The 144,179-nt window shown below is 38.9% G+C and overlaps 4 protein-coding genes and 1 pseudogene across 5 annotated transcripts; 3 read left to right on the plus strand and 2 right to left on the minus strand.

Moving 5' to 3' along the window:
* Positions 1-1,517: 1,517 nt before the first annotated feature.
* Positions 1,518-16,358, minus strand: LOC107824522 (carbon catabolite repressor protein 4 homolog 3-like; annotated as a pseudogene).
* Positions 16,359-34,068: 17,710 nt separating this feature from the next.
* Positions 34,069-38,074, plus strand: LOC107786689 (ATP-dependent Clp protease adapter protein CLPS1, chloroplastic-like). The gene is made up of 3 exons (XM_016608209.2): positions 34,069-34,262; positions 35,141-35,288; positions 37,631-38,074. Exons 1-3 carry the CDS (start codon positions 34,193-34,195, stop codon positions 37,890-37,892), a joined length of 480 nt encoding a protein of 159 aa, XP_016463695.1. The 5' UTR covers positions 34,069-34,192; the 3' UTR covers positions 37,893-38,074.
* Positions 38,075-41,687: 3,613 nt separating this feature from the next.
* LOC107786686 (uncharacterized) lies at positions 41,688-43,799 on the plus strand. 2 transcript variants are annotated; one of them, XM_016608205.2, is made up of 4 exons: positions 41,688-41,816; positions 41,892-42,738; positions 42,819-43,038; positions 43,102-43,799. In XM_016608205.2, exons 2-3 carry the CDS (start codon positions 42,013-42,015, stop codon positions 43,008-43,010), a joined length of 918 nt encoding a protein of 305 aa, XP_016463691.1. In that variant the 5' UTR covers positions 41,688-41,816; positions 41,892-42,012; the 3' UTR covers positions 43,011-43,038; positions 43,102-43,799. The 2 variants fall into 2 exon arrangements, with proteins under 2 accessions (XP_016463691.1, XP_075107485.1); XM_075251384.1 differs by having other exon boundaries at positions 42,819-43,799.
* A 7,812-nt stretch (positions 43,800-51,611) lies between these two features.
* On the plus strand, positions 51,612-53,584 carry LOC107786688 (protein ASPARTIC PROTEASE IN GUARD CELL 1-like). The gene has a single exon (XM_016608207.2). It carries the CDS (start codon positions 51,814-51,816, stop codon positions 53,269-53,271), a length of 1,458 nt encoding a protein of 485 aa, XP_016463693.1. The 5' UTR covers positions 51,612-51,813; the 3' UTR covers positions 53,272-53,584.
* A 6,821-nt stretch (positions 53,585-60,405) lies between these two features.
* On the minus strand, positions 60,406-86,089 carry LOC107786687 (protein CASP). Its single transcript, XM_075251386.1, has 19 exons — positions 85,770-86,089; positions 84,847-84,957; positions 84,557-84,735; positions 75,750-75,899; positions 74,176-74,264; positions 73,963-74,072; positions 73,672-73,766; positions 73,402-73,457; positions 72,734-72,899; positions 67,723-67,815; positions 67,247-67,375; positions 66,867-66,986; positions 63,635-63,715; positions 62,174-62,281; positions 61,898-62,041; positions 61,716-61,817; positions 61,204-61,283; positions 60,746-60,838; positions 60,406-60,620 (listed from the first exon to the last, which is right to left on the minus strand). Exons 1-19 carry the CDS (start codon positions 85,858-85,860, stop codon positions 60,560-60,562), a joined length of 2,058 nt encoding a protein of 685 aa, XP_075107487.1. The 5' UTR covers positions 85,861-86,089; the 3' UTR covers positions 60,406-60,559.
* Positions 86,090-144,179: the final 58,090 nt, after the last annotated feature.

A 144,179-nucleotide genomic window follows, 5' to 3' on the forward strand; every position in this document is an offset into this window, starting at 1 on the left:
AATCACATCAAATTGTGATGCTTCGAACCTCTTTTAAGATATTTGCTACTTTAGAAGCAAATCGAGGTATGCATATAATATAGAAAATTTTCTCTAACTTATCTTCATTGTAACCATAGCAAGCCTAAATTATCACTTCTAATGGTCATAGGCATATAACACTTCTGGTGGTTAACAAAATTTAGTTACAATGAGATATATGAAACATAGCCGTTTCTGGTGGCCGTACTCTACTGGAGTTCAAGTGAACCATGAAGTTAAGTCATAACGAGACTTAGGAAATATTACCACTGTTGGTAATTATATATTTCTCATAAACTCTGCTGGAGTTTAGATGGATCTAACATTGTTATTCACCTTTCAATACTTCACTAAACGATCAAGGAGGAAAATAAGTACAAAAATAGTAATTGTATAAGTATATATAGTCCCCAACTGTTTGCCACATAAACTACTGGTGTAGTCTCGCGACCATATAATAGCTTAAGTAAAATTAATTTTTCTTTCCAATTTTGCGAGACCGCATCCAAGTAAAATGACATTTGCATCATTAGTTGGCTAGAAAGACGTGATAAACATGCATGATAAACATATATTTAGAAAAAGAAACTTCGTACCTTGGAGTATTTGCTCGAGATGTCAGAGTCTCGTGCTGATAACGTGTTATAAAATAAAGACTATAAAGTAAATAGACTTAAGACAAGTATAGAGAGAGATTGATATATTATTCAACTTCAAACTGATGTACATAATGAACTGAAAACTTCTCTATTTATAGAAGAAAGGAAGCATCTGCGAGGTTTTTCTTGAGCTGCTTGTAAACTGTCTGCATGAGCTGCTTGCAACCTACATGTTTAATAAGAAGCTGCTGCAAATCATCTCATTGAGTTGCTTGCAACCTGCCTGCATCAGCTGCTTGTAGATAAACTTCATTAGAGTACCAAATGGATAATGTTCTTCAGGAAGATTATCTATTCAGGAAGATTATCTATAGCGGAGTAATAAATGGACATCCACGATATAATTATTTTCATAACAACTACCAACTTTTTTGAAGTTTTGAAGTTTGATTTTGCCCTTGGCTGGCTTTAAAGCATAAGTCTCATCTATATGAATGAAAGCTTTCTCTAGCGGCCAATTAAATTTTACAACAAAAAAAAAAGGCAATTAGGCTTTCGTCTTAACCACCTCTCTGTCAATTATTCTTCATTCACCCCTTTCTAACCAACTTCTAAAAGCTTTTCCTTTCGATTGAGTTTAGTGCTTGTAGTAGAAGAAATAAAAAATGCAACTTCAATTTATTGAATATGCAATATAATGTACTTACAAATAAAATTTTCATGTAACCATTGGTATTGTCGAGTGAGATTGCTATCCTTAAAGATAACTCTCCGAAAACGCCTTACCTAAATTTGCTTATTTTATATTATTCATAAAATTCTCTTGCATGATTTCACTCTTTTAGACTGTAATTCAACATTGCTACAACAAGTGCACCCACGGAAAAGAGACAGAGCTAAACTTAGAATGAGAGTAAATGGTTTTTAGCCACAAAATATCAAATTCATATGTCCAAACCATGAGTCCCCATTACGTATGGTCCAGCAAGTTTTTGTGGGTAGTATGGAAACAAATTGATTAAACTGATAATTTAGTCAACAGCTAATAGCACATGGAATCTGCTCAATGCAATCACAAATTTTGTCGTCATCTGACTCTCAACTTGATACAGGTAATTCTTTTCTTTTCTTCCTTTTTGATAACTCTGTTTGACAAGGCTAATGCAACATCACTACCAACAGATGTCACTTTTAACTGATAGCAACGTCTTCAGTTGCTTCTTTCTTTCCTTCCAAGAAAGCAAACTCAGAAACCAAAGCCAAATGATCACTACCCAATTTCTGCATGTCCCAGAAGTTCAAGTTAAAACTGGCTTGAAAAAGATGTTAAACGCAGACACATCATACACAAAGAATATATCAAATATAATAAGATCTAGGAAGTGCTTCTTACCAAACACAAAGAAAATGGCACAGAAATTGCAATTTACTTCCAGTACCTTTTCCAGCATACCAAACAAAATTTAATGCTTCAGTATAGAGCAAAGATGTTGTGACAAGATTTGGGAACCAAAGGACTTGCTATGATTTCTTGATGGATATCGATTCCAAACGTGCAATCGAGCAACATATTATTTTATAAGGTAAAGCAAACAAATCCAAATTCTAGCACAATACTTCATGTTTTGACAACCTTTTAATTTCATGTCTTTGGCCAAATCTAATGCATAAGGTTAACAGCATCCGGTTTCTAAGTGAGAAACATAATACCTTGAAGGGAAGACCGCCTGTTTTCTTCAAGACATTAATTGGTAAAGTATCTAAAACTTTTGTGGGTGCAAGACCATCAGAATACCTGCATGTGGTGGATTTTACTATTAGCGCTTACTCCCGTTAATCAAGTTAGCAGAAAAATATTAGTAGTTGTAATCAACAGCATTAGTACCACAAATAATCAACAGTTCCCAGAAACTTCGAGTGGTAAGATGTGGCTAATGGTTCACCACTGTTATCCCTTGTTGTTAGAGATCCCTAAGAAAAAGGAAGAGGTAGCGTTCTGTCGAAGAGGAATACACAAGGGAATAAATGTCAACTGTGGGTAGGAAGCTACACGCTGTACCTTCACCATTGCATATGAACTGTTTAGCTTCAAAGGGTGCAAAGCTATGTGGGATTTAGGGGCGCCAATTGCAACATTCATCTCCTCTTCGCTCCAGCTAGAATTCAAGAATCTGAAGTCAATTGCATGCACACAGCAAAATTCTCAATCAAAATCACATGATAATACAAAGAATTTAGTTTTATCTCACTAGTAAACGAATTGACATCCAGTAATCTCAAATATCAACGGATTAGGAATCCAACACACTCGAGAATTTATGAAGGGCAGTAATAATCGAACCCAAATAAATTCAGCGACAACAAAAATAAATAGTTAGAGGAGTTATTTGTAAGTCATTTTTTTTTTTTCAAAAACTATTTCTAAGCCTTATGTAAATGGCTAGTTTACTTGCATATCTCCATTTCTGTTCGACTCCGTAAATGTAACAAGGTCTTATGCCCAAATAAATTTGGTTTCTGAAGTTTGATATATACCAAGTATCAAGAGTTTGACCATATACCACACTATAGTGAAATTGAGAAATGAGAATGAGGATATGGAGAAGACGTCACTGTTATTAGAAAATAAGTACCACATTTCTTTCTCATAAAATACAATCTGAAGCAACTGACGGTCTCCCTTTAGGTTATATGAATCCTGCTGTGTACACTCTAGCTATTGGAATTTATAGGAGCGCATAGACTTTCGAAAGACATAATAAGTACTGATAGATCTTAGCTTCACCTGTCCATTAGAACAAACAAAATCCCCTTTTCTCTTCTAAGACCAAGATCTTGAGAGGGATGGCATTGTCTCTGACCAGATAACTCTCTTCGGTTATGTAGCATGAGATTGAGCTGCAATATCAAAAAGAAATCCTCTGAGAACAAACAACTCCGTCAAAAAGCATGCAGTTTATATGACTTAAGAAGTACTTAATATTGCATAAAAGGATGCTGAATTGGGGTCTGCATATTACCTCAGATGATGACAAGAATTTGTAGATTGGACTCTGTCACAAGGGATAAACAAATAAGAATAGTCCCAGCAAGTTATTTTTAAAGATAAATTTCAGTGATCCACACCTGGGGAGTGCTGTTATAATCACCTGCAAGCACAATAGGCGCACCGTCCCACTTTTCTGAAAGTATGTGAGCCCTTGATGAAAGAAAGCGAATCTGAAAGGAAAAATATTCAGCAAAAAGTAACAGCATGGAGACAACTGAAGGAAAATTGAAATCTTTGTACCACACTTCAATATATTGACAGTTGGGGAACTTAAAAAGTTTGTCTAAACTTAGCATGCTACCAGAAGAGGAAAAACATGCATTTTGTAGCAAGAACTAGAATCTGATTACCACAATGTTGCACACATATTTTATCATGGTGCATGAACAAAGGTTAAGAAAATGTCTTTCTTTACAAAGAGAGACTGTTCAGATGTCAAGTGGTATGCTGATGGAAACAGGATTGAAGTCCAAATGAATAAGAGACACTCTACCCATGTGCCTAAGCAGTAAGAGCTGTGGAAAACAACTATTTGACAAGTTGATTTTTCCATTTATATTTCACTTGAATTTTCTAATAACCAGATAGGATGCACTCTTCCAGTTTGAGACAATTTGAAAGCCATTTGATCCAGAAACCTCCAGCAACAAATTTCAATATGCAAACAGAAGACAAATTTAATTTCCGATCAAACAAAATTTACAAAAAATAAAAGGAATTACTATATGTGCATGGAAATATGCATTTTCAAATAATTCTAGTGTTTATAATTATAACAATCAGTGGCAAATGTAATTTGCATTACTAAACCATGCATCAGAACAAGCAGTTTAGGCTTAAAACGCCAAGGGAGATTTCCATCCCTTGTAAATGCTAATGTTCTTTGTCTAACAATTATACCTTGTCAAGGTAAATTGCCATGTAAGCTCAGTTGCCAATCAAATATTAAAATGCAAAAAATAGAGAGTTAACAAAGAATGCAGGATATTACTTGACCAAGCTTAACATCTCCACGGCTTGGATTATATAGCACATGAATATTCCCAACTACGAGCCTCCTTGACTGGGCTTCACGCATCTGTCTGTACCAGATGAAGTTAGACATACAAAATCGAAAGAGATATGATTAAATAATAATGAAACTAAGAAAAAACGGTGATCCAGACAAATCACCCTGGTACATGAAATCAGAAGAAACATCCAGTTCAGAATAGTAGAGACATGCATACAGAGATAAGTTAAATCAAATGCTCCAGATTTTAACTACCAGCATAGTTCTAATTGGTACAAAAGCTTGACCTACTAGAAGTGATCTGCACTACTAAGCAAGCAGGAAGTCTTGGATAAGAGGTCTTAAGCCACTAGCCATCACATATGCATATTTCACAGAACGTGAAATCTGATGAAGATTAACCACTGAGTACTAGTCAATTGCTTATATTTAGGTTGTCGTCCAGTTTATCTCATGTTTTTAGTTTGGTTATCTTTGTCGTATATCTCCTTTACATATTTGAATCCCATCTTACTGATTGTCCTAATTTTGAGCATTGTTTCATCACTCTCACAGTCTCACTTGTCACATTTACAGGCTATATGAAATTACAGTAGTTAAACGAAAATTGAAATTTACAACTGCTACCTTAAAAACAGAGAGCTGGGCGACATTATCCCGGAGACCATACTGCCTATATTCAATGCTTTCACCCTCTAACAACTGAAACCTGACATGAGCAAGTATCAGTCCAAACTCCAAACAAGCAAAATGATCTAGGTACTAACTGTGAGGTATAATCTTTACTTATAGCACTTACTTATCAGCTTTCCAAAACATAGCACAGCCCAACAGAACCGCCAGTGCGCCTCTACCATGGTCAAAGTAACACAATTTAATATTTTCCAACAGCAAGTTTTATAATGAATGATAATACAATTTTCCACTTATTTTAATTTGGAGGGAGGCGGGCGGGTTTAGAGTGAAGTAACCTTATAGGAGCCGAGATATCCAGCTTTCTCCAAAACGTTTAGTAGATCATAATACTTGTCCACCTCCTAATCAATCACATTAATAAAATTCTTCAATCACTTTCACATCCAAAACATGGACATATTTAAATATATTAATATGCAAGAGGCAATTGTAATTACTTGTAGGCAAATTATATCAGGATTTAATCCGAGGAGTTCTTCACAAATAACTCTTTTGCGATGGTCCCAATCTAAGTAATTCGAAGGAACATTTCTGTAGAGATCTCCGTGTTTGGAAACATTCCTATCTCCCAATATGTTATACGAAACAACGGTAAACCTTTCTGCTGCACCAAATTCCATACACTAAATTAAACTTAAGCATTAACAAAAAATACAAGCAACATGCAGTTAGTTGACCAAAGGGACTGACCTTGAGGTGGGACAGTGGAAGAAGCATCTCCTTCCACCCAATGGCGGACAATGTCCGATGCTAGACTAAGCTGTCTGCGACGTTCAGGGTTGTACCACCGCCGGCTGTAGGAAGCCGTCGGCGAAGAGGTGTAATTACGAGGGAACTTAATATAGCATAAGTTGAATATAGGCCGCAAGCTGCGAGTGGCGGCGTTGCTGATTAGCCTGGGCGTGGTTAGCCACGGGGAACCGGCTCTGCCGCAGCCCATGGGAAAGGAAAGAGCGTAACTTTGAATCGACCGGTAAAGCCGAGGACTGTGAGTGGTTAAGCGCCACAGTGACCAAAGGTCGTTATGAGACCACGCATCAAGTGGCGCCTTCTCTTTTTTCTTTTTCCCTTTTTCATGTTCTAACGTAAAGCAAGCTTTTTTATTGGAGAAAAATTATTAATATTATGCCCTTTAATAAATGTGTGATTATTTTATCACTTAGTTCTGATAATTGATCAATATAGTACTCCCTCCGTTCCGATTTATGTGAATTTATTTGAGTGAGCACGAAGTTTAAGAAAAAATAAAAGATTTTTGGAATTTATGGTCCTAAACAATTCAAAAAGGGATCCATAGTATTTGTGTGGTTATAAAAGCTTCTCCATAAAGGGTAGAATTGTAAGTTTAAGCAAAATTATTTCCAAATTTAGAAAGGAGAAAAATTATTTCTAAATTTAGAAAGGGGTCATTCTTTTTGGAGCAGACCAAAAAGTAAATAAGTTCACATAAAATGAAACGAATGTAGTGGTATTTATAACTTATAAGGCTAGCATTCTGGCCTTTCGCCAATCTAAGTGGGCGTTTGGACATAAGGATAGTAAAATTTTGAAAAAGTAAAAAAAAAATTAAATAAAAATTATATTTGAAAATTAGAGTTGTGTTTGGACATGAATACAACTTTGAGCTGATTTTGAATTTTTATGAGTGATCTAAAGTGAAAATTTTGAAAAGTAACTTTTTTGGAATTTTTCGGAAATTGAAAAATTCCAAAATTGATTTTTAAAAAAAGTGAATTTTTTTCGAAAAAAATTATAAAAAAATATATATGGCCAAACAGGCCCTAAGTTCTATGGTGATTTACTCCTTTGGTGTTATTTTATATAGTTTTATCATTGGATATGAGATTTGTATTGTTTTGAATTATTTATTACATTTATTTTAGTATAAAAATATTAAAATAATGATTAAAAAGTTAATCTGATGAAAGTATGAGTAGTAAGAACCACAAGGTCTCAAGTTTAAATTCCAGCGAAGAAAAAAATATTAGGTAATTCCTTTCCATCTGTCCAAGCCTTAGTGGACAGAGTTACTTGCTATCTGTTGCTAAAGGGAGGTAGCAAGTATCCTATGAAATTAGTCGACGTGCGGGCAAATTGGCCGAACACTATAATTATCAAAAAGATTACAAGTTAAATAAATGAAGTACTTGTATAATTATCTCAAACAATTTGGATGTTCTAAAGAACAAAAATGTGACATATGTGCTACAAAGGGTTAGAATTAGGGGTGCCAATGGTTCAGTTCTGCTGGTTATTTTATAAAATTTGTACCATGTCAATTTTTCGATTATTCTAATATGTATAATCAAAACTAGACTTTTCGAAACCGTCCCAATCATGTCAGTTTCTCTTCGGTATCAGTACGATTCGGTTAATTTTCGGTATTTATTTTTTCAAATGTCATGTAAAAGTCACTAGTACAAGTAAAATGTAATAATATACATACTTTTATAGGACTTAACAAAACTCTATAGATATTTTTAATGTTGAAAGGGTGATGCATTAAGAAAACATCAAAATATACTAGCGAAAGAAAGATGGCCAGAGTATAGATCCATCAACTATTATATACTAGCGAAAAAGAAACTAAGCAAAGATAAAGAAAATATAAATTAAACGAGTGGAAAGATATTAACCAAGTTGAGACTCAAGAATAAAGTGTATAGAAGATTAAATATTCAAAAAGATAAATCCAAATCATACGAGAGGAAACATATTCAATATATTGTACTTTTTTTTGGTAATAACTGTGAATATTACCATTTACAAACCACATTAACACATACACCTAAAGAGCACCCAAGCACCAGCTACGCACTACTGACAACAGTAGGTCTCGCAGTCTAATTACAAATTTGTTCAATGAAATCTTAGCACATCCTAGTTCGTTTTCCCTTCTATACATTTGAATCATCTCTATAACTATACTCTTTATTTATTGTATTACAAAATCCTTACTAACTTTCTGTTTTCTAAAGAAAAATAAGTTCATACTCTGCCATATATGCCATCACTTCCTTCCCGAATTTACTCCATCTTCTGCGCTTGATGTTCAACGATGTGGTCATGATATCATGCTGTGTAACATGTTCTCCAGTCCATTCCTTCACTCCTTCCCACACCTTTTTTGCCCATATACACTGTAAAAGCAAGTGTTGTACATCTTCAAGACTATTCAACTCACATAATCCACATGCTCCATCTCTACATGGAATTCCCATGCCAATGATTCTATCCTTTGTTAATAGCTTCTTCTGCATTGCCAGCCATAGTATAAACCTGTGCTTGGGTTGCATAATTCTGTTCCAAATCAAATCAGCAACATTCCACTTAGGCTTTCTCCTACTAGTTAGTTATACCCTGTTGAGACCGAGTACCTCCCACTACTTGTGAGGCAATAGCTGTCATTACTGTACCACCCCTTTATTAGTTGCTTGATACCGTGTAGCTTCCTCTAATACCAGCTACTATCATGTGTTGGTTGATGTGTCTAAAAAATCATCATTTGCTCTCATATAGATGCCATGTACCCATTTCACCCATAGTAGTTCATTCTTGTTAATTAGTAACTATATTAACTTTCTAATATAAGCTATATTCCACAGTTTGCAGTTCTTGATATTCAGCCCACCTTGGTGCTTAGGTCGACACACTTTCTCCCATGCTACTAAAGGTATCCTTTTCTTCTCTGTAGTGCTTCCCCATAAGAAGTACCTATATTTCTTATCTACTTCCTTCAGCACACTTTGTGAGAGGGTGAACACTGCCCCCTAAAAATTATGCAGTGAAAATTGGAAAGACACAACCACCTGTAGCCTCCCTGCATAAGACATGTGCCTATTTGATATTGTGGTCAGCTTCTCAGTGATCTTCACACATAGTTGGTGACAATCCATTTACTCCCCCTCTATGGTAATAAGGTAAGACCAAGATATCTCATAGGAAATGTGCCGCTCGAGTAGCCTGTGATGTCCAAAAGTTTTTGTTTTAATTCATCATCCACCCCTACAAACTTTTCTGTATTTGCCTCCAGACCTATGGTCTCTGAGAAGTGCTTAAGTGCTTCCATTATTCTCATTACCGCTGCTTCATTCCCTTTACAAAACAACATTAGATCATCTGCAAATGTCAGGTGAGTAAGTTGTTGTTCCTTGCATATTGAGTGGTATCTAAAATCTGTGAGTAAGTTGTTGTTCCTTGCATATTGAGTGGTATCTAAAATCTGGCAGCTGGCTCGTCCTCTTTAGAATCCTAGAAAGATATTCCATCACCATAACAAAGAGCAAGGGGGATATTGGATCCCCTTATCTTAGACCCCTCTTCCCTTCAAAATAACCATACCCCTCTCCATTAACCTTTACTCGGAACTTTGTCGTTGTTACACATGCCATGATCAACTGAGTAAACTTTGGAGGAAAGCCATATCCCTTTAATATTTCTTCAATGAACTCCCATTCTATCATATCATACGCCTTCCTTAAATCAATCTTCATTAGACATCTAGGGATAGTTTTCCTATTTTAGTGTCTTAGTAAATCACTGCACATAAGAACATTATGAACTAAAGACCTTCCCTTCACAAATGCTGCTTGATTTTCACTTACTATGGTAGGAAGCGCCTCAGTAAGAATGTTACACATAACCTTCGATATACATTTGTAGAGCACATTACAACAAGAAATAGGTCGAAATTGGCTAGCTTCTATTGGATTAGCCACCTTAGGTATCAAAGTCATCATGGTAGCATTGAGCTGATTCAGCATTTATCCATTGCTGGAGAATTCTATCACAACATCAGTGATATCTTTGCCAACCACTTTCCATGCATCTCTATAGAACCCTACACCATACCCATCTGGCACAGGACTCTTATTGACATTGATACTAAACATTGCTTTCTTGATCTCCTGTGCAGTTACACCCTTTATCAAACCTAATTACTGTTGTAAAGACAATACATGTCCTTATTTTAAGAACCCATGACATGCCTTTCCCCTAGTCCCTCCATTAGAACCTAATAGTTTCTTATAGTAGCTGACAAACACATCAGCAATCTTCTCAGGATCTGTTTGTAGTTAATTCAACTCATCATTAATTTGAGTCACTGATTGTACTAATCTTCTCTGTTTAATAATGGAGAAGAAGTACTTGGTATTATCATCCCGAAGTCTAATCCATGTGGCCTTACTTCTCTGCATCAAGAAATTTTCAGCCATAAGTGATGACTCCCTGAACTTATCCCTTGCATCTTTCTCTTGCTGCTGAAGATTTTGATCTAGTGGTGTTTGTTGTAGCATAGCTTGCAATTTATGCACTTCCTCCCTATCTTTATTAGCTTCATTTATGACATTGCTAAAGTTTCTCTTGTGTAATATTTTGAGTTTCTGTTTCAAAGCTTTTAACTTTTTTACTACCTGATATATCTTACACCCTTCCACTTGCATTGCCCACCCCTCTTCAACAATGTGTAGGAAATCTGGGTGTTTACTCCATATATTGCAGTATCTGAAAGCTTTTCCCTTCTTTTCCTGTGTCTGGATCATCTCTACCACAAATGGACAATGGTCACTGACCCCTTCTGGAAGTGCATGAGTCTTATATTGTTGCATTGTATCTATCCATTCCCCATTAACAAATACCCAATCTATTTTTTTAGCAGATTCTATTAGCCCCCTGCTTGTCATTCCATGAGTACTTGTATCTATTGCTAGGTAACTCCATAAGTATGCATTTATCTATACATTTTTGAAAGTCCACCACCTCACTAAGTGTTACTTCGTTCCCTCCAATTCTATTTTCCTGTTGAAGTACTGTATTGAAGTCTCCCATGAGTATCCATAGAAGCTGACATCCTAAACTTATCTGGTGTACATACTCCCACAATGCTCTCCTCTCATATCTGAGATTATGTGCATACACAAATGTGACCATGAATGTGATTTGCATAGGGATATACTTTACTTCGCAAGGTATTGACTGTGCAATCTCATTAATGATCCTCACCTCATACCATTCTGGTTTTCACACTACCACAATTCTACCATTGTAGTGTGAAATATGATTGCTATAATATTGCTACCCTACAAACATAGAATTTATAATATTCTCCATCTTATTACTTTTTATTCTAATTTCTAGTAACCCAACTAATCCAACATTCTAATAAGTGTAGAAGAGTTTGACCTCTTTCTACTTACTGAGGCCATTGAGGCCTCTTGTATTCCAACTCAATAGTTTAACCATCCCCTATAGGGAAGATGGTACCACTCCCTCATTTCCCTAATCCATTATTAGTACTTGTCTCTGCCTTGTCCTTCTTGAGGTTTTGGAATGTATTAGCCACATGCACCACTGAATGTGACTAATTGACTGATTTATGAGGTTGCACCCTTCCCTGATGTCCCCTCCAAGGATTCTGCTTTTGCCATCTACCATGCATTTCCTCCATCCCTATTTCTTTGCTCCCCTTATCCTCATGTGTTTTTACTGTATTCACCTCATTGTCAGCATTCTGTTGAATCACCTTTTTTGGTTGCTTGCTTCCTGTTTCTTGGCTTCTATTGTTGCCTTGTTTTTCCTGCAGATATCTTATGTATGCCCATATTTGTTACAGCTAGAGCATATAGAAGGCCTCCACTCATATGTTACTCTTTGTTCAATCACAGAACCTTTCTCATTTCTAAAGTAAATCAGCTCTGGTAATTTTTCCCCAACTCTCACTTCAACTAATAATTTTGCAAAGTTCAATTCAAATTTCTTTTCAGTATTATTGTCCACCATGAGAGGTTTCCCTATTAAGCTACCAATTTTGCTCAAACTCTTTGCACTCCAGTACTTAAAATCCAACCCCGACAATTTGACCCAAATAGGAACTGAAAATAGTTCCTCGCGAGTAAATTCCATGTCTGCATTCCAAGCCTTCACAATAAATGGTTTGTTATCAAAATGATATATTACTCCTTGAATGATTTCATTCTTTCCCTCTTCATTCTCAAATCTGACCAGGACTATACCATTCTTCATCATTACTATTTTGTTAATTCCCAACTTTCCCTAATTTCTTTGTATGTAACCATTTAGGACTGCAAATGGAGGGTGTGCTCCTAATAAATAGCACACTATAGCATTACTCCAGTACTCGATCTCTGTAACAATATCGTCATCTTCAATTTCCACTGTCTTTTGTCCCCCCATAGTAGTAGGGTTAACGAACTCAAGCTTAAAGCCATCATTCATTATTTTTAATATATCAAAATTATCCTAAACGGATGCCCTAGATTCAGATCCCTAACCTGCGCTCTTCTCAGCAAGTTCAACCTCGTCTGCCCATGATTGTTTCCCCCCTGTAACCACGGTTTTTGTTGCTTCAATCCAATTTTCCACTCGCTCCTTCATAGGTGTACTACTTTGAATTTGTGAGCTCATTTTGCTGCCCTCTCCATCGGAAATACCTCCTCTTGTCTCTCGTATCACCAATTCAGTTGAATTTCATTGAAATTCCGTCGGAATAACTTCTTTATCGCTGGTTATTCCAACCATTGTTTCATTGAGCTTAGGACTGGAAACTTCAAGAATCCTTTTCCCATGGTGTCACGACCCCAAATTCATCCTGATGGCACCTAGTTTTAGGTAAGCCTAACAATAACAACAACAATAACAACCATGTAAAATTCCACTAATGGGGTCTGGGGAGGGTAGTGTGTACGCAGACCTTACCCCTACCCCGAAGGAGTAGAGAGGCTATTTCCGAAAGACCCTCGGCTCAAAAAAATAAAAAGACCAAAAAGGGAGACAATATTAGTATCACAACAACAATCATAGGATAAATAGGAACACCATGAAATCCAGAAGAAAGATGCAAAGTAAAGGGAGATAATATTAGTAAATATTAGTATCACCACAACAGTCATAAGAAAAATAGGAACCTCATGAAATCTAGAAGAAAGATGTAAAGCAAAAGCGATAGCTAGTAAATAGGACCTGCACTGAAAAGAGAAATAGTAAGTCACAACATTCCCACTAGTTATCATAAACCTACATGGCTAGTCCCACCATGTTACGAAGTAAGGCACGACTCAACTACCTCCTAACCTACAACCCTAATACTCGACCTCCACATCTTCCTATCAAGTGTCATGTCCTCGGAAATATGGAGCCTCGCCATATCCTTCCTGATCACCTCTCCCCAATACTTCTTAGGGCGCCCTCTACCTCTTCTCGTGCCCTCCGTAACCAGCTGCTCACACCTCCGTACCGGAGCATCTGGGCTTCTCCTCTGAACATGTCCGAACCATCTAAGCCTCGCTTTCCGCATCTTGTCATCAATGGGAGCCACATGCACCTTCTCCCGAATATCATCATTCCTAATCTTATCTATCTTAGTGTGCCCGCACATCCACCGCAACATCCTCATCTCTTCTACTTTCATCTTCTGGATATATGAGTTCTTAACAGGCCAATACTCAGCCCCATACATCATGGCCGGTCTAACCACCGCTTTATAAAACTTACCTTTGAGTATCGGTGGCACTCTCTTGTCACACAGGACTCCAGATGCTAACCTCCACTTCATCCATCCTACCCCAATACGGTGTGTGACATCCTCGTCGATCTCCCTCCCCCTGGATAACCGAACCAAGGTACTTGATACTGCCTCTACTCGGGATGACCTGCGAATCAAGCCTCACATCCACGCCCACTTCCCCTGGCTCAGTGCTGAACTTGCACTCCAGGTATTCCGTCTTCGTCCTGCTCAGCTTGAAACCCTTAGACTCAAGAGCCTGTCTCCAAACCTCCAGCCTCTCGTTAACACCGGCTCGCGACTCATCAATCAGAACTATGTCATCGGCGAATAGCATGCACCATGGCACATCCCCTTGCATATGGTGTGTTAACGCGTCCATCACTAGGGCGAATAAGAACGGACTGAGCGCAGAACCTTGGTGTAGCCCCATTACAACAGGAAAATGCTCAGAGTCGCCTCATACTGTCCTAACCCGAGTCTTAGCCCCATCATACATGTCCTTAATCGCCATAATGTATGGAACCGATACACCTTTTGCCTCCAGGCATCTCCAGAGAATTTCTCTAGGAACCTTATCATATGCTTTCTCTAGGTCAATAAACATCATGTGCAGATCCTTCTTCCTCTCTCTGTATAGTTCCACCAACCTTCTAACAAGGTGTATAGCTTCTGTAGTCGAACGACCCGGCATGAATCCGAACTGGTTGTCGGATACAGACACCGTCATCCTCACCCTCGCTTCAACCACCCTCTCCCACACTTTCATGGTATGACTCAGTAATTTGATACCCTTATAATTGTTATAACTCTGGATATCACCTTTGTTATTATACAATGGAACCACCGTACTCTACCTCCACTCATCCGACATCCTTTTCCCCTTAAAAATAATATTAAACAACCTAATCAACCACTCCAAACCTGCTCTCCCCACACACTTCCAAAATTCCACCGGAATCTCATCTGGCCCGGTCGCTCTGCCCCTACTCATCTTACGCATAGCTCCCACGACCTCCTCAACCTCGATACGCCTGCAGTACCCAAAGTCACGGTGACTCTCGGAATGCTCCAATTCGCCTAGCACAATATCCCGATCCCCTTCTTCATCTAGAAGTTTACGAAAGTAAGTCTGCCATCTCCTCTTAATCTGGTCATCTTCCATCAATACTCAACCATCTTCATCCTTGATGCATCTCACTTGGTCCAAATCTTGAGCCTTCCTCTCTCTCAACTTGGCCAGCCGGAATAACTTCTTCTCCCCACCCTTTTCCCCCAATTCCTCGTACATACGACCATACGCCGCAGTCTTAGCCTCTGTGACCACCAGCTTAGCCTCCTTCCTAGCTGCCTTATACCTATCCATGCACACTCGCCTCTCCTCCTCACCTATGCTCCCCACTAACTTCAGGTACGCCGCCTTCTTTGCTTCCACTTTACCTTGGGCCACTTCATTCCACCACTAGTCTACTTTGTGCCCACCAGAGACGCCCGTCAAGACCCCTAACACCTCTCTCACAACCTCCCTAATACAGTCTACTGTCGTTGACCACATAGTGCTCGCGTCACCACTGCTCCTCCAAGCTCCCATAGCAGACAACCACCCCTCTAACGCTTGGGCTTTATCCTTAGTTAAGGCTCCCCACCTGATTCTCGATCTTCCTCGAGTATACCTTTTCTTCCTCTTTAACATAATACCAACGTCCATCACCAAGAGCCTATGCTGCGTCGCGAGTATCTCACCCGGAATCACCTTGCAATCCTTGCACAACCCTCTGTCACACCTCCTGAGGAGGAGATAGTCAATCTGGGTCTTCGCCACCGCATTTTGAAAAGTAACCAAATGCCCCTCCCTCTTCTGAAATCTAGAGTTCGCAATCATCAACCCAAAAGCCTTAGCGAAGTCCAATAAACATGTACCTCCTCCGTTCCTCTCCCCAAAACCAAAGCCTCCATGCACCTCGCCATAACCACCTGCGGTCGACCCAATATGCCCATTGAAATTCCCTCCTATGAATAGCTTCTCAGCAGTCCTGACGCACAATCTCATCTAACCCTTCCCAGAAGCGCCGTTTAACCTCCTCATCTAGGCCCACATGCGGCGCATAGGTGCTAACGATGTTTAGGGTGCACTCTCTAACCACCAACTTAATAGTCATCAATCTATCATTCACTCGTCTAACCTCAACCACCGACTCTCTAAGTTCCCTATCCACCAAGATGCCCACTCCATTCTAACCTTTCTGGACTCCTGAGTACCAAAGTTTATACTCGTCCACGTCTCTCGCCCTCGACCCTACCCACCTTGTCTCCTAGACACACGCTATATTGACCCTCCTCTTCTGGAGGATCTTCACCAACTCTATAGATTTACCCATCAATGTACCTACATTCAATGACCCAATTCTCAACCTACAGACACCCTTGTTCCTTTTACCTCCCTTACCTCCCGCCCCACCCCCTAAACCCTGACCTACCTCCCGCCCCACCCCCGTTCCCCCCCGAGGACATGACCTCACTCGACCATCGCAGACCACAGCCACTCTACCTACGACAGAGTAAGGGGAATCACTATCACACAAGGCAACAGACTAAACCAGAAGAATACAAGTTGCAACAACAGGCACACTAATATGGTAAATAAACTAGTACGAGGTAAGATGTCAGCAATTTAACTCACACAACAAAGGAAAACTGGAAAATGGGAGGTACCAACTCCCGCGGGCAGAAAAAATACAATAAAAATACCGATACCACGAGTACCAGATATAGAACGAAAGAACCTGGAGCAAGTTTTCCTGAAGCTTGTCGGATCTGCTCAAGAGCATTGGCAAGTCCTGCTGTGTCTCGCCTGAAAGTTGTTTGGAAGTCGCCGAAATTTACGAAACTTGCCGGCAATCTGAACACACCGGGAAATAGTCTGTCCTCGCCGGGAAGAAGATGATTGCGCAGGAATCACTCTATTTGGTGACTTCTTGAACATAGACTGATTCTCCAAAGAGATTCGTATCCCAATCTTCAGCTAAAATTCGTTCTTTAAAGGAAGAAATACTTTCTGATTTTGAGTGATTAGGGAAGAGATTTTGCTATGACACTTCGTAATAAAATGGTAAAACAATTAAGGAAAGATAAATAGAAATATTGCATAAGATAAAGAACTAAAGAGACTAAACCGGTGGAATTTAGGTATAAACCTCTTGGATTGATCGGAACAAAAATTTAACTAATGAGTATTCGCTAAAAATAGAGTTACCGGTGGTGGAGGTGTTGTGTAATCGCAAGGCTAAAGCCCGGGAACCTACCGTTGATTATGGAGTTACCGGCGACGGCGAAGACAGTTCTCTGTCGTAACCCTCGATGGGAATTTTTTTTTCGCCGTTGATTAGGTAAGCCTAACAATGCGGAATAATAATAAATATTTGAAATAAATAAACTACAATTCAAACAATTTCAACTCCCAAAACCCGGTAGAAATAAATCAAAACCTCCTAAGAATTTATTCTCAATGTCTCTATATATCAAGGTCTAAATAAAATATAAGGAAGCAACATAAAATGATAGAAGGGGACTCCGGAGTCGCGGACGCTGGCAGATATACCTCAAAGTCTCCGTACGTAGGTAACTCACTGACGTCTAGGCTGGTAGGATGTACCTGGATCTGCACAAAAAGATGTGCAGAAGCATAGTATGAGTACACTACAGCGGTACCCAGTAAGTGCCAAGCCTAACCTCGGTAAAGTAGTGACGAGGTCAGGTGAGGCCCTACTGGAATATAATAATGGAATGGTAAAATGTTTAACAATATAATAAAATAAAATGACACTGGAAATGAATCAAATAGTATGTCACATTTAATGACACCAAATAATTGCAAATAATATCTCGTGGAATCAAAACAGAATTTCCTTCAACTTTATGAAAATCACAACAATTAATCGAAGGCAACTATGGCCATAAATCAATATTAACAAGGGCACTACCGAGGTACCGCCTCGTAGTCCCAAATTATAAATAATTTCACAATATCTCATTTTCTTATATCACCGTGGGAGCCTTCACAATTTATTTAAAGAAGATATTTTTTTCCGAAATAGCATCCCGCATTTTAGCCACCCTTATCACACCGCATGACTTCTAGTAGTCACCCCTACTAGCCACGCGTATCAAGCCACCCTTATCTCACCGCATGCGTTTTAACACCCAGACCTTATACCACCGCATGCGTATCAATATCACAATATATCACAATTTTTACCTCAAGTGCCCAATATTTCAAGAATAAATAATTCAGAAAAATAATATTCCAAAATTTTAATACGTTGCTTCAATATCAAAATTAAAAATGTCAAATACTGTATATTAATAATATTTAATTTAAAGAAAATCAACCTTCAAATAATGCACAGTATGAAAGAAACCAAGTTTCAATTAAACAGGTAAAATAATTAGCAGGAAAAAGGCAAACAAATTTAAAATATATATCACAGATCAATGATGAAGAATATAACAAGATAAAATAATTTAATAAATGCGCAACAATGATCTACACAATTTAAAAATATAATCTTTCACATTTAGCCCGTGTACACACTCGTCACCTCGTGTACACGACTTTCAACACATTTCAATAATCACATTAATATCAATTCTAGGAGAAATTTCCCTCACACAAGGTTAGACAAGTCACTTACCTCGACTTGCTCCAATTTAACCAAGTATTATACTTTTTCCTCGATTTTCCGACTCCAATCGACTCGTATCTAGTCATAATTAATTCGATACAGTCAACAAAAATTATAGTAATCAATTTTATAAGAAAATATTATATTTTCATTAAAATCCGAAATTAGCTCAAAATTTGCCCGTGGGGCCCACATCTCGGAATCCGGCGAAACTTATAAAATCCGACAACCCATTAAATTACGAGTCCACCTATACCAATTTTACCAAAATCTGATAACAACTCGACCTCCAAATCTTAAATTTTTGTTTTTGGAAGATTTTGCAAAAATCTTGATTTTTCTTCCATAAATTCACGGATTCATGATGTAAATGAGTATGATATCATGAAATATAATCAATAAAGGATAAGGAACACTTACCCCAATGTTTTCCCGTGAAAATCGCCCAAGAACCGTGCTCCAAAAATCCAAATCGAAATGAATGAAATGACCATTTTTGGTCCTTAAGTTTCTCCCAATCCGTCACTAAAAGTCCATTTTTCGTCACTAAAAGTATATTTTTCGTCACTAAAAGTCTACCAAAAACTGCTCTATCAGCCTTCCTTCAATTGATCATAACTTTATGTACAAATGTCCAAATTATAAATGGTTTAACTTTCTGGAAATTAGAATCAACCGACTACAACTTTCCCGTTTTGCAACTTTTCCGATTCCTTATGAATTGAGAGATATAAGCTTCCAAAGTAGGCTCCATGCATCAGAATTTCCGGCGAAACTGCTCTACCAGCCTTCATTCAATCTATCATAACTTTCTGTACCAATGTCCAAATAATGAATGGTTTAACTTTCTGGAAACTAGAAACAAACGACTACAACTTTCATGTGTTGCCAATTTTCTGATTCTTTATGAATTAAGAGCTAAAAGCTTCCAAAATTAGCTCCACACACCAAAAATTTCTACAAATTTCTGGCGAAATTTCTGCAAATTTCCAGCAACCTTCTTTGTCCGAAATCCATTCCGTTTACCTTCCGAATTCCACACTAGACCTTCAGGACCTTAACCAATTATTCCAACATGTCCCAAAATATAATACAAACTTAGTCGAGGCTTCAAACCACATCAAACAATATCAAAACGACTAATCGCACCTCAAATCAAAATCTATGAACTTTGAACTTTCAATTTCTACAAACAACATCGGAACCTATCAAATCCAGTCCAATTGACCTCAAATTTTGCACGCAAGTTATAAATGACATAACGGAGCTATGAAAATTTTCAGAATCGGATTTTGACCCAGATATCAAAAAGTCAACTCCTCGGTTAAACTTCCCAAAAATTCAACTTTCGGCATTTCAAGCCTAATTCCACTACGGACTTCCAAATAAAATTCGATCACGCTCCTAAGTCCAAAATCACCATACGGAGCTGTTGGAATTATCAAAATTCTATTTCGGGGTCATTTGCACATAATTCGACATCCGGTCACTATTTGAACTTAAACTTTAAATTTTTTTATCAAAATTCCATATCTCGGGCTAGGGATCTCGAAATTTGATTTCGGGCATACGCCTAAGTCCCAATTCACAATACGGACCTACTGGAACTGTCAAAACACTGTTCCGAGTCCGTTTGCTCAAAATATTGACCAAAGTCAACTTAGTTATGTTTTAAACATCTAATTCACATTTTAATCAATTTTTCAACTGAAAACTTTCCGAAAATTTTTTTACGGACTGCACACGCAAGTCGAGTAATGGTAAATAGTGCTTAGATCACATAATTAATCATTAAATTTAAAGATGACATTTTGGGTCATCACATTCTCCACCTCTAAAACAAACGTTCGTCCTCGAACGGAGTTAGAAAAAGTACCTGAGCTGGTGAATAAGTGTGGATAACAGCTGCGTATATCATGCTCGACCTCCCAAGTCGCCTCCTCGAGCGGATGACCCCTCCACTAAACCTTCACGGAAGCAATGTTCTTTGACCTTAGCTTTCGAACCTGCCTATCTAAAATAGCCACTGGTTCCTCAACATAAGATAGATCCTTGTCCAACTGAACCGAACTGAAGTCTAACACATGAGATGGATCGCCGTGATATTTTCGAAGCATAGAAACATGGAATACCGGATGAACCGCAGAAAGACTAGGTGGTAGTGCAAGTCTGTAAGCCACCTCTCCAACTCTCTCAAGAATCTCAAAAGGCCCAATATACCTAAGGCTCAAATTGCCCTTCTTCTCGAACCTCATCGCACCCTTCATAGGAGAAACCCGTAGCAATACCCGCTCACCAACCATGAATGCAACATCACGAACCTTCAGATTCGCATAACTCTTCTGTCTAGATTGGGTTGTACGAAGTCAATCCTGAATCAACTTAACCTTTTCCAAGGCATCCTGAACCAAGTCTGTACCCAATAGCCTAGCCTCGCCCGGTTCGAACCAACCTACTGGGGACCGGCACCGCCTACCATACAAGGCCTCATACGGAGCCATCTGAATGCTTGACTGGCAACTGTTGTTGTAAGCAAACTACGCAAGTGGTAAGAACTGATCCCAAGCACCCCCAAAATCTATCACACACGCACGGAGCATATCCTCCAGTATCTGAATAGTGCGTTCGGACTGCCCATCCATCTGAGGGTGAAATATTGTACTCAACTCTACTCGAGTACCCAACTCACGTTGTACTGCCCTCCAGAACCTTGAGGTAAACTGTGTACCCCGGTCAGAGATGATAGATACTGGTACACCGTGAAGTCTGACAATCTCGCGAATATATATCTGAGCCAGCTGCTCTGAAGAGTAAGTAGTAATCACAGGAATGAAATGAGCTGATTTGGTCAGCCTATCCACAATCACCCAAACTGCAACAAACTTCCGGTGAGTCCGTGGGAGCCCAACAACGAAATCCATAGTGATCCGCTCCCATTTCCATTCTGGAATCTCTAACTTCTGAAGTAATCCACCCGGTCGCTGATGCTCATATTTCACCTGTTGACAATTTAGACACCGAGATACATACCCCACTATGTCTTTCTTCATCCGCCTCCACCAATAGTATTGTCTCAAGTCCTGATACATCTTTGCAGCACCCGGATGAATGGAGTACCGCAAATTGTGAGCCTCCTGGAGAATCAACTCACGCAAGCCATCCACATTAGGCACACATAGCCTGCCCTGCATTTGTAATACATCGTCATCTCCAATAGTGACTTCCTTGGCATCACCGTGCTGAACTGTATCCTTAAGGACAAGTAGATGGGGATCATCATACTGGCGTTCCCTGATACGATCATAAAGAGAAGACTGAGAAAGCACGCAAGCTAAAACTCGACTCGGCTCGGAAACATCCAATTTAACAAACTGGTTGGCCAAGGCCTGAACATCCAAGGCCAAAGGTCTCTCTGCTACCGGTAAATATGCTAAGCTGCCCAAACTCTCCGCCTTACGACTCAAGGCATCGGCCACCACATTGTCCTTCCCAAGATGATAGAGAATGGTGATATCATAATCCTTAAGCAACTCCAACCACCTCCGCTGCCGCAAGTTAAGATCCTTCTGTTTAAACAGATACTGTAAACTCTGGTGATCGGTGTAGATCTCACAATGGACACCGTACAAATAATGCCGCCAAATTTTTAAGGCATGAACAATAGCTGCTAACTCCAGGTCATGTACATGATAATTCTTCTCATGCACTTTTAACTGTCGGGACGCGTAGGCAATCACCCTACCGTCTTACATCAACACTGCGCCGAGACCAATACGCAACCCATCACAATACACAGTATAAGACCCTGAACCTGTAGGTAATACCAACATTGGGGCTGTAGTCAAAGCTGTCTTGAGCTTTTGGAAGCTCTCCTCACATTCCTCGGTCCATCTGAACGGAGCACCCTTCTGGGTCAATCTGGTCTTAATAGTTGTTCATAATCAATTACAGAATCGTCAATTAACTTCATGTTAACAAAAATCTCATTTCAAACTTTCACAATACTGATAACGAGACACGAGGCATGAAGACCTCAAAATTATTTATCCGAATTAATGAGTCACATTTAACGACACCTGGGCGGGAACCTATCTCGTATGTTAAAACTCAATAAATACAACATAAATTTGACAACTATGCATAGAGAATTTCATATAAGAATTTTCAACTAAGCCTAACATGAATGACTCTCTATTAGTACTATAGTATAAATTTAATTTCACAATGGAGAACTTAAACACAAGAATTTTTCTCACAAGTATCTCGTCCTTATATAACTTCCACCGCAGCTCGCAGCCCGGTTTAAACATATCAATTTATATAAAAATGTGAGGATCTTGTCCTCAGTTCTGAATCACAAGTAATATGCACATTGTGCCAATTGAAAATTTCCATTTTCTCCTTTTAAATAATTTCGGTTACACCAAATCACAACACATAATGAACCCCACACTGGTAGGGCATATAATTCATAATTTGTAATTAATTATTCAGAATTTACATCAAAATTTACCGAAATGAGTAACAGAAAGCCACATTTAGCCTCGCAGCTCTTATTAGTGACCAACACAAAATGATAGGCGTAGTTATCTCCATAAAATCTCCCAACAGGGGTAAGCACATAAGTAGATTATAGAATTATGAAGCTCACTCATAAGTGGAGCACAATAGGAGGACTCGTTTCGATATTGAGAACCGAATCAAGTTAAGAAAATTATTCCTTTATATTAAATCGAGGTCGTACCTGTAACGACACCATCTGATGTAGCGACCTCCGCAATACCGTAAAATAAATATATCAGCGACTGGGTCTCCACCTCTAGGACGCCTTCTACCCGTCTGTCCTCCACCCCTAACAGGTCGTGTGGGTGGTGTAGTAACTACAATGGGACACGTAGCCTGAGTGATTTGATGAAATAAGTCTCTCCCAAGTTTTTGACAATTTTTCTCATGATGTGCCTAGTATCACCGTATTCATAACAACCCCTTTGCGAGTTAGGCTGCCCATATTGAGTCTGTGCCAGATAACTGGAATAACCATTGTAGGAACTCATATCGGTGGTGCATTAAAAGAACTTACTGGAGCACCCCGAGTAATCCGATGTGCGGACTGGGCTGGCCGACTGCCCGAGCCCCCTACATAATGATTTATACTTACAGAGTAGAATCCACTGAATCCCCCTGAACCTCGAGACGTCTTGGTCTCCTTAGTTTCCTTTTTTTCCTCACCCCGAACACATTCTAATATCTTGGCAATTTGTACAACTAGCAGAAATGAAGTATCAGCTTGTAGCTCCCGAGTCGTATAAAATTTTACGATCATAATTGAGTCCTTTAATGAGTTTATGGACTCGCCCTCTAGCTGTAGGAATCAAAGTAGGAGTATGACGGGCTAACTTATTGAACTTGATGGCATATTCTGACATCGTCAATGGTGACATGACGCAACCGTTCAAACCCTATGCGCCACGCATTACGGAGAGTCCAGAAAACAAACTCTTTCAAAAGCATTTCTGAGAACTGAGCCAAGTGGGCGGTGTTGCATTGGCTGGTCTGCTCTCTTCATAGGCTTGCCACGAACACCAGTGGAGAATTATCTCTCCCAAGGCGAATTTCTTCTTTTGTTATACTAACTCTACACTGTTGAGCCGACCAATTTCTTAACATACTCTTCGAATCTTCTTTGGGGTAACCCTTACCCCTATTTATACACAACGATCACAAAAGTAGAGCTCCATACAGACAAATCTTGTCACGAACCGCATAGTCCAGACTCTCGTCAACAAGTGTACTTACTCCGAAGCACCCCAAAATCCGCAACAGTGACGCCCACGCTGAGTAGACCTTCTACAAATTTAGAGTTGTTTCTATAACTCTTTTGGTATTGGAGTATAGGATTATTAAGGAGGCGGACATACCGCAAGTCCCAACCTTATCCTCTACAAAATCTCAGGTCTTAAATATGTGTAAATTTTAGGGAACCTTTCAGTACCACATATATACATTTCAGGCCAAAACTAATATAATACATGACCCCACAATCCATCCATTGGTAGTGGACTCCCCCTACTCGGCGCGAAGTCATAAGTCACAACGTCCGATGATCCATAATAATAACCTTCACAGCTTGTATAAATCAACTAGACGCCAACGTCTGTTGCACCCCTGCATGATTAACTAGGTGATCTCTCAATACGCCCGCATCTTCAGTCGGAACCACACGTTGACGCAATGTTTGAGCATCTCTGGCTCCCTCATAGTCCATCTACGGCATCACGAACCGTCGACGCACAACAGATACCGAGTGCACAATGTCATATACGAGTGGATACAAAGGAATATAAGATATATGTTTCAAGCTAAATCAATGTCGCACGATAAGGAGTCAAATAAGTGAATATTTCCTAACAGTTCCATAGCCTCTCGAAGATAAGTACAGACGTCTCCGTACCGATCCGCAAGACTCTACTAAACCTGCTTGTGACTCATAACACCTATAAACCTAGTGCTCTGATACCAACTTGTCACAACCCCAAATTCCCTCCGTAGGATGTCGTGATGACACCTAGTCTCTAAAACTAGGTAAGCCTAACAATGCGGAATAATAATAAATATCTGAAATAAATAAACTACAATTCAAACAATTTCAACTCTCAAAACTCGGTAGAAATAAATCACAAGCTTCTAACAATTTATTCTCAATGTCTCTATATATCAAGGTCTAAATAAAATATAAGGAGGCAACATAAAATGATAGAAGGGGACTCCGGAGTCTGCGGACGCTGGCAGATATACCTCGAAGTCTCCGTACGCAGGTAACTCACTGACGTCTAGGCTGGTAAGATGTACCTGGATCTGCACAAAAAGATGTGCAGAAGCGTAGTATGAGTACACTACAGCGGTACCCAGTAAGTGCCAAGCCTAACCTCGGTAGAGTAGTGACGAGGTCAGGTGAGGCCCTACTGGAATATAATAATGGAATGGTAAAATGTTTAACAATATAGTAAAATAAAATGACACTGGAAATGAATCAAATAGTATGTCACATTTAATGACACCAAATAATTGCAAATAATATCTCGTGGAATCAAAACAGAATTTCCTTCAACTTTATGAAAATCACAACAATTAATCGAAGGCAACTATGGCCATAAATCAATATTAACAAGGGCACTACCGAGGTACCGCCTCGTAGTCCCAAATTATAAATAATTTCACAATATCTCATTTCCTTATATCACCGCGGGAGCCTTCACAATTTATTTAAAGAAAATATTTTTTTTCCGAAATAGCATCCCGCGTTTTAGCCACCCTTATCACACCGCATGACTTCTAGTAGTCACCCCTACTAGCCACGCGTATCAAGCCACCCTTATCTCATCGCATGCGTTTCAACACCCAGACCTTATACCACCGCATGCGTATCAATATCACAATATATCACAATTTGCACCCCAAGTGCCCAATATTTCAATTTTCCACGAAAAAAAATCTCACGAAAATATTCAAGAATAAATAATTCAGGAAAATAATATTCCAAATTTTTAATACGTTGCTTCAATATCAAAATTAAAAATGTCAAATACTTTATATTAATAATATTTAATTTAAAGAAAATCAACCTTCAAATAATGCACAGTATGAAAGAAATCAAGTTTCAATTAAACAGGTAAAACAATTAGCAGGAAAAAGGCAAACAAATTTAAAATATATATCACAGATCAATGATGAAGAATATAACAAGATAAAATAATTTAATAAATGCGCAACAATGATCTACACAATTTAAAAATATAATCTTTCACATTTAGCCCGTGTACATACTCGTCACCTCGTGTACACGACTTTCAACACATTTCAATAATCACATTAATATCAATTCTAGGAGAAATTTCCCCCAAACAAGGTTAGACAAGTCACTTACCTCGACTTGCTCCAATTTAACCAAGTATTATGCTTTTTCCTCGATTTTTCGACTCCGATCGACTCGTATCTAGTCATAATTAATTCGATACAGTCATCAAAAATTATAGTAATCAATTTCATAAGAAAATATTATATTTTCATTAAAATCCGAAATTAGCTCAAAATTTGCTCGTGGGGCCCACATCTCGGAATCCGGCGAAACTTACAAAATCCGATAACCCATTTAATTACGAGTCCACCCATACCAATTTTACCAAAATTCGATAACAACTCGACCTACAAATCTTAAATTTTTATTTTTGGAAGATTTTGCAAAAATCTTGATTTTTCTTCCATAAATTCACGGATTCATGATGTAAATGAGTATGATATCATGAAATATAATCAATAAAGGATAAGGAACATTTACCTCAATGTTTTCCTGTGAAAATCGCCCAAGAACCGTGCTCCAAAAATCCAAATCGAAATGAATGAAATGACCATTTTTGGTCCTTAAGTTTCTCCCAATCCGTCACTAAAAGTCCATTTTTCGTCACTAAAAGTATATTTTTCGTCACTAAAAGTCCACCAAAAACTGCTCTACCAGCCTTCCTTCAATTGATCATAACTTTATGTACAAATGTCCAAATTATAAATGGTTTAACTTTCTGAAAATTAGAATCAACCGACTACAACTTTTCTGTTTTGCAACTTTTCTGATTCCTTATGAATTGAGAGATATAAGCTTCCAAAGTAGGCTCCATGCATCAGAATTTCCGGCGAAACTGCTCTACCAGCCTTCATTCAATCTATCATAACTTTCTGTACCAATGTCCAAATAATGAATGGTTTAACTTTCTGGAAATTAGAAACAAACGACTACAACTTTCATGTGTTGCCAATTTTCTGATTCTTTATGAATTAAGAGCTAAAAGCTTCCAAAGTTGGCTCCACACACCAAAAATTTCTACAAATTTCTGGCGAAATTTCTGCAAATTTCCAGCAACCTTCTTTGTCCGAAATCCATTCCGTTTACCTTCCGAATTCCACCCTAGACCTTCAGGACCTTAACCAATTATTCCAACATGTCCCAAAATACAATACAAACTTAGTCGAGGCTTCAAACCACATCAAACAACATCAAAACGACTAATTGCACCTCAAATCAAAATCTATGAACTTTGAACTTTCAATTTCTACAAACAACACCGGAACCTATCAAATCCAGTCCAATTGACCTCAAATTTTGCACGCAAGTTATAAATGACATAACGGAGCTATGAAAATTTTAAGAATCGAATTTTGACCCCGATATCAAAAAGTCAACCCATCGGTTAAACTTTCCAAAAATTCAACTTTCGGCATTTCAAGCCTAATTCCACTACGGACTTCCAAATAAAATTCGATCACGCTCCTACGTCCAAAATCACCCTACGGAGCTGTTGGAATTATCAAAATTCTATTCCGGAGTCATTTGCACATAATTCGACATCCGGTCACTATTTAAACTTAAACTTTAATTTTTTAATCAAAATTCCATATCTCGGGCTAGGGATCTCGGAATTTGATTCCGGGCATACGCCTAAGTCCCAATTCACAATACGGACCTACCGAAACTGTCAAAATACTGATCCGAGTCCGTTTGCTCAAAATGTTGACCACAGTCAACTCAGTTATGTTTTAAACATCTAATTCACATTTTAATCAATTTTTCAACTAAAAACTTTCTGGAAAATTTTATATGGACTGCACACGCAAGTCGAGTAATGGTAAATAGTGCTTAGATCACATAATTAATCATTAAATTTAAAGATGGCATTTTGGGTCATCACATTCTCCACCTCTAAAACAAACGTTCGTCCTCGAACGGAGTTAGAAAAAGTACCCGAGATGGTGAATAAGTGTGGATAACAGCTGCGTATATCATGCTCGACCTCCCAAGTCGCCTCCTCGACCGGATGACCCCTCCACTGAACCTTCACGGAAGCAATGTTCTTTGACCTCAGCTTTCGAACCTGCCTATCTAAAATAGCCATTGGTTCCTCAACATAAGATAGATCCTTGTCCAACTGAACCGAACTGAAGTCTAACACATGAGACGGATCGCCGTGATATTTCCGAAGCATAGAAACATGGAATACCGGATGAACCGCAGAAAGACTAGGTGGTAGTGCAAGTCTGTAAGCCACCTCTCCAACTCTCTCAAGAATCTCAAAAGGCCCAATATACCTAGGGCTCAAATTGTCCTTCTTCTCGAACCTCATCATACCCTTCATAGGCGAAACCCGGAGCAATACCCGCTCACCAACCATGAATGCAACATCACGAACCTTCCGATTCGTATAACTCTTCTGTCTAGATTGGGCTGTACGAAGTCAATCTGGAAACTAGAAACAAACGACTATAACTTTCATGTTTTGATAATTTTCCGATTCTTTATGAATTAAGAGATATAAGCTTCCAAAGTTGGCTTCACACACCAGAAATTTCTGGCGAAATTTCTGCAAATTTCAGCAACCTTCTTTGTCCGAAATCCATTCCGTTTACCTTCCGAATTTCACCCGAAACCTTCAGGACCTTAACCAATTATTCCAATATGTCCCAAAATACAATACAAACTTAGACGAGATTTCAAACCACATCAAACAATATCAAAACGACTAATCACACCTCAAATCAAAATCTATGAATTTTGAACTTTCACTTTCTACAAACAACATCGGAACCTATCAAATCCAGTCCACTTGACCTCAAATTTTGTACACAAGTTATAAATGACATAACGGGGCTATGAAAATTTTCAGAATCGGATTTCGACCCCGATATCAAAAAGTCAACCCCTCGGTCAAACTTCCCAAAAATTCAACTTTCGGCATTTCAAGCCTAATTCCACTACGGACTTTCAAATAAAATTTCGATCACGCTCCTAAGTCCAAAATCACCATACAGAGATGTTGGAATCATCAAAATTCTATTCCGGGGTCATTTGCACATAATTCGACATCCGATCACTATTTGAACTTAAACTTTAAATTTTTCATCAAAATTCCATATCTCGGGTTAGGGACCTGTAATGACCCAAAATGTCATCTTTAAATTTAATGATTAATTATATAATTTAAGTACTATTTACCATTACTCGACTTGAGTGTGCAGTCCGTAAAAATATTTCGGAAAGTTTTCAGGTGAAAAATGAATTAAAATGTGAATTAGAGCTTTAAAACTCAACTGAGTTGACTTTGGAAAACAGTTTGAGCATGATTAATTATATAATTTAAGTACTATTTACCATTACTCGACTTGAGTGTGCAGTCCGTAAAAATATTTCGGAAAGTTTTCAGGTGAAAAATGAATTAAAATGTGAATTAGAGCTTTAAAACTCAACTGAGTTGACTTTGGTCAACAGTTTGAGCAAACAGACTCGGATCAGTATTTTAACAATTTTGGTAGGTCAGTATCGTGATTTGGGACTTAGGCGTATGTCCGGAATCAAATTCCGAGGTCCCTAGCCCGAGAAATGGAATTTTGATGAAAAATTAAAAGTTTTAGTTCAAATAGTGACCGGATGTCAAATTATGTGCAAACGACCCCGGAATAGAATTTTGATGATTCCAACAGCTCCGTATGGTGATTTTGGATTTAGGAGCGTGATCAGAATTTTATTTGGAAGTCCGTAGTGGAATTAGGCTTGAAATGCCGAACGTTGAATTTTTGGGAAGTTTGACCGAGGGGTTGACTTTTTGATATCGGGATTGAAATCCGATTCTGAAAATTTTCATAGCTCAGTTATGTCATTTATGACTTGTGTGCAAAATTTGAAGTCATTCCGAATTAATTTGATGTGTTTCGACACAAGATATAGAATTTGAAAGTTCAAAGTTCATTGATTTTTGATTTGAGGTGCGATTCGTCGTTTTGATGTTGTTTGATATAGTTTGAAGCCTCGACTAAGTTTGTATGGTATTTTGGGACATGTTGGAATAATTAGTTAAGGTCCCGAAGGTCTCGGGTGGATTTCGGAAGGTAAACAGAATGGATTTCGGGCAAAGAGTGCTGGAAATTTCTGTTGCAGAAATTTTGTGCGTGGAGCTAACTTTGGAAGCTTATATCTCTCAATTCATAAGGAATCAGAACATTTTCAAAACATTAAAGTTGTAGTCGTTTGATTATAGTTTCCAGAAAGTTAAACCATTTATTATTTGGGCATTTGTACAGAAAGTTATGACGGATTGAATGAAGGCTGGTAGAGCAGTTTCGCCAGAAATTTCTGATGCGTGGAGCCGACTTTGGAAGCTTATATCTCGCAATTCATAAGGAATAAGAACATTTTCAAAACATAAAAGTTGTAGTCATTGGATTATACTTTCCAGAAAGTTAAACCATATATCATTTGAACATTTGTACATCAAGTTATGATCAATTGAAGGAAGGCTGGTAGAGTAGTTTCTAGTGGACTTTTAGTGACGGAAAATGAACTTTTAGTGACGGATTGGCAGAAACTTAAGGACCAAAAATGGTCATTTCATTCATTTCATTTTGGATTTTTGGAGCACGGTTCTTGGGCGATTTTTGGGCAATTTTCACGGGAAAACATTGGGGTAAGTGTTCCTTATTCTATATTGATTATATTTCATGATTACATACTCATTTACATCATGAATCCGTGAATTTATGGAAGAAAAATCAAGATTTTTGCAAAATCTTCCAAAAACGAAAATTTAAGATTTGGAGGTCGAGTTGTTATCGGATTTTTGTAAAATTGGTATGGGTGGACTCGTAATTGAATGGGTTATCGGATTTTGTAAGTTTCGTCGGATTCCGAGATGTGGGCCCCACGGGCAAATTTTGAGCTAATTTCGAATTTTAATGAAAATATAATATTTTCTTATGAAATTGATTACTATAATTTTTGTTGACTGTATCGAATTAATTATGACTAGATACGAGTCGATCGGAGTCAGAAAATCGAGAAAAAAGCATAATACTTGATTAAATTGGAGCAAGTCGAGGTAAATGACTTGTCTAACCTTGTGTGGAGGAAATTTCCCCTAGGATTGGTATTGATGTGATTATTGAAATGTGTTAAAAGCCGTGTGCACGAGGTGACGAGTGCGTACATGGGCTAAATTGCGAAAGATTATATTTTTAAATTGTGTAGATCACTGTTGCGCATTTATTAAATTATTTTATCTTGTTATATTATTCATCATTGATCTGAGATATATACTTCAAATTTGTTTGATCTTTTCTTACTAATTGTTTTACCTGTTTAGTTGAAACTTGGTTTCTTTTATTCTGTGCATTATTTGAAGGTTGATTTTCTTCAAATTAAATATTATTAATATGAAGTATTTGACATTTTTAAACTTGATATTGAAGCAACGTAGTAAAGATTTTGAAATATTATTTTCCTAAATTATTTACTCCTGAATATTTTTATACTCATTGTGAGGGAGCCGTGAGCTCTTTATTGTGGAAAACTATTATTGATGATTTATTTTGGCATGAGACGTGAGCTCTTTATTGTGAAAAAATATTGTTGAATTATTTTGGCAAGTTAAATTATTTGAGCACTTGAGGTGCAAATTGTGATATATTGTGATATTGATACGCATGCGGTGGTATAAGGTCTGGGTGTTGAAACGCATGCGGTGAGATGAGGGTGGCTTGATACGCGTGGCTAGTAGGGGAACTACTAGAAGTCATGCGGTGTGATAAGGGTGGCTAAAACGCGGGATGCTATTTCGGGAAAAAAATATTTTCTTTAAATAAATTATGAAGGCTCCCGCGGTGATATAAGAAAATGAGATATTGTAAATTTATTTATGATTTGGGACTACGAGGCGGTACCTCGGGAGTGCCCTTGTTGATATTGATTTATAGCCATAGTTGCTTTCGATTAATTGTTGTGATTTTCATAAAGTTGAAGGAAATTCTGTTTTGATTCCACGAGATATTATTTGTAATTATTTGATGTCATTAAATGTAACATGCTATTTGATTCATTTCCAATGTCATTTTATTTTACTACATTGATAAACATTTTACCATGCCATTATTATATTCCAGTAGGGCCTCGCCTGACCTCGTCACTACTCTACCGAGGTTAGGCTTGGCGCTTACTGGGTACCGCTGTGGTGAGTATACTACGCTTCTGCACATCTTTTTGTGCAGATCCAGGTACATTTTACCAGCCTAGACTAAGTGAGTTACTTGCACACGGAGACTTCGAGGTATATCTGCCAGCATCCGCAGACTCCGGAGTCCCCTTCTATCATTTTATGTTGCTTCCTTATATTTTATTTAGACCTTGACATATAGAGACATTGAGAATAAATTCTTAGAAGCTTGTGACTTATTTCTACCGGATTTTGGGAGTTGAAATTGTTTGAATTGTAGTTTATTTATTTCAGATATTTATTATTATTTCGCATTGATAGGCTTACCTAGTCTTAGAGACTAGGTGCCATCACGACATCCTACGGAGGAAATTTGGGGTTGTGACAGGACCTCAGAATTTGATTCCGGGCATACGCCCAAGTCCCAATTCACGATACGGACCTACCGGAACTGTCAAAATACTGATCCGAGTCCGTTTGCTCAAAATGTTGACCAAAGTCAACTCAATTATGTTTTAAACATCTAATTCACATTTTAATCAATTTTTCACCTGAAAACTTTCCGGAAAATTTTTTACGGACTGCACACGCAAGTCAAGTAATGATAAATAGTGCTTAGATCACATAATTAATTATTAAATTTAAAGATGATATTTTGGGTCATCACACATGGTCACCGCCTTGGTTCCCACCCTTCCCTGCGTTGGTCGCACTCAAATTCACAGTCGGAATCGCAGTTTTTGCTCTCCTCCCTATGGCGGCGTACTTTTAGGCTAACGTGCGCTGAGAGAGTTTCAAACCGTCCATCCTGTTAACAACAATCTCATCTACATTGTACTTTGCTACTGATAATCACTGGAACACCTTGTGTCTTGCTAGTGAATATGCTGGAAATGATTTAGTTTCAATAGGAGTAACATAATAGATTTGAAAATTAGGATTTTGAGTTTAAATACCTATTAACTTGTAACTGTTTTCATAATTTCAAGACCCAAGAAATTTTTTAATGCTTTATTAATTTTAAACCTAATATATAAATATATTTTTCACATGTAAATTTATTCGGTATAGTTCAGTATATTTTCGGTTTATTTTCATAAAATTTAAAATATACCCTAATTATCGATATAGTTATAAATTTATATAAAATCTATGATTTTATTAAAAAAACTTAAAAATCGGTATGATATGGTTCGATTCGTTCGATTAAGTCAGTTTTTAAATATGAACACAATGATAAGTTGAAAGAGAGGAGATATTATGTGACACCAATATAAAAAAGAATTGAAGCGTGGGCATATTTTTAAAAGGGCATTGACTAAATAAGATAAAGAAGGGTGCTGATTTCACCTAGCCGATACGTGTCTACTTTCCATATGTGTGAAGGACTTGAATCTTGATCGGCTGTTATAGTACCGACCACTCATTTAATTTTCTTTCTTATTTAGCAGTTATTATACAAACTATCAGGTGAAAAAGAAAAAGAGAAGAAATTTGTGGTAGATTATAAAATCAGAAGTCAGTAGTATTAGTAGTGGTGCTGTGTGGTTGGTGGTGAGAAAAACAGAGAGATAGAGAGAGAGGAGTTATGGTAATGGAGACAGCCATTTGCGGCCGAGTTGCTCTTTCTCCCCATCAAATCTTTCAACCAAAACCTGGTAAACCACCCATCTTTCTCTCTCTAAAGTATGGTAATTGTTTGATTGTTGAATCATTATTGTTGTTTCACCAAGAATTGCTCGTTCTTTCCAATAATTGTGGCAATTCTAATTGACGTAGTTAGTTTTCTTGAATGTTCCTGGACTGTTTTTGTTTGAAAATTTGTGGATTATTCTTGTTTTCCTGAGGTGGAGTTCGTGGATTCTTAACTTTAGAGTGAAAAAGGAGAGAAAAAGTTACTGTCTGAATTGGATTTAAAAACCCCGATATATAGTGAATACCCTAAAGTACCAGTAGACACTCCAATACGGCAATACTGGAAAAGAGAGTGTCAATTGGGAGCTCGGGGTAGGGGCCTAGGGGGTGGGGGTGGACGGGGATAGGACTCTTGATGATATTCATCTTCCTGAGACATTCATAACAACTTCAATAAAGAGTAAAATTGAACTTTGAACTTTTACTAGGGAATAAATGGGACTCTTTTTTTACTAGAAAGGTCTGAAATATGTGAGAGAAGCATGAAAGTCCAAGTTGAAGGGCTGATTGTTTATCGGCATCTCTGGCTAGTCGATCATCGTTACCTAGTCAGTAATTCTTTTAGAAAATGTTGAACGTTCTTCCATTTGAAACTAGTAAAGTACGTAGTTGGTCTAACAGAAATGTATTGATTTCGAGATATCATGGATGTAACAAATATTTTTTAAGAGTATCAATTCACTCAGTAGGAAATTAATTTGTATCTAATGTATAGATGATTAGAGTAGGTGTATATAAGATGGAGAACTGATGAATCACCATTGTGCTCTTCATGAATTTTGACTCACATATGTTTGTAACTTGGCATAAGATTGAACTATCTGCGGGTTATGTGATACAGGAGATACGAAACCTCGTCAAAAACAATGGACAAATCGGAACACATTAATGGCAATGCCTATAGCAGGAGTAGGCAAAGGTGGTGGGTTGTTGGAGAAGCCTGTTATAGAGAAAACAACTCCTGGGCGTGAATCTGAATTCGACTTGAGGTATGGATTCCTCAAATGTGAAGTATGTGTTGTTACAATGAACTCAGGTTACAAAGGCTTTATTGTTCTTTCATGAGTCCAAAATTTTTTAGTCTTCTCTTTCACATTGATGTGGTTTCTGCCAGGAGACATCTCAACTACTTCACACAATGGATAACAGTTTGTTCTTCTCTTTTTATTCTTCCTGAAAAGCAAAGTTGAGTGGAACCGTGCCCATAATGTAGACAACGAAATAAATTATCGGTCATAAGAGCACTTTAGAGTTAGTCATTAATTGAAGTTAAGTAATACTAACTCCAATCTTGTAACTTCAGAAGAACATCCCCTCTCTCTTCCTAACCCTTCTCCAAAGAGAAAAGGAAAAGAACTTCTTCTCTCTTCTTTATGTACGGTTGATGAAAGCAAGCATGCATACATGCTGATCATGTTGGGGTCGCATCCATATATACATCCACATGTGTTTGTTCATTCATTAGTTGTTATATTCTTGTTTAGCAGACCTGTTACTATTTCCTTTCCTGCGACTACATTTCCCTTATTAAAAAGTAAAAGCAAAAACTCCCTGAAATGTTTTCTATAGATATGACTGGTCAGTTATTTTTTGTCATATATATTAGGGCATTGCGTCCTTTCTCACCAAATCTAGAAGAAGACTTTTCATGCTTTGCTCTCCATCCTCTTTATATTGTCTTTGCAAACTGGCATACCCCCAAGCAAAATGGACTGTAAAATCCCAGCCACCACAGCATCCAGCCTTCCCCTCTAGTAACCTATTTTAACCAACACCAGTCACATGTTTTGCCACCTTACACAGTGACAACCTAATCAATTCCAGAGTCCTAATTTCCCCCGTTTAAAAAACCACAGTTCATGTGATTATCTGTCAGGAGTCGCGACTCCAATCAAAAGAACCCTTAAATTTTTAAAATGGAAAAATGAATTTTCAACTCCCTGAACAATCATGTGATCTTTAAGCAATATAGACATGTGCGGGGCTCTTAGAGTTGTACGTTACTCAAATATTGCTTGCTTGTTGTTAAGGTGATGTGTAAGTAAGCTGTACAACAGGGATAAAGAGGAAGATGGGAAGGGAACAAAGAGGAGAAAGAAACAAAATTGGCAGCAATTCAAGTAGGGATGGCAATGTGGCGGTGCGGGTGCGGGGCGGGGCGGGTCAACATAACAACAAATTTAGTTTTTTGCGGGTGCGGGTGCGGGTGCGGGTGCGGGTTAAGATTTAAAATTTTCGAATAAGTACAACTTTTCAACTATCGATCACTAATATTCAACCAAGAGATATTTTTTTTCCAGTATTGGACTTATAATTCCGTTCTCCTATGAATTGGATCATTGTAGTCTCAAATAGATTTAGTTTTTTAAATTGATTCATAGTAGACGTCTATTCAGTTTATTGTAAATATGTATGCTTCTGCCAATTGCATCACTGGGAAGAAGAGCTGCTTGTTTTATATTTTATTTACTGCTCCAAAGTCTCACTTTTAACTATATAGTTAATTTGTTTTAAGCTAAGTTCAGGTATTTGATCTCATTACATTGTACAATCTGAATTGTATATTAGAACTCCCTAGTTATGCGTATTTAAAATATGACTTCCTTGGTTTGCCACTGGATTCTGATAGAAACTTTTACATTAGCAATGACATATATAAACATAACTGAAAAGACAAAAATAAAAATAAGACAAATTGGAAAAAAAAAAGAAGAGGAAAATTTTGCGGGGCGGGTAACGCGGGTGTGGATGCGGGGTGGGTGGATGTGGGTAAAAATGCAATGCGGGGCGGGGCGGGTTGAAATTTTGCGGGTTAAGGTAGAACCCGCCCCGCACCCGCACCGCCCCGCACCGTTTGCCATCTCTAAATTCAAGGGTGTTTAGGTGGAGAGAAGAAACAGAGCAACAGTTTCCAAATAATGGTTGTTTCTGTAAAGATGAACAATCTATCTACAAACACAAATCTGGAGTATTTTCTTTAGGGAGCACCGTAGAATTTTCCTTTAGGCAAGAAGACCAATATATCTCACACTAAGCACAGAGGCTGTATTTACTGTTTATTTCTCATGGATAAGTTATATAAGAGTTGAATATGGCTCAGATCCCAAAGCAGACCAGAAACTTTCCTGTTGATGATTACATTGCGTTATTTATTTAAAATAAAAAACTTTCCTGCTGATGAGAGCTGCATATCAAGAGAACTGCATGTAGGTATCTGGTTGTATTGCTTTACCTTCTGGGTGAAATGCAATGATTAATAAAACTTAATGTACAAAGAACATGCAATGATTGACAATCTATTAGTACTATAACCTGTGTCTTCCTTTTGCAGAAAATCAAGGAAGATTTCCCCGCCCTATCGTGTGATGCTGCACAATGACAACTTCAACAAGAGGGAGTATGTAGTTCAAGTACTCATGAAGGTTATACCAGGGATGACGGTCGACAATGCTGTTAATATCATGCAAGAGGCGCATTACAATGGTCTTGCGGTGGTGATAATCTGTGCTCAAGTTGATGCAGAAGAGCATTGCACGCAGCTAAGAGGCAATGGTCTGCTAAGCTCCATCGAGCCTGCCAGTGGAGGTTGTTGAAAAAAATGAACCTGATCGGTGGAGGCTACACTTTGCATAGATATTGTACATAAATGTTGAGAAATGGCATAGTAAGTACCTCATTACCTCTAGATCATATTATCCGTAAACAATGTCAGCACCGCAGATCAATGAGTTTGTATACTAGAAATATATCAATCAATTAATCAACTATGCCTCAATCCCGAATAGTTGGGTCAATCCCTAATATGCATCCTCTATCCCTATTCTCTTCTATCCAAGTTGATTTTTTTCATTTCATACTAAATCCCATTCCTACAGTTTAATCCGGAAATGAAAGAGAGTCTACCGAAAGCCCTTGGTACTTGTCTGATCAATCACACTGATAGCTTCAATAGTTCACTGAAATTTATGGATATCACCTATGTGAATTTTTTGCTCTCTTTGAAGTTTTTGTGTTTTGTATTACTAGAAATAGAAGAAAGAGTAGAAAGATTTACCTTCTGGCGTGAGTCTGAGGACCTAGCATTTTATGCTAGATACTGAAGAATGTGTTTAATGTTGAATTCTTAAAGAATTGGTTGAATAAGATACAACAACAACATACCCAGTATTATCCCACGTTTGGGGAGGGTAGTGTGCACGCAGACCTTACCCCTACCTTGTGAAGATAGAGATGTTGTTTCCAATAGACCCTCGGCTCAGGAAAGTTCTATTAAATATAACATAATAAAAAATAGACAAGAAGGGACATCACCAAAAAGCAATGTAAAAGCAGCATAAAAAACAACACGGTAATAAGATGACCAAACTGAAAGAAAATGACGGTTAGTCATAGAAACCTACTACCAACAGAATGCGAGAGTGCGTACTAATATTGCCGGTATGAACAATCTAGACCACCTACCCTACTACCCTAATCCTTGACCTCCACACCTTCCTATCAAGGTTCATGTCCTCGGTCAGCTGAAGCTGCGCCAAGTCCTTCTTCGGTCTACCTCTCCGTAGGCCCTCCAATATCAACCTCTCACACCTCCACACTAGGGTCCTCCTCGCATGTCAAAACCACCTAAGCATCGCTTCCCGTTTCTTGTCTTCAATAGGGGCTACATATATTTAATAAAATTAAATAAAAGAGTCTAATATTAAAAATGGCTAATTAGTCAAATTGTAAGATTTTATATTAATAATAAATAGGGTATAAGAATTGTTACGAAATTAAAATAAGGGAGATAGACGTTATATCATAAACCACGAGGGAGGTCAGTGTGATGGAGCGAAACCTAAAGGGAGGTATCTGAGATTATCCAAAATTAGTCTTGTTATATGGCCATATCCATTAAAACTATTTGCATTCTATATCATAACAATCTCGCTAAGGAGAAAGATCAAATATTACTTTCACAAAAACATAATGTAACGTATTTCAGACCTAAATCTTTTGTGCTCTTGATTCATATTTCTCAACAGATATTCCTTTTAAGTTTCGTCACAAAGCTACACAATTCATCTTTAAGTATCTCATGGGTGCCATTGAGGCTCGGTGGTCACCATATCTTTTGCCACAAATAAGATTAGAGTAGTGGTGGCAATTTTAACCCATAATTACTTGATCCGTCCAACCCGCCCGTGATAAACCCATATTCAACCCGCCCACTTTAAATATGGGTTAATATGGGCTAACCCGTTTTTGACCCACAATAAAATGGGTAAAAACGGGTTGGATGTGGGTTAAATGCGGTATTTGTTTACCCATGTATGATTGTTTCCTTGTTTGTAATTTCTCGTTGACCTCACAAAGCAAAAGTCTGGGTATCCATATTTCCATTCATTTCAACCTTATCTCCAATAAAGCAATTTTATAAAGAATACAAAATGTTCATCACAAGTGTTTTGCCAGTTTATATTTCTATGCTTTTATCTTGTTACGATAAATTCCATAATTATGCAGTTTACAATTTTTATAAGATTATTTTATGATGATGTTATAAATTATATTGTGAAAATACTTATCCTTTAAATCTATCAGTTATACATGTACGCTGCAAACTAAGTTTTGGATACAAATCGGTAAATCTTATGCTGGGAAGAGTATTTTTAATCTTGGAGTGTATATAATTTCGAAAGTAAATTTCAGCAATTGAAACGAGCTTTTGACGTAAGTTTGTGTTTCAAGTTCTTCTATTCACTACAAAAGTTCTTATATCTCTTATTGAGTGATCCATTCTTCACTGAAAATAGAATGAGTTCTCACTCATGTATAAAATGGGTCAATCTGTTTTTTACCCAACCCATTAGTCACCCAACCCGTTTTGACCCGCATAAATATGGGCTGAGTTGGGGTGTGACTCATATTTTATTTGACCCATTATCAACCCGCCCATTGCCACCACTAGATTAGAGCTTACATCTTGCAAGTTTATTTAACTATATCGACTCAACGACTTTCATGCGCTCCATTACAAAATAAACTTAATAATCTGAAAGATTAGAAAATTACCGGTGCCTGAAAAATATATATGAGTGACCAGTATGTAAAAGACTTACATGTTTACCCTTAAAACAGATAACAATTAAATTTGTATGCGGTTTTAAGGATATGTGGATTGATTCCAGAGAGTAGGTTTGCCGAAACGATGGGAAACGATATATGAACCTCGGTTCCTTCCTTCGTACGTTACAACCGAGGTGATAGATAAGCTGAAACGTCTCGTCAATCACGTTGTTCTGACTTCGGACATGTGTCAGTCATCGGCTGGCTGCGTTTGAATGTGAAATGTCACGCATTGACTGTTTTCCCCCTATAAAAGCTTCGACCTTTTGCATTTCTTACACTTTCCAATCCTAGCTTTTACCTTCGAATTTTCTAACAGCTTTTAACTTTTCCGAATCCTCATATCTTGCTTCTTGAACCTTTATATCTTCATCTTTGATCTTCAAACCTTCATATTTTTTCTTGGATTTCCAACCCAAATCTTCATATCTTCATCCAACCTTCAAACCTTCATACTTTTTTCTTCAAACCTTCATGTTTTTCCTTCGAATCTTCATACTTCCCTTCAAATCTTCATATTTTCCCATATCACTATGGCTAAATCTTCCAAGTCATTGCCTCAGCAGACTGCCCCTTCATCTTCCCACCCGACCGCAGATGCCGAGGTGGCTCCAGAGCCCTCTATGAAAAGCTTCATACCTGGGGACTGCTCTATCGGGGATGACTTCAAGGTCGAGAAGGCCTCTAGCCAACAAGACCGGGGTAAGGGAGCATCAAGATACATATGCTTTGTCACCGAAGAAACACTACCCGTAGTCCGAGCGGACTGTAAGTGGGAGGGCAAGGACGTGGTAGTCCCCGAGCCCAATGACGATATAACTACTCACGTGAAGGGGTATCTGAGTGTTTACACTTACCCCTTCATGCTCGCCCATGTGGATCCCATAGTTCTTGCTTTCTTCAAGTGATACGAGGTGTACCTTGGGCAAATTCACCCATTCTTCTGTAGGATTGTGATCCTCTTGCGCTACTTTGTAAACAACACCGAGTCTCCCCGGTGCACCCTCGACCACCTACTCCTCTTGTACAGTCCTCGAATCTTTCGAGGGGGACTGATCAAGCTCGTCCGCCTAGCAAGCAAGGCTCCTTTCTTGAGCATTGACGAGGACCGAGACCGAGGTTGGCAGGGGCGGTTCGTTCGGGTGAAAACCGAAGACCTGATTCCCCCCGAGTTTATGCCGTTCCCCGAGGAGTGGAACACATCCCGTAAGTATTGTCTTTCTTGGGTATTTCTTCCTTTTTATTTCTTTTTCTCATCGCTTGTGTTTGTGGTCGTGCAGCCGTTGTCCAATTTCCAGATGCAACCCCCCGATTCAAGGATTGGATCGAGGGGATTTGTAAGCAGATGCCTTACTCCGAGCGCGCATGGCGCAAGCTTTCGAAGGGAAAATGGGAGGCCCGTTCTCAGGGTGAGGTTCTTTCCTCAAATTTTTACAATCATGCTTTTAACTTATATAGTGCTAACTTTTCCTTTTTTCTTACAGGTCTACCTAAGACCACTAAACTTAGGCCGCTTGATGAGGACGAGGATCCGCCTTTTCCTGCTGAGCCCTCAGTCTCGGGACAGTCTGGTGTTGCCATGAAGGAGGAGAAGAAAAAAAGAGAATGTCGACGGGTGCCTCGGACCCCGAGGGGAAGAGGAAGAAGAGGGCGGCCACCCGGACCCGGAAGCCCAAGAAGAATACCAAGTCCAGGGCACCGGACCTTGGCTATCTCTACCAGCTCAGGTATGAGCCCGAAGAAGATGACATCTTCGTTGCCCATGGATCGCCCCCCACTGGGGATCAGATAACGACAGAGAAAGGGGGCCACGAGGCTGATCCCCTTCATGCTCGGGAACCTGAGGGGGAGATGGAGGTTGTGACCTCCCAGGAAGATGCTTCCGTCCCGAAGGAGGCGACCGGTGTCATTGACATCGTAGAGATGCCCTCCTATAATGAGTCCATGCTCGAAGAGGCCCAAGCGGGCAAACAAAAGTCAAGTGAGGGAGTGCAGGGTTCGGATGATCCCCTTAAATCCTTTTTTGACGGCATGGACATGTCCACACTGGAGGATTATTTCGGGCTGGGCCACCTGGAGATCCCGAAGCCTTCGGGAGCTGGCGGGCCGAGTTCGAGCCCAAAACTGGTGAAGCAATTTCCCGCACCGAGTGTGGACCATGGGCACAAGAGAATGATCGTTCTTGCAGTCCCGGAGGATGCTTGGGTCCTGTATGCTCCGGTGGGCGTAGCCAGCTACCTCCAATACCTGGTGACCGAGAAGGACCAGGCAAAGATGAACGAGGTGGGCACGTCAAGTCTTTTCAACGAGGCACAACAGGAGCTAAACCGGGTAAGACGCCAACACTTTTACACCTATTTATGAATTCTACTTAAGTTTTGATGTCTCTTACTACTTTTGTTGTTTTACAGGTCTCAGTGCTTCACCATGAAAGCTTCCTCCAGTACCGCTTGGAAATCAGCAAGCTCGAGTTTGAGCTTAAAGAGCAGGTCCTGAAGAAGGACATATACAGGCTTCTCAACGAGCAACATGACGAGGCCTTAAAGACCTCCCGATTCTCCAGGCCGAGCTGGAAAAAGCTCAGAAGAAGGCCTCGACCTTAAGCGGGAACATGCCGACCTGGTTGAAAAGGTAAAGGTCTTTGAAGCTAAAAATGAGGAGCTAGTCTTGGTGACTAACAACACAACTTTGCAGGTCCAACAGAAGATTGACCTGATCGACCAGCTCTGAGCCGAGATGAACGAGGTCAAGGCCATGGCGGAAGAGCGGAAGGGCAGGATGGACCTGCTGACTTCAGAGAAGGAAATTGCAAAGGCGGAGTTAGCATTGGTTAAGAACCAACTTTGGGTGGCGAAGAACAAAGCTGATAAGTGATCTCAGCTGAATGATGATCTCCGAGCACGATTGAGCTTGGCCGTCACAAAACGGGATGCCCTCGGAAGAGAATATGAGGCACCGAGGTCCAAATTAGATAGAACCTTTACTGATGCCAAGGAAATGGTGGCCCACTACAAGGCTGATGTGGAGGCAGCCGAGACTCACCTAAAGACAAATGTTGAATATGTGAAGCAGCTGTCCCGAAGAGAGACCCTCGAAGAGATCCATGCCCAAGGGTTCGACCTATAGGCCGAGATTGAGTAAGCTAAGAAGCTCGAGGTTGAGGCAAAAGAGCTCTATAAGCTTGAGGGTTCCGAGGGCTCTGAGGGATCTGAGGGCTCCGAAGGTTCTGGCGACGAGTTAGTCCCCGGTGAAGACTAGACGTAGATGCCTTAGTACTTTTTCAGTTTTTGGTTTTCCTTATGTATATTTATTTTTTGTTCATATTGATGCCGTTTTATTGGGCCTTTGTAAATACATTTTGGAATATATATATGAAAATTTTCCTTTCTGGCAATATCGTGTCTTTACTTTTCCAGCATCTTTCATTCGTGTATTATTTTTGGTGCCTTAACATAAAATTAGATGTAGTTCCGGGGTATTCATTTTTCGGAAGTTCAACGAAGCCCGACTTCGATGCAACTTTGTTTCCTCGTGGCTTTGGACCCTCGATGAGACTGGTAGGTTCTCAAGATGCTTAAGTGTTTTTAGACAATGTTTTTGCCGAGGGTAACCCTTTAGTAAGTTTCGAATTTTTTTTGTAAAGGTCATACTTTCTGGTTACGGGCTTCGGACGTCTCCGAGCCATTTTTAAGGTGGCCGTAGCCTTTTATATTTGAGCATCGCCTAATAGGTTTGGTGCCTCCAGGAATCGGTAGCTCAGGCTGTCAAAATTTTCTTCGGGCGACAGTCCCCGAGTAGGGGTAGCCCTAGGGCTCGATAGTCCCCGAGTAGGGATAGACCTTGAGCTCGATAGTCCCCGAGTAGGGGTATACCTTGGACTCGATAGTCTCCGAGTAGGAGTAGCCCATGGGCTCTAGGATCCGGAATCGAAGAAGCAAAAAATACGTAATAGCAAAGCGGAATTTTCTTTCATATCTCAATGTGCCAAGTACATGATCGAAATCACATAAAAATTTGTGTCATGGCTAAAGTGGACTATGTGAGCACGGTTCATACGACCGTTTGGCCCTTACAGTGAATCCTAACCACCAAGCCTTAGCTTTTAGTATACAAAGTTTTCTTTTTTCCTTGCTAAAAACCTTAATCCGAGGGTAATGGCCTCCAGTATTCGAGATCAAACTTGTGAGGGCTCAGATACTGTTGATATGAAGTGAACGATTATTGACTCCAGTTTGAAACCGGTCTTCGAATCTAAGTTAGCACGTTTTACTGTTGCCTCGTTAAAAACCTTGCCGCAAAACCCATTTTGGGACAAAATCGGTTCAAGGAAAAAAGAGTGCGACACGTGATTTCATACCTAATAGTCACATCCATCCTTGGTCGTTTACCTGCAGATGTTAGTCTAGTTTATAACATGGTTAAAGAGTAATTGAGTTCGTACCTTAGTAGTAGTACCGCTTTAAGTGTGCCACATTCCAGTTGTTCGATAGTTGTACGCTGTTTCCCGCTTCGTGTTTTTACGATTTACGAGCCTTTGCCGGTTATTCTGATAACTCGATATGGTCCTTCCAAGTTCGGTCCCAGCTTCCCCTCGTTCGGGTTCCTGGTGTGTAATGTTACTTTCCTCAACACCAAGTCCCCGACTTGAAAGTGTTGGAGGCTGGATCTTTGGTTGTTATACCTTTCTATTCGTTGTTTCTAGGCGGGAAACCGGACCAGGGCGACCTCCCGCCTTTCATCCAATAGTTCCAGGCTCGTCATCATGGCCTTGCCGTTTGGCTTTTCTGTCGCATATTGGAACCCAAGGCTTGGTTCTCCCTCCTCGGCTGGTATTAAGGCTTGGTTCTCCCTCCTCGGCTGGTATTAAGGCTTCGGCTCCGTAGACCAATGAAAATGGCGTGGCCCCGATGCTAGATTTTGAAGTCGTACGGTATACCCATAGGACTTTGGGCAGGATCTCCTTCCATTTCTCTTTCACACCGGTCAACCTCTTTTTGAGGTTTTGAAGTATGGTCTTGTTTGTTGATTTTGCCTGTCCGTTACCACTAGAGTGATAAGGAGTTGATAGTATCTTCTTGATCTTGTGATCTTCGAAAAGTTTACTTACCTTGCTGCCGATGAATTATTTTGCATTATCACAAACGACCTCGGCCGGTAATCCAAATCGATATATTATATGGTCCCAGATGAACTCAATAATTTCTTTCTCCCATAACTTTTCGAATGCTTGAGCCTCGACCCATTTGAAAAAATAATCAGTCATGAATAGTATGAATTGAGCTTTACCGGGTACCCACGGTAGGGGACCGACAATGTCCATTCCCAACTTCATAAATGGACGCAGGGACAAAACCGAGTGGAGCATTTCTCCCGGTTGATGGATCATCGGGGCATGTCTCTAGCATTCATCACATTTCCGTACGAAGTCCTTCACAACTTTCTCTATCTCGGTCCAGTAATAACCGTGCCTAATCAATTTTCGAACCAAAGATTATGTCCCCGAATGATTTCTGCAAGTACCCTCGTAAACTTCTCTCAGGGAATATTCAGTCTCTCCCGGTCCCAAGCACCTGGCTAGCGGGCCATCGAAAGTTCTCTTGAACAGTGCCCATTCGACCAAGCTAAATCTAGCAGCCTTGGTACGTAGGGCTTTCGATTCTTTGGGATCTGAAGGCAATTTTCGGTCTTTAAGTAATCAATATACTTGTTCCTCCAATCCTAAGTTAGACTTGTTGAGTTTACTTCGGCATGGCCTTCTTCTATCACCGATTTCATGAACTACACTACCATTCTCGAACTGAATTCATCATCATCGACGGACGACCAGAAGTTAGCCAGATCATATGTCTCGCTGTTCTGATCTCGGGTATGTGGTGTAGGGTCCATTCCCTGAATTAATGCAGCGTTACCTATAATTTGTCCAAGTACCTTCGCATCCGTTCTTCTTTTACTTCGAACGTTCCGTTAACTTGGTTCACCACGAGGAGGGAGTCACATTTGGCTTCAATCACCTCGCCCCCAAGGCTTTTAGCCAATTCTAGACCTGCAATCATAGCCTCATACTCGGCCTCATTGTTAGTCAATTTCACAGTTCTAATAGATTGCCTAATTACATTTCCCGTGGGTGGTTTTAATACGATGCCGAGTCCGGAACCCTTCGCGTTCGAGGCCCTGCCCATAGAAAGGGTCCAAATTCCCTAGGTGGTCCCCAAGGATAACAACAATTCCCTCTCGACTCGAGTATTAAGGCCGGCATAAAGTCGGTCACGAAGTCTGCCAAAATCTGAGATTTTATGGCGGTTCGGGGTCGATACTCGATATCGTACTCGCTAATTTCAACGGTCCATTTGGCCAACCGGACCGAGAGCTCGAGTTTGTGCATAATTTTCCTCAGCGGGTAAGAAATTATGACACATATGGGATGGCATTGAAAGTATGGCTTTAGCTTTCTGGAGTCGCTTAGCAAAGCGAATGCCAATTTTTCTAGGTAAGAATACCTTGTTTCGGCCTCGCCTAGAGTTCTACTGACATAGTAAATATGAAATTGCGTACCTTCTTCCTCCTGGACTAAAACTCCACTTACCGCCACCTCGGAAACCGCCAAGTAATGGTACAAATATTCGTCCGCCTTTGGAGTGTGGAGCAGGGGCGGACTCGATAGGTATCATTTGAGTTCTTCTAAAGCTTGCTCGCATTCTGGGGTCCAAGAAAAGTTATTCTTTTTCTTTAATAGTGAGAAGAATCGATGGCTTTTGTCCGAGGACCTCGATATGAACCGACTAAGGATGGCTATACGCCCGGTTAGCCTTTCAACGGCCTTGACGTTATCCACCACAGTGATGTCCTCTATGGCTTTGATTTTGTTGGGATTGATCTTGATCCCTCGATTGGATACCATGAACCCGAGGAACTTTCTCGATCCGACCCCGAATGCGTATTTCTCCGGGTTCAACTTCATATTGTATTTTTTCAATATGTCGAAGGTCTCCTACAAATATTTCAAATGGTCTTCTTCTCGCAGGGACTTGAATAACATGTCGTCAATATAAACTTCCATGGATTCCCCTATCTGTTCTTCAAACATCACGTTTACTAGGAGTTGATAGGTGGCACCGACGTTCTTTAATCCGAATGACATTACATTATAGCAATAGGTGCCGAACTTAGTGATAAAAGAAGTCTTTACTTGATCGCCCGGGTCCATCCGAATTTGGTTGTACCCGGAATAGGCATCGAGAAAATTGAGTATCTCATGCCCGGCCGTCGCATCGATCATTCGATCGATGTTAGGCAAAGGGAAAGAATCCTTGGGGCATGCCTTGTTTAGATATTTGTAATCTATACACATTCTTAGCTTATTCTCTTTTTTAGGCATTACTACTATATTAGCTAACCAGTCTGGGTACTTAACCTCCCGAATGGATCCTATTTTAAGGAGTTTAGATACCTCGTCCTTGATGAATGCATATTTGACCTCAGACTGCGATCCCCTTTTCTGATTAACCGGATGGAACTTTAGGTCCATACTCGGCTTATGAGTGGTTACCTCCGGCGGGATCCTTGTCATGTCAAGATGAGACTAAGCAAAATAATTTATGTTAGCTTTAAGCAAAATCAATGAGTTTTTTCTTGAGCTTGGGGTAAACTCCATGCCCATGTATACCTTTCGATCCGGTGGTGTTCGATTAATATGACTTGCTCCAACTCTTCGATAGTTGATTTGGTGGCGTCAATGTCATCAGGACTTATGAATGATCTCGGGACTCCGTAATCATCCTCCTCGTCTACTCCTCGTTCCTCCGGCTCGGTCGAGACCGGAATCAGTAATTGCTATTTAATTTCTTCCTTTTTGGTCGGCTCCGTGTTCCTTGATGTCGAAACCACGAGCACCGGGATTACCTCATCGACTGCGAACATTTCCTTTGCGGCTGGCTGCTCTCCGTAGACCGTCTTGACTCTTCCCGGCGTAGGTAACTTCAGCACCTAGTGTAAGGTTGAGGGCATCGCCCTCATGTTGTGAACCCACAGCCTTGTGAATAGGGCATTGTACCTCATGTCCCCTTCGATCACGTAGAACTTTGTATCTTGGATCATCCCGATGGTGCTTACTGGCAGGGTTATCTCACCTTTAGTGGTTTTGCATGCCATGTTAAATCCGTTCAACACCCGGACCGCCGGCACTATTTGGTCCTATAACACTAACTTCTCTACGGCCCTCGATCTGATAATGTTGGCCGAGCTACCTAGATCAATCAACACATGTTTAACTTGAGATTTATTTATAAGTACGGATATTACCAGCGCATCGTTGTGTGGTTGCACGATGCCCTCGACATCCTCGTCGCTGAACAAAATGGTTCCCTCCGGAACATAATCTCGGGTGAGTTTTTCCCTTGTGATAGATACTTTAGTGCGCTTTATCCGAGTTGATCGTCCTCGACTCTAATCTTCGACTGGTACATGTTGTGGACGTCGACCCAAGTTACCACCGGGTACTCTACCAAGTTTTCTTTTAGCTGCTGTGAAGCCAAGGAGATTCAGGGGTTAAGTCCTTGGGTAAACGCTTGAACGACCCAATCATCTGTGATTGGAGGTAGGTCTATCCGTTCCATCTAAAACCTCGATACGAATTCCCTGAGCATCTCGTTGTCTCTTTGTTTAACCTTGAAAAGATCCGACTTTCTGGTCTCAACCTTGATGGCCCCGACATGGGCCTTCACGAAAGCATCTGCAAGCATAACAAACGAGTCAATGGAATTTGGGAGTAAGTTGTGATACCATATCATTGCTCTTTTGGACAAAGTCTTCCCGAACTTCTTCAGTAACACTGACTCGATTTTATCATCTTCCAAGTCGTTCTCTTTGATTGCGCATGTATATAGGGCCATATGCTCATTCAGATCCGTGGTTCCGTTATATTTTGGGATGTCGGGCATACGAAACCTCTTAGGGATCGGCTTCGGTGCTGCGCTCGAAGGAAAAGGCTTCTGGATAAACTTCTTGGAATCCGGCCCCTTCAACCATAATCCGGCCCCTTCAAACATTTCAAAGATTAACAATAGGCTAACCCCATCACCTTCGCCTTCGGGCGCTTCTCGAGCCGTTGATCGGAGTCCCCCGTGAACGCTATTTTCGGGATGTGTTGGCAGGTTGACATCGATGGCCACCTGTGAGTTAGCATCAACCGGATCGACAACTGGGACTCTGTTGGGATCAGCAGGAGGTACCTCATTGCTAGGCACCAGATTGTTGTTTTCGCCATGATGTCCAGACTCAGCATCAACGTTCAAGTGGGCAGACTAAGAATTTGATATTTTTTAAACTAACCTGAAATTAAGACTTTAAAGAACAAGCGTAAAATAGAGTGTGTTATAGAGATTTGTATCAAATCGCCACTATTATCCTTATCCCCACGGCGGGCTAAACTGTTTACCCTTAAAATAGATAACAATTAAATTTGTATGTAGTTTTAAGGATATGTGGATTGATTCAACACAAATAATCAAGAATGTTAGATAAACGTATTAAAGACAAAATGAATAATCAAACCAATTGTAGTGTTACGGCCTGATTCGAAATTAGGTTAAACAGTGGTTTTGCCCTTGATTGGACCCTTGGTTCGAAACCAATTGTGAATGAAGAACAACAATAAAGCAAGAACTTTTTAATAGCTAGGAAGCAGAAAAATAGATTTGTATTGCCTTGGTTTGCGTATTACAAATGTGTCTTATCAAAGAAAAAACTTCCCTTATATATAGTAGGAGAGTTTCATACGTAGTACAAGTCTAAAAAAGGTAAAAAAAATTCTCTCTTATTAATTACCGATCTGTAACCGTCATCGAGCGAGATCCACACCATGATATCCGGTCGGTTGCGGATATCACGAACCTCTATCTGTCGCTTATAACCGTACATTGTGTTTTCTGAAGTCTCAGAACTCGTCCCGAGTCTGGGATACGTCATTTTATCAGGTTCGATGGCGATCACTCCGTTCACTTTTCACGGGCCTCGATATAAAGAGCTCCCATCTTCGATTTCGCTCTCATATATTCAGACTCTTACTTTGTTTGATTCACCGGGAGATCGGGTGTGCGTTATCTCCAATTTCACTCGTATACAAAGAAATGGAGGATCGAACTGCTTATAGGTGTAGTATAGAAATTTATACCGCACCATATCATTGGTTTCTTGATTCGGATTAACTAAAGAGTAGGGTTGCTCAAAGAATGTCTTTGCTGCAGTTCCCAAACAAAGCACTAATGTAATTAAATACTTATCTATACATCGCATCACATCAATTTGTCATCGTTACATTCTAAATTGAGGTAAGAAATACATAGTAATTCGCATGGTTAAGTAATAGTAGTAAAAGTTTTTCTAACATACTGATATCATATTTTATAATTTTAATGTAAACACCGGATCCAACGTGAGTGAATATTTTTGTGTAGCAACTATATATAGCCAACTTTAAGTATTGATTGCTCTAACTACCCGCCGTAACCATGGATAGAGTAGTAGCCGTGTAATTAATTTGCCAACTACACTTGCAAGATGCAGAGCAATGGATAAAATCCAGCTCCATACACTCACCTCAAAATTTAAAGGGGAAAAGGTAGGAAGATTTTTTCTTTAACTCAAGAAACAGCCTACGTTAATGAAAAGATTACGCCCGTCGATGTAAAATCCTATCTAAATATGAAATATGGGGGAGAAATGGGTTACAATCATCTTGCACAACTGGAGTTATTATTCTATTTGTCTGATTGGATCTTTTTTAATCTTTAACTACAAAATTGACCTACTTAAAAGATATTTGTTATACAAAAAAGAAAGGGTATGCCACTTTAACTATTTGTTTGTAAATATTTATTCTATGTTTACAAACTCTCTTATTGATATGATTTGAATTAGTACCATAACCCAAGTTGACTCAATGTTTTGGAAGGATGGATTTGGTTTACACCAACGAGTACATTAACCTTTGAACGGGTTTAGGTGAATTATACATTTGTTGGACAACGTTGACAGCTTTAATCTAAAACACAAATGGAGCTGAATAATAGCTAGTTATATGAAATGATTAATACCAATTTATAAAAATAAAAAAAAAAAGGGAAAGGAAAAGAATAAGGACAAAAATGATTAATAAAGAAGAGGAAAAGCAATAATTAATGGTGGCAATATCTTCTCTTCTTTTATAGTTGTAGAACAGAGAGCAGGTATCAAGCTTCTTTCTCTGTTTTAAATGCTTTTGTTTTGATTCAACAGGTCTGACGTGAGCCCCCTCCCTCCCTTTCTTTTCCCTTCCCTTTCGGCTTTCCCCCTCTTCTCCTTCTACTACTTATATCCACTTGTTCCTCTCTTTTCTTCTCCATTCCTTTCATTCTTCCATTTCCTCGAAAAATGGCCCAATTTTGCTTCTTTTTCCCACTTCTTGTCTCTGTTATTTTCGTCCCTTGTGCTCTCTCTCGCTCCTTATCATCTTCAAATCCAATGTCCCAAATCTTTGACGTAGCAGAATCCATTAAGAAAACTGTTCAAGTTCTCTCTCCTGCTTCCCAAGCTTTTCAACAAGAAGCTATTAGAAGTACCCCTTCTAGTTCTTCTTCAATCTCTGTTTCAATTTATCCTCGTTCAGCTCTAGTTAAGACACGTCATAAGGACTATGCATCCCTCACTCTCTCTCGACTCGAACGTGACTCGGCCCGAGTTTCCTCACTGACCATGAAACTCACCCTCTCACTCTCCAACTTTACTCATTCGGATCTCAAGCCGGTTCAAACCATGTTGCAACCCGAAGACCTTCAAACTCCTATTACTTCAGGAGCAAGTCAGGGGAGTGGCGAGTATTTCACTAGGCTCGGGTTGGGCCAGCCGGCTAAGGAATTCTATATGGTTTTAGACACTGGCAGTGACATCACGTGGCTTCAATGTGAGCCGTGTTCCGATTGTTATCAGCAATCGGATCCAATTTTCAACCCGTCGGGTTCTTCCACTTACAGTCGGGTCTCTTGCGATGATGCTCACTGCTCTGCTCTTGAGGTCTCCGCTTGTGGTCCTAACGCGTGTCTGTACCAGGTCTCGTACGGGGATGGCTCGTTCACTGTAGGAGAGTTTGCTACTGAGACGGTGTCGTTTGGGAACTCTGGTTCGTTCTCTAAAGTTGCTATAGGCTGTGGCCATGATAATGAAGGACTCTTCGTCGGCGCCGCTGGTTTGATTGCTCTAGGCGGCGGCACTTTATCTCTACCATCTCAAATCAAAGCGTCGTCGTTTTCGTACTGCTTCGTGGACCGTGACTCTGCTTCGTCGTCCACGCTGGATTTTAACTCGGCACGGCCCGGCGACTCCGTTATTGCTCCGTTACTCCGTAACTCGAGAAGGAGCACTTTCTTCTACGTCGGACTCACCGGAATCAGCGTCGGTGGCCAGATGCTGTCGATTCCGACGTCGGTGTTCCAGGTTGACGGAAGTGGAAACGGCGGGATTATCGTAGACTCCGGTACGGCGGTGACTCGGTTACAGACCACCGCTTACAATGCTTTGCGTGATTCCTTCGTGAAATTAACTCAGAATTTGCCTACCGCCGGGCGGTTCTCACTGTTCGACACTTGCTACGACCTGTCTTCAATGAAGAGAGTGAGTGTTCCGACGGTGGCGTTTCATTTCTCCGACGATAAAACGCTGTCGTTGCACCCGAAGAATTACCTGATACCGGTGGACTCGTCGGGGAAATTCTGCTTGGCTTTTGCTCCGACGGAAGGGTCGCTATCTATTATTGGAAACATACAGCAGCAAGGGACACGTGTCAGTTATGACCTGGCTAACAACCTCGTTGGATTCAGTCCCGACAAATGTTAGAAAATTAGTAGTAGTAATTCCGTATTAGTACGTAGAAACTTTGTGTGGAGATAAAAGAAAATTCGTAGCATCTCCAGTAATAGTAGCTGCATTTTTACAAATATTAATTAATGGTTGTAATTTGTAAAAAATTAAAAAGCACGGCTTTGTTTGAAAAAAAAAGGAGAAAAAAGAAAAGAAAAGAAAAAGGGAGGAAATAAGAAGTAGGTGGCTCCATAATGAAATTATTTATGAATGGTAGGGTTGCTTCTTTTTTTTTTTTTTCCTTTTTTTAAATAAAAAATTCGGAATGAAATTATGTAGTATTTCAATACTCACAGGAAACTGTAAGGTGAAAGATTGAATAGTAGTTGGAACTTAGAAATGACTGTAATTAATGTAAAGGTTGGCAGGATGATAAGAATGGTCCAATATTCATCAATATGAATTGTGAAGTAGGTCTAGAAAGGGCCATTGGCTGGTGATTCTCATAAATACAGGGTAGCCAACTTCTACCACCAAATTAATTCATGACCCATAATATCTATTGCTCCCCATTAATGATACCCTTGTGTTTAATAACTCATAAAAAGGTGAGATAAGTAAATTGAAACAAAAAGGAGTTATGTGTATATCTATTGCTCCCCATTGATTTTTATATTATATGTTATCTGTAACAGTATTTCACTATAGCAACTAGGCCGGGACAGGGAAAAGAGTCGAGTCAATCAAGCTCGACGATCGGGAGAAGCAAAACGAAATCACGATTTGGCCAAAAAAGAAGCAAGGCTATGGATACCATGACCGATCACCATAGATAAAGAAGAATCTTTCTAAATCACTTCGTGTCAGCGGAGTCTTCAAGCATCCGAAATACGTCGGGATTGAAAATGACATAGCGTTCCTGATAGAAAATGATGACTCCTTCAGAAAAACAAACTTATTCAAGTTCTTTTTCCCAAAGAAGTCCCGCTCCGACCACCCGACGAGTCATCTACTTAAAAGGACCCTCCCCGTAGTCCGCCCTTCCTTGAATTATTCGGTCATGCAATACTTATTGAATGCAAAGAGCAAAATTTATTTCGACCCCGTCGTAGTTCTCAATCATTTCGTGGCATCGGGCGTGACTGAACCATCTACGATGGGGAAGCTAATGCACAGAAAAGAAGCTTAGATAAAAGAATACGTTCTTGCATCGCTTTTTTTTGTAGAAAGCTCGACCAATGAGAAAAAGTGTTTGGCCAAAGCCAAAAAGAGGATGGCCACTTTATTCGCCAAGTGAATATCAAAATATTGAAGGAATCGATTCAGTTACAAAGAGGTTTAATCGTGATTAACTAATGTGTGTGAAGACTTGTGTCAAGTATTAATTGTGTAGGTGTAAAAACCGTATTCAAGAAAATTTTCACCAAAGTTATATTGTACTTATAAAAGTTTAAAATACATGGATAGCATAAAAGTTGTTTAGAATATTTGCGTAGATAAGTTAAATCCATGTACAACACCATACCACGTGGTGTGAAAGTTGGACGCAAATTGCAATAAAAAAGAATTCCTAGATTGTGCATGAAATTCTGGGGAAACTGCATCAGCATTACGTCAAAGTCAAACAAGCTAAATTTTGTGATCAATCGTCATGAGGTGGTCTGATCTTCCCAGTTCCCGCACTATGGTTTCTTGTTTTCTTTTAAATGGAAAAAAGAGTGACGAAATATGGACACAAGCAGGGCTGCTCAACACCGATCGAAATCGAAAATCGAACCGTAAAAGTAATGATTTATTGATATCGGGTTATAAGATTAACGGGTGGAGAACGAATTAAAATTTTATTATTAATGGCTTATCAATTTAATAACGGATTATTTAATTTTCTTATCGGATAAACCGTTAACCACGAAATATGAACACTAACTCATGAGCTCTTATCGTCACCCCAAAGCAAAAACTAATTTTTACCTTGCTATCGGCAGAGCTAGGGCTCCGAAAGGGTTCATTCGGATTTCTTTAATCGAAAAATTACACTACATATCGAAAAATTCTGCCACCGGTGAGTTAAGTGACTAGGAAATTTAATTTTTTAACGTGCGCTGTTCTAGATTTAGCTATCACTAACTAAGTTATTAAGAAAATGGCAAATTAGTTTTGTTGGAGTTGAAGCTTGGTAGAGGCTGCTCTAAGGAAGTTCACATGCTTGAGACTAGAATGATATTTAGATAATAAAAGTATTTCATCTGCTCATTTTTACTTGACATGTATATTAAAAATAAATTTTTATTTTTATTTGTTACTTTACATATATCAACAGAAATAATTTTTTTTCTGTTATATTCACAATATTTATTACTCATTTTAAATTATTTTTTTAAATTCAATAAAATATATATTAATTAATATGAGTATTATAATAAATTATATATTTTATTTATTATTTTTTAAGGGGTATAAAAAGTCAAAACGTATCAAATAAAAATGAAGAGAATATATAGGATAGATACAAGAAGAATCTGAGAAGAGTGTGGACAGGACAATTTGTGGATATTGTTGCTTAAGAGGTAGGCCAGAGCTATCCTTTTACTTACCTTTATCTAGTGGGATCAGATACTATAATGACTTCAACTCGTCGGTAGCAAATGTCTTTTGGATTCAGAATTTAAGGTTTATATGATAAATTTTTAAAGTTTTTAGTATTTTTATATTGAATATATTATATATTTATAGTTATAAGTTTATATATTTTAATACTCTTCATGTCTTAAATTATTTATCGTGTTTCTTTTTTATACGTTTTTTAAGAAAATATTAAATATTTTTATTTATATCTTAAGATATAATTTCCCTTCATTTAATACTTACTCATAATTAAGGTATTTATAGTCTTCAAAAATAATTAATATTAATAGTACAATAAGAAAAAAATAATTAATTTACTCTTGAACTTCTAAAACAATAAATAATTTGAGACAACTATTTTTCACACACACACACACACACACACACACACACACACACACACACACACACACACACACACACACACACACACACACACACATATATATATATATATATATATATATATATATATATATATATATATATATATATATATATATATATATATATAAGTGCCGAATTCAAATGAACCCGATATCATAACTCTACATCCGTCTTTAGTCGGTAGCCTTTTAGTTTTGATGTTTTTTTTAGTTATTCAGTATTCAAAATGCATCCACTTGAATTTTTGCCAGTTTGATTGCGGAAAAAAATCTACCAAAAAAAATTCCATTGTCAAAATTCGAATCCGAAGAGGTGTAGTTTCTCAACTATTGAACATCAGCTTTTGATGATATTGTTTTTGGTTGTCCTAATCTGCTTTTTCTTATATTCCCATGCTAAATCAGAACTCGACATATACCCCCGACATTGTTTGGCAAAGATTATGACATGACCCCTCCAATTATGTTTCATGGGAATCAATGCCACCTTTATTTTTATAGTTCCCAAAACATAGTTAGCTAACTAAATCCTATGTCCATTAACTTTTCCTTTTGCAGTTCCATTATCTGCGCGCTGTCAAATTTTTTTGTTACTCCTTCCGGACCACAATAAATGATTTACACCAATTAAAAAAATATAAAATTTTAGACAAAAATAGTTAGTATGATTAAATTATCCTTAATTAAATATTACAATATAGTTAATGTGAGGAGTAAAATACTTTTTAGGGATACGTATATAAGGATAATTTTAAAAAAATAAATTAAATTTTTTCTTAATTATATAAATAGACACTTATTTTGAATCAAAATAAAAAGATAAATTAATTACTTATTTTGGACGGGAGGAAGTAATGAGTTTCTCTTCGACCCGTGATTTAAAAACAGTCAAACCATGGCCTTATTTGAAGTTATGTCCAAAACGAGTGATGTATAAAATATAGTACAAAGAATCTACAGCCCTTCTTCTGCTCTCATGTTCTATGGCTCACGGAGCTAATAGTCACTTGCCATTTCTTTTGGCTCATAAGCTAGCGTTTGACAGTAGATTTTTAAATTTGTTTTGAAAATTTTGATTTAGGTGAAGTTTGATTTGAAACTGAAAATGTGTTTGGACATGATTTTTCAAAACATATTTCACTTTTTATTTGAAAAAACATGAAATATGACTTAGACCCACACGTTCCAAAAACTATCACAAATATCCAATAATACCAAACAAACAAACTTGCTATTTTGTATATACATAACCTTCATTACTTAGATTACACATAGGAAGTCATTACTTATATTACACGTAGGAAGTCATTACTCAGATTACAATCATGCCTATACCACAACGTACAACTAAAATAATTAGCATCAGCGTTTCATGCATTAGAGTACAACATAACAAAATAAAAATAACAGTTAGCTCAATTTTTCTTTAAGTCGTTAAACCATTCGACTTGATTTTTTTCGATCATATGAACGAATATCTTGCGAAAGTTGGGGTTAAGCAAGAAAGACACTGCTGGTGAAAATTTTTCGTCAGCTAAACCATGTTTTTGCAAGACAAATTACAAGTGGGTAGTCACAGCTTCCTCAGAGTAGATATCAATCTCAGTTTCTTTCGAGAGCAGATACAAAGAAAGAAGCAGGAACAAGAGCAGAAATTGAGGTGATTATTTAAATGTGGACTCTTTTACAAACTATAAAAGTTTGGGGTAATATTTAAAAAATATAATGGTCATGTTTTGGCCCAAAATTAGCAATTGATGTGATTTTGGGATTTGGGATTTGGGATCTTGCTAAAATGTGAGCAAAATCTATGACCAAATATGTATTTGCCAAATAAATTCTAAATTTATTTTAGCAAAACTCATGCCCAAACAGGTTATAATGGTTTCTTCGATTTTCTCACCACTCCAGTTTGCGGGTAAATAAACTGTTCTTCGATAAACGCACCAGGTTCCATTCTTGCACTATTGTGTGAGTGTAAATAATATAAGGAAATTCTGTGAAACAAATTAAGTGCATTTTCAGTGGGGTAAAAGAAAAACTTCTCTCATTAAAGGCGAGTTAATTCTTTACCTTTCCCTCCCCCCAAGTAGTTTAGCGGAAATTCAAGTATATTCAAATTTTAAAAAAGTCAATAATTTTTTTTGTCGATGAATAATTTATTAAATTTTTTAGATTAAACTATGCAACATTTAACTAAACAATAATTTTATTTTAATAGAACTATAATTTTATAAATCAAAATAAAGTAACAAAAAGACAACATTAGAAGTTTTACTAATAAAATTAGCTTAAGACCAAAGGAAAGAGAGAGTCGAGAGGATTTGTAGTTTATAGAAAGCTTTTGTTGAAGAAATTTTTGTAGAACTTGACTTTTAATTATAAAAGTTATTTAGGAAATAAGTTTTAGTTAAAAAATTACTTTTAAGAATAGTTATTTATTTCTACACAAATTTTAAATTTAAGTGTTATTTTATTAGGAAAGTTTTTAGATTGAAAATGAACCATATATGGTTCCGTTTAATTTTGACAAATAAAATGGGCAGAACGTTAAACTCGTGAAAAACCTGAACTTATTACTTGAACAAAATCATGTTAAGTTTACGAACATTAATTGATAAATTAAAATAGGAATAATATTAATTAACTGTGATTAAGTGATAAACCTTATGTATTTGTTATTGCTTTAATACGTCACTGAGTACTGAGTACGTATTTTTCGTCATTTGTACTGCTTATTTGGCACTAGACTGGCATCAATTGGAATGGATAGAACCCTCCACCTAAATTAAAAATCTCGAGTTTGTGCCATGAGAATAAAAAAAATACCTGATAGGGATCACTTCCCCTTTTATGGTTTTACGCAACACAAATTCGAATTTGTATAGCCAATGTGGATATTGAACGCGGTGTGAAACCCCAAAAAAAGTTGAGTATTTGGCACTATCAAAGCTCTGTGAAGTATGCGCTAAAACAGTTCTGATTCCTTGAATCTCCTCTATTATAGTAGGTCATACTCCGATCACGACATTGCGAGTTACTCCCCTGTCCTTTTGGCCTTGCTCGTTCATATTTTACATCAAATTTAATTGCAGGCACTAGCCTACAATTATGCAGTCTTGTCCTTGTCGGTGAAAACAATTGCGAGGGTGAATTAGCTGTTAAATCTTCAAATCAAATGGAAAGATCACTGCTAATTCCAACAACTAATGGATGAAATTATTTACCTATGTCAATAGTACTGAACCTCTGTTTCCCACTGTCTGGTAGACGAGACAAAACGGAAAAGAAAATACGTCCCCCGCCCCCACCTACACTACCGTCGTGACGAGTGTCAAGCGCTCTTCCCTATCGACAAATCTGGCACTTTTTGTCTAATTTCTTGAGCACTAATTCCTTACCGACAGCAAACCATTTTGTAACAAATCCTCACCGATTCCCTACATAGATATGCAAGTTTAATAGGAGTACTATAGAAATTGTACCAAAAAATATATACGAGTTCTAAGAGTTGATGCAATACCTATTTGTAAAGGAGGAAAATGGCAGGTCCTGTGAGTGGTGACAGGCATTAAAAATATGAAAACGCCGTTGCCGGGTATCAAACCCGGGTCACCCGGGTGACAGGCGGGAATACTTACCACTATACTACAACGACTTCGTTGAGGTAGTTGTTTAGTCATTGCTATTTGACTATGTCTCTTCACATGATTCCTTTGCCATTCGCGCAGAATAGTGGCAGTAAGGATTTTGTTTCTTATTTCTCTTTATTCTTGGGTTTTTATAATTAAGCAGGGGTATACACTAGTACAAGTATACAACTGCAACTTTGGCATTTCGTGTCCAAATGAAGTTTTTGGTAGGCTAGGCTTTCACTCTTCTTACCGCCTATTTAAGCGACTCGATGCTAAAATAGAGAAATGGTATAGCGCGCTCCTCTTTTTCCCAGTTCTTTTCCCAAAATTTGCTCGTCTCAGAATGTATGAGTTGAAATAACTTCTTTTTTTTTTTTGATAATTAAGTCGAAATAACTTCTACTACCACTCGATATCCACTTTATATTCATAATTGTGACCAAACTTATGAGCTTTTTTCTTTTAATGCACGAGAGTATCGCGTGGAAAGAAACAACACTAGAGAGCAAGAAGAAATCCACTGGACCAGGATTTGATAGTTTCTTAATGCACAATCAAACTTGAATTATACAATTCATGTGTCATTTTTAACCTATACATGTTATACAGAGCTCCTATGTTTCCCACGCGATTGCAAGGACTTAAAAGACTCGGAATTTTTGACATATTGAAGGGGACCTATAGGGCATGAGGAAGATTAATAGTCTTGTCTCCAACAAAAGATTCTTCAGATCCATGGCTGCAAAAAAATTAACTCAATCTAATAAAAAACCACCTTATTGATCCTGAATTACACCACAGAAAGAACAATGATACTTCTTTTTTATAATAAAGAGAGTGGGGGTGTCCATGATGAGGTTTTACCTGAGGTTACTCAAAGCTGACATCCTGTATAGGCAGGTGAACACTAAAATGTGCAACCCAATGGTGTAAAAGAATGCAAAGGTACGGGCATATCTGCAACATGAAATTTTGCTTCACTTCATTACATGGCATTCAAATGCTGATTTTAATACAATCACATTTCAACTGTGAATATGGTCTTAAAATATTTCCTCTTTCCCCACTGCTTTAAAACCCACGAAGAGGGGAAAATGGCGTATAATGAAAGTAGTAGTCATATAAAATTATTGTACATTTTATTCCTGCTGAATCTAAGAACAACACTATTTTATACATTTACCTTTTAAATGAAATAAAATATATGAGACTCAAATCTACTATTAATACCATCCGGGATAAAACCAGTGACAACAATCAACAATGACATCTAACTTTTTCCATAAGCTAACTAAAGGGGAAACAGGATAGTGGAAGCTTACTTGTTACCAAGAAGAAAACGTCCACTGCTGAGAGTAATCTTGTCTCTCAAACCCAGTTCCTTGTATCTTTGGTCTCTTTCCTATTATAGGCAAAAAGATTTGATAAGATGCGGACCAACAATCTCCAATAGCATGAGTAAAATGGGTATGAGCATGAACAGATAGAGAAATGGAAACAAGGGAAATACAGAAAATTAAAGGGAAGCTATTGCACTGACTAGACAATGCAAATGTTGGGAAAAGACAGACAGATGAGAACATATAGAAACAGTTTAGAAGTTGGAACTTTAAATGTTTGTGCAATTTTTGTGATGGGACATTAAAAATAACACGCAAAGGAAGCTGCTCTCATCAATTTAAATGATTCTGAAAGCTAATTCAGAGGCCTCAAATGAATGGACTTGGCAGATGGAGGCAAGTGGAGCAACTAAGTTTTACTAACACCAGCCTAACCGTGCCCTCTGGAAAAAAGACTTGGAATTCAATTAAGATGTGAAAGAAAAGTTGGGAACCTTCTTTGAGAATGCTGCAAATGGATTAATATCATCCTCATACATCTTCTTGTATTTGGATTCCACATCTGAGCTGAAACCACTTTCTAGGTCTTCTGCATACTGAGAATGAGAAGGCAGCATTTCAGAGAAAAAGAAATTGAAGCAGACTGTGAAATCAACAATAAATCCAGGTAGGTCACCTTCTTTGATCCTCTTGAGATCACTCTCTCAGAATTATAATCCTGAACATAACGGATCTTTCCGTAAAGTTTGACATTATCTGCTTTTGTTTTTTCGAGTTCTGAGGTCAACGCCCCTATCTTCTCGTTCAGCCGTCTAATTTCCTAGCAAGATCAAGAATTACAAACTAATGACTCTTGTAATCATAAAAGATAAAATAATCTGAGGTTTTTGGAAGGTGGGTGGAAAGATAGAAGTAGAAATCATTTCAATAAGAAAGGGAAAAAGAGTGAAACCTCCTCAGTTTCCTGCAAGCGAACCCGGAAGCGGTCTCTTTGGTTGCAAATCACCTTAAGCATAGAGTTTTGATCTTGGTCTGATGAAACATGCCTCTGTTCTGCATTCTATTCAATATATGTCAATATTTTATTTTTTTTGATAAGAAAATATATGTTGTTGATAAGTAAATATATGTCAACTTTTAGAGAGCTCATACTCATAAATATTATAGCGTTTTAGAACTTCAAATGCATGAATCAGAAGCATCGACCCTTTGGAAACCTAATCTTACACGTCAATAGATAACTCGAGGAAATTATCCTTTGTATGATGGTTATCTATGATACCCATCAAATATTCTTTTCTCCACTCTTTAACGGATTTCATTAGTTTTTGTTGATCATTAACAGATGTCATTCATTTTCATCAACTGGATTCTTATTTCATTTTGTTTTAGATTGGTTTATCATCGCTTGTTCCTCTGCCTAACAGAGGTGGATCTCCAAGGTTACTGCAAGACTACTACTGGAGGTTATGCAATCCTTTGGGGGTAACCACCATATGCATCAGTCCTAAAAAAGCAGGTTTCGTTGTTCGGTGACTAGTTCCCCAAAGGAGTCTCTTAGAGGAATAGGAGATGTGATGGTAGGAGTTCAGAATTTAAAACTTTTATCTGAATCCATATTGATCAATATCATATTCCATTTCTTCAGAAAGTTGGCATGGGGTGGCTTGTTTTGTGGGTCATGGTGGAATGAGAAATCAAACATGCAAAATGTTGGGAGATAGGTCAGCTGTTAAATTAGTAACAGATGTGATACGCAGAACTAGGCTGGAGTTATACTATCCTGCTTTCTCAGGTACCAGAAAGAATACGCATCCACCTATTTTTTGGATTGAAGGGATGTCTTGAACTACTGACATTAAGTTCAATCTTAACCAAGTTGTGTTTTTGTTTTTTAAGAGTTTGTCATCTTCTTAAACAGTAATAAATCTGTTCAAATGATACTGTTGATGTATTCTGTTGTGCACTTCTCAATCCCTTACCATCCACTTGAAAGATCACTTCAGGGGATCCATTTAAGGCAGATTTCTCAACCACTATTACATGAATCGCACTCCTTGAGTTCGACAGATAATGTGATTGCGGTCAGACAATAAGATTAAACTGAAAATATTAAAGGACAAACTGGTAATTTTAATTTTATAGCATTTTCTGAAAGATCCAAGTACTGGTCTGCTGGAGTATGCTATGACATGGCCTTTATTGAAACCTTTAGGCTGAAGGGTAAAAGGGAGAAGATCACCTGCTCAACTATATGAAAGAACTGAACCTTTAGAAAAAGGAAGGTAGAAGCCACTTGCAGAGAGTGTTGACAAGATGCAGGAGCAAGGCTTAGTTCAAATAGTCCATATATAACCTTTCTTTCTAGGGCGGAGACGAAAAAATAAGGAAGCAAGCAAAGACCAATATTCACCTCAGACGCCTCTTTTCCTCCAGACTCTGATAAATCCCAATCATCAATTAGAGTGCTTTTTCTGTCTTTAGAACTATATCCCTGCAATAGCAACAATAGAGTTCTCTGAAAAATATAATTTACTAAACTACACTCAATTGTTTACAAACTAATAGAAAAGCAAGCAACTATCACTTGGGCAAGTTTAAATCTAAATAAATCCTGTTTCTGGCACGTCGTGTTTAATCACCAGCATGCAAAAGTGTAATGACCCAACCGGTTATTTTTAACTTTTAGAACCCCGTTCCCTAAAAATAAAACTTCCCGTAGGTGCTTGTAATGATTTATGACTTGTGGGGATGGTTGGTTCGGGATTTGGAAGTGTTTGAGGTGAAACCGGAACACTTGGTTCCTTAAGTTGGCCTTAAAGTGCTAAGTTTGACTTCGGTCAACTTTTTGCGAAAACGACCCCGGAATAGAATTTTGATGATTCCAACAGCTCCGTATGGTGATTTTGGACTTAGGAGCATGTTCGGAATTTTATTTGGAAGTCCGTAGTTAAATTAGGGATGAAATGGCTAAAAACGAGAATTTAAGTTTGGAAGTTTGACCGATAAGTTGACTTTTTGATACTGGAGTCGGAATCCAATTCCGAAATATTTCATAGCTCCGTTATGTAATTTATGACTTGTGTGTAAAATTTGAGGTCAATCGGAGTTGATTTGATAGGTTCCGACATTGAATGTAGAAGTTGAAAACTCTTAGTTTCATTAAGCTTGAATTGGGGTATGATTCATGGTTTTAGCGTTATTTGATGTGATTTAGAGGTTCGACTAAGTTCGTATGATGTTTTAGGACTTGTTGGTATATTTGGTTGAGGTCCCGAGGGCCTCGGGTGAGTTTCGGATGGTTAACAGATCAAAAATTTGAGTTAAAAAGCTGCTGCAATTTTTCCTCTTCTGTTGGACATTCTGGGCTGTGATCGAGCCCAGGGTTGACGAGGTACAGGCTCGAGCTAGTGTATCGAAGCCAAGATCGAAGGTCCAACTCGAGGGCCATGATCGAAGGTCCAGCTCGAGGGCCATGATCGAGACCCAAGATCGAGGGTCACAATCGAAGGCTCAAACTCGATGCCATGATTGAGGCTATGATCGAAGGCCCAACCTCGATACCCTCATCGAGGCCATGACTGAGGTCCAGGCTCGAGCCTGTGATCGAAGCCACGATCGAAGGCAAGGCTCGAGGGCATGATCGAAGGTATGGCTCGAGGGCTAGGATCGAGACCCAAGCTCGATGCCCTGATCGAAGGCACATGTTCCATGCCGCGATCGAGGCCCAGTTCAAGGACCAGTTCCGAAGGCTGCTGGGTAGTTTTATAAAAAGAGGGCATTCGTCCCATTTGCCATTTTTGACGAACTTGAGCTTGAGCAGAGACGACTTTTGGCAGATTTTCAAGGGAAAAACATTGGGGTAAGTGATTCTAACTCGGATTTGGTCTACATATACAAGTATATCATTGTTTTCACAATTTAATTAGTGTTTTGAGATTTGAAATTTGGAAAAGTTTAGAAATCTCATAGAAACGAAATTTTGAGATTTCGGTATCGATTCGGAGTCGGATTTGAGTGAAACTGGTATGGTTGGACTCGTAATTGAATGAGTTGTCGGATTTCATAACTTTCGCCGGATTCCGAGATGTGGGCCCCGCGGGCGAATTTTTAATTAATTTCGGGATCTTTTCTTAAAAATGTAATATTTTCTTATAGAATTGATTCCTATAATATTTAGTGATTGTATCGAATTATTTTGGCCAGATTCGAGCCAGACGGAGTTGGATAATCGTGGAAAAGGCCCTATAGTGGATTAAATTGGAGTAAGACGAGGTAAGTCTCTTGTCTAATCTTGTGAGGGGGAAATTACCTCATAGGTGATTAAAATTAAATAATTGTTGCTAATTGTGGGGGGGCTACGTACGCACGAGGTGACGAGAGTCCGTGCGTAGCTACTATTAATGCTAAAGTCCGGGTAGTTTAGGACTCAAAGCATGCCTTACTTGCGTAAATTGTATTCTTTGATTTATTTATATTAATTGATATCTATATGAATATATTGTGAATTGTTAGATAAAGATATCAAAGGATGGAAATCTCATAGGCTTGATTGTCTGTTTAAATCAATTAATTGTTAAAAGAAATTATTCTCCTCCCAAATTCATCTTATAATGAATATACTCTCCTTCCGGAGGCACATAAGAAAATGTCCTCCTTTCTTGTGGAGCGGGCCGAACGCCTCGGCAGGATATATGCATCTATGGATCGCGCCGCACGTCCCTCGGCAGTGTACACGACACTCTGGATCGGGTCGTACGTCCTCGGCAGAAATCGTGCTTAATAATAATAATTACACGATACTTTAATAATTTATTTCAGCTTGTGAAGCTAAGTAATAAATTGAAAAATCCTTGGAATTTAATGAATTATTATTCTTGCTTGTTTAGGAATTAATTGTTACTCCTGTAAATGAAATTTAATTGATAAATTGGAATTTATTTGAATTGAAGGAATTTAATTAATATATTGAGAATTGTTACATTTGAAAAAATTTGATTATTTCCGCTGATTAAATAAATTATTTGTAAATTCTGTAAATCATGCTGATTTGAATATCCTAATTTTATTTCAATTATTATTGACCCATAGTGAGTGTCAAAGTCGGCCATCTCGTCTCTACCACTTCGAGATTAGGCTTGATACTTACTGGGTACACGTTGTTTACGTACTCATACTACACTTGCTGCACTTTTTGTACAGATCTGAGACAAGTACTGGTGGAGGACCTATCATTACATACCCACGTCATCCCGAGGCATAGTGGTGAGCTGCCTTTCTGAGCCGTTCTGCAGCTACTAGTGTCTCTTCTGATATTTATATTCTGTCTATTTCATTTCAGACAGTATTTGGAGTTTTGTATAATCTACTAGATGCTCATGCACTTGTGACACTGGGGGTCTTGGCACACACACATTGGTAGAAATTGGTATTTTATTATTTTCTTGGAATAAAAGTTTAACCAATGTACGTTTGACTTATTAGTTGGCTTGCCTAGCTGTAGTGTTGGGCGCCATCACGACTTATAGGTGAAATTGGGTCGTGACAAAAAGTAACACTATTATGTCTACCACAATATATAATGCAATATTTACATCCAACAAACCTGGGTTTGGGAGAATGGGAGGGGAGAAAACTGCACAAACCTTTAGAATATCATCCTCTAACTTCTGTACTAATCGTTGTTGTTCATTAAGCTTTGCAGTTAATTCTACAATCTTGGCTTCAGAAGATTCCAATGAAGACGTCCTTTCAGAAAGTTGGAACTGAAACCATAGAAAGAAGTTAAAACAACATGATTCATGATTGATCATCACGAAGTAGTTCAAGTGTATCAATACTGAACTCAGATATAAAGGTTCTTTTTTAAAAATAAATTGACTCCTCAGATATAAAGTTCTATATGATAATCAAATAAACATAATTTATCTCTGAGAGCATTACCATTTAAATACATTCAGATTTTTCCCATAATTATTCGTCACAATCAAACATATAATTGGGGCATAATCACTACTCAAGTTACCTTTAACTGTGTCAGCTCATGCTCCATTTTCCGATTCTTATCAAGAAGTAAGGACTCAAGTTTGCTCATTTCTTCTCCACTGGTAGCAACTTCCCAGTCTTCAGCCTCAATTGTATTGTAACCCACTGCCTACTCAAAGCAACAAAAGGATTACAGTGGAGAATGTAGCAATGACATTCTTGAGCTAGGTAGTGAATCATGGAGAGACCCAGTTCCAAACTCGAAGATGAATAGAAGCAAATGAAGCTGGATATAGTGGAGCAAATTGATGTAGGCATGTAGTCATGTAACACAGTGAAGAAAAAGGAAAATGAAGAAAAGAGAAAAGCAGTCAATATCTTAACATGTTGAGAAACGAGTTTAGAGATTTCTTAGGCTATCTTGAGAAGTCAGAAGTTCAACGAAAACCAAAAATTAAAAGGACTTGTAAAACCTACACAAAATCGAGTAACTGAAGCATATTGAGTAAGAATAACCTGTAAGATTTTAACTTTCTTCCTCAAATCATCAATCAACTTTGTTGTTGGCCTTGCTTGAAGTTCCTTCTTCAGTTCCTCAAGAGCAACTTCCTAGGGTACATTCAAAAGCATGAATTAATTGGGGGAAATGAGAAAAAAAGGCCTTAAAAGAGAGATTGACCAACAACACAACTTGATGCCTATTATAATATATATAATAGAATAGTTGCAGCAACTTATCAAAGTTGAACCCCTGAGCCTTCTGAGTGAAACTCAGCATAAGTGCTCTTAGAGGAGCTGATTCAATTTGAGAGGCATAAATACCTAGGACTGGTACTAGTACTTTATGCAAGAAATGTGAAGTATATCTCAGAGCACCTAAATTATTAACATAAAAATAGACCAGAGGGGATAAAACATAAAGGAAAAAAGTTTTACACAATATACAAATATTGACATTGTTAGTTTACAGATATGTATAGTGTAGTCTTGTCCTACATTGGAAGAGGAGTAATATCTCCTTGTAGTGTATAGCTATAAGTAGGAACCTCTTGTATTGTATTTATCATCCAATATCAATAACATATTTTCTCCCGTGCTTTCTCACATGGTATCAGAGCATTAGTGAGAAACCCGTCGCTGTGCATCATTCCAGCGACTTCCGGGAAGAAAGACCTCTTCGCCGTGCAATTTTCCGGCGACTTAGAAGGTTGTCCGTAAGCAAATCACTTTCTGTTGGTGTTGTGCAAAAACCAACATTACCACAAGACTCCTCAGGCTCCGGCGACCAAACCCCAAATAACCCCACTGGAAAACACACGTCCACGCGCCCTCACGCGCCTGGGAAAGAAAAAAAAATTCCGGCGAGATCTGACCCACGCGCCGGCGCATGAGCACTGTTCCGGACAGATTTTGAAAAAGTTCCAGTTGAACAGTAGATTACCTTATTACCTTATCCTTCCGTCAGCTACAGTAGATTCCGGCGAGCTACAATGTTTCCAGCGCAGAACAGTGTTCTGCTTTCCTGCTGTAAAACAGTGTTTTTCAAGCTATTTCTTCAGTTTTCTCACAGGAGTTACTTATTTCTACTATTTCAAGTTAACCCTACTACCACAAATTGTAGCGACATGGGAACCGATACTTTGAATAGTCGGATGGTTTCTTTAGTAGATTATATTGAGTTCATTCAGTACAAAACATGTAAGCAGACTTCTCGTAGCGACATGGGAACCGATACTTTGAATAGTCGGATGATTTCTTTAGCAGATTATATTGAGTTCCTTCAGTACAAAGCATGTAAGCAGACATCTTCTGAGATAGCTTTTGTTGTTCAAACAGGTAATAGCGTGACTTGTTTCTCTCAATCTTCATCCTCTGAGTCTTGGGTCATTGATTCAGGTGCATCAGATCATATTTCTGGTAACAAATCTTTTTTCACTACTATTCCGTATTTTCAATCTCTTCCAAAAGTCACAATGGCCAATGGGTCTCAAACCAAGGCAACTGCAATAGGTCAAGCAAGTCCACTTCCTTCCTTACCTTTAGATTCAGTCCTTTATGTTCCCAATAGTCCTTTTAATCTCATAGTTGTTAGTTGCTTAGCCAAATCACTTAAATGCGCTATTTTATTTCTTGATGACCATGTTTTTATACAAGAACGCAGTACGGGGCGGATCATTGGTACCGGGCGTGAATCAAACGGACTTTATTACCTTATCCTTGCTAAATCACATGGACTCACATCTTGTCTTCCTTCTACAACTTGTCCTGTTACTGATTTACCAGATTTATTACATAAACGGTTGGGACATCCCAGTTTGTCAAAACTTCAGAAAATGGTATCTGGTTTATCTCACTTGTCAGCTCTAGAGTGTGAGTCATGTCAGCTCGGTAAGCATACTCGCTCCCATTTCTCTCGGCATCTTGATAATCGAGCAGTCACCTTTTACTTTAGTCCATTAAGATGTTTGGGGTCCTAGTCGGGTCAGTTCCACCTTGGGATTCCGCTACTTTGTCAGTGTCATTGATGATTATTCCAGGTGCACTTGGATATTTTTGATAAAAAATCGATCTGAGCTGTTTTCTATTTTCCAGACCTTCCACGCTGAAATTCAAAATCAATTTGGGGTATCTATTCGCACATTTCGTAGTGATAATGCCTGAGAGTATTTGTCTTCCCCATTTAAGCAATTTATGAAATCTCATGGGATTATTCATCAAACATCTTGTCCGTACACATCTCAACAAAATGGGGTAGCTGAAAGAAAGAATAGACATCTTATTGAAACTGCTCGTACCCTACTCATACAATCTCATGCTCCGTTGCGTTTTTGGGGGGATGCAATTCTTACATTTTGCTATCTTATTAATCGCATGCCATCTTCAGCTATCCAGAACCAAGTTCCATTCTCTGTCATGTTTCCCCACTTAACTTTGTTCTCTCTTCCACCTCGTATCTCTGGAAGCACTTGTTTTGTCCATAACCTTACTCCAGGAACAGATAAGGTAGCTCCCCGTGCTCTTATGTGCGTATTTCTGGGTTTTTCAAGAACACAAAAGGGGTATCGATGCTACTCTCCTGACCTTCAGCGGTACCTTATGTCCGCTGATGTTACCTTCTTTGAAACCCAATCATACTTCACAGGTTCAGGTCATCACTTATATATTTCTGAGGTACTACCAGTTTCATCTTTTGGAGATTCAATCACTCTAACTCCACCACCTATAGCTCCAGTTCCACCACCTACAGCTCCAGTTGTAGCTCCACCACCTAGAGCTCCAGTTCCTCCACATAATCCAGTTCAACCTTCTGCAGCTCCACCACACTTGACTTATCATCGTCGTCCACATCCAGCATCAGGCCCAGGTGATTCACGCCCCGCATCAGATTCTGCACCTACTGCGGACTTGTATCCTCTTAGTCAACTAATTGCACTCCGTAAAGGTGTACGATCCATACTTAATCCTAATCCCCACTATGTCGGTTTAAGTTATCATCGCCTGTCGTCACCTCATTATGCTTTTATATCTTCTTTGTCCACTGTTTCTATCCCTAAGTCTACAGGTGAGGCATTATCTCATCCAGGATGGCGACATGCTATGCTTGACGAGATGTCTGCTTTACATGTGAGTGGCACTTGGGAGCTTGTTCCTCTTCCTACATGTAAGTCTATTGTTGGTTGCCGTTGGGTTTACGCAGTCAAAGTCGGCCCGGATGGCCAGGTTGATCGGCTTAACGCTCGTCTTGTTGCAAAAGGATATACTCAGATTTTTGGGCTTGATTATAGTGATACTTTCTCTCCCGTGGCTAAAGTAGCATCTATTCGTCTCTTTTTGTCCATGACTGTTGTATGTCATTGGCCTCTTTATCAGTTAGACATTAAGAATGTTTTTCTCCACGGTGATCTTGAGGAAGAAGTTTATATGGAGCAACCACCTGGTTTTCTTGCTCAGGGGGAGTTTAATGGTTGTGTGCAGATTGTGCAGGTCACTATATGGTTTGAAACAGTCCCCTCGAGCTTGGTTTGGTAAGTTCAGCATAATTATTCAGGAGTACGGCATGACTCATAGTGAGGCTGATCACTCTGTGTTTTATCGGCATTCTGCTCCTAATTTGTGTATTTATCTAGTGGTTTATGTTGATGATATTATTATTACTAGCAATGACCAGGATGGTATTACTAATCTGAAGCAACATCTCTTTCAACACTTCCATACTAAGGATCTGGGCAGATTGAAGTATTTTCTAGGTATTGAGGTCGCTCAGTCTAGCTGAGGTATTGTTATTTCACAGCGGAAGTATGCTTTAGACATTCTTGAGGAGACTGGAATGATGGGTTGCAGACCTATTGACTCTCCTATGGATCCGAATGCTAAGCTTCTGCCTGGACAGGGGGAGCCGCTTAGAGACCCTACGAGATATAGGAGGTTGGTTGGCAAATTGAATTACCTCACAGTGACTAAACCTGATATTTTTTTTCTGGTGAGTGTTGTAAGTCAGTTTATGGATTCTCCCTGTGATAGTCACTGGGATGCAGTTGTTCGCATTCTTCGGTATATAAAGTCAGCTCCAGGCAAAGGATTACTATTCGAGGATCAAGGCCACGAGCAGATTATTGGGTACACAGATGTTGATAGGGCAGGATCACCTTTTGATAGACGTTCTACGTCTGGTTATTGTGTTCTAGTAGGAGGTAACTTGGTCTCGTGGAAAAGCAAGAAACAGAATGTAGTTGCTCGATCTAGCGCCGAAGCCGAATATCAGGCCATGGCTATGGCGACGTGTAAGTTAGTTTGGGTCAAGCAGTTACTCAAGGAGTTAAAGTTCGGAGAAATCAGCAAGATGGAACTAGTGTGCGATAACCAAGTTGCTCTTCATATTGCGTCAAATCCGGTGTTCCATGAGAGGACTAAACATATTGAGATCGACTGTCACTTTGTCAGAGAAAAAATACTTTCAGGAGATATTGTTACAATGTTTGTAAAGTCGAATGATCAACTAGCAGATATTTTCACTTAAGTCTCTCGTATTAGCTACATGTGTAACAAGCTCGGTACATATGATGTGTATGCACCGGCTTGAGGGGGAGTGTTAGTTTACAGATATGTATAGTGTAGTCTTGTCCCACATTGGAAGAGGAGTAATATCTCCTTGTAGTGTATAGCTATAAATAGGGACCTCTTGTATTGTATTTATCATCCAATATCAATAACATATTTTCTCCCGTACTTTCTCACAAACATAATGAACGTCTATCCTATTCCCCAATGTGGAAAGTAGGAACATTATTCAAATTGGTCCCACAAAAATTGGTATAAACCTATGAACATGTTCCGATACATTAGGAAGTCAGTTGGAGCATTTTGTACTGATACATACAAGCAAACCAGTGAGGAAGGTAACACTATGGTCAAAGAAAAGCAAACCAGTGAGGAAGGTAACACTATGGTCAAAGAAGAGTTGGAATTTTTCTATATCCTCAGTACATTTTTAGTTGACAACTATTACACTAGCACCAAAGGAACATACCTTTTCATTAAGCAGCGCATTCAACTTCTTTATCTCATTCATGTGCTGTTCTCGCTCATTTGATAAGGTGTTCTCCAAATTATGAAGTTCTGTATTTAGCTCAGAAATGAACTTCTCCTTGGCAATCAGAGAAGTCTCAAGAGCACTATTTGCGTCCAAATTATCGCTGAAAGTGAAGCGGTGAAGACATTCGACCAGTTACTTTAACCTGTCTACCAATGATAGACATGTTTTGGAAGAAAAAAGAACTATAGAGAAACAAGATGTACTATATAAATGTTTGTCATAGATCATAGTTCACACGTTAATATATTAAAAGGTTTAAGTGTGACTTGATTGCTGTAATTACACTTTTATACACTATTCTTGACTAACCTAGTTTGCTCTAGAGTATGCCATACAAACTCTCACACTTCGTCTTCCTCTTGTTAAACTGCATTGCTCTAGTCAGATATGTAAAACAGAGCTTTTGACAATTTTAATTTTCAAGAGTAATAAACTTTCTCAGAACCAGTGTAACAAGCTAAGAACATCGTTCACCAGCCACAGATTGATCAACTGGATGTCAAAGCTTGTCGGGAGATGGTTTTCGCAAGATATATATTTGCAGTCACATACATATATGGCTGAAGGAGATAAAACAAATTTGTTAAGACAATGAACTTAACCTGTTCTTGTGATCATTATCTTCATTTGCCGTCTGTAACTGTGAGCGCAACAATCCCTGAATAAGCCAAGGCATAATATTATTAATCAATCCAAAAAGAAAGCATTCACTGCGATTCTGCCGTAAGATCTTATGGTTGAGCTGACTGAGTCTCCGTCGAAACAGAGTGGAAAAGTGTCCACAGCTAAAATGCTTGATATGGAATTTAAAGTGAAGCAATGTACCACAAAAAGAAGAAAAGCTGAAACCAAAGATAGTTAGATCCTATTACCTTTTCTCTTTCAAGACTAAGAAGGCGAGTCTGAGCCCGTTCAACTTCATCCATTAACAAGCTGACTTCTGATTGCTTTGCTGCCCTCTCTCCCTCTATTTGAGTACAAATGAGTTAGTCCAACTATTTATTAAGGCATATATTTAGCCAATAAAACGAAAAGAAAAAAAAAGAGCAGAAAATCCAAATCCTGAAAGCGAACTTTGACAAGAAAAAAGAGCTGCACACTTTCAGATTAGCATAATACAAATCAAAGAAATAAACAGATTTATGGCTAGATGAATATAACACCTGATTGTGCATGGACTTCAAACAACTGGCTCTGTGCAAGTTCATGCAACTTTTGCATAGTCGAAACACTTTCTTGTGCTTGCCGTAATTGATCCTGCAATAGTTGTTCCCTGCATCAAATAGAAGACTGCAAATCATGATATTCCTATTCCAGAAGGAAAGATATGACACCAAATACTTATTCAAAGATAGATGTGAAGCTAAATGTAACACCTTTCTTTTAAAACCTCAAGAGTTTTCTGGTTCTCTTCTGCCAAACTGCGTTGCTTAATTTCCACAACTTCCTTGACTTTCTCCTCCATCTGAACCACAAAAAGGACATATTAAGGATCAAGCCAAATGAAGCTGGCCGCTATGTACTCAGATTCACAACATCAGATGGTACTAAGATGTGCTTTTCTTTATAAGCCAGCACTATAGAGAAAGTCCAACATCGGAAAGTGCAAAATTCTAACTCAAACCACACTCCCCACCCTATGGGAAAAAGACCCAAAAATACAAGAAAGGAAAAGGAAGAGGAAAAGTAATGTGAATTATTACAATATTAAAAACAGGTAAGTAATGTGCATGAAAATTAAGCAGAAATCATATTCTTAGCTTTACCTTGAATACCACTCTCAAAGGGTGCTGAGAAGCCACACTAACTCTTACTCAGGCTTAGCCAGCTTATTTTTGTCCCCTTAGCTCAAGTTAAACTCGATGGTTAATGAGCTTATTGAGCTGCCTCTATGTTTCATTATTAGATATTTATATGGTGGAATGAACTGACTAGTTTCTCCAATCAATTCACGAAACCTAGCAGACTCCATTTATGTCTCAGCTGCATGTCTCTCGTTACCTCCAGTCTCTCACACATTAACTTTGCCAAAACCTGTCTCTCTGTTACACTCTAACTTGCTTGCAAAACCACTTCATCTCCCCCTTCAAGGCCACTTGCCACAAGCCCCAGTAAACCATCTTCAAGAAAGACTCCTGGGCTTCTCGTCTAACTGTATTCAATTTCCCAAGTGCTGCAGCACCATCATCACTACTCTTGTGACCATTATTAGAAAGCAACTGAATTTCTCCATTAGACACACCAAATTTGGGACTCTGACTAGTTTCAGATGCCAATGATGGATATTTGGTACTATCAGCAGGTCAAATTTTGAAACAGAATAAAAGGCCTTTCTCTAGGTTTTATTTATTTATTTATTTATTTTTGTGTGGGGATAAGCCTTTCTAGAGTTGAATCCTAGCGAAACGTGGAGCTACTTGAGAAGATTTGTGGGTTTGAAAAGTGAAAGCTAGCAAAGCCACAAAGCTTGGGCTTCCTCTTTTTTTTTTTTTTTCCTCTCTTTCTGAGTGAAGGGGAGCCTTGGTGTAACTGGTAAAGTTGCTGCCATGTGACCAGAAAGTCACGGGTTCGAGCCGTGGAAACAGTCTCTTGCAAAAATACAGGGTAAGGCTGCGTACGATAGACCCTTGTGGTCCGGCTCTTCCTCGAACCCCGCGCATAGCGGGAGCTAGTGCACCGGGCTGCCCTTTTTTTTTTCTCTCTGAGTGAATTTTAAGTAGAAGCTAACAGTGGTTCCACTGATCCACTCAGCATAGTTCAAATCGTGTGATCCCTACTTGTGTGGAACTTTTACAAAGTAGAGAATAAATATAAGCAACCATTCACATGGTAGGGATTGCACAGCGAAGTAGTGAACTGGGCGACTGCAGTAATAATCAACAAAATTACTGTCAATATGCAAGTAGCAAACATACGCATGTGTGGCACATATGTATATATAGATACTGGCCTGTTGTTCTAACTGACGGCAACGCTCTTCAAGTCTTCTTATTGTTGCTTGTTGATTTTTCAAGTGAGTTGCCTCCATGCGAAATTCTTCAAGCTCAACCTTCATTTTTCGATTCTCAGATTCTAATTCTGATATCCTTGAATCCTTTTCCTGCATAAAGTAAGAATGTTAGGAAACCAGAATTTCTCCTAACTGTAATCAGTGAATTTGCATACAGAACAACACTTCAACTATTCTTTATTGCCACCAACAAATAGAATAAGTTCTACAGAGAAACAAACAGCAATTAGAACATTAATACACCTAACAACCAAGGTATTTTGAGGAACCTTAACCTCCAAATCTGCCAGAGAAAATACTGCAGAATAAACTGCCTGTCTTCCCCTCTTCCTACTATAATATAACACAAAATAAATGCCTGAACTGCAAGTTAACTGCTAGGTAAGTACTACAAATACAATACATAATAATAAATAAATAAATAAATTACATTTAAGCCTTATTTTCACCCTTCTTTCTGCGGTTATAGACCCTAGTAACAGCAGGTCTAACAAAGAACAATCAGAGAAAACTTAAAAGTAAATAAACTGCAGTCTCATATGTACTTTAGAGTTAAAACAACAGTTCCAGAGCTCTAGCTGAAGCATCCCTACATGCTTTGTGCACAGCACCCTGAAGATTTATTTAATTGAATTGTGTAGCCATCATTCAAGCCATTAAATACTGTTTCTAAAACATTTTTCTAGATAGTGTCAATTCCAGCATTTAAAACTGTTAACCACCAGGGTTATGCACCTAATAATTATTTTATGGAATTCCTCCTCAGGTGGGAACCGTGCCCTCAACCTTTTTAGATAACTTCTCTTTGACATGGGTGATAAGTTAATCCTTATTACAGGTGTTAAATCTTTTGAAGTAGCGGCTATTAATGATGACCGAGTCAGATGGTTCTCCATCACAGAAGAAGCAGACGTTTTACAAGCACAATAAAGGTGGACGAGAGCAACCTCCGATGGATTTGCTCAGTACTGTATCAAGCATCAAAGGGGTCAGGGGATTTATACAGAAGATGGGGGAAGAAACAACAAATGTATCTTTACAGGGTGTATCAAAACTACAACATTCATGGACGATTCCTGGGAGTGGAAACTTGGCTGGGTGCTCGGAAGTCCGCCATTATTATCCCTGAACCAAAATATGGAGCTGGTTGGGAGGAGATTGCAGAAAGGATCTTCAGACATTTGGGGAATCGAGTGTGTACTGTGACTGCCCCAGTACCTCAAACAAAAACCTACTCAGAAGCTGCAGATATACAGAAATGGCCAGACTCTGCACCAACTTCATCTTGGACAGATGACAATCATCCACTTTCCAGAAGTCTAGTTGGAAGATTCAATGACGCTCTTAATCTTAGCCCAAAATCGGAGACTATTCACAAATGGTTCACCTCTAGATGGAAAGTAACGGCTGGACTCACAATTACACCCATGGACCATAATCTCTTTCTCTTTGAGTTCCCCTCAAGACAGGAGGCAATGAGAATCCTAGCGGGTGATTGGTTCTGGAACGGTCGCCATTTAACTTTGGAATGGTGGTCACCGGCGACTGGTTCAACCTTAACGAATGATCAGCCACACTGGGTTAAAGCCTTCAGTATTCCTCTTCATGCATGGTGCTTGAGTACTTTCCGCACCATAGGAGATCTCTACGGTGGGTTTGTCGATACAGACCTGGACATCAAATATAAAACACACCTTCTCTGGGCTAGAAATTGTGTGAAGAATCCTGTAGGCCAACAACCTGAGAAAGTAAATATTGAGGTTGGTGACTGGAAATATGAAATCACTATTCTGCCAAATAAATTAGTAAAGCTCAGTCCAATCGGAAAAAGTGATGCCGGCGAAAGCTCATTGGGCTTATCGGAAAAGAAGACCCCGTCGACTGATGGGGTTGGTACATCGAGCCAACAAAAAGTGAATCCTACTGCTTCAGAGAGTAGGCACGTGGGAGAGCAGGTGGCTTCTTCTAATCCATCGGTTAAAGCCAACTTAGGTTTTAATCAACTGGGCCACAATGTGGATCAAAGCTACTATATGGTCGGCCCAAAGCATAAAGCCCAAAAGAAAAATACCAAGTCTTATTGGAAAAGGGTGGGCCTATTTAACACTACTCATTGCTCCAATTAGTTCCGTGTATTATCAGAGGAGCACATATCCGAACCGGCAGATGGCGATATAAACTCTAATAGAAATATTAGAGTCCCTCCACCAGCTAACTCTCTTCTCTCTACTATCTCTGACGCAGATGACGAAGCCGACCCTGATGCAGTGTTGAGAAAACTACTAAGAAGCGTGGTTCCAGCACGACTTCTCTTCTCCTTCTGATTTTCTATCTCTCCCATGGCATGAGGAAGGGCCAACTCCTCAAATTATACAAAACCCTTCTGTGGTCGAGACTTCAAGATGGACCAAAATGGTGATGGTGAAGGCTAGCAAAGCTTTCGGGGTCAACATGGCTGGATTCGAACATGAGTTTTTGGACATAATTCTGCGTATGGAGGAAAGACGGCAACTGCAAATACAACAGAAAAAATTATCAGGGAAACCAACAAAGAAGAAAAAGTCAAAGAAAGAGGCAGAACTACAGAAGCTAAAACTTTTGGTTAATTATGAGGGTGGACAAAGTTTAGAAAGAGGGAGCACTAGTATTGAAAGAGGCAGGATTCACAAACTCCATTCAGAATGAAATTATGAATTCTGAGTTGGAATGTACGGGGGCTCAATGAAAGGGAAAAGAGGGGAACTTTGAAGCTAAGTTGCTCTGACACAGGTACGAGTGTCCGACACGGGTGCCAGATCTAGAGGTCGGATCCTTTAAGATGAAAATTTTAAGATTCGGGGATACGGATCCTAGAACCGACACGGGTGTGGGGATCCGGCTAAAAATAATTCAAAAATAAAAATAAATATATCTCTAAATTATGTGGAGTACTTACCTATAACTTGTTAAATGTGAATTTCTTCTTTATTCGTGTTTTTGCTACTGTTCTCTTATTTTACATAGTCAAAAGAATCAAAAGCTTAAAGATTTCAAAGCAAGCTCCACGTATAGTTTTTTGGGATAAAGAAAAACTTGTCCTTTTATGGTCAATTGAAATGTATAAATAAGAGTAAATCAAATATTAAAAGTTAGATAGTGGTGGGCCCGAGACAAATAAATAAGAGTAAATCAAATATAAAAAGTTAGATAGTGATGGGCCCGAGACAAAAAGGTTTGCACACGGTCATTAACAATACCCGAGCTAGACTGAGCGACCTCAATACATAGAAAATACTTCAATCTGCCCAGATCCTTGGTCTGGAAGTGCTGAAAGAGATGTTGCTTCAGATTAGTAATACCATCCTGATCATTACCAGTAATAACAATATCATCAACATAAACCACTAGATAAATACACAGATTAGGAGCAGAATGCCGATAAAACACAGAGTGATCAGCCTCACTACGAGTCATGCCGAACTCCTGAATAATTGTGCTGAACTTACCAAACCAAGCTCGAGGGGACTGTTTCAAACCATATAGTGACCTGTGCAATCTGCACACACAACCATTAAACTCCCCTTGAGCAACAAAACCAGGTGGTTGCTCCATATAAACTTCTTCCTCAAGATCACCGTGGAGAAAAGCATTTTTAATGTCTAACTGATAAAGAGGCCAATGACGTACAACAGCCATGGACAAAAAGAGACGAACAGATGCTACTTTAGCCACGGGAGAGAAAGTATTACTATAATCAAGCCCAAAAATCTGAGTATATCCTTTTGCAACAAGACGAGCCTTAAGCCGATCAACCTGGCCATCCGGGCCGACTTTGACTGCATAAACCCAACAACAACCAACAGTAGACTTACCTGCAGGAAGAGGAACAAGCTCCCAAGTGTCACTCGTATGTAAAGCAGACATCTTGACTCGGAATTCCTTTGCGAGCAAGCTGTCCTGAAGAAATATTTTCAAAAAATGGCCAGAAAGGTCACTGTTCACGCCGGAAAATATAAAAGTGGCCGGAATTTGATTTGAATTAGATGGGTAGGCTCGGAATTTTGAGAAGAGCACACTGTCCTGAAGAAGCTTCGCGAAAAAATGGCTGGAAAGTGGCCGGAACTCTCGCCAAAAAAGTTGTTGCCGGCGCGTGGAGGAGCGTGGCGGCTTTTCTGCCGGATAAAATTTCAGGGATTGATAGTCGGAGGGTGATCTACCTCGTGGTGGTATAGGTTTTAGCACAACACCGACAGAAAATGACTTTCACTTAGACAAGCCTTAGGTCACCGGAAAATTTACACGATAACTAAGTTCTTTCTTCCCGGTTAACGCTGGAATGACGCACAACGATCTTTTCTCACTATTGCTTTGATACCATGTGAGAAAGCACGGGAGAAAATATATTATTGATATTAGATGATAAATACAATACAAGAGGTCCCTATTTATAGTTATACACTACAAGGAGATATTACTCCTCTTCCAATGTGGGACAAGACTACACTATACATATCTATAAACTAACACCTTCTCTGTTTGGTCAACGCACCCGATATTGTCTGACCGAATCCGACACAGATCCCACACCCTTACCCGTGTCAGTGTCGTGTCGACACGGGTACGGCGCTCAAATTGGCGTGTCCGAGCAAATTAGCTTTGAAGTCTTTAATTCAAAGTTGAAGAGCTGATATTGTATGTATTCAGGAGACCAAAATCAATGAATGGTCAGATTGTCTTTCACAACATTTGATGGGATCTAGATGGGCAGAGCTACAAGCTATTGACAACAGGGGCGGGGTGGTAATTTTATGGGATAAAAGAAACTGGAATTGCATAGACATTCATCAGGGATCCTATACAATCTCCAGTATGTTAGAAAGTGCCCATGAAAACTTCAGGTGGTGTTTTACAGGGGTCTATGGCCCACACACAAATCCTGAAAGAAAGGTATTTTGGGATGAACTTGCAGCAATCCGAGGGCTATAGAATAATCATTGGGTGATTGGGGGTGATTTTAATGTATGCAGATACGAGCATGAAAGGCTCAATTGCAATAGAAGATCAAAGGCAATGAAAAACTTCTCTGATACAATTGAAGATCTTTGCCTTATTGATTTGCCACTTCATGGTGCTACTTATACTTGGACCAGGGGTGAGAACATACATCAGGCTTCCAGAATTGACAGGTTCCTCGTAGCAAATGACTGGAGTGACACCTTCAGGAAGCTAACTCAGATGGTGCTTCCTAATGTTATTTCAGATCATAAGCCTATAATGCTGGAAAGTGGAGACTGGGAGGTTAACCCCTCATACTTCAAATTTGAGAACATGTGGTTACAGACCGAGGGATTTCTTGACAGAGTAAGGGGGTGGTGGCAAAGCTATGCAGTCAGTGGCAATCCTGACTTCGTTCTGACTCAAAAATTAAAGTTGCTCAAGAAAGACATCTCTACCTGGAATAGAGAAGTTTTTGGTAAGGTGGAAGTACAAAGAACCAATGCTTTGAATGATCTTTTAGCATTAGAACAGGCTGCATAAATCAGGACACTCACAGCAGCAGAACTTTCCAGAATCGTAACACTAAAGTCTGACATCCAAAAATTAGCTCAGGCAGAAGAGATTTCATGGAGACAGAAATCCATGTGCCTCTGGCTTAAAGAAGGGGACAAGAACACCAAATACTTTCAGAAGATAGCTAACTCCAACAGAAGAAAAAACAACATTGACAAACTCAAGATTGGTAATGACTTGATCGAAGAGAAGGATCAGATCAGGGAGGAAATTGTGGGATTCTATCAAACACTCTATTTTGAGAATGAACCTTGGAGGCCTACAGCTAATTTTGAGGGTCTAACAAATATCACAGAAGATGAAAGAATTGAGCTGGAAAAAGATTTCACAGAAGAGGAAATTCTAGCGGCCATCAAAGCATGTGCTCCAGATAAGGCCCCTGGCCCAGATGGATTTACAATGGCTTTCTTCCAAAGTACATGGGAGATCATCAAATCAGACATCATTGGCACCGTGAATCACTTCAATCAAAATGGCCAGATGGTGAGATATTGCAATGCATCTTTCATAGCTCTAATTCCAAAAAAGAAAGGGGCTATGGAACTCAGAGATTTTAGACCAATAAGTCTAATAGGAAGTGTGTATAAAATCGTTGCAAAGTTGCTTGCTGAAAGACTGAAGAAAGTCATTTGGACATTTATTTCTGGGCAACAAAATGCTTTCATTAAAGGAAGGCAGATTACAGATGCATCTCTAGTTGCTAATGAGATTCTGGATTGGAAACTTAAATCAGGGGAAGCGGGTCTCTTATGCAAACTGGATATAGAGAAAGCTTTTGACCAGCTAAACTGGAATTTTCTCTTTATGATGCTGAGGAAAATGGGTTTTGGAAACAAATGGATTAAATGGATTAAGTTCTGCACTACCACCGTGAAGTACTCTGTCTTGGTTAATTCAAGCCCAGTCGGCTTCTTCTCTCCTCAAAAGGGTCTTAGACAGGGGGATCCTCTCTCACCTTTTCTCTTCATCATTGCCATGGAAGGTCTCTGTAACATGCTAAACAAAGCCAGGAATCTACAATGGTTCAAAGGGTTTGAAGTTGGTAGCAGGTCTGGGAATAGAGTGACTGTCTCACATCTGCTATATGCAGATGACACCCTAATTTTTTGTGGGGCTGAAGAATCTCAAGTGCTGCATTTAAATATGACCTTGCTTATTTTTGAAGCTCTTTCAGGTTTACACATTAATATGATAAAGAGTGTCATTTATCCTGTCAGTGATGTTTTTAATCTAGAGGGCCTGGCTGACATTCTATGCTGTAGTACTGGCACACTGCCAACTACGTATCTGGGGCTTCCGCTGGAAGCAAAGTTCAAATCATATGATATATGGAGTGGAGTCACTGAAAAAATTGAAAGAAGACTAGCTAACTGGCAAATGCAATACCTTTCCATGGGAGGGAGACTCACACTCATCAACAGTGTATTGGATAGCCTTCCCACCTATCTTATGTCTTTATTTCCCATCCCCGGAAAGGTGCTGAAGCAGATAGACAAATACAGGAGGAATTTTCTTCGGGAAGGAAGAAGCAAAACTCATAAATTACACTTGGTTAATTGGAAAAAAGTAACACTACCAAAGTCACAAGGTGGCCTGGGAATTAGAGATCTCCCGGTCCATAATAAGAGCATGCTTATGAAATGGTTGTGGAGATATTCACAAGAGGATCACGCACTTTGGAAGGAGGTGGTAACTGCAAAACATGGCAATAAAAATCACTGGAGTACCAAGGTTGCTAGATCACCATATGGAGTAGGACCTTGGAAGTATATCAGCAAGCTAGGGGAGGAGTTTTATCACCAATGCAAGTTTAAGGTAGGCAATGGAGCAAAAATAAGGTTCTGGGAAGATAAATGGCTGGGGGACTCAACATTGCAAGCTGATTTTCCGAACCTCTATTCAATATCCTCAAGTAAACAGTCAACCATTTCACAAAACAGAGTTGATTATTCCCGGAATCCTTTGTTCAGGAGGAACATACAAGCTTGGGAGCTGCAAGATCTTCTCAACCTACTGGAAAGACTAGGGACAGTCTTAATTGATGATCGGGCATCGGACAAACTCATTTGGGGGAATAAAGCCGATGGTAAGTACTTTGTGAATGCACACTACTACATGCAATGTACTCAAAATGAATTTTTAATCGATTGGCCAAGGAAATTAATTTGGAAAACTAAACTACCTCCAAAGGTGATTTGCTTTAGTTGGATAGCCCTCTGTGAAGCATCGCTCACTCAAGACAATCTTAGCAGAAGAAGCATCCACACAGTCAACAGATGCTACATGTGTCAACATGCCTTAGAGACCAATAGACATCTTTTTTTACATTGTACAGCTGTTGCAGATGTATGGAACATGTTCATCTCAGCTTTTGGTCTTAAATGGGTTATGCCTGAGAGTGTTAAAGATGCCCTTGTTAGCTGGAGCTCATGGAAGGTTGGGAAATCCATCAGGAAAGTTTGGAAGATGATCCCTGCTTGCATTTTCTGGTGTATCTGGACAGAAAGACACACTAGATGCTTTGAAGGCATTACTACCCCAAATTACGTTCTTAAGGCTAGATGTTTAACAAGTCTTTGTAGTTGGAGTAATCTCTCCCCTGTCAACTCCCCTGAATCTTTTTTGGACTTTGTTATCTCCTTGACTTGAGATTAGGCCTTTTGTAATAGAGCTAACACTGTCTTCTTCTTTTTTCTCTATTCCTTTGCTTTGTAAATTCTGAATTCTGCATCTTCTTGATGCTTTCTATGAAATACATTAACTTATCAAAAAAAAAAAAAATGTTAACCACCAGAAATACTTCAGCATCCCAAGCCCCACTCGACATGATTGTTATGCCACTGAAAAGGTTTGCGCAATAAGATAGTCGCAAATCCTCTTCCTACACATACTTAGCAGCTACAGTTTAGTTGCTAATCTAAAATGGAAACATATAACCAGCCTACAATTTAGTATCTTGAGAATCCAAAATCACGGACCACTAATCCACTCACTGCAAAATGCCATGTGACAATAACTTAAATAATTTTAGCTCAATCTAGCCATTTTTAGTGGCCAGCAGCGAGCACCAGTACAAGCTCTAACAATATATTGTTTCAAAGATTGATCAACAAACTCTAGGAGTTCTTTCATGAGCATGAAGTTTTTCATTTGCGCAAGCAAGGGATAAGTGATTATAAAGCCAGCATCGTACTTACAGCACTAGAAGCAATAATCGGGTAGGGATCTGGTGCCTCATAAAGTTTCTGATAAATGTTAAGAAAAGCATTTTCCCCATATTTTGCTCTCTTTGTAAGATTGTCAACCTCTTCTTGATAACCCTTGAGCAAAGAGTTAAATAAGCTCAACTTGTCTTCTTTTGAAGCCTTTTTAAAGTCTGCCAAGAGGTGCACGAACATGTTTTACACAAACAAAAGAAGTACAAAGTAATTATAACGATTTATAATGGTAGTGCAGTATCAACTCAATGGAAATGCATGTTTAGTACCTCGAGTGCTCTCCGCAAGTTTCCGGCGGTTCTTCTGACTGATATCTTGATTTTCAGCAATTCTAAGACCTTGTTCATCCAGTATACTCCTTTCTTTCTCTAAATCAAAGTCTGTAAAATTTGTTTTTTTTTTGTTGAAAACGAAAACCAATATGCTTAAAATGTATCTTCAACTTTATCTTCTCTTAGACCAAATTAAGAATAGTATGCAATGAATATCATTACACATAACAATACATCAAAAACTAAGCCTCAGCCCCAAAAAAAATTGGAGTCGGCTATATAAATCCTCACTAACCATGTTACTCAAATGATTACACACAAAGCAATCATTTGAAAAATAAAGTACTGCACTAGAGGCACAAATATGTAAAGAACTACATCATGGAAATCAGAATGAAACATACAAAAGCAAAGTGAACATTTTGCTTCAATGAATTCATTTCATCACCAGCAATCCAAAATCTAACTAAGCACCTGAGTTTTTTCCCTCTCTCTTTCTATCTCTCTGTTCCAACATTCTACTGCGAATTGCAAAGGAGCTTGAGTGAAAAGCAGCCAAAAATCCCGAGTATTATAAAAATTCACTTCATCATTAGCAATCCAAAGCTGCCTAGGAAACTTAGGTTTTTTCGCTTCTCTCACTCCATCTCTCTGTTCCGACATTTTACAGCAAATAGCAAGTGAACTTGAGTGGAACAGTAGCTAAAAATCCGAGTAGTATATCAAGTGAACTACTGATTTTAAGAGAAGAAACGCGAACTTTCTCTTGACTAGTGTTAAATTAATTTCATAAGACAAGTGCGAAGTGAACTAATCCAAAGTGAAATTAATTTGACGATAATCAACAGCAAAACCTAGAGCCGATGATATGCATCATAAATAAAAGGAGATTAGGGGATAATTGCATCGGAAAAATGTACCTCTCCAGTAGGTAGAGACAGCGGCGAGAGGAGTAGAAGAAGTCGTAGATTTTGCCTTATCTCTCTCCGATCCTCCTTCCTGGGGATCCATTGTTCATTCAAACGCTTATATGAATTGTCAAAAATATCCTATGTACCAATCCGATGCAATGCTATGGAGAAAAAGTTGAACTAATTTTTTGATAGATCAAAGATCCTAAGCTTTCAGTTTCAGAGTTAGTTCGATCATATTGTTGCCGCAGAAAGTAAAGAAAGTTTGATGGAGAAATGTCGTTTCCGTTATATATATAGATTGCAATTGAAAAATGCACGTATCATCAGTAAAGTCGAAGGTTCTAATCCGACTTATAAATCGGGAAATCTATACTAAATACCAACACAACCCAAAATAATTGGGTGAAGTTCAAAAAATAGGCAGATTTATAATTGAAAAATAGCCGTAATTTCAAAAGTAATTAAAATTAAGTTAATTTTTATGTAAAGATAAATTTGAACGAAAAACACTATTCAAAATATGAAAAATATTCCAGCATAATATATTAGAGTTCGAATGTTTTACATGTGAACTTCCAGCATAGTATAATGGAGTTCCAGCATAATATACTGGTCTGGCATAATATGTTAGGATGTTCATACACACGTGCTCCAATCTCCGGTATATTATGCTGTAACTTTCTGTGTCCTGGATTTCCAGCATAATATGCTGGAAGTTCATATACAGGTGTACCAATCTCCAGTATATTATGCTGGAACTTTCCGTGTTGCAGCAAAATAATGGCTATTTTTGAATGACTTTGCAAACGCTGGCTATTTTTCAATGACTTTGCAAACGCTGGCTACTTTTTAATTACCAGTCCGAAAACTGGCTAGCCCGTGCTATTTTTACAAAATAATTATCCGTAATTACCCATATGAAAGTTTGTTACAACAACTACCTATTCGGGCGAAACATTTTACATAGCCTACCTATTCTTTTTTGCCTTTTGATTTGTTTTCTCAGATCTAGTGGAATACATAGTGCAAAATCCCAGAGCTTTTTATTTTAATAGACTATGAAATTCAGTTGACGCCGATATTTTTCATGTAACCTCATCACTTTTCTGTCAAAATCTCATGCTTGCTCGAATTTTGCACTTTTGTGTTTTTTGCTGAAATTAAAATTTTACAGATTTTCTTAGTCTTTTTTCAAAATTCCAAATTTATGATTTCTCAACTTGAAGATTCTAATATTAGATTTGAAGTGGGTGTATATTGCTTATAGTACCTTCGAGTAAGCTTCCCAAATCTGAATTTCTATGTGTATTTGAATATCTACCATTGTTGGGCTTGAAGCTCTTGAATTTAAAATTTTTACTTTGAAGACTTATTGTTTGATTAAAAGTGGGTATTATTTAATATTGCTTATAGTACCTTCTGGGAGTTCATACTGAAATTTGATCGCATTTGGAGTTGATTTGAGGTGATTGAGATCTAATTTTTAGCTAAAAATCGAAGAAGAGCATAGTTACCCGACAGTATACCCCTATAGGTAAAATTGGGTCGTGACAGCTATACTGCAATAGTATACTGTTATAGTATACAATATATTGCAACGGTATATTGTAATAATCGAAGAAGAACACGGTTACCTAACAGTACACCGATACAGTATACAATATAATGTAGGAGTATATAGCTATACTGCAATAGTATATTGTTATAGTATACAATATACTGTAACGCCATATTGTAATAATATGCAATATATTGCAACAATATGTTGTAATAGTATACAATATACCATAATAGTATACTTCAATTGCTATTTTATTGAATCATCCAGATGTTATTGCGAAAAGCTAAAGTCATGGTTATAGAAATATTATATTGTTATAGTGTACGATTTAATATAAAAGTATACGGTAATAAATAAGTTATTTTGTAATTTTTTAAAAATTTTCCAACTAGGTCCTTGCAAATATTTTTTTAAATGAATTATTCGATGGAGTTCCACGAAAATAATAGAGAAAATCTCACATTATAGTTGTTTTTTATTAGATTTGTACTAAGTTATGTTCCAAATGTTGATTGAAGGTTATGGCTAAATTTTGAGTAAATTTGGTGGATATTTTTGGAGTAGATTTTTGGAATTTCGGCCAAAATTAAGTTGAACTAGCAAAGAAGACAAAGTTGTATTGTATACCAACATGTTATACTATATGTTATATTGGTATATAATAACTAATTCAAATGTATATAACTAATTATAACAATATATAATGACCCGACCGGTCGTTTTGAGCTCTAGCGCGTCATTCAGCGGTTTGAGACCCCGAGCAACTTTACTTCAGGTATTATGACTTGTACGTGTGGTCGGAATTGAATTTCGGGAAGTTCGGAGTTGATTTGGAAAGAAAACTCTCATTTCAGAAGTCTTAAGTTGGAAGAATTTACTAAGGTGTGATTTTTGAGTAAACGACCTCGGAATCAGGATTTGAAGGTTCCAACAGGTTCGTATGATGATTTTGGACTTGGGCATATGTCCAGATCGGGTTTCGGATGACCCGGGAGCATTTCAGCGCCTATTATGGAAGTTAGCATTTTTGGAAGAATTTCATAAATGGGTTGAAGTGCATTTCAATGTTATTGATGTCCGTTTGGGATTCCGAGTCTGGGAATAGCTCCGTATGGTGATTCTGGTATTAGGAGCACGTCCGGATGTAGATTTGGAGGCCCGTAGGTCATTTCAGGGTCATTTGGCAAAAGTTAAAAATTTGAAGGTTTTTGAGAAGCTTGGCAGGGAGTGGACTTTTTTTTATATTAGGGTCGGATTCCGATTCCGAAAGTTAGAGTAGGTCCATAATGTAAATTATGACTTGTGTGCAAAATTTGAGGCCAATCGGACGTGATCTGATAGGTTTCAGCATCGAATATAGAAGTTGGAAGTTTTTAAGTTCATTAAGTGAATTGGGTTGCGATTTGTTATTTCGATGTTGTATGATGTGATTTGAAGGCTCGACTGAGTTCGTAATGTGTTTTGGGACGTGTTGGTATAATCGGTTGAGGTCCCAATGGCCTCGGGTGGAATCTGGATGGTAAACAGATCGAGTTGGGACTTGGAAGAAGGGCTGAGGGATGCTGTCATTTGGTGTAACCGCACCTGCGAGGTATTGGCCGCAGGTGCGGAGGGCGCAGAAGCGACATAAGAGCTACAGAAGCGGAGCAGGTCGCCCAGGTGAAGGACCGCAGGTGCGGAGTTTTGGCCACATATGCGCAAGCACATAAGCGAAGGGTTGAGCGCAGAAGCGGAAGAAGGCACAGAAGCGGAAGAAGGCGCAGAAGTGGAAGGGTTCTTGCACCTGCGAAGCCGCATGTGTGGTTACTGTTCCGTATATACGGAAATGGTGCTGGGCAGAATGGTTTTAAGAGCGATATTTGGCTCGTCTTCTCTCATTTCTCTCTTGGTTGGGGCGATATTGGAGAGCTCCAAAGGGAGATTTTCATCAAGCAACACAAGGTAAGTGATTCCCACTTATTATAAGTTAAATACATAGATTCTATGAGGATTTAAGCATGAAATTAGTAGAAATTGTGGATTTTGGTAGAAAACCTAGAATTTAATATTTTTGGATTTTGACCACAAATTTGGGCATTGAATTGAAAATAAATTATATATTTGAGTTTGTGGGTTTATGAGTAAAGTTTATCTTCGAAATTTTCGAAATCCGGGCACGTGGGCCCGAGGGTGGTTTTTATTGACTTTTCGAACGGAGTTGAAAATTGTTGTAAATAGGATTATAATGAGTATTTAAGTATATATTTATGGAATTTCTCAATTTTTGACTAGTTTTAGAGCGTTGAGCGTCAGTTTGAGTTTTCGGAAGGCCTTGGGAGCCGGTTATGGAATTCCGGAGCGAGGTAAGTCTCCTTTCTAACCTTGTAAGAGGGAAATAACCCCATAGGTGAAATAATACGATATGTGCTTCTATTTGTGGAGGCTGCATATGCACGGGGTGGCGAGAGTCCGTGCGTAGCTACTATTATGCTAAGTCCGGATAATCTATGACCCAAATCATGCTATACTTGCGATATTTGCAACCTTATTGTTAATTTAAATTTCTTAAATCATATTGAACTTGGTAAATGAATTTTTAAAAGGTTAAACTTTATTTTTCTTGACCGTTAAATGAGAATTGACATTTCCTTAGATAATTGCTCCTTAAAGAATTCTTGATTGACTGTTGAATGTGTTTATCTTTTGTAGAGCGGGTCGAACGCCTCGGCAGATTAAATAGATGCATCTATGGTTCGCGTCGTTCGAATCTCGGCAATGCACAGTTTAAATATTTATATTGGAGCGAGTCATACGACCTCGGCATGATTTGCGCATGATTGAACTTGATTGCTTTGGAATTTACAATAAATGATATTGCCTCCTTGGCCTGAGATAAATTGTTAAATAATGAAAAATAAATTTGAAAATTTCTTATGAACAAAAGAATTGTTTACTTATTTCATGACATTGAGCTTACAGTCGTTCTAAGTAATCCATGCCTAATCATATCATTGATATTTTATTTATAGCCCATAGTAAGTGTCGAAGTCGACCCCTCGTCACTACTTCTTCGAGGTTAGGCGGGATACTTACTGGGTACGTTATAACGATCCGGTCGGTCGTTTCGAGAGTTATAACCCCGTTTTCCCCATTCCTACTTCTTTTTGGTGTTATTCAGCTATATTGTGTTATATCGGGTTAGTGGGTTCGAGTCCGAAAGGAACTCGGAGTGAAATGAGACACTTAATCTCATAATTAAAAAATTGAGTAAGAAAAGTGGACCGGATATAGACCTATATGTAAACGATCTCGGATTCGAATTCTAATAATTCCAATAATTTCGTATGGTGATTTTGGGATTAGGAGCGTGTGCGAAATATTATTTGGAGGTCCGTAGAGAAATTAGGCTTGAAATGCCAAAAGTTTAATTTTTGAGAAGTTTGACCGAGGGGGTGACTTTTTGATATCGGGGTCGGAATCCGATTCTGAAAATTGAAATACCTGTGTCATGTTATTTAGGACTTGTGTGCAAAATTTGAGGTCAATCGGACGTGATTTGGTATGTTCCGGAGTTGTTTGTAGAAATTAAAAATTTCAAAGTTCATTATGCTTGAATTGGGGTGTAATTCATGGTTTTAGCATTGTTTGAGGTGATTTGAGGATTCGACTAAGTTCGTATGATGTTTTAGGACTTGTTGGTATATTTTGGTTGAGGTCCCGAGGGCCTCGGGTGAGTTTCGGATGGTTAACGGATCAAAAATTGAACTAGAACAGCTGCTGCAATTTCCTTCTGTTGGAAATTGCTTCTGCCCAAAAATCGAGCCCAGATGTAAGCCCAGATCGAGCTCAGGGTCGAGGGCCACGATCGAAGCCCAGATCGAGCTCAGGGTCGAGGTCCACGATCGAAGCCCAGATCGAGCTCAGGGTCGAGGGCCACGATCGAAGGCATGATCGAGCTCAGAGTCGAGGGCCACGATCGAAGGCATGATCGAGCCCAGGGTCGAGGGTCATGATCGAAGGCCGTGTCGAAGATATAATCGAGAGCCAGGATCGAGAACCAAGATCGAGGGGTAGGACCGAGGACCAGGATCGAGGACCTCGATCGAAGGCCAAGATCGAGGTAGAACCGAGGATGTCTGGGCAGTATTATAAAAACAGGGACTTCGTCCCATTTGCCATTTTTGACAAATTGGAGCTTGATGAGAGGCGATTTTTGATATATTTTCAAGGAAAACTTGAGGTAAGTCCCTTGTGATCATTTATACTCCATAATATTGAATTATCATCGAATAATCCAACTAGATTACATGATTTTGAGGTGTAAATCGGAGATTAGAACTTAGAAATTTGAAAATAAGATTTATAGATTTGAGGGTCGAGTTGAGGTCTGATTTTGGTAAAATTAGTATGGATAGACTCATGGTTGAATGGGCTTTCAGATTTTTTAACTTTTGTCGGGTTCCGAGAAGTGGGCCCCACGAGAGATTTTTGAGCTAATTTTCGGATTTTTATGGAAAAATCATTATTATCTTGTGGAATTAATTCCAGTGAATTTTATTGACTGAAGTGGATTATTTGTGACTAGATTCGAGGCATCCGGAGGCCGATTTGCGAGGCAAAGGCATAGCAGAGTAAAAAGTTTCACGTTTTGAGGTAAGTAACGATTGTAAATCTAGTCCAGAGGGTATGAAACCCCAGATTTCGTATCATTCTACTATTTTGAAGTGACGCACATGCTAGGTGACGGGCGTGTGGGTGTGCACTGTTGAGGATTTGTGACTTGGTCCGTCCCGTAGCAATTGTAAAGTTGCATACTTTGTTGAAACCATATGATACTTATATGTTTTAGAAAGAATTTCTGTAAATTGGGCTGAATGCCATGTTTGGGCCTTGCGCCAAAGCTGTTTGGACCCTTAAGGGCTGTTTCTTACCATCCTCTCATTATTTTCGATTGAAAAATCTATACTCAGTCATGTTTATACTTGTTTACCGCATAACTCAGTTTTATTACTCTATTTTGATGCATATAAATGTTTGTGGCCAAATGCCCTATTTTACTAAAATGCCCGAGAGGCTTGAGATATTTATGACTGAGTAAGGCTGAGGGCCTGATTGGTGAGGATGAGTATGGATCGGGTTTGCCCGCCTGCAACATACTTTATTATTATCACACGTGAGTTGTCCGTGTAGATTATAGCGCTTGGGCTGAAGGAGCCCCTCCGGAGTCTGTACACACCCCCAGTGAGCGCAGGTACCTACTAAGTGCGAGTGCCGAGTGTCAAGTGCTGAGTGACTAGGAGGCAAGAGTGATTGTGAGGTATGCCCGAGTGGCAAGAGTGATTGTGAAGTATGCCCGAGTGGCAAGAGTGATTGTGAGATATACCCGAGTGGCAAAAGTGATTGTGAGGTATGCCTGAGTGGCACGAGTGACTGTGAGGTTTGCCCGAGGGGCTGTATATGAGTGATGTTTTGCCCGAGGGGCTGTTTATGATTTCATCATTTTTGCTCACCTTTGCATTGAGCCTTTGTTTGAAAAAAAAACTGTTGGAAAAATGTCTTTAAATGATTTTTACTGGAACTGGGTTTAAACGAGATGTTTGATTCAAATCCTGATTTTTTTAGAGCATGTGGTATTTTACTGAGATTTCGTGATATGAACGTTATATGCTTTATTGCTCGTCACTACTGCTCAGTCTTTATTTATTGTTGTTACTTACTAAGTTGGCGTACTCACGTTACTCCCTGCACCTTGTGCGCAGATCCAGGCATAGCTGGACACGGTAGCGGTTATTGAGTGTTCTGGTTGCAGATTTTCTTGGAGATAACAAGGTAGCTATTTGGCGATCGCAGCCCCTTCTCTTCTCCCTCTTATCTTCCTTTAGTTGTATTTAGCTATTTTTCGAGCTGAGTTAGCCTTGATATTGTTAGACAGATTATAGTATATGCTCATGACTAGTGACACCCCAATGTCGGGCTTTTCCTTCCGCACTTTTATTTTGATTGGAACTCCTTTACGAAGGTATTTATGTTAAATAACCGTGATATTATCTTTAAAATGAGAATATCGATTTATGTTGGAAATGAGTCGGCTTGCCTAGTTCCACGATAGGCGCCATCACGACAGGGGTTAGTTTTGGGTCGTGACAGATTGGTATCAGAGCCTAGGTTACATAGGTCTCACGAGTCATGAGCGGGTTTAGTAGAGTCTTACAGATCGGTACGGAGACGTCTGTACTTATCTTCAGGAGGCTGCAAAACCTTTAGAAAAATTTCACTTTCTTGTATTCTATCGTGCGAAATTGATTCAGCTTGAAACATAACTCTTTGAATTCCTTCCACGCATTCGTATGCGCACATAAGCGCTCGGTATCAGTTGTGCATCGCCGGCTTGTGATTCTATGAACGAGTTTCGAGATATGTATTATGTGTTTTGGTGATGGGCTAGTCTAGAGGACTTGAAGCCAGGTTTAAACCGGAGTTTTGGCTCGGTAGCTTCAGTTGTAACCTGTACATTTGGACTCATATGTCTGGTAATGCCCCTACGAGTGGAATTCGTGGCTCGATGAGCGGTGGAATGGCTTTGTGATAAGTATGATGTAACTGCGGGATGTGTTAAGATGATTTGAATATGACGAGAATTGTTTCCTTGAAATGTAAAGGAAGGCCATTGGGCGCTTGATTTCTGTTTTGATGTGGCGTCGGTCTCGAGTGTGAATGTTTTGAAGGATCTTTCACATTGTTAAATTTCGGGGCAAATTAAATTCTCATGTCTTGTCAATGAGTTTGGACTCAAGAAGAGTAAGTGACTGTGTAGTAATTGTGGTTGCGAATGGGTATTTTTGATTTTGATGGCTCGAGAAAGATGATTTTCGAAGAGACTTAGAGTCGGTAACATTTTGTTGGTTCAGGTACGACAGAGATACATTTCGATTTGATGCAGCGGTTGGGTAGCAAAGTATGAGGGAAGACATGATGGGAAGTGTTTCGCGGTGGTTGAAGTACTAGCAGGTCAAGTAGGAGAAGTAGAGGTTGAGAAGTTTCTTAAAGGAGATGATTTAATCGAAGTAAGAGTGGCAGATTAGCATATGAATTCACTAGTAGGGTAGTCGTGTGCCTTGAGAAAGTGTAGAATGGTTTGGAATCATGTTAGTATGTGAATCAGCCTGCAAACTCTATTTGGAGTGATGGTTAGTGTACAAAGAAAAAATTGAAAATGACAGAAAGGAGTGTGTTTGAAATGAATAGAGGCATGAAGATCTGATTATCGTGTCAGGTGCAATATGACTTGAGTTCGGAAGGTATTGTTGACGTACAATTGATGTCAATAGGGAAAGTGCAGGCCTATACAAATGGTGGGCGAGCATGAACTCAAGAGAATTTACGAATTTAGTGGTCGTTGCACTCAGTGCAGTGTCATTGGAAGATGTCAGTAAGGAATTCCACATGTGGGTTATCTCCTGTGTGCAGTTAGCGGTGGCGTGATGTTGATGAAGCTTTTGCGAGGAATATTACTTGCTACCCGGTAGGAGGTCGCGTGTGTGATTTTGGCTGGAGATTCAGAATGTTCATGAAAGGCTTAATAAAAGACTTCGAGAAGTCTAGCAGGTTAACAGTGCGAGACCTTGGTAATTGAGAAGGAGAAGTCCTTACGGGTTCTAATTTTATATAATTGCAGCTTAAGGCTAAGTGGGGGAGTCTGCTATCGACGAGTTGATTGCACGGTTATGGGTCATATTAGTTTTGGTTCGGGGTATACCGGTGAATTAGTTATGACTTGCAGAGTTCGAGATTGAGGATGACTCGGGTAAAGGAATTCTGGACACAAGTTGTATTACACCCTATGGTTATAGGAGGACCATAAAATAATTGAGTGGTTATTCACACAGAATGTAGTGTACATGGAGCGGGAATTTGCTTGGTTGCATAGGAGTGTAGGTTACTCTTTATTCCTTTGGGTGTTGGTATGCTAATGGGGCACAGGTCGTTTAGGTTCGTTTGGTCGGTTAATTCGAGAATGGTTACAATAGATTCAAGATTTATAAATATGGCTAAAAAATCGGGAGTTGCATTGAACGGTGTTGAGACTCGTGGCATCTTATATCATTGTGAATTATGCATTTCAGTATCAAGAAGGTGAAGGAAACCGTTTTAGGTTCACATAAAGTCTCTTTGGAGTAAACATTTTTTTGTTGTGGAACCTTTGGAATACATAAAAAGGGAATTTGGCGGCTTATAAGCCTTAGGGCGGCGTGATTCTATGCTAGAGTTCGTGGGGTAAGTTTTAGTTAAGGATAGTAGTGTTCTAACAAGGAAAAAGTAGCAATTTGAAGGCAATATAGAAAGAACTTGGAGAAATAGGACAGCTTGGTAGTAGGTTGGGTTAGCACAATAATGGGTATGATCGGTTCTTTGGGTACTTATGATGTGGCTAGTATCTACAGGTGTTTCGTGGCAATGCTCTCGAATTCGACAACCTGTGTGGCTTGGTGGAGTTATAGGAATTCAGTTCAGATAGATTGGTTATGTGCGAATGGATTTCAAAGTGTTCAGGATGGGTTCTACCATGGTTTGAATCGGATATTTTCTACCGATGTACGAAATGTGTTGTGAGTTATGATTTCCTCCTAGAAAAAAGCAAGAAAGAGTTTCTCACTAATAAGGTATGCAATTTGCTAGTGACTCAGAGTTGATAATGGAATTCTTATGCTTGTCACACGATGGCATAATAGATGTGGTGTGTTGTACGGGAATAGGATTTACATATACAAGGTCACAGTTCAGTTTTGAAGGGAAGGTCATAAATTCTTAGTCAGCATGAACAGTTTCCGGTGACTAGGTAAATGATATTACTATCTGGTATAACTTGATGAGAGTGTACATTTCAGAAGGGGCAGTGTGTTTTGATTTATGGGCACATCGCTGGTATTGCGGCACTCTCCTGGTTGATCGACTATTGATATTCAAATTTTTGCGAGGTGGCACTGAAGGATTTTAAGTATTCTCGTGGGATGATTGTGTATGAGAGAGGTGTTAGGCATTCAGGCGGTGGAGGTGGAATCAAATATGGTGATTCATGTGTTTCTGTGGAATTGGAGATTGGGAGTTCTCAGGAGCAGATTGTTTCATGGTTGTGGACTGTGAAGTTGTGGCCGGAGCTAGCCAGATGATAGAAGGTATTATGATTCCGTCATTGTGAACTTTCGGAGGTTGTTTATCTATTAGTGGCTGACCATAGTTGATTTGGGGGCCCATTAGTAGGCCCAATTTAGGATGTGTATTCTACACCGAGCCGGATTGATTGGCTCCATACTGCTATTGTTGAGGGATGTGCCCTTCGGTTGATGTGAATCTTATTCGTGTTCTGAAATGATCTGTGAGTTACTCTTCTATGCTACGAGGAGTTGTGATTCGTGGTTATATGCACATATGGTGCGGTTCTATTGTGGCCTTGTAGCGGAATTTGAGCGAGAATAGTATTGGATATTGCTTGGTTGATCGAGTATTGGTTATGTTCTTTCAGGTTTTATATGGCATGGTGTCGTTTGCTTCTCCATGGTTATGGTAATGCACTTTGGGTACTTGATGTCGAATTGCGCATGGTTATTGATTTTAGCAGGATGGCTTGAGGTGTTTCATCTGGACCAGTATTTGGATAGGGTCACGTATTGCAGCAGAGTTATGTGGAAATATGATCCCTCGTGTAAGATTCGTGTGTTATGGTTTTGCGGTGTGTGATGGGTTCTTAGCATTGCGTCGGGGTGGTATTTGTCGAGCTTGCGGAATGTTTCTCCTATTTGGGTCATTGTTACGATTGGGTACATTTGGAATGTTGCTATCTGGTGCACGGATTGCACGGGTTGGGGCTTTAGATTGTATTGATGTGTCATGTCATTAGAGTGGTCGTGTTGGATGAGACGGGGTCATTGGGCCTAGAATGGATGCTATCAGATTTGATTGTGGTATAATTGGGAGGATAATATCGGAAGTCGGCTTTGAAATTAGCCATAGTTCTTGTAGAAGGAACGGGAGCTCCATGACCTGTTGGTCTAATGAATGGTTATGAATTCGGTATGTTTCTTTCATCATCGGCAATGTACGAATGTTTTAGAACGAGGTTTTGTATGATATGATGTTTATTACCAGGACTGGGTTGATTTGAATCGATACTTTGATTTGAAATCATTGCTTCGAGCATTCGAGCTATGCAGTATTTGAATTTGAGTATTTGAGATATGGGTACGGCTTTTGGTATAGCTTGTTCAGACTTATACGGTATGTAGATGCGAACTTCTGATCTTATAAGAAATTTCGGATGTCGGAAATTTGATTCAAAGGCTTGTGGGCTAGGTTGAATTGAGGAATTTCAGTTATGCTGTGCTATCAGACCTATATGGGATAGGGTGACATGGGATCGACCCCGGGTATGTGCATGGGAAAGTTACACAACCATTTCTTGGCTTTTGGAACAACTCTCGGCACGTTCGAGGACGAACGTATGTTTAAGAGGGGGAGGATGTACGATCCGGCCGGTCGTTTCGAGAGTTATAGCCCCGTTTTCCCTATTCCTACTTCTTTTTGGTATTATTCAGCTATATTATGTTATATCGGGTTAGTGGGTTCGAGTCCGAAAGGAACTCTGAGTGAAATGAGACACTTAAGTCTCATAATTGAAAAATTGAGTTAGAAAAGTGGACCGGATATGGACCTATGTGTCAACGATCTCGAATTTGAATTCTAATAATTTTAATAGCTTCGTATGGTGATTTTGGGCTTAGGAGCGTGTCCGAAATATTATTTGGAGGTCCGTAGAGGAATTAGGCTTGAAATGCCGAAAGTTTAATTTTTGAGAAGTTTGACCGGGGGGTTGAGTTTTTGATATCGGGGTCGGAATCCGATTCTGAAAATTGAAATACCTCTGTCATGTTATTTATGACTTGTGTGCAAAATTTGAGGTCAATCGGACGTGATTTGATATGTTCCGGAGTTGTTTGTAGAAATTTCAAAATTTATTAGGCTTGAATTGGGGTGTAATTAATGGTTTTAGCATTGTTTGAGGTGATTTGAGGATTCGACTAAGTTCGTATGATGTTTTAGGACTTGTTGGTATATTTGGTTGAGGTCCCGAGGGCCTCGGGTGAGTTTCGGATGGTTAACGAATCAAAAATTGAACTAGAACAGCTACTGCAATTTCCTTTTGTTGGAAATTGCTTCTGCCCAGAAATCGAGCCCAGATGTAAGCCCAGATCGAGCTCAGGGTCGAGGGCCACGATCGAAGCCCAGATCGAGCTCAGGGTCGAGGTCCACGATCGAAGCCCAGATCGAGCTCAGGGTCGAGGGCCACGATCGAAGGCATGATCGAGCTCAGAGTCGAGGGCCACGATCGAAGGCATGATCGAGCCCAGGGTCGAGGTTCACGGTCAAAAACCGGGTCGAAGACATAATCGAGGGCCAGGATCGAGAACCAAGATCGAGGGGCAGGACCGAGGACCAGGATCGAGGACCTCGATCGAAGGCCAATATCGAGGTAGAACCGAGGATGTCTGGGCAGAATTATAAAAACAGGGACTTCGTCCCATTTGCCATTTTTGACAAATTGGAGCTTGAGGAGAGGCGATTTTTGATATATTTTCAAGAAAAACTTGAGGTAAGTCCCTTGTGATCATTTCTACTCCATAATATTGAATTATCATCGAATAATCCGACTAGATTACATGATTGGAGGTGTAAATCGGAGATTGGAACTTAGAAATTTGGAAATAAGATTTGTAGATTTGAGGGTTGAGTTGAGGTCTGATATTGGTAAAATTGGTATGGGTAGACTCGTGGTTGAATGGGCTTTCGAATTTTATAACTTTTGTCGGGTTCCGAGAAGTGGGCCCCACGGATGATTTTTGAGCTAATTTTCGGATTTTTATGGAAAAATCATTATTATCTTGTGGAATTAATTTCAATAAATTTTATTGACTGAAACGAATTATTTGTGACTAGACTCGAGGCATCCGGAGGCCGATTTGCGAGGCAAAGGCATAGCAGAGTAAAAAGTTTCACGTTTTGAGGTAAGTAACGATTGTAAATCTAGTCCTGAGGGTGTGAAACCCCAGATTTCGTATCATTCTACTATTTTGAAGTGACGCACATGCTAGGTGGCGGGCGTGTGGGCATGCGCTGTTGGGGATTTGTGACTTGGTCTGTCCCGTAGCAACTGTAAAGTTGCATACTTTGTTGAAACCATATGATACTTATATGTTTTAGAAAGAATTTCTGTAAATTGGGCTGAATGCCATGTTTGGGCCTTGCGCCAAAGCTGTTTGGACCCTTAGGGGCTGTTTTTTACCATCCTCTCATTATTTTCAATTGAAAATCTATACTCAGTCATATTTATACTTTTTTACCTCATAACTCAGTTTTAAGACTCTATTTTGATGCATATAAATGTTTTGGGCCGAATGCCCTATTTTACTGAAATGCCCGAGAGGCTTGAGATATTTATGACTTAGTAAGGTTGAGGGCCTGATTGGTGAGGATGAGTGTGGATCGAGCCTGCCCGCCTGCAACATACTTTATTATTTTCGCACGTGAGTTATCCGTGCAGATTATAGCGCTTGGGCTGAAGGAGCCCCTCCGGAGTTTATACACACCCCAGTGAGCGCAGGTACCTACTGAGTGCGAGTGCCGAGTGCCGAGTGTCGAGTGCTGAGTGACTGGGAGGCAAGAGTGATTGTGAGGTATGCCCGAGTGGCAAGAGTGATTGTGAGGTATGCCCGAGTGGCACGGGTGACTGTGAGGTTTGCCCTAGGGGCTGTATATGAGTGATGTTTTGCCCGAGGGGCTGTTTATGATTTCATCATTTTTGCTCACCTTTGCATTGAGCCTTTGTTTGAAAAAAAAAACTGTTGGAAAAATATCTTTAAATGATTTTTACTGGAACTGGGTTTAAACGAGATGTTTGATTCAAATCCTGATTTTTTTAGAGCATGTGGTATTTTACTGAGATTTCCTGAAATGAATGTTATATGCTTTATTGCTCGTCACTGCTACTCAGTCTTTATTTATTGTTGTTACTTACTGAGTTGACGTACTCACGTTACTCCCTACACCTTGTGTGCAGATCCAGGTGTAGCTGGACACGATAGCGGTTATTGAGTTTTCTGGTTGCAGATTTTCTTGGAGATAGCAAGGTAGCTATTTGGCGATCGCAGCCCCTGCTCTTCTCCCTCTTATCTTCCTCTAGTTGTATTTAGCTATTTTTCGGGCTGAATTAGCCTTGATATTGTTAGACAAATTGTAGTATATGCTCATGACTAGTGACACCCCGATGTCGGGCTTTTTCTTACGCACTTTTATTTTGATTGGAACTCCTTTACGAAGGTTTTTATGTTAAGTAACCGTGATATTATCTTTAAAATGAGAATATCGGTTTGTTTTGGAAATGAGTCGGCTTGCCTGGTTCTATGATAGGCGCCATCACGACAGGGGTTAGTTTTGGGTCGTGACATACGCGCTTATTTACGTACTCATACTATACTTGCTGCATATTTTGTGCATGTGCATATATGTCTAGTGGCCTTGTGGGCGTAGAGGCACGGTTATTGCAGGGACTTAGGTGAGTTGCATTCTACTTTACGATCCGCAGCCAGCAGAGTCTCCTTCAGAGTGTTTATATTTCCCCTATCCAAATTTGTATTTCGGACGAATGTTGTATTTTAATTTACATTCCTAGTTGAGGCTCATGCACTTGTGACACCGGGGTTTGGGGTGGTTATAGGTTATCTGGTATTGAAATTGTTAAAAATATTATTATTTATTCTCTAAATTCCATCTTTTACTTTTAATTGAAGGAAATATGATTTCAAAAATATTAAAATGAGAACCAAATTAAGTATTTATTTTTGGCTTGCCTGACAACGGTGTCCGACGCTATCACGGCCTTTAATAAATTTTGGGTCGTGACACAATATACTACTAAGTTTCTTTAGAGAATGAACTAGTACTATATGATACCCTGACATTATATAATATATACCATATGGGTATCATAGAGGACAAAAAATATTTTTTTGAAAGAATGAACTAGTCCTCTATGATACCATGTCAACATATGATATATACCAGGTTGGTATCATAGAGGACTGGGTGTCTTTCTGAAAGAAATCAACCAGACCTCTATGATACCCTATCAGTATATGATATATACCATGTGGGTATCATAGAGGACTGAATGAACCATGCCTCTATGACACTATGTTAGTATATAATATATACCGTGTGGGTATCATAGAGAACTGATAAGTATTTTGTTTGTTGAAGAAATGACTAGTCCTCTATGATACCCCGACAATATATGATATATACCATTTGGGTATCATAGTATATTGCAATAATATACTTCAACTACTACTAATATATTATTTTTGGTATAATATATGCTACAATAAGTTATTTTCTAATAATTAATACTCCCTCCGTTCTAATTTATGTGAACATGTTTGGTTGGGCACAGAGTTTAAGAAAAAAATGAAGACTTTTGGAATTTGTGGTCCTAAATAAGTCAAAAAGGAACCCAGAGTATTTGTGTGATTATAAAAGCTTCTCACTAAGGGTAGAATTGTAAGTTTAAGCTAAATTGTTACCAAATATAGATAGGGGTCATTATTTTTGAAACGGACCAAAAAATAATATGTTGACATAAACTGGAATAGAGGGAGTATATATAAAAAAGGTACTATATCAGTTATCTTTTGTTGATATAGTGAAAAAAATAAAGAAAAAAAGGAACAAAAATAAAGGAGCGAAAAAGATGTGCATAATTACATTATGGAAAAAATATTTAAAAATAATAATAAATGAAATTAGAAAAGAAAAAAAAGAAAAAAATAAATAAAAGGAAAAAAAGAGAAAAGAAAACAGGTATAATGTATAAGTTGTTCTTATAACTGATCTATATAATAAGATCTACAATAAAAGAAAATGAGAAAAAGTAATACAAAGATATATTATATCAGTAATATTAGTTATCTTTTTATTATTGCACAGAAAAAAAAAGAATAAAGAAAAGGAGCAAAAAAAAAGTGAATACAATTAGATTATGCAGAAAAAAGGAAATAAAAGGAAAAAAGATTTAAATGAAATTAGAAAAGGAATAAGAAATAAAGAAAATGAACAAAAAGAATCAAAATTGAGCATGAAATCAATTTATGGTGGAAAAAGAAAATAAAAAAATAATATGACTGAAAAATAAACATAAAAGGAGAAAAAAAAGCAAAGAATAAAGAAAAATGAGAAAAAAGGAGAAAAAGAGGCAATTACCCTCAAAAGCTACAATAGGTATGAAGGGTAATTAATTTGATTGGTAGGAAAATAAATGGGTAGGCAAGGATAATCATTTTGATTTTTATGAGTAAAGCTATAAAACTCCCTTATAAATCGCAACAGATAAATGCAACTAATAAATAGCATTTCTCAAATAAGATTTATAAATAGCAATAGAAAATGAAAATTATAAGTCGTGATTGTCAAAGCACCTTCTAAATTTTAATGCTCCACTTGTAAGTTAGGGTTGGAAATCACACGTAGTACAGTAATTAGGTGGTATAGTAATTATAAAGATCTATTTATTTATTATTACTGTGATGACCTAAAAGGTCATTTTTAAATTTAATAATTAATTCTGTGTTGTAAGACATCGAAAAGCACTATTTATCATTCCTCGACTTGCGTGCGTAGTTCGTATAATTTTTCAAAAAGTTTTTATGTGAAAAATTGATTAAAATGTGAAATAGAGCCTTAAAACTCAACTGAGTTGACTTTGGTCAACGTTTTGAACAAACATACCCGGATCAGTATTTTGACAGTTCCAGTAGGCCCGTATCGTGATTTGAGACTTGGGCGTATGCCCCGAATTTAATTTGGAGGTCCCTAACTCAAGTTATGGCCATTTAACAGAAGTTAGGAATTTAAAGGCTAAAGATTTCCAAAGTTTGACCACAGATTTGACTTTTTGATATCGTGGTCGAAATCTGATTCTGGAAATTGGAATAGCTCCGTTATATCATTTATGACTTGTGTGCCAAATTTTAAGTCATTCCGGATTCATTTAACATGTTTCAGCACAAGATTTATAAATTGAAAAGTTTGAAACTCAAAAGTTCGAATCGAGGTGTGAATTGTAATTTCAGCATTGTATGACGTGATATGAGACCCAGAGTAAGTCCGTATTATATGATTGGACTAGTTGGTATATTAGGACAGGGCCCCGAGTACCCCGAGTGTGATTCAAATTGAAATCGGAACAAAAATTGGACTTAAGCAAAATCTGAAATTTTGCTGCTTCTGGTGCCTTCGCTTCTGCGAAGCCTTGGCCGCAGAAGCGTGAAGCCCATCGCAGAAGCGGATGTAGAGGGGCTGGGCAAGAAGCCGCAGAAGCGGAAAACTGGACGCTTCTATGAGTCTGCAGAAGTGGACATTTCGTTCGTAGAAGCGGAAGGCAGCACAGAAGCAACATTTTGAGTCGTAAAAGCGATGCCGCAAATGCGGCCATTTCATCGTAGAAGCGAAAACTGAGAGAACATTAAGGGGTCGAAAATGGTCATTTTTCTTCATTTCGCTTAGACTTTTAAACCTCAATTTTTGGGAGATTTGAAGGAGTTTTTCAAAGGTTCGAATTGGGTAAGTGTTCCTTATCCCTTAATGATTATGTTTCATGAATCCATGTCTATATTCATCATTTAACTCGGATTTAGATGGAAGAAATTGGAATTTTTGTAAAACTTTCCAAAAATGAAAAATTTAGATTTGAAGGTCCATTTGACATCGGAATTTGATAATTTTTGTATGGTTGAACTCGTCTCAGAACGGGTGTTCGGATTTTGTATGTTTTTTCGAGATTCGAGACGTGGGCCTCACTGCCAATTTTTGGGATGAATTTCGCATTTTAATTCGAAAAATTAGTAAATTCATATGGAATTAATTCCTACGATTTGTATTGAGTATATTGAATTGTTTATGACTAGATTTGAGGATTTCAGACACGAATTTGCGAGGCAAAGGTTTATTGGATTCTTGAATTTGATTGCAAAGTGAGGTAAGTGTCGTGGTTAACGTTGACTTGAGGGAATAGAACCTTTGAATTATTTTCTATGTGAATTTCATGTGTAACGATGTATAAGCAAGGTGACTGTAACACCCCGAAAAATTTTGAAGTACTTAAGCGCTATAAAGAAAGTCGATGTGCACTAATTATATTATTTTGTGTGAAGACGAGGTCTATTAATGGAATGGATATCAATTAGATATGATAATAAGTGTACGAGTCATATTATAAGTGATGTGGGGTCTAGGGAGAGCCCTCGGTGCAAGTCAAGTTGAGAATTTCATGATAGACTAAAGTTGCAAATGAGTACGCACAAGACCGAAATTTGGATGAGCATATATACCCATATATAAGGAGTTATGTGGTGGATGACCTATCACATTAAAGGTATTTGAGTATAGTTTCTCACGCTTCAAACCGTTTGTCATTTGGACATTCCTACAAGAGGTTATGACCAAATTATCAAAGGCTGGCGGAGGAGCCTGCAGATGCGAAGCATCTGAGGCCGCGTCCGAAAGAGAGGCTAGCAGTGAAGTGCTGCCATAGCGTCCAGGTCTGCATCCGACCTTCAAAGAGGAGTGAAGTGGGGATGCGAAGCATCCAGGGCCGCATCCGAAACCCAGAAATCTGGGCCTATAAATACAAGGTCGGGTATAGAGGGCATTTTGTGTATTTGGGGGTTAGGGTTCTTGAACTAAAGGGGCGATTTTGAGCTCAAGTCAAGTCCAATCAACCAAGGTAAGTTGTTAATGATGTTTTGGGTTGATTATCACTCAATATACATGAGTTCTAACATCATTTGTACATCCAAATACAAGATTTCATCATCAAATCCTCAAGAACACGAAAATCACCAAAGTTGTGATTTTTCAAGATTGATCTACTAGAGGTAATTCCAATGCTTCAAACTCATTTATTATGAGTAGTTAGAAGTATTTTAAGCATTTGTTACAAGTTTTAATGGTTGAAAGACTGGATTATAAAACTCTAGTTCATGGCATGAATAGTACTTTTGAGAAAATAAGAGAGAAGGTGAATGGTAATCTTGGCGATGAAATTTATGAATACAATGAACCTATGGGATTTGTTACTAATATTGGTTCCAATGGATGTTGATATTGTTGATTGAAGTTGCTTAGTAAAGTAGATCGTTGTATTATCATTAAGGGGTGAATTTCAGTTTCGGATCGTTGGCATTGAATTGAGGAGACAAGAAAGCATTCAGAGGTGGATACGCACGAAGTGGAAATTTCCTGAGTATTGATTAGCTTGCTCGATGTTGGGTTCATCTTGTTGAGGTAAGTAACGATTGTAAATCTAGTCCTGAGGGTATGAAACCCCGGATTTTGTATCATTCTATTATTTTGAAGTGACGCACATGCTAGGTGACGCGCGTGTGGGCGTGCACTGTTGGGGATTTGTGACCGTGGCAACTGTAAAGTTGCATAGTTTGTTGAAACCATTTGATACTTATATGTTTTAGAAAGAATTTTATGTAAATTGGGTTGAATGCCATGTTTGGGCCTTGCGCCAATGCTGTATGGACCTTTAGGGGCTGTTTCTTACCATCCTCTCATTGTTTTCGATTGAAAATCTATACTCAGTCATGTTTATACTTGTTTACCGCATAACTCAGTTTTATGACTCTATTTTGATGCATATAAATGTTTTGGGCCGAATGCCCTATTTTACTGAAATGCCCGAGTGGCTTGAGATATTTATGACTGAGTGAGGCCGAGGGCCTGATTTGTGAGGATGAGTGTGGATCGGGGTTGCCCTCCTGCAACATGCTTGTGACTGAGTGAGGCCGAAGGCCTGATTTGTGAGGATGAGTGTGGATCGGGGCTGCCCGCCTGCAGCATACTTGTGACTGAGTGAGGCCGAGGGCCTGATTTGTGAGGATGAGTGTGGATCGGGGCTGCCCGCCTGCAGCATACTTTATTATTATTGCATGTGAGTTGTCCTTGCAGATTATAGCGCTTGGGATGAAGGATCCCCTCCGGAGTCTGTACACATCCCCAGTGAGCGCAGGTACCTACTGAGTGCGAGTGCCGAGTGCTGAGTGATTGTGAGGTATGCCCGAGTGGCAAGAGTGATTGTGAGGTATGCCCGAGTGGCAAGAGTGACTGTGAGGTTTGCCCGAGGGGCTGTTTATGATTTCATCATTTTTACTCACATTTGCATTGAGCCTTTGTTTGAAAAACTGTTGGAAAAATGTCTTTAAAATGATTTTTACTGGAACTGGGTTTAAACGAGATGTTTGATTCAAATCCTGATTTTTAAGAGCATGTGGTATTTTGCTGAGATTTCCTGATATGAACGTTACATGCTTTATTGCTCGTCACTACTGCTCAGTCTTTATTTATTGTTGTTACTTACTGAGTTGGCGTACTCACATTACTCCCTGCACCTTGTGTGCAGATTCAGGTGTAGCTGGACACGGTAGCTGTTATTGAATGTTCTGGTTACAGGTTTTCTTGGAGATAGTAAGGAAGCTGTTTGGCGATCGCAGCCCCTGCTCTTCTCCCTCTTATCTTCCTCTAGTTGTATTTAGCTATTTTCTAGGCTAAGTTAGCCTTGATATTGTTAGATAGATTATAGTAGATGCTCATGACTAGTGATACCTCGATGTCGGGCTTTTCTTTTCCGCACTTCTGTTTTTATTTGATTTGAACTCTTTAAATAGAGGTTTTTACCTTGAAATTATCTTTGAAATGAAAATATCGTTTTGTTTTGGAAATGAGTTGGCTTGCCTATTTCCACGATAGACGCCATCACGACAGAGTTAGTTTTGGGTCGTGACAGTGACGAGTGGCTATACCTTGTGAAATTAATTATTTGCATAATTATTTGAAATCATAAATTGTTTTAAGACATGAATTAATTATTATATTAATTGTTTCTCTCATATTACATGCTCAATATTATGCTGTGAATTCCTCCAATAATTGTTACATGCTTATTTGATTTATGTGTCTTAATTGCTACTTGAAATTTAGCATATTAAATATTAAACTGCCTATTTTCTCCCTGATTTTCATAATTAATTGCTACTTGTCATTGTTTGTTTCATAAATAAATTATAATTATTGTATGCCTTGATGCTTAATAAGTTCTCATTGAATGTGGTATTTATTGGAGTATTTTTATTACATTTAAGAGTTGTTAAATATATTGGGAGATCGGGTTGCACGCCACAACAGTTTTATTCTAAATTTATTTTGGGGGATCGGGTTACACGCTGCAATGGAAACAAGTTGAGGGATTGTGACTGCTGAATTGACTTCAGTTATTGATAATATTTACTGATCTTATTTCATAATATTAAAATTATAATTTACGCTATTATTATTATTATTATTATTATTATTATTATTATTATTATTATTATTATTATTATTATTATTATTATTATTATTATTATTATTATTATTATTATTATTATTATTATTATTATTATTATTATTATCATCATCATCATCATCATCATCATTATTATTATTATTATTATTATTATTATTATTATTATTATTATTATTATTATTATTATTATTATTATTATTATTATTATTATTATTATTATTATTATTATAAAAGACCTTTAAATAAGTTTTTAAAATGGATAAGATATCCAATTCCCAATAAAAAGGATTTATTGTCAAGATTATATGATGCCAATATATTTTCTAAGTTTGATTTAAAATCTGGTTATTGGCAAATTCAAATATTTAAAGAGCATACTTATAGAACTGCTTTTAATGTTCCATTTGGGCAATATGAATGGAATGTTATGCCTTTTGGTTTAAAGAATGCCCCTTCTGAATTTCAAAAAATCGTAAATGATATATTTAATCCATATCTGGATTTTATCATTGTTTATATTGATGACATTTTGATATTCTCCAAAACATTTGAAATGCATATTAAGCATTTAAATATTTTTAAAAGAATTGTTATATAAAATGGTTTGATTATTTCAAAACAAAAAATGAGTTTATTCCAAACTAATATTCGATTTTTAGGACATTATATCTGTTAAGGAAAAATAATTCTGATTCAAAGATCTATTGATTTTGCTTCAAAATTTCACGATATTATTACTGATAGAACTCAGTTATAAAGATTTTTGGGAAGTTTAAATTATATATCACCTTTTTATAAAGATTTGTCTCGTGATTTAGCTCCCTTATATGATAGGCTAAAAACGGATTATAAAAACCCTTGGACTGATAGTCATACTATTTTAGTTAAAAATATTAAGCAACGAATTAAATCTTTATCTTGTTTAACCCTTGCTAATCCTACATGGCAAAAGAGTGTCGAGACAGATGCGTCTAACATTGGTTACGGAGGGATTTTGAAACAGATAAATCCAAATAATAATCATGAATAGTTGATTAGATTTTACTCTGGAAAATGGTCTGAAGCCCAGAAAAAATACGCTAATGTGGCTCATGAAATATTAACCATAGTTAAATATGTTTTAAAATTCCAAGATGATTTATACAATCAAAAGTTTTTGATAAAAACTGACGCACAATCTGTTAAATATATATTTAACAAAGATTTTAAACATGATGCCTCAAAAATGATATTTGCAAGATGGCAAGCTTAATTAGCCCCCTTTGATTTCGAAATTCAATACAAAAAGGGAATCGATAATTCTCTGCCAGATTTCTTATCTCGTGAATATTTGCAGGATGGAACCCCTATGGGGCAGAGGTAGAGGTAGAGGAAGGGGAAGATCATCCCCACATTCTTAAGGAAGGACATCACCTTCAGGATCGTCATACGGATCCACATCAAACTCCCCAATTATACAAATGGGAAGAAGGAGCTTGACTAATGAGAAGATATCTCTCAGAGGCGAATCCTCAATGATAGGACCATCCATTCACCTGGAAGATATTCTAAAAGACAGTCCGTTATACGCACATTTGCAGGCATATTTGACTGCTCAAAAGCAAATTGATACTTTTGCTTCAATTACAAAAGAGGACAATGATGATATCAAGTCCTATGAAAAATTGCCTAAAAAGGAAATGATATCTCTTTTGGAGAATTCTGAGATACAAAGAAAAGATGAACCCTGGAAGATATTCCAGAGATACTTGTTAAATGGTATCAGAGCCTAGGAACTTTCATGGTATATATGAGATAGATCTGAAGTATTCGACATAGATATGTTATTCTCATTATGAATTTAGGAGAAACTAGTATGAAAAATATTAGACTTGAAGAGGTAGATATACCTCAAAACCTTGGTTTGTTAAACAAATGGACAATTCCTAAAGTCCCTATTAGAACAATTTATGATTATGGATGGTTTGATAAACTTTCTTCAAAACAACTAGTTAAAACTACTGAGCAATCTTTAGCTTTAAACTCGTCTGAACAGACTATTCGTTTGTTAAACAAACAAGATGTAGATTTATATAAATATCAGTATAATTATCTGCATGTTGGTATGGTTCAAATTGCTTTTAAGACATTAACCCTTAAAGGGTTACCAGAGACGTTTTTAGCTGCTCTTAGAGATGCTAGAAATCTGAATTTTAGACAATCTCTAATGGGTTCTATTGAATCTACTGTGGCCTATGGTCCAGTATATTTTAATACTCAACCCAATCTTCAATTATCTCTATCTGATGTTAATATACTTGATGCATTAACATTAAATGTGAAAACGCATGGTTATAATTATGCACCTGGTTCTGAACTTATATGTTTATCTTATATACTTTATTTCAAATTACTATCTACGTTAAACCCTAGATGTAAACTATATGGTACATTAGATCAGACTATATTAGTGGAAACCAATTTTACAAAGTCTAAAGTCACCACGGGGAGACCTATTAAGTGGGAAGAAATTAATTTTCCGACTACTTGGACTTTGGATTTAGTTATATCCCCTAGTCAGATTAATGCTGTCAGTAATACGGAATATTCTCATATTACTTAAAATCCGGATGGTAGGATTTGCATTCAGTTTGATGATAATAGTTCCACTTATAATAGGCAGTCATTTTCTAATAATAGACTTTTGCCTGCTATTAGTCCTAGTTATAATAGGCATTCATTTACCAATCGTAGACTATTGCCTGGTATTCATCATATTTCACCTGTTGAACCAGTCTATGGACTAGCTAGAAATCGTGCTACATCTTTACATACAATTTCTACTAAAATAGGTGATAAGCCTGTTGAAAGGGTTAAGATTAACCCCCAAACAAATATTGTTCAGGATAGTGATAATATTTCTGATAAGGATATTCCTTCTGCATCCGAAATGGATTTCAACCCCAATGATGTTTAATGATCCCACACCAAATAGATTTTAGTCCATGGTTACAAGCTAGAAATTATGTTCAAAAGGAATTTTTTTGTAATAAATGGAACCAGTTTAAAACTTGGTTTTTTTATACTTATAGTAAACAGGATTTAAATAATATTTCTCAAGAGTCTTATGAAACTTGTGCTTTACATAATCAAATTATGTATTTTGTTCCTTGGTTTATAACCACTTATTTACCGCATTATATAAAGGTTTTAGAAAGATCTTATAAAGATGGGAGTGTCAATATTACTAAAGCCATATACCCTCCTCAAGCACCTTTTGTTTTACCAAATAATACAGGTATTACATTTACTGCATTTCAAAAATTTATTGATGAAGATGTTGCTGCAGTCAGCATCGCATAAATTAATAATTTGATTTCTCAAAATAATTATTTGAGTTTATATGTTAAAGTTTTGGGTGAACAAATCAGTTTTCTTGATAGAAAACTTGATGAATTAACTGTTTTGGTAAAAGATATGAGTACTACCAAGAAGACAACTGATATTGCCTCTACGTCTGGAAGTAAATCAGAACCTCAAATTGTTCTTACTCATGTTCAAAGCCCCCCTGAGATTCAGGATTTTAAATTCAAATCTTTAAATGATTTAGAAGAACTTCTTGATAAAAAGTTATCTGGTTTAAATATCAAACCAATTGATTTATCAAAAGATTTTGCTGATAAATTAGATATCACTTTTGATTATAAAAATGAAGTTTGGTCAGAGTTTAATAGACTCAGAGGTTATCCCAAAAAGAATAGTAAGTATGCTGATAAATCCAGAATGCAAACTTATTATTATAATTGTCCTACTCCTCAAGATGTTCTAATAGAGGAACGTGATTGGAATCAGACTAATACGTCTTATAGTGGTTCCGAAATTTATGAATGGAATCTTAATGGTTTGACTGATAGACAATTGACTATTCTTGTGCATAGAATGCTTATGTATGCAACTATCTGTAAAAGTGTGAAAAATACAGATAGAACTATTTGCAAAATGATTGTTGCAGGTTTTACTAGCCAGCTTCGTGGCTGGTGGGATAATTATTTAACTGCTGATGAAAGGGCAATGGTTATTTGTAACGACCCAAAACTAACCCCTGTCGTGATGGCGCCTATCGTGGAACTAGGCAAGCCGACTCATTTCCAAAATAAATCGATATTTTCATTTCAATGATAATTTCAAGGTTATATAACATAAAACCTCCATTTAAAGAGTTCAAATCAAAGAAAAACAGAAGTGCAGAAAAAAAAAGCCCGACATCGGGGTGTCACTACTCATGAGCATATACTACAATCTGTCTAACAATATCAAGGCTAAATCAGCCCGGAAAATAGCTAAATACAACTAGAGGAAGATAAGAGGGAGAAGAGCAGGGGCTGCGATCGCTAAACAACTACCTTGCTATCTCCAAGAAAATCTGCAACCAGAACACTCAATAACCGCTGCCGTGTCCAGCTACACCTGAATCTGCACACAAGGTGCAGGGAGTAACGTGAGTATGCCAACTCAGTAAGTAACAACAATAAATAAAGACTGAGCAGTAGTGACGAGCAATAAAGCATATAACGATCATATCAAGAAATCTTAGTAAAATACCACATGCTTTTAAAAATCAGGATTTGAATCAAATTATCTAGTTTAAACCCAGTTCCAGTAAAAATCATTTAAATACATTTTTCCAATAATTTTTCAAACAAAGGCTCAATGCAAAGGTGAGCGAAAATGATGAAATCATAAACAACCCCTCGGGCAAAACATCACTAATATACAGCCCCTCGGGCAAACCTCACAGTCACTCGTGCCACTCGGGCATACCTCACAATCACTCTTGCCACTCGGGCATACCTCACAATCACTCTTGCCACTCAGGCATACCTCACAATCACTCTTGCCTCCCAGTCACTCAGCACTCGGCACTCGCACTCAGTAGGTACCTGCGCTCACTGGGGGTGTGTACAGACTCTCGGAGGGGCTCCTTCAGCCCAAGCACTATTATCTGCACGGATAACTCACGTGCGATAATAATAAAGTATGCTGCAGCGGGCAGCCCCGATCCACACTCATCCTCACAAATCAGGCCCTCGGGCATTTCAGTAAAACAGGGCATTCGGCCCAAAACATTTATAAGCATCAAAATAAAGTCATAAAACTGAGTTATGCGGTAAACAAATATAAACATGAATGAGTATAGATTTTTTCAATCGAAAACAGTGAGAGGATGGTAAGAAACAGCCCCTAAGGGTCCAAACAGCATTGGCGCAAGGCCCAAACATGGCATTCAACCCAATTTACAGAAAATCTTTCTAAAACATATAAGTATCAATGGTTTCAACAAAGTATGCAACTTTACAGTTTCTATGGGGCGGACCAAGTCACAAATCCCCAACAGTGCATGCCCACACTCCCGTCACCTAGCATGTGCGTCACTTCAAAATAGTAGAATGATACGAAATCCGGGGTTTCATACCTTCAGGACTAGATTTACAATCCTTACTTGCGTCAAACCGTGAAATTCTTATGCTGCATTGCCCTTCCCTCGTGAATTGGTCTCCAAACACCTCGAATCTAGTCATAAATAATTCGTTTCAGTCAATTAAATTCATCGGAATTAATTCCACAAGATAATAATGATTTTTCCATAAATATCCGAAAATTAGCTCAAAAATCGCCCGTGGGGCCCACGTCTCGGAACCCGACAAAATTTACAAAATCCAAAAGTCCATTCAACCACGAGTCTACCCATACCAATTTTACCAAAATCGACCTCCTAGACCCTCAAATCTACAAATCTAATTTTCAAATTTTTAAGTTCCAATCTCCGATTTACACCTCAAAATCATGTAATCTAGTCAGATTATTCGATGATAATTCAATATTATGGAGTAGAAATGATCACAAGGGACTTACCTCAAGTTTTTCTTGAAAATATATCAAAAATCGCCTCTCCTCAAGCTCCAATTTGTTAAAAATGGCAAATGGTACGAAGTCCCTATTTTTATAATTCTGCCCACACATCTTCGGTTCTGCCTCGATCTTGGCTTCGATCGAGGTCCTCGATCCTGGCCCTCGATTATGTCTTCGACCCGGCCTTTGACCGTGACCCTCGACTCTGGGCTCGATCATGCCTTCGATCGTGGCCCTCGACCCTGAGCTCGATCTGGGGTTCGGTCGAGGCCCTCGACCCTGAGCTCGATCTGGGCTTCGGTCATGGCCCTCGACCCTGAGCTCGATCTGGGCTCACATCTGGGCTCGATTTCTAGGCAGAAGCAATTTCCAATAGAAGGAAATTGCAGCAGCTGTTCTAGTTCAATTTTTTGATCCGTTAACCATCTGAAACTCACCCGAGGCCCTCAGGACCTCAACCAAATATACCAACAAGTCCTAAAACATCATACGAACTTAGTCAAATCCTCAAATTACCTCAAACAACGCTAAAACCATGAATTACGCCCCAATTCAAGCCTAATGAACTTTGAAATTTCTAATTTCTACAAACAACTCCGGTACCTATCAAATCACGTCCGATTGACCTCAAATTTTGCACACAAGTCCTAAATGACATAACAGAGGTATTCCAATTTTCATAATTAGATTCTGATCCCGGTATCAAAAAGTCAACCCCCGGTCAAACTTCTTAAAAATAAAACTTTCGGCATTTCAAGCCTAATTCCTCTACGGACTTCCAAATAATATTCCGGACATGCTCCTAAGCCCAAAATCACCATACAAAGCTATTGGAATCATCAAAATTCAAATCCGAGGTCGTTTACACATAGGTCCATATCCGGTCCACTTTTCTAACTCAATTATTTTTTCAATTATGAGACTAAGTGTATCATTTCAATCTGAGTTCCTTCCGGACTCGAACCCACTAACCCGATATAACATAATATAGCTGAATAACACCAAAAAGAAGTAGGAATGGGGAAAACAGGGTTATAACTCTCAAAACGACCGACCGAGTCGTTACATTATTAATGCAATAGCCACTGACGAAGGAGTTGATAACTCAGGCATGGCTATAGTGAAAAATAGAGAAGATGCTGTTTACACCCTTGTTCTTACCATATTAGAACATTTCAATGGTAGATTTACCAATCAGAACGAGACTGTCCGTACTCTGCTAAATGGCCTTTGATGTAGGACCTTAAGCGAGTTTAGATCGTATAAAGATACTTTTATGAGTAGAGTAATGGAATTACCCGAAAATAAGTATGAACATTGGTAAGCTAAGTTTATAGATGGCCTTCCCTCCCTATTTGCTGAAAGAGTTAGAAAAACTCTAAGGGGTAGCTATGGTGAAATTCCATACAAAGATTATACCTATGGAAAATTGATAGGAATATGCACACAAGAAGGATTAAACTTGTGCAATGAGTTAAAATTATCCAGACATCTTAAGATGGATAAGCTTAAGGAGAAAAACCAGTTAGGAGACTTTTGTACCCAGTTCGGTTTACACGAGACTTCTACTCATAAGAAGAAGAAACACAAGTATCATAGATACCCTAACCCAGACAGTCCTTATAAGAAAAAGAGATCAAGATATAGGTCCAAAGAAGAGCGTGATGCTAAGAAAGCCCATCGCAAGTCTACTAGATTTACGAAAAATAGGTCTAAGTGAGATCTTGCTGATATTAAGTGTTATAAATGTGGAAAATTTGGCCATATAGCTCCAAATTGTAAGCTTCAAAAGCTGAAAACCTAGAACTAGACGAAGAGTTACATGATAAGGTTTATGGTTTATTATACACCTCTGGATCAGAATCTGATTATTATTTTCTGAGTCAAAATCTGAAATTGAAGTAGATTTACTTGATTTATCTGATAGTGATAAAAATATTGATAATACTTGTACAGCTTGCAGAGGTAATACATGTACCTGTGATGATGATGAATTTTATAAATTGCAATCTCAGTTCCAAGATTTGAACTTGTAAACTATTACATCTGATAATGTAATAGAACTTTTAAAAGAAGTTACTGATGATAAACTTCGTGAAAAAATTATAAATTTGGTTGCAAGTACTAGTTCAAGATCTTCAAAACCTTTTGAAAACTCAAAAAAGGAATTTGAATATTCTTCTCCTTATTCTTTATTAGAGGTTAATAACCGTCTTTTAAATAAAAGTACAATTCCAGCAAGAAATTCTTCTTTCGATGATTTAAAAGTTGAAGTTGAAAACTTGAAAAGAGAGATCAAATCTCTTAAACAAAATCAAATGATTTGTGATCATAGGATTACTTAGATTGAGAAAATCAATTCTCCAGCTGAGAAATCTGATGATAAAAACAAAGGTATTTCTGAAAATGATATTGAAGAAAAACCTATTAAGATTGATTCTCAACATGATATGTTTTTGGGAATGATGCAAATTGTTACTGCTCATAGATGGTATATTAAATGTACTATTCTAATTGATAATAGTTTTTCTATCACAAATATTGCTATGATTGATAGTGGAGCTGATGTTAGCTGCATTCAAGAAGGTTTAGTACCTACTAAATATTTTCAAAAAACTACTCATATGGTAAAGTCTGCTTCAGGACATGCTTTAGACATAGAGTATAAATTACCTAATACTGGTATTTGTCAGAATAAAGTCTGCATTCCTCACTTCTTTTTCTTGGTTAAAAACCAGTTATACCCTCCAATTATACTTGGAACACCTTTTATTAATGCTATTTATCCTTTTACTAGCATAGACTCAAAAGGTTTTACAACTACTTATAAGGATAAAAAGATTAGTTACACTTTTGTTACAGATCCTGTAACTAGAGATATAAATGCTTTAATTGATATGAAGCAAAGACATATTGATTCGTTACAATTAGAATTATTCAATATGAATATATTTGATACTTTGAATTCTACAAAAGTGCAGGAAAGAATTAAATTGATTTCCGAAAATATTGCTATTGATATTTGTGCTGAGCATCCCAGTGCTTTTTGGAATAGAAAAAAGCATATTGTCTCTCTTCCATATGAAGATAATTTCTCTGAAGATGATATTCCTACAAAATTTCGACCTTGTCAGATGAACGCCGAATTGATAGAATTCTGCAAAAAAGAGATTGATAACTTGTTACAAAAGGATTTGATAAAACCCTCAAAATTTCCTTGGTCTTACACAACTTTTTATGTTAATAATGCTGCTGAAAAAGAACATGGTATTCCTAATTGGTTTTTAAACTGGTGGTCATATCACGGTCCGACAGTAAAGATATTACCTGAGCTATTTCTTATGTTATACAAAGAATGGACGAAAGTTTCACCAGTTCTAAATGAGTTATACCACACAAATCATATCTGTTACTTAGAAAAGATTGATCAGATATATTTCTTCCTAGAATTCTCTATTCCTTGGATTCATAAATGGATTCCGGAAGTAGGATTCACCGAGGAACAAATTCCTTGTTTATACAGAACCTTTTATAATAATTTCTGGGATAAACTGATAAAAAGGGATCCCAAAACAAAGACGTTATACGGTCAAGAACTCTTGGATTCCATTAAAATAAAAATCCAAGAATATTCCAGCAACCCTCAGAAAGAGAAAATTGACGATAGCTCTGTGTAGCACATTGCCAGAAAGATCTCCTTTCAAGAAGGGGATAAAGAAGAAATGATTAATGACTATTTGGAGGAAGTAAAAAGAAATTTGCTTCGTTCTATCAATCAATATGAGAAATCAGACACTTCAATGCAAAGTAAGACCAGCAACGATGATATCGCAGATGACTCTCAACCTATTGAATCAGAGAAGATATTATCCGATGAAGCCTTACAAGATGTGGAAGAATTCCTCCGCAAAATGAAAGAATTAGAAAAATGACCAGCACAGTGAAGCCGCCGGACCCCACAACATAGTGAAGCCGCCGAACCCAGTCGCTGGACCCCACTTAACAGTAGATAGACTATTTTAACAGTAGAAACACTGTTCATCAACAGTAGAAACACTATTTTATACAGTAGAAACAATGTACAAGGGACCCAATGGGACCCTTTTTACTGTTTAAAGATTCTTTTTCTTTTTCTATTTATAGGTTCATTCGTTCAGAGAGGAAGGCAGAAGCCGAAAAACTCTCTCTCTCTCTCTCTCTCTCTCTCTCTCTCTCTCTCTCTCTATATATATATATATATATATATATATATATATATATATATATATTGTAAGTTTGTAAGTACTACTTTGTAATCGAAGATCAAGTAAATAAAATCTCAAGTTCTTCGTACTCAGGCCTTGCATCCCGACCTCATAAGGTATTTATTCTTACTTATAGTATTTCTTCTAGTCTCTCCTCTCTGGCCGTGACTATGTCAGGCTAAGAGATTTCATATCTATGTTGAATATCTAACTTCTCTCCTATATAAACCATGAAAGATCTAGTCTCTATCAAAATATAAATGAGGTTTATATATAGTATTTTGACTTGGTTTCGAGATGGTTGGTACAGTCTAATATAGAACTACTCTTATTAGCTTTGCCTTAGTGGCTCCGTCTAGCCAGCCGTGAACCTTAGCCCGTTAAATGAAGTTGAAAAGGGCATCTTCTTTCACGCTTAGAACTGCTAGATACATAGGCTGAAAGGTTGAACCTTGCTTGAGTAAAAGGTTGAACTTTCCATACAGTCACCAAAATATATAAAAAATTCTTATATATTTCGACTCTTATCTTTATTCACCGTGTGGATTACCGCCAGTATTTAAACGTAAGGATACTGAATTAGCTACTTAGAAAGTCTATAAGAGATCTTTAACTGGTGGAAACCTCAGTGGACATATAAAAGTCAGCTGAGGTGTGAAACTATTCCAGTTCCTGTTAATCCGGTGATCTCTCGGACTGACTAAATTAGTTAATTCCAAATAGGTAGATTGGGATGGCCGTGCGGACTACCGCCCGCCTACACTCGATCCTGTTAAATGGTATCAAAGGACATCGCCTTCAGGATCGTCATACGAATCCATATCAAACTCCCCAGTTATACAAATGGGAAGAAGGAGCTTGACTAATGAGAAGATATCTCTCAGAGGCGAATCCTCCATGATAGGACCATCCATTCACCTGGAAGATATTCCAGAAGACAGTCCGTTATTGTAACGACTCGACCGGTCGTTTCGAGAGTTATAACCCTGTTTTCCCCATTCCTACTTCTTTTTGATGTTATTCAGCTATATTATGTTATATCGGGTTAGTAGGTTCGAGTCCGGAAGGAACTCGGAGTGAAATGAGACACTTAGTCTCATAATTGAAAAATTGAGTTAGAAAAGTGGACCGGATATGGACCTATGTGTAAACGACCTCAGATTTGAATTTTGATGATTCCAATAGCCCCGTATGGTGATTTTGGGCTTAGGAGCGTGTCCGGAATATTATTTGGAAGTCCATAGAGAAATTAGGCTTGAAATGCCGAAAGTTTTATTTTTGAGAAGTTTGACTAGGGGGTTGACTTTTTGATATCGGGGTCGGAATCCGATTCTGAAAAATGGAATACCTCTGTTATGTCTTTTAGGACTTGTGTGCAAAATTTGAGGTCAATCGGACGTGATTTGATAGGTTCCGGAGTTGTTTGTAGAAATTAGAAATTTTAAAGTTCATTAGTCTTGAATTGGGGTGTAATTCATGGTTTTAGCGTTGTTTGAGGTGATTTTAGGATTCGAATAAGTTCGTATGATGTTTTAGGACTTGTTGGTATATTTGGTTGAGGTCCCGAGGGCCTCGGGTGAGTTTCGGATGGTTAACGGATCACAAATTGAACTAGAACAGCTGCTGTAATTTCCTTCTGTTGGAAATTGCTTCTGCCCAGAAATCGAGCCCAGATGTGAGCCCAGATCGAGCTCAGGGTCGAGGGACACGATCGAAGCCTCAGGGTAGAGGGCCACGATCGAAGCCATGATCGAGCCCAGAGTCGAGGGAGACGATCGAAGGCATGATCGAGCCCAGGGTTGAGGGTCACAGTCGAAGGCCGGGTCGAAGACATAATTGAGGGCCCAGATTGAGAACCAGGATCGAGGGGCAGGACGGAGGACCAGGATCGAGGACCTCGATCGAAGGCCAAGATCAAAGGCCAAGATCGAGGAAGAACCGAGTATGTCTGGGCAGAATTATAAAAACAGGGACTTTGTCCCATTTGCCATTTTTGACAAATTGGAGCTTTAGGAGAGACGATTTTTGATATATTTTCAAGGAAAACTTGAGGTAAGTCCCTAGTGATCATTTCTACTCCATAATAAGATTTGTGGATTTGAGGGTCGAGTTGAGGTCGGATTTTGGTAAAATTGATATGGGTAGACTCGTGGTTGAATGGGCTTTCGGATTTTGTAACTTTTGTCGAGTTCCGAGACGTGGGCCCCACAGGCGATTTTTGAGCCAATTTCAGGTTTTGGTCTAATTTTGAAGTTTTCTTGTGGAATTCATTCCATTAGCGTGTATTGATGGTATTATACTGATTGTGAATATATTTGGAGCATTTGGAGGCCGAGTCCAGAGGCAAGAGCATAGCGGAGTAGAGATTTGACCGGTTTAAGGTAAGTAGCGATTGTAAATCTAGTCCTGAGGGTATGAAACCCCGGATTTCGTATCATTCTATTATTTTGAAGTGACGCACATGCTAGGTGACGGGCGTGTGGGCGTGCACTGTTGGGAAGTTGCATACTTTGTTGAAACCATTTGATACTTATATGTTTTAGAAAGAATTTCTGTAAATTGGGCTAAATGCCATGTTTGGGCCTTGCGCCAATGGTGTTTGGACCCTTAGGGGATGTTTCTTACCATCTTCTTACTGTTTTCGATTGAAAATCTATACTCAGTCATGTTTATACTTGTTTACCACATAACTCAGTTTTATGACTCTATTTTGATGCATATAAATGTTTTGGGCCGAATGCCCTGTTTTACTGAAATGCTCGAGTGTTTTGATTTGTGAGGATGAGTGTGGATCAGGGCTGCCCACCTGCAGCATACTTTATGACTGAGTGAGGCCGAGGGCCTGATTTGTGAGGATGAGTGTGGATCGGGGTTGCCCGCTTGCAACATACTTTATTATTATCGCACATGAGTTATCCGTGCAGATTATAGCGCTTGGGCTGAAGGAGCCCCTCCGGAGTCTGTACACACCCCCAGTGAGCGCAGGTACCTACTGAGTGCGAGTGCCGAGTGCCGAGTGCTGAGTGACTGGGAGGCAAGAGTGATTGTAAGGTATGCCCGAGCGGCAAGAGTGATTGTGAGGTATGCCCGAGTGGCACGGGTGATTGTGAGGTATGCCCGAGTGGCATGAGTGACTGTGAGGTTTGCCCGAGGGGCTGTATATGCGTGATGTTTTGCCCGAGGGGCTGTTTATGATTTCATCATTTTTGCTCACCTTTGCATTGAGCCTTTGTTTGAAAAACTGTTGGAAAAATGTCTTTAAATGATTTTTATTGGAACTGGGTTTAAACGAGATGTTTGATTCAAATCCTGATTTTTTAAGAGCATGTGGCATTTTACTAAGATTTCCTGATATGAACGTTATATGCTTTATTGCTCGTCACTACTGCTCAGTCTTTATTTATTGTTGTTACTTACTGAGTTGGCGTACTCACGTTATTCCCTGCACCTTGTGTGCAGATCCAGGTGTAGCTGAACACGGTAGCGGTTATTGAGTGTTCTGGTTGCAAAATTTCTTGGAGATAGCAATGTAGCTGTTTGGCGATAGCAGCCCCTGCTCTTCTCCCTCTTATCTTCTTGTAGTTGTATTTAGCTATTTTTCGGGCTGAGTTAGCCTTGATATTGTTAGACAGATTGTAGTATATGCTCATGACTAGTGACACCCCGATGTCGAGCTTTTCTTTTCCGCACTTCTATTTTTCTTTGATTTGAACTCTTTAAATGGAGATTTTATGTTGAATAACCTTGAAATTATCTTTAAAATGAAAATATCATTTTGTTTTGGAAATGAGTCAGCTTGCCTAGTTCCACGATAGGCGCCATCACGACAGGGGTTAGTTTTGGGTCGTGATAGATTGGTATCAGAGCCTAGGTTACATAGGTCTCATAAGTCTTAAGCGGGTTTAGTAGAGTCTTGCGGATCAGTATGGAGACGTCTGTACTTATCTTCAGGAGGCTGCAGAACCTTTAGGAAACTCCACATTCTCGAATTCTTGTCGTGCGAATCTGTTGATTCTAGTAACTAAACATCTGTTGTTTCATTCTCTCACAGATAGTGAGGAGTCGTGCTACCGGTCAGGAGGGCCAGCTACCAGTACCACCAGCCAGGGTCGCGAGAGGCCGAGGCCGCGGTAGAGGCCGTGGTAGGGGCAGAGGTGCAGCCCGTACAACATTTGGGGCAGTACCTACAGATCCACCGGTTGTCCCAGATCATGACCAAGTTCCAGTTGTTGATGCACCAGCTCAGGCACCACCTGTGCCTATTGTGATTCAAGGCCTTCAGGAGGCCCTAGCTTAGATTCTGACAGCGTGTACTAGCCTTGCTCAGGCGGTCTCTATTTCGACGGCTGCAACCACTTCTCAGGCTAGGGGAGGCACTCAGACTCCCGTCGCTCGCACACCCTAGCAGGTTATTCAGGGACTTCAGATACCAGAGGCACCACCAGCCCAGCCGGTTGCTGTTGCTTAGGATTATGTGGTTCCTGCTATGCCTGAGGATGATCAGCATAGGTTGGAGAGGTTTGGGAGACTTCGGCCACCACCTTTCAGTGGCACAGAGAGAGAGGATGCTCAGGACTTTTTGGACAGGTGTCAGAGGATACTCCGTACTGCTGTTATTTTGGAGACTTGTGGGGTCTCATTCACTACCTTTCAGTTCTCTGGGGCTGCACTCAAATGGTGGGAGACTTACAAGAGGCGTAGGCCTGTTGGCGTAGTACCCCTTACTTGGCAGCAGTTCTCCATGGTCTTTTTGGAGTAGTTCGTGCCTCGATCCCGCAGAGAAGAGCTGCGTAGACAGTTTGAGCAGCTCCGCCAGGGTGATATGTCTGTGACGCAGTATGAGATGTGGTTCTCCAAGTTGGCCTGTCATGCTATCTCGTTGGTTCCCACAGATAGAGAGAGGATCATAAGGTTTATTGATGGCCTCACTTATCAACTACAATTGCTCATGACCAGGGAACGGGTTTTGGGTGCTACCTTTGATGAGGTTGTCGACATTGCTTGGAAGATTGAGATGGTTCACGGTTAGGAGAGGGTTGAGCGGGAGGCCAAGAGGCCTTGTGGTCAGGGTGGATTCAGCGGTGCTCCTTTTGGGGGTCAGTTCTAGCACGGTAGAGGTCGTCATTTCAGACAGGCTCAGTCAACTCGGCCATTTCATCGGGGTGCATCATCTGGCCATGGTTCTCACAGTTCTCATCAGGGCCACTCGTCACTTAGTGCCCTTCCAGTTCAGAGTTTGTCCCGTGCTCCACCTACTCAGGACTCTTCTATGCCAGGTTCTTCTACCAGTCATCCCGGTGCTAGAGGTTCCCTTCAATTTTTGCCGCCAGCACCAGGGAGTTATTTTGAGTGTGGGGGAGCTTGGGCATATGTGGAGGCAGTGTCCTCGTTGTCACCGAGGTCCATCTTAGCAGAGGAGTCAGCCTCCGACTACAACACCAGTTACCTCACCATCCGCCTAGTCAGCTCGAGGTGGAGGTCAGTCAGCTAGGGGTCGCCCTAGAGGGGGAGGTAGATCAGGGGTGGTCAGGCCCGTTTCTATGCTCTCCCTACCAGAACAGATGCTATTGCTTCAGATGCTGTGATTACATGTATTGTCTCAGTTTGCCCCAGAGATGCCTCAGTATTATTTGACCCTGGTTCCACGTATTCATATTTTTCTCGTATTTTGCCCATTTTCTGGATATGCCCTGTGAGTCCTTAGTTTCATCTGTACATGTATCTACTCCTGTGGGCGATACTATTATTGTGGATCGCGTATATCGGTCATGTGTGGTGACTATTGGGGGTCTGGAGACCCGAGTAGATCTATTGTTGCTTAGTATGGTTGACTTTGATATGATATTGGGTATGGATTGGTTATCTCCATGTCATGCTGTTCTAGATTATCACGCGAAGACGATGACGTTGGCTATGCCTGGAATTCCGAGGGTTGAGTGGAGCGGTTCTGTAGATTATGTACCAAGTAGGGTTATTTCATATTTGAAGGCTCAGCGCATGGTTGATAAGGGTTGCCTATCTTATTTGGCTTTTGTGAGGGATGTTAGTGCAGAGACTCCTGTCATTTATTCTGTTCCGGTGGTACATGATTTTTCGGATGTGTTTCCTGCAGACCTATCGGGCGTGCCGCCTGAAAGGGATATTGACTTTGGTATTAATTTGGTGCCGGGCACTCAGCCGATTTCTATTCCACCGTATCGTATGGCACCATCGGAGTTGAAGGAATTGAAATAACATCTTCAGGAACTCTTTGATAAGGGGTTTATTCGGCCTAGTATGTCACCTTGGGGTCCACCGGTTCTATTTGTGAAAAAGAAGGATGGTTCCATGAGAATGTGTATTGATTACAGGCAGTTGAATAAGGTCACAATCAAGAACAGTATCCCTTGCCTCGTATTGATGAATTATTCGACCATCTTCAGGGAGCGAGGGTGTTCTCCAAGATTGATTTGAGGTCCGGTTATCACCAGCTGAAGATTCGGGATTCAGATATTCTCAAGACAGCTTTCAGGACCCGATATGGCTATTATAAGTTCTTGGTGATGTCTTTTGGGCTGACCAATGCCCCAACAACGTTCATGCATTTGATGAACAATGTATTCCAGCCCTATTTGGACTCATTCATCATTGTATTCATTGACGACGTCCTGGTGTACTCTCGTGGCCAGGAAGAGCACGCTCAACATTTGAGGGTTGTATTGCAGAGATTGAGGGAGGAGAAGCTTTATGCAAAGTTCTCTAAATGTGATTTTTGGCTCAGTTCAGTAGCATTCTTGGGGCACATGGTGTCCAGTGAGGGTATTCAGGTGGATCCGAAGAAGATAGAGGCAGTGCAGAGTTGGTCCAGACCGTCCTCAGCCATGGAGATTAGGAGCTTTCTTGGTTTGGCGGGTTACTACCGTCGCTTTGTGGAGGGATTTTCATCTATTGCATCGCCCTTGACCAAATTGACCCAAAAGGGTGCTCCATTCATGTGGTCGGATGGATGTGAGGAGAGCTTTCAGAAGCTTAAGACTGCTTTGACCACAACTCCGGTGTTAGTTCTGCCATCAGCTTCAGGTTCTTACACCGTGTATTGTGATGCCTCGAGGATAGGCATTGGTTGTGTTATGATGCAAGAGGGTAGGGTGACTGCCTATTCCTCACGCCAGTTGAAGACCCATGAGAAGAACTATCCTATAAATGATCTTGAGTTAGCAGCCATTGTTCACACCTTGAAGATTTGGCATCATTATTTATATAGGGTTTATTGTGAGATCTATACTGATCACCGGAGTCTGCAGTATCTGTTAAAGTAGAAAGATCTTAATTTGCATCAGCGGATATGGTTGGAGCTTCTTAAGGACTATGATATCACTATTTTGTACCATCCCGGGAAGGCCAATGTGGTGGCCGATGCTTTGAGTCGCCGGGTAGAGAGTTTGGGGAGTTTGGCATATCTTCCAGCAGTAGAGAGACCTTTGGCACTAGATGTTCAAACCTTAACAGGACAGCTTGTCATATTGGATATTTCAGAGCCTAGTCGGGTATTGGCTTATGTGGTCTCCAGGTCTTCTCTTTATGACCATATCAGGGAGCGTCAGTATGATGACCCTCACTCGCTCGTTCTTCAATATAGGGTTTGGAGAGGTGATGCTAGGGATGTGACTATTGGTGATGACGGGGTGCTGAGAATGCATGGCCGGATATGTGTGCCTAATGTAGACGGGCTTCGAGAGCTGATTCTTGAGGAGGCCCACAGCTCGCGGTATTCCATCCATCCGAGTGCCGCGAAGATGTACTAGGATTTGAGGCAGCACTATTGGTGGAGGTGGATGAAGAAGGATATGGTTGGGTTTGTGGCTCGGTGTCTAAACTGTCAGTAGGTTAAGTATGAGCATCAGAGACCGGGTGGCTTGCTTCAGAGTTTAGAGATCCCAGAGTGGAAGTGGGAGCGGATCACTATGGACTTTGTAGTTGGGCTCCCACGGACTTCGAGGAAGTTCGATGCTATTTGGGTTATTGTGGATCGGCTGAAAAAGTCCGTGCACTTCATTCCATTTGGTACTACTTACTCTCCAGAGCGATTGGCTGAAATTTACATCCGAGAGATCGTTCGCCTGCATGGTGTCCCAGTTTCCATCATATTCGATAGGGGTACTCAGTTCACATCGCAGTTTTGGAGGGCCGTGCAGCGAGAGTTGGGTACTCAGGTTGAGTTAAGCACAACTTTTCACCCTCAGACGGACGGGCAGTCCGAGCTCACTATTCAGATATTGGAGGACATGTTGGGTGCTTGTGTCATTGAATTTGGGGGTTTATGGCACCAGTTTCTGCCAGTCGCGGAGTTTGCATATAACAACAGTTATCAATCGAGTATTCAGATGGCTCCGTACGAGGCTTTATATGGGAGGAGGTGTGGATATCCGGTTGGATGGTTTGAAAAGAGTGAGGCTAGGCTCCTAGGTACAGACTTGGTCCAGGACGTATTAAATAAGGTGAAAGTGATTCAGGAGCGGCTTCGCATGATGCAGTCCAAGTAGAAGAGCTACACGGATAGGAAGGTCCGTGATGTGTCTTTTATGGTTGGGGAGAAGGTTTTGCTGAAGGTATCACCCGTGAAGGGTGTTATGAGGTTTGGGAAGAGGGGCAAGTTGAGCCCCCGGTTCATTGGGCCTTTTGAGGTGCTTCAGAGAATAGGGGAGGTGGCTTATAAGCTTGCCTTGCCACCCAGCTTGTCGAGTGTGCATCCAGTGTTTCAAGTTTCCATGCTCCGGAAGTATATTGGAGATCCGTCCCATGTTTTGGATTTCAGCACGATTCAGTTGGAGAGTGATATGACTTACGATGTGGAGCCGGTGGCTATTTTGGATCGGCAGGTTCGAAGGTTGAGATCAAAGGATATATCTTCAGTGAAGCTGCAATGGAGAGGTCAGCCTGTGGAGGAGGCCACCTGGGAGACCGAGCGGGAGATGCGGAGCAGATATCCACGCCTATTCGAGATTCCAGGTATGTTTCTAGACCCATTCGAGGACGAACGAATATTTAAGAGGGGGAGGATGTAACGACCCGGTCGGTCGTTTCGAGAGTTATAACCCCGTTTTCCCCATTCCTACTTCTTTTTGGTGTTATTCAGCTATATTATGTTATATCGGGTTAGAGGGTTCGAGTCCGGAAGGAACTCAGATTGAAATGAGACACTTAGTCTCATAATTGAAAAAATAATTGAGTTAGAAAAGTGGACCGGATATGGACCTATGTGTAAATGACCTCGGATTTGAATTTTGATGATTCCAATAGCTCCGTATGGTTATTTTGGGCTTAGGAGCATGTCCGGAATATTATTTGGAAGTCCGTAGAGGAATTAGGCTTGAAATGCCGAAAGTTTTATTTTTGAGAAGTTTGACCGAGGGGTTGACTTTTTGATATCGGGATCAGAATCCGATTCTGAAAATTGGAATACCTCTGTTATATCATTTAGGACTTGTGTGCAAAATTTGAGGTCAATCGGACGTGATTTGATAGGTTCCGGAGTTGTTTGTAGAAATTAGAAATTTCAAAGTTCATTAGGCTTGAATTGGGGCGTAATTCATGGCTTTAGCGTTGTTTGAGGCGATTTGAGGATTCGACTAAGTTCATATGATGTTTTAGGACTTGGTGGTATATTTGGTTGAGGTCCCGAGGGCCTCGGGTGAGTTTCGGATGGTTAACGGATCAAAAAATTGAACTAGAACAGCTGCTGCAATTTCCTTCTGTTGGAAATTGCTTTAGCCCATAAATCGAGCCCAGATGTGAGGCCAAATCGAGCTCAGGGTCGAGGGCCACGATCGAAGCCCAGATTGAGTTTAGGGTCGAGAGCCACGATCGAAGCCCAGATCGAGCTCAGGGTCGAGGGCCACGATCGAAGGCATGATCAAGCCCAGAGTCGAGGGCCACAATCGAAGGCATAATCGAGCCCAGAGTCGAGGGCCACGATCGAAGGCATGATCGAGCCCACGGTCGAGGGTCACGGTCAAAGGCCGGGTCGAAGACATAATCGAGGGTCAGGACTGAGGACCAGGATCGAGGATCTCGATCGAAGGCCAAGATCAAGGCAGAACCGAGGATGTCTGGGAAGAATTGAGGCAAATCCTGATTTTTTAAGAGCATGTGGTATTTTACTGAGATTTCCTGATATGAATGTTATATGCTTTATTGCTCGTCACTACTACTCAGTCTTTATTTATTGTTGTTACTTACTGAGTTGGCGTACTCACGTTACTCCCTGCACCTTGTGTGCAGATCCAGGTGTAGCTAGACAAGGTAGCGGTTATTGAGTGTTCTGATTGCAGAGTTTCTTGGAGATAGCAAGGTAGTTGTTTGGCGATCGCAGTCCTTGCTCTTCTCCCTCTTATCTTTCTCTAGTTGTATTTAGCTATTTTTCGGGCTGAGTTAGCCTTGATATTGTTAGACAGATTGTAGTATATGCTCATGACTAGTGACACCCCGATGTCAGGCCTTTTTTTTTTTTTTCCGAACTTCTGTTTTTCTTTGATTTGAACTCTTTAAATGGAGATTTTATGTTAAATAACATTGAAATTATCTTTGAAATGAAAATATCTTTTTGTTTTGGAAATGAGTCGGCTTGCCTAGTTCCACGATAGGCGCCATCACGACAGGGGTTAGTTTTGGGTCGTGACAGTTATACGCACATTTGCAGGCATATTTGACTGCTCAAAAGCAAAGTGATACTTTTGCTTCAATTATAAAAGAGGACAATGATGATATCAAGTCCTATGAAAAATTGCCTAAAAAGGAAATGATATTTCTTTTGGAGAATTCTGAGATACAAAGAAAAGACGAACCCTGGAAGATATTCCAGAGATACTTGATAAATGGATTATATTATCCGAGTGAGTCATACAAAACCCGTTCTTATTATGAGACTATTCTCACAAGTACATGTAGTGCAGAATTTTAGCACTTTTCTGGTTATAGCACAGAGGTGAATGTTTATAACTTCTCGAAAATCATCATCAAACAGATTATATCTGTTGAAGACTGGGGAATATCCACAATGAAAGAAGGGCAGATAAGCCTTAACAATTCCCGTATGAATTTTACCTATTGGGATTATATCCAGGCCTTTGATAAAGTGCTCTATTATAATAATGATAGACATAAGCACACTTGGTTCGTAAAAGTGTGTGCAAAGATATTTGCAGAACCTATTTCTAATTGGTTTTTAAACTGGTGGTCATACCACAGTCTGACAGTAAAGATATTACCCGAGCCATTTCTTATGTTATACAAAGAATGGACGAAAGTTTCACAAGTTCTAAATGAGTTATACCACACAAATCATATTTGTTACTTAGAAAAGATTGATCAGATATATTTCTTCCTAGAATTCTCTATTCCTTGGATTCATAAATGGACTCCTAAAGCAGGATTCACCGAGGAACAAATTCCTTGTTTATACAAAACCTTTTATAATAATTTCTGGGATAAACTGATGAAAAAGGATCCCAAAACAAAGACGTTATAAGGTCAAGAACTCTTGGATTCCATTAAAATAAAAATCCAAGAATATTCCAGCAACCCTCAGAAAGAGAAAATTGACGATAGCTCAGTGCAACACATTGCCAGAAAGATCTCCTTTCAAGAAGGGGATAAAGAAGAAATGATTAATGACTATTTGGAGGAAGTAAAAAGAAATTTGCTTCGTTCTATCAATCAATATGAGAAATCAGACACTTCAATGCAAAGTGAGACCAGCAACGATGATATCGCAGATGACTCTCAACCTATTGAATCAGAGAAGATATTATCTGATGAAGCCTTACAAGATGCGGAAGAATTCCTCCGTAAAATGAAAGAACTAGAAAAACGACCAACACAGTGAAGTCACCGGACCCCACAACACAGTAAAGACGCCGGACCCAGTCGCTGTACCCCACTCAATAGTATATAGAATGTTTCAACAGTAGAAACACTGTTCATCAACTGTAGAAACACTGTTTTATACAGTAGAAACACTGTACAAGGGACCCCAGTGGGACCCTTTTTACTGTTTAAAGATTCTTTTTCTTTTTCTATTTATAGGTTCATTCGTTTAGAGAGGAAAGAGGAAGCCAAAAAACTCTCTTTCTCTTAAATCTCTCTCTCTCTCTCTCTCTCTCTCTCTCTCTCTCTATTGTAAGTTTGTAAGTACTACTTTGTAATCGAAGATCAAGTAAATAAAATCTCAAGTTCTTCATACTCAGGCCTTGCATTCTGGCCTAATAAGGTATTTATTCTTACTTATAGTATTTCTTCTAGTCTCTCCTCTCTGGCCGTGACTATGTCCGTCTAAGAGATTTCATATCTATGTTGAATATCTAACTTCTCTCCTATATAAACCATGAAAGATCTGGCCTCTATCAAAATATAAATAAATTTTATATATAGTTTCTTGACTTGGTTTCGAGATGGTGGTACTGTCTAATATAGCACTATTCTTATTGGTTCTGCCTTAGTGGCTCCGTCTAGCCAGCCGTGAACCCAGAATGCAAACTTATAATTATCGTCCTACTCCTTAAGATGTTTTAATAAAGGAATGTGATTGGAATCAGACTAATACGTCTTATAGTGGTTCCGAAATTTATGAATGGAATCTTGATGGTTTGACTGATAGACAATTGACTATTCTTGTGCATAGAATGCTTATGTATGCAACTATCTGTAAAAGTGTGAAAAATACAGATAGAACTATTTGCAAAATGATTGTTGCAGGTTTTACTGGCCAGCTTCGTGGCTGGTGGGATAATTATTTAACTGCTGATGAAAGGGCAATGGTTATTAATGCAATAGCCACTGACGAAGGAGTTGATAACTTAGGCATGGCTCTAGTGAAAATAGAGAAGATGCTGTTTACACCCTTGTTCTTACCATATTAGAACATTTCAATGGTAGATTTACCAATCAGAACGAGACTGTCTGTACTCTGCTAAATAGCCTTAGATGTAGGACCTTAAGCGAGTTTAGATGGTATAAAGATACTTTTATGAGTAGAGTAATGGAATTACCCGAAAATAAGTATGAACATTGGAAAGCTAAGTTTATAGATGGCCTTCCCTCCTTATTTGCTGAAAGAGTTAGAAAAACTCTAAGAGATAGCTATGGTGAAATTCCGTACAAAGATTATACCTATGGAAAATTGATAGGAATATGCACACAATAAGGATTAAACTTGTGCAATGAGTTAAAATTGTCTAGACAGCTTAAGATGGATAAGCTTAAGGAAAAAACCAGTTAGGAGACTTTTGCACCCAGTTCGGTTTACCCGAGACTTCTACTCATAAGAAGAAGAAACACAAGTATCATAGATACCCTAACCTAGACAGTCCTTATAAGAAAATGAGATCAAGATATAGGTCCAAAGAAGAGCGTGATGCTCAGAAAGCCCATCACATGTCTACTAGATTTACGAAAAATAGGTCTAAGCGAGATCTTGCTAATATTAAGTGTTATAAATGTGGAAAATTTGGCCATATAGCTCTAAATTGTAAGCTTCAAAAGCTGAAAACCTTAGAACTAGACGAAGAGCTACGTGATAAGGTTTATGGTTTGTTATACACCTCTGGATTAAAATCTGATTATTATTATTCTGAGTCAGAATCTGAAATTGAAGTAGATTTACTTGATTTATCTGATAGTGATAAAAATAATGATAATACTTGTACAACTTGCAGAGGTAATACATGTACCTGTGATGATGATGAATTTTATAAATTGCAATCTCAGTTCCAAGATTTGAACATGAAAACTATTACATCTGATAATGTAATAGAACTTTTAAAAGAAGTTACTGATGATAAACTTCGTGAAAAAATTATAAATTTGTCTGCAAGTACTAGTTCAAGTTCTTCAAAACCTTTTGAAAACTCAAAAAAGGAATTTGAATATTCTGCTCCTTATTCTTTATTAGAGGTTAATAACCGTATTTTAAATAAAAGTACAACTCCAGCAAGAAATTCTTCTTTCGATGATTTAAAAGTTGAAGTTGAAAACTTGAAAAGAGAGATCAAATCTCTTAAACAAAATCAAATGATTTGTGATCATAGGATTACTCAGATTGAGAAAATCAATTCTCCAGCTGAGAAATCTGATGATAAAAACAAAGGTATTTCTGAAAATGATATTGAAGAAAAACCTATTAAGATTGATTCTCAACATGATATGTTTTTGGGAATGATGCAAATTGTTACTGCTCATAGATGGTATATTAAATGTACTATTCTAATTGATAATAGTTTTTCTATCACAAATATTGCTATGATTGATAGTGGAGCTGATGTTAGCTGCATTCAAGAAGGTTTAGTACCTACTAAATATTTTCAAAAAACTACTCATATGGTAAAGTCTGCTTCAGGACATGCTTTAGATATAAAGTATAAATTGCCTAATACAGGTATTTGTCAGAATAAAGTCTGCATTCCTCACTTCTTTTTCTTGGTTAAAAATCAGTTATACCCTCCAATTATACTTGGAACACCTTTTATTAATGCTATTTATCCTTTTACTAGCATAGACTCAAAAGGTTTTACAGCTACTTATAAGGATAAAAAGATTAGTTATACTTTTGTTACAGATCCAGTAACTAGAGATATAAATGCTTTAATTAATATGAAGCAAAGACATATTGATTCGTTACAATTAGAACTATTCAGTATGAATATATTTGATACTTTGAATTCTACAAAAGTGCAGGAAAAGATTAAATTGATTTTCGAAAATATTGCTATTGATTGAGCCTGCCATCTTGCAAATATCATTTTTGAGGCATCATGTTTAAAATCTTTGTTAAACATATATTTAACAGATAGTGCGTCAGTTTTTATCAAAAACTTTTGATTGTATAAATCATCTTGGAATTTTAAAACACATTTAACTATGGTTAACATTTCATGAGCCATAGTAGCATATTTTTTTGGGCTTCAGACCATTTTTCAGAGTAAAATCTAATCAAGTATTCATGATTATTATTTGGATTTATTTGTTTCAAAATCCCTCCGTCACCAATGTTAGACGCATCTGTCTCGACAATCTTTTGCCATGTAGTATTAGCAAGGGTTAAACAAGGTAAAGATTTAATACGTTGCTTAATATTTTTAACTAAAATAGTATGACTATCAGTCCAAGGGTTTTTATAATCTTTTTTTAGCCTATCATATAAGGGAGCTAAATCACGAGACAAATCTTTATAAAAAGGTTATATATAATTTAAACTTCCCAAAAATCTTATCGAGTGTAGGCGGGCGGTAGTCCGCACGGCCATCCCAATCTAGCTATTTGGAATTAACTAATTTAGTCAGTCCGAGAGATCATCGGATTAACGGGAACTGGAATTGTTTCGCACCTCAGCTGACTTTTATATGTCCATTGAGGTTTCCACCAGTTAAAGAACTCTTATAGACTTTCTAAGTAGCTAATTAAGTATCTTTACGTTTAAAGACTGGCGGTAATCCGCACGGTCAGTAAAGATAAAAGTCGAAATATATAAGAATTTTTTTATATATTTTGATGACTGTATGGAAGGTTCATGTCACGACCCGAAATTCTCACCTTCGGACCGTGATGGTGCCTAACATTTCAGTTGCTAGGCAAGCCAACGTTAGAATAATATTATTCATTTTTAAAACAATTTTAAATTTATTAATAACAAGGAAATAAATGCGGAAGCAAAGTTTGAAATATAGTGAAATAATCCATCAAACAACGGTATCTAAATACCATCCCAGAATTGGTATCACAAGTGCACGAGCTTCTAGAATAAATACAAATAAAGGTCTGAATAATATAAAGCTTTCTGGAAATAAACACATAGCTAAAGTACAAAAGACGGGGACTTCAGAACTGCGGACGCCATGCAGTTATACCTCAAGTCTCCTCTGATAGCTGAAATCCGAGCAAGTCTATGGTACGCCGCTGGGACCAACTCCAAAATCTGCACAAGAAGTGCAGAGTGTAGAACCAACCCCATGTACTGGTAAGTGCTGAGCCTAACCTCGACGAAGTAGTGACGAGGCTAAGGTGGTTCACTTACATTAACCTGTACGCAATATTAGTAACAACAACAATAATAGGAATAAATCAGGTAATTCATTTATAATAATTGAAGGCAACTCAGCAGTCATAACCAATTATCATTTCCATTATTTCTGTTGCAGCATGCAACCCGCTCTCACAATATATCCACATTCAGTTCTGTTGCGGCGTGCAACCTGCTCCTCCAACATATTCATTTTAATCTAGTCTGTTGCGACGTGCAACCCGATCCTCCAATATTAACCTTTTAACAAGTCTGTTGCGGCATGCAACCCGATCCTCCAATATTTAAAAGTCTGTTGCGGCGTGCAACCCGATCCTCCAATATCGACTTTTTAATAAGTCTGTTGCGGCGTGCAACCCGATCCTCCAATATTAACTTTTAATAAGTCTGTTGCGGCGTGCAACCCGATCCTTCAATATATTCATTATAATCAATTCTGTTGCGGCGTGCAACCCGCTCCTCCAACATATTCATTTACCAATCAATTCTTATAGAAGAAATTCCCCAATAAACCCAACAATTAATATAAAATCATAAGACAACAAGCATACAATAATTATAATTTAATTATGAAGCAAAGAATAAGAGAGAAACAATTATTATAATATTTAATTTATCATTAAAAATAATTTATGATTTTTCAAGTAAGCAGGAAAAAAATTAATTTGACGACGTATAGACACTCGTCACCTCGCCTATACGTCGTTCACATGCAATTCACATAACAAATAATTTAAAGGTTCTATTTTCTCAAGTCAAGGTTAACCCCGACACTTACCTCGCTTTGCAAATTTCAATCAATTATTCAACCACAGCTTTTCCTTTTAAATTTGCCTCCGAAAGCTTCAAATTTATTCACAAACAATTCAATATATTCAATACTAATCATAGGAATTAATTCCATATGTATTTATAATTTTTTCGGATAAAAATCCAAAATTCATTAAAATATTTGACAGTGGGACCCACGTCTCAAATCTCGGAAAAACTCATAAAATCCGAACACACGTTCCGATACGAGTTCAACCATATAAAATTTGTCCAATTCCGATATAAAATGGACCTTCAAATCTTAATTTTTCGTTTTTGGAAAGTTTTACAAAAATTCCAATTTCTTCCATTTAAATCCGAAATAAATGATGAATATAGACATGGATTTGTGAAATACAATCACTATATGATAAATAACACTTACCCAGTTCAAAGTCGTGAAAATCCCCCTTGAAATCGCCCAAATCTGAGACTCAAAACTCAAAAATGAGTAAAAATGGCTAAGACCCGATTTTATGTATTCTGCCCAGCATTTTCGCATCTGCGTTGCCTGGGCTCGCACATGCGAGCTCGCATCTGCGAAAATGGGCCGCCAGGCGAGGTTTCGCATTTGCGGACAAAATGTCACACCTGCGACGTCCGCTTCTGCGCAAAAGGGCCGCACCTGCGAAGGCCGCATCTGCAATGGAAGTCTCGCTTCTGTGAGCTCGCACCTGCGGTCAAAATTCCGCAGGTGCGATTATACCAGAACCCAAATTTCAGATTTTTTTGCTTAAGTCCAATTCTTGTTCCGATATCGATCCGTTTCACTTTCGGGGTATTCGGGACCCTGTTCGAATATACCAACAAGTCCCGTAACATAATACGGACTGACTCGAGGTCTAAAATCACGTCAAACAACACTGAAATTACAATTCACACCCCGATTCAAACTTTGAGTTTTAAACTTTTAATTTGCAAATCTCGTGCCAAAACATATTAAATGAATCCGGAATAACTTCAAATTTGGCACACAAGTCATAAATGACATAAAGGTGCTGTTCAAATTTCCAGAATCGAATTTCGGCTCCGATATCAAAAAGTCAACCCCGTGGTCAAACTTGGAATATTTAGCCTTTAAATTGCTAGTTCCGTTAAATGGTCATAACTTGAGCTAGGGACCTCCAAATTAAATTTCGGGCATACGCCCAAGTCCCAAATCACGATACGGAGCTACCGGAACTATCAAAACACTAATCCGGGTCCGTTTGCTAAAAACGTTGACCAAAGTCAACTCACTTGAATTTTAAAGCTCTATTTCACATTTTAATTCATTTTTCACATGAAAAATTTTCAAAAAATTTTACGAACTGTGCACGCAAGTCAAGGAAGGATAAATGGTATTTTTCGAGGTCTTAGAACATATAATTACTTATTAAATTTAAAGATGTTATTTTGGGTCATCACAGTTCAACCTTTTACTCAAGCAAGGGGTCTGTCTTATTATAATACATACTCTCATTGAGCCTATGTATCTAGCAGTATTAACCGTGAAAGAAAATTCCCTTTTCAACTTCATTTAACGGGCTAAGGTTCACGGCTGGCTAGACAGAGTCACTAAGGCAAAGCCAATAAGAGTAGTGCTATATTAGACTGTACCACCATCTTGAAACTAAGTCAAGAAACTATATATAAAATTCATTTATATTTTGATAGAGGCCAGATCTTTCATGGTTTATATAGGAGAGAAGTTAGATATTCAACATTGATATGAAATCTCTTAGCCGGACATAGTCACGGCCAGAGAGGAGAGACTAGAAGAAATACTATAAGTAAGAATAAATACCTTATGAGGCGGGGATGCAAGGCCTGAGTACGAAGAACTTGATATTTTATTTACTTGATCTTCGATTACAAAGTAGTACTTACAAACTTACAATAGAGAGAGAGAGAGAGAGATTTAAGAGAGAGAGAGTTTTTCGGCTTCTCTTTCCTCTCTGAACGAATGAACCTATAAATAGAAAAAGAAAAAGAAACTTTAAATAGTAAAAAGGGTCTCACTGGGTCCCTTGTACAGTGTTTCTACTGTATAAAACAGTGTTTCTACTGTTGATGAACAATGTTTCTACTGTTGAAATAGTTTATCTACTATTGAGTGGGGTCCAGCGACTGGGTTCCTGCGGCTTCACTGTGTTGTGGGGTCCGGCAGCTTCACTGTGCTGGTTGTTTTTCTAATTTTTTCATTTTGCGAAGGAATTCTTCCGCATCTTGTAAGGCTTTATCAGATAATATCTTCTCTGATTCAATAGGTTGAGAGTCATCTGCGATATCATCATTGCTGGTCTCACTTTGCATTGAAGTGTCTGATTTCTCATATTGATTGATAGAATGAAGCAAATTTCTTTTTACTTCCTCTAAATAGTCATTAATCATTTCTTCTTTATCCCCTTCTTGAAAGGAGATCTTTCTGGCAATGTGCCGCACTGAGCTATCGTCATTTTTCTCTTTCTGAGGGTTGCTGGAATATTCTTGGATTTTTATTTTAATGAAATCCAAGAGTTCTTGACCGTATAACGTCTTTGTTTTTGGATTCTTTTTCATCAGTTTATCGCAGAAATTATTATAAAAGGTTCTGTATAAACAAGGAATTTGTTCCTCGATGAATCCTACTTTCGGAGTCCATTTATGAATCCAAGGAATAGAGAATTCTAGGAAAAAATATATCTGATCAATCTTTTCTAAGTAACAGATATGATCTGTGTGGTATAACTTATTTAGAACTGGTGAAACTTTCGTCCATTCTTTGTATAACATAAGAAATGGCTTGGGTAATATCTTTACTGTCGGACCGTGGTATGACCACCAGTTTAAAAAGCAATTAGGAATAGGTTCTGCAAATAACTTTTCACACACTTTTACGAACCAAGTGTGCTTATGTCTATCATTATTATAATAGAGCACTTTATCAAAGGCCTGGATATAATCCCAATAGGTAAAATTCATACGGGACTTGTTAAGGCTTATCTGCCTTTCTTTCATTGTGGATATTTGTCACGACCCAAAATCCAACTAGTCGTGATGGCACCTAACCCAACCCGTTAGGTAAGCCGATTACTAACTATCCGATTTCAATAATAATCATTAAAGCAATTTAAGTGAATAAAGGTCTAAATCGTGTACAATTCTCAAGAACTGGTAGTACAAATCATGAGCTTCTAAGAATAGAGTATACAAAGTGGAAATGAAATAAATACATAGTCTGTTTGAATAATACATAAACGAACTTTTATAAATCTAAGGCTGCCCTGAACAAAAAGGCAGCTACAACAGGAATGCCGATACATCTTCAAGTCCCGCAACCATCGAGCACAACAACAACAGCAGCCAACATCTGCACGCAATGTGCAGAAGTGTAGTATCAGTACAACCGACCCCATGTACTGAGTAAGTAACAAACCTAGCCGTAGGTTGAAAGTAGTGACGAGCTTCCACCAAGTCGGGTCCAAAACCAATAGTCCACAACAATCCATTATAATATAAAGCAAATAATATCGGAAGTAACTCAGGGATAAAATACCCAGCCAAATCAAGATTTCAAATATAGTAGTTCTTTCTTTCAAATACATCAATGAAAACCCAAATCATTTGCTGGAGTTGCCAAAAATATGAATAGTTTGAAAACAATAAATTTCTCCCAAAATCTTGTCAATAATAAATAAGATGTTTCATTTTCCTTTCGGATAACCCGTGTAAAAAAACAAATGCATCACTATGCCCATCTGTCAACAATGTGTGAAAAATCATGAATGATGTGATGCAGTACAGCACGAGAAAATACATCTCTATGCATGCATGTCATGTGTGCATGCCAATGCAATGCAACTCAATGATAAAATCATAAATAGCCTCTCGGGCAGAACATCACTCATATACAGCCCCTCGGGAAACCTCACAGTCACTCGTGCCACTCGGGCATACCTCACAATCACTCATGCCTCCCAGTCACTCAGCACTCGGCACTCGCACTCAGTAGGTACTTGCGCTCACTAGGGGTGTGTACCGACTCCGGAGGGGATCCTTCATCCCAAGCGCTATAATCTGCACGGACAACTCACGTGCGATAATAATAAAGTATGCTGCAGGCGGGCAGCCCCGATCCACACTCATCCTCACCAATCAGGCCCTCAGCCTCACTCAGTCATAAGTATGCTGCAGGCGGGCAGCCCCGATCCACACTCATCCTCACCAATCAGGCCCTCGGCCGATATCAAACATGCTGCGGCGTGCAGCCCGATCCCATGAATATGCAACATAAATCAGGCCCTCGGCCTCACTCAGTCATAAACCTCTCAAGCCACTTGGGTATCTCAGTAAAACAAGGCATTCGGCCCAAAACATTTTTATGCATCAAAATAGAGTCATAAAACTGAGTTATGATATGCAATGAAATGAATATGACTAAGTATGAAGTTTCAGTTTAACACAATAATTCACAGCAATATGACCTCTGTGGGTCCCAATAATACTGGCACATAGCCTCAATATGATTATTAATATGCTTTTCAGCTCAATTTCTTTAACACATAAAATCGCATGAAAAATGCCAAGATTATTTAACTATAAAATTCCACAGAAACAATTATGTCATAATTTCTATAGTGCACGCCCACACGCCCGTCACCTAGCATGTGCGTCACCTCCCAACAATTCACAAAAATACATATATTCAGGGTTCATACCCTCAACTCCAAGATTAGAAGAGTTACTTACCTGGAACAAGCTGAATCCAATATCGAGCAAGCTAAACAATGCTCCAGAAATCCCATTATGCGCGTATCAACTCCCAAATGGCTCGAATCTACCACAATTAATTTGATTCAGTCTATACAATTCATAGGAATTAATACGACAACCCATCCAATTACAAGTTCAACCATACTAATTTCACTCAAATCCGACTCCAAATCGGTATTCAAACTTGAAAAGTTCGTTTTGTGACATTATAAAAATTTCCTTCTATTTCTCTTGAAGATTCAATAATCTTACACCAAAAATGAAGATGAATTCATGGAATATAATCACAAGGGAGTTAAGAACACTTACCCCAAGTTGTGTGGAAAATTTCCTCTCCAAAATCGCCCAAACCGAGCTCCAAAATGTCCAAAATGAGAAACAAAATCCTGGAACCCTAGTTTTTAAACACTGCCAAGGTATTTCCGCACCTGCGGTGCCTGGGCTCGCACCTGCGTCATCTGCATTTGCGGACAAAAATGCGCGCCTGTGGAAAATAGCTAGCCCTCTGAAATCTCGCATTTGCGGACTTCGCAGATGTGCATTCCCCTTCGCACCTGCGGTCGTCTCACGCCAGCCCCAGTCCGCATTTGCGCCAACTCCTTCGCACCTGCGGCCTCGCAGATGCAGAAAATTCCTCGCACCTGTGAGCACTGCCCAGTCCCACTCTTGGCCTCTTCTGCGGCTTATTTCAAGCACATGCGGCTTCGCACCTGCGATCAAAATCTTTGCGGGTGCGATCACACCAGTAGGCAGCAGTTCCAGCATTTCCTTAAGTCCAAATTTGATCTGTTAACGATCCGAAACTCACCCGAGGCCCCCGGGACCTCAATCAATTGTATCAACAAGTCCCATAATATAACACGGACCTACTCGAGGCATCGAATCATACCTAAAAACATCGAAATGATGAATTACACCTCAATTAGAAATCATTGAACCTTGAAATTTCTAGTTTCTACAACTTGCACCGAAACACATCAAATCACGTCTGATTGACCTCAAATTTTGCACACAAGTCATAAACGACATAACGAAGCTATTCCAATTTCCAGAATCGAATTCTGATCCCGATATCAAAAAGTCAACTCCCCGGTCAAACTTTCAAAAAATTCAACTTTCTGCAATTCACGCCAAATTCCACTACGGACCTCCAAATAATTTTTCGGACTCGTTCCTAAGTCCAAAATCACCATACGGAGCTATTGGAATCATCAGAATTAAATTTCGAGGTCGTTTACACATAAGTGGACATCCGATCACTATTTTAACTTAAGCTTTAACCCTTCGAACTAAGTGTTCCAATTCATTCCAAAACCTCACTGGACCCGAACTAATTACCCCGATAATTCACACAACAACTGTAAAGTACAATTTGAGCAGTAAAGGGGGAAGCAAGGTTGTAATACTCAAAACGACCGATCGGGTCGTTACATTCTCCCCCACTTAAGCATACGTTCGTCTTTGAACGTGCCAAGAGTTGTTTCCAAGCCACCAAATCCCCGTTCTATCTTACCACACACGTACCCGGGGGTGAACCCCCGTCACGCTATCCCACATAGGCTTGTCTACACAATGCAACTGAAAATCATTAATTTAACTTTAGCCCATAAACCTTGGAGTTTAATTTCCAACTTTTAAAATTTCTTTCAAGACATGAATCTTACATTTACACACTGTATAAGTCTGAATAAGCTGCATCGAGCTATAACTATAACCATGGATATAATCACCCAGCATATTACACAACTCGCGTGCTCGTAGCACCATTCCTGATCACAGTGACTACTCCAAAACCAACCACATACTAGTATTAAACCCATATCGAACCAAACCTCATCCCAAAACCTTCGTACACTGTTGATAATAAAAGAAACAGGAAGAATCTCGTAACCCTTTATCAGACCAACAAGTCATGGAGGTCTCTCGCCCCAATCGGAACCATAATCACTTTTTGAGCCGACTTTCAATATTATACTCCTGAATATACCGAAATTAAACCTGATAGTACTCATTCCAGGTCCAATGACCTTATATTACTAAACATAACTGCTCCACACACATACCACACCAATATAACTCGGAGCCACAACTCGTGCCATCCGTGCACTAATACGCAAAAATTCAAATGTACCCAGTCATGGAAAATGACTCAAATGAGAGAACTGCCCCGCCAGATTAACAAGTACTCCCACAAAGAAACACTGAAAATTCATCATACACCGTAGAACCATCACCCGATTCTAACACGAGGTTCATATTTGTCACGACCCAAAACTAACCCCTGTCGTGATGGTGCCTATCGTGGAACTAGGCAAGCCGACTCATTTCCAAAACAAACCGATATTCTCATTTTAAAGATAATATCACGGTTATTTAACATAAAAACCTTCGTAAAGGAGTTCCAATCAAAATAAAAGTGCAGAAGGAAAAGCCCGACATCGGGGTGTCACTAGTCATGAGCATATACTACAATCTGTCTAACAATATCAAGGCTAACTCAACCCAAAAAATAGCTAAATACAACTAAAGGAAGATAAGAGGGAGAAGAACAGGGGCTGCGATCACCAAATAGCTACCTTGCTATCTCCAAGAAAATCTGCAACTAGAACACTCAATAACCGCTACCGTGTCTAGCTACACTTGGATCTGCACACAAGGTGCAGGGAGTAACGTGAGTACGCCAACTCAGTAAGTAACAACAATAAATAAAGATTGAGTAGCAGTGACGAGCAATAAAGCATATAACGTTCATATCAGGAAATCTCAGTAAAATACCACATACTCTAAAAAAAATCAGGATTTGAATCAAACATCTTGTTTAAACCCAGTTCCAGTAAAAATCATTTAAAGACATTTTTCCAACAGTTTTTTTTTCAAACAAAGGCTCAATGCAAAGGTGGGCAAAAATGATGAAATCATAAACAACCCCTCGGGCAAATCTCACAGTCACTCGTGCCACTCAGGCATACCTCACAATCACTTTTGCCACTCGGGCATACCTCACAGTCACTCTTGCCACTCGGGCATACCTAATAATCACTCTTGCCACTCGGGCATACCTCACAATCACTCTCGCCTCACAGTCACTCAGCACTCGGTACTCGCACTCAGTAGGTACCTGTGCTCACTAGGGGTGTGTACAGACTCCGGAGGGGCTCCTTCAACCCAAGCGCTATAATCTGGACGGACAACTCACGTGCAATAATAATAAAGTATGCTGCAGGCGGGTAGCCCTGATCCACACTTATCCTCACAAATCAGGCCCTCGACCTCAGTCAGTCATAAAGTATGCTGCAGGCGGGCAGCCCCGATCTACACTCATCCTCACAAATCAGGCCACTCGGGCATTTCAGCAAAACAAGGCATTCGGCCCAAAACATTTATATGCATCAAAATAGAGTCATAAAACTGAGTTATGCGGTAAACAAGTATAAACATGACTGAGTATAGATTTTCAATCGAAAACAGTGAGAGAATGGTAAAAAAACAGCCCCTAAGGGTCCAAACAGCATTGGCGCAAGGCCCAAACATGGCATTCAGCCCAATTTACAGAAAATCTTTCTAAAACATATAAGTATCAATGGTTTCAACAAAGTATGAAACTTTACAGTTGCTACGGGGCGGACCAAGTCACAAATCCCCAACAGTGCACGCCCACACGCCCGTCACCTAGCATGTGCGTCACTAAAAATAGTAGAATGATACAAAATTCGGGGTTTCATACCCTCACGACTAGATTTACAATCGTTACTTACCTCAAAACGTGAAACTTTTTACTCTGCTATGCCTTTGCCTCGCAAATCGGCCTCCGAATGCCTCGAATCTAGTCACAAATAATTCGTTTCAGTCAATAAAATTCATTGGAATTAATTCCACAAGATAATAATGATTTTTCCATAAAAATCCGAAAATTAGCTCAAAAATTGCCTGTGGGGGCCACTTCTCGGAACCCGACAAGAGTTACAAAATACGAAAGCCCATTCAACCACGAGTCTACCCATACCAATTTTACCAAAATCAGACCTCAACTCGACCCTCAAATCTACAAATCTTATTTCCAAATTTCTAAGTTCCAATCTCCGATTTACACCTCAAAATCATGTAATCTAGTCGGATTATTCGATGATAATTCAATATTATGGAGTATAAATGATCACAAGGGACTTACCTCAAGTTTTCCTTGAAAATATATCAAAAATCACCTCTCCTCAAGCTCCAATTTGTCAAAAATGGCAAATGGGACGAAGTCCCTGTTTTTATAATTCTGCCCAGACATCCTCGGTTCTGCCTTAATCTTGGCCTTCAATCTTGGCCTTCGATTGAGGTCTACGATCCTGGTCCTCGGTCCTGCCCCTCGATCTTGGTTCTTGATCCTGTCCCTCTATTATGTCTTCGACCCGACCTTCGACCGTGACCCTCGACCCTGGGCTCGATCATGCCTTCGATCGTGGCCCTCAACTCTGGGCTCGATCATGGCGTCGATCGTGGCCCTCGACCCTGAGGTCGATCTGGGCTTTGATCATGGCCCTCGACCCTGAGCTCGATCCGGGCTTACATCTAGGCTGGCAGAAGCAATTTCCAACAGAAGGATATTGCAGCAGCTGTTCTAGTTCAATTTTTGATCCGTTAACCATCCGAAACTCACCCGAGGCCCTCGGGACCTCAACCAAATATACCAACAAGTCCTAAAACATCA

This window comes from Nicotiana tabacum, chromosome 4 (genome assembly GCF_000715075.1).
Source record: "Nicotiana tabacum cultivar K326 chromosome 4, ASM71507v2, whole genome shotgun sequence".
NCBI classification, from domain to species: domain Eukaryota; kingdom Viridiplantae; phylum Streptophyta; class Magnoliopsida; order Solanales; family Solanaceae; genus Nicotiana; species Nicotiana tabacum.

Coding starts and splice junctions, on each gene's coding strand:
- LOC107786689 (XM_016608209.2), top strand. CDS start 34,193: ATGGTAATGGAGACAGCCATTTGCGGCCGAGTTGCTCTTTCTCCCCAT. Junction 34,263..35,140: donor AATCTTTCAACCAAAACCTG/GTAAACCACCCA, acceptor TATGTGATACAG/GAGATACGAAACCTCGTCAA. Junction 35,289..37,630: donor GAATCTGAATTCGACTTGAG/GTATGGATTCCT, acceptor TTCCTTTTGCAG/AAAATCAAGGAAGATTTCCC.
- LOC107786686 (XM_075251384.1), top strand. CDS start 42,013: ATGTCGACGGGTGCCTCGGACCCCGAGGGGAAGAGGAAGAAGAGGGCG. Junction 42,739..42,818: donor CACAACAGGAGCTAAACCGG/GTAAGACGCCAA, acceptor GTTGTTTTACAG/GTCTCAGTGCTTCACCATGA.
- LOC107786688 (XM_016608207.2), top strand. CDS start 51,814: ATGGCCCAATTTTGCTTCTTTTTCCCACTTCTTGTCTCTGTTATTTTC.
- LOC107786687 (XM_075251386.1), bottom strand. CDS start 85,860: ATGGATCCCCAGGAAGGAGGATCGGAGAGAGATAAGGCAAAATCTACG. Junction 73,767..73,962: donor TGAAGTCCATGCACAATCAG/GTGTTATATTCA, acceptor GTACTCAAATAG/AGGGAGAGAGGGCAGCAAAG. Junction 62,042..62,173: donor GCTTGCAGGAAACTGAGGAG/GTTTCACTCTTT, acceptor TGATCTTGCTAG/GAAATTAGACGGCTGAACGA.